Source organism: Passer montanus, unplaced genomic scaffold, assembly GCF_014805655.1.
Source record: "Passer montanus isolate IOZ18808 unplaced genomic scaffold, ASM1480565v1 scaffold40, whole genome shotgun sequence".
Lineage (NCBI taxonomy): Eukaryota > Metazoa > Chordata > Aves > Passeriformes > Passeridae > Passer > Passer montanus.
In genome coordinates this window covers 2883215-3027393 of record NW_024368819.1, presented here as the reverse complement: position 1 = coordinate 3027393, position 144179 = coordinate 2883215, and the positions used below count along the sequence as shown (strand labels likewise).

Sequence of the window (144179 nt, the reverse complement as noted above, 5' to 3'; positions counted from 1 at the left end):
AGATATGGATTTCAGATCTATTTTACCCAGGCCCTGGGGCCCTGAAATTCCTTTCTTCAACAGGAAAATCAGTAATGACTTGTTTTTGCCAGAACTTCATTAGTAGTAATGTGGTTTCATAACATAAAACCAGACTGGGTTGGTTCAGGTTTAGTTCCCTTTTTTACTGCATGCTCCAAGTCTGAAGATGAAATTACTTGGGCATTTTAAAATTTTGTGGATTTTGAAGAAAAAGTTAAAGCTTGTGAGCTTATTTCTTTTGAAGAAGTTCAAAAGATGTGGTGACAAGGACTTTTTAGTTTCTGCTTCATATTTGGATATTGTTACTCTTGCTGGTATGCACCTTCCGTCACTGATATTCCCTTACCTGTATCTGCTTTGCATGAGGCTACCTATTTACTCACAGAAAGTTTAGCAGCTGATGAACGACAGTACAGAAATTGATTCTTCTAGTTTCTGCATAGCAAGAGGCAACAATACTGATTTTGCTGGTTTCATCATCTGTATCCAGGCCAGATATTAGATATATGTGAAACAGGATCAAGATGACTGATGACCAGCTCTTAAGGATGCTTTTTAGAATGTCCTGCTTTAATGCAGTTGGCCATATTGTCCACAGTGTGTGGTATAGTTTCACATGAGTTCATGTCACTATGTTGTTCTCACCAATTTATTATTCATCTGCCATGTCTAAAATATTTATAGGCTGTAAGGTTTGTTTCTTCCCCAGCACCTGTAGTGTTTATGCCCAACAGTAACTTGGGCATCTGTCACAGCAGGCAGATTTGGTGGTTTTGGCTGCTGTTCCATCATCAGTGACCCAAAAGGCTCCTGAAGTGACCTAATTATGAAATGTTGCTGACCAATAGCACATTTACATCTCTCTGTTAACAGCATTAATTTTAGTGTAACTCTTTCACTTACTATCCTTCTGATCAATTAATAATGCCAGCATCTGCTATAATGAATGTCAGGTCCCCATCAAATAAACCTCTCCTACCCATTAGTAATTATTGGCTGTGGCCTTCATCAAAAGAGTGAGCTTGAAGTAAATGTTCAGATGATATTATTTGACTAATGTACCACTTGAAACTGACCTCTTCTTCATTGTGCAGTATGGGCTGATAAGAGATTTTGCTCCTTTGTAGTGAAACATAATCTTGTTCATGAAAACCTGAGGTATTTAATCACAGCCTTTTCAATGAGGCCAGAGTTTCTCACAGTAGAGGAAAATACTGACATTGTCAGGGGCTGCTTCAGGCCCTTCGTACCCTTGTCTTCTTTCTTCCTAGTTCAGTCTCCATACAAAATCCTTGCAGGTTTTTTTTTTTTTTTCTGTTTTCAAGCTAGTTCTGTGTTCAGTAAAGCTTTCCCCAGTTGCACCTTCCTTTTCAGCTATAGCCACTCTTTCTGCTGCCTTTCTGGTGATGATGAATTTCAGCCTGGTGATGATGAGTTTCAGCCTTGATAGGGCAGGTGGGTGTTTTGCAGGCAGTTGAAGAAAATCAGAAAAGTTCTGTTGTTCCATGAATGAAGGTGGCTTCACAGGCATGAAGTCTCTCGCTGCTTCTGGCTGTGTAACAACAACTTCTCTGGCTGTGTAACAATTTTTATTTTAGAGTTAGGACTGTTACTGTTTGTTGGAAGATGAGGCTGTTGCTTTTACATTATGTTTAATGGAACAAGGTTGCCATTAAAAACACTGAGAAGGTGCAAGTATCTGCAAGTGGTCCCAAGCTTTATCTACTATTATACATATTTTAAATTTTGAAATGGCTGTTTTTCTTTGAAGTGGTCTGTTTTCACTGAAAGAATCTCACTTCCAGCTGCAAAGTTCTTGAATTCTCCCCTTCAGCTCTCCATTCTCATCAATTTTTGTAATTTTTTTGTCCCTCTAATTACACTGGTTTCTACTTTGCAGTGATTCTGGAAAACATCCTGAAAGCCTTCCAGGCTATGACTGTTTTCCAATACCTGCTTGTCTCTCCATCTCTGCTGCTGTTTTTCCTATATCTAGTTGCATATTAGGAATAGAAAACTTTTTCACTTGACACAGTGAAGTTAAATGTCTTCTAAAGTCTACTTCCCAAGGTGTACAAGCTTGATTAGCTTGAAATTGGATGGACTTAGGTCTAATGAGTTGATTATAGTTGATATTGGGAGGTAGAATTTACTGTTCATGAGTTTACTTCTACTGGCTGTTATTCTTTTAGGAAATGCCACAGATCACTCACATTACTTCTTACCCTGAGGATTACACACAGACAAAGACCTCAGCCTCTTAGATGAATCTCCCCTCCTTGAGAACATTGCTACTCGTTGCTTATTTCGAGGTACTATTTTGAGTTTTCCATTTTACCTCCAACATGAGAGGAAAGGAAAAACTGGAGTGTGATGACAGGCTCAAGCTCTCCGAAGCCCTTATGCTGTAGCTCAGCAAAACTCTGATAAATGAGCTGAACTTTAAATTAACTACAAATAGGACAATTTCCCATGCATCAATTCAGGTGTGTGCTTAAGTGGTACTGTTAAATGAAGACCTAGACATTATGACTTTGCTTAGTGAAGGAAGAAAGATTGCATGTGCTGTTTACATTTGCCACCAATCAAGATGTGTTGGAGAAGAGCTCCAGAAAAGAGGGCCTTATGGTGAGCTGGAAATGAATTCCCAACCTTAAAATTGCAATGTCCAGCATCAAAACTCAAATTTTCCCCTTTTTCCAAACTGTCTGGCCAATGGTAAGACCAAAGGACTGTTAGAGACTTGAAACCAATAAAAATTTGTAGCAGTGGTTTCATGCAGCAGGGCTGCTTTTGCTGTTGTGGTATCTAATTCCAACCCAGACAATTTTCTTCTCAGTAGTGGATAAGAGTTGAGAAGCAGTGATTTAGGGCTAGTGGGAAGGACAGATGCAGGAGAGTAGCAGTTCTGGCTCTATCACTGTGCAGCCTGTTGTGTAAGATTAACAACTGTGGACTACTCTCTATTTTTCTCTCTCTACAACTGTGAGCAATCACCTCCAAGATCAGCCCACTGCTGGCTAGCCAGCAAATAGATAATAAGATCCCTGTGTGTTAAATATGCACAGCTGCATGTCTGACATTGCTGATCCATCTGCACTCCCAGATACTACGGGCCAGCTGCCTTGCTGGGGTGAAGGAGGAAGGGATCCATTAAAGAAAGAAAGCTTGCAGTATAATCTCAGTCCTTGTAGTTGCCCTGGATTCCTGGAGTCTCTCTCCCCTCCCCATCCTTTTTGGCTAAAAATGTTGAAAGCATCAGGCACTTTTACTTTACCATTTAAAAAGTGAGCTGGGTTGTCAGCTGAGTTTTCCCTGAGCTCCTGCACTGCAAATTTTCACTTCCTCAAGGTGGTAATTCAGACGATCTTGGCCAGTCAAATGAGTCACAGTACCTTCCTATAACCCTCTTATTTTGCCTGACACTCATTCCGTAAGAAAACAAAGCAGTCATTACCTTTACTTCCTTCTGTCTCTATCTCCTGCTCTCCATCCTCTTCCCCTCCAAGTAGTTTTGTTTCTGGCACACTCTTTGGCAGCTCTGAGAGAAGAAAAACAGTATATTCATAGGATTCTCTGTGCTGATGCCTGAACTGGCCTCAGGGGTCTGACAGCAGCTCAATGAAGGAAGTGGCATCAGCTCTTGCCAAGAGTTTCAAAACCAGGAGCCCTCAGCATTGTTCCTGGTCCATGGTCAGGCGCTGGAGTCAGTGTGGGTGTTCTGTCTATGCATTTTTTGAAAATAAATATTCCTTGATAATGGTGCCAAGGTAGAGATTAATTGTGTCTTCCTGTGTTTCTGTCACCTGCCTCTTACACCCCGGGGCTGCAAATTTTGGCCATCAAGGGAGGAAGAGAGAAAATGGGGGAAGGAGATCTGTATAGAAGCCAGAGACTGCACCAAGGAGTGTTTTGCAGTGCCAGTGCTATGGTAAATGCAGCTCTGAGGCTGCTGTTTCTGTGTGAACCAGCTCACATCTGGACATGCTGGATGACAAGAAGAGAACACTGATGTCTTCATTCAGAGGGCCACATAAAAGACAGGTTCCCAGCAAAGTGCCCTTCAGGAACTTTGCTGGAGAAGGAAACAGGGCCTGGAATAAAATACATTACTATCTATCTACGTGGGCTCTTATCTGGTCTTATCCTCATTATTTTACTTGCAGCTGAAGCTGTGTGCTATACTTGTAAAGGAGGAATGTCATCACTGTTCTAGTGACAGATGTAAAAATCCTTTAAACATTGATTTTATTATGTAAACTTCCTTGTCACTGGTGTCCTGTCAGTACTCTAGTGGGAATGCTTTCCTCCCCAGGTATAACAGTGCAAATGTTATGGTTATGGCACAAGGTCCAACTTGGTCAGAATCTGTCACATATATATACATCAAGTTTAATCAAACACAGCTTTCACCCTGTTGGAAAAGCCCATTCATAAGCAGTTTGAGGTTCACAATATAACCCAGTGTGTAAAGATAGCCAGTTCCTCTAAAGCCTCGCTCCTGGGAAAATGTGAAGTGTAAGTGAAGTGAAGTGAAGACCAGTAATTAGGCTAAAACTAATAGGTGACCTATGTCCTTGGATTTTATATGCCTGGATTTCGAATACTTCACCTTTTTTTTTTCTTCTTTGTTTTTGTGGTGAGAAACAGTAAAGGAATACCCAGAATATGAGAGGGAGCCCTCCCAGAACAGCATGTTACAGACAGTCACTGTCTGGGAAAAAAGGAAGTGATAATACTTTGGAACATAATGACATTTTGTATATAAAATAATGGAATTGGCAAAAGTTTCATACAAGAGCACATGCTTGGTTATTGCTAACTGAATGTGAGAATGAATCCCCTCCTCCCAGTCCATCCTGTGTTTTAAAGTGCAAAAACATTAGCAATATCTAAACCCCAAATGGTACAGAAAAGTTTAGCAGAATAAGCTAAAATTGATATAAACAATTGATAGAGGAGAAGATATGTTTCTCACAGTCTTTTTGAGAATTGGGTTTGCTATGACTACAGATAGGATACTGCCCCAAAATACAACAAAAATAGCAAACTCAATAACCCCTTTTGTGCTTGAAATATTGTGGAATCTGTTGTGAGCAGAACATTTCTCTTCCCTTGGTAATAGAGACAGCCAAATAATGTATCATATATACTTTCAAGGGTGTGTCATCATTGTTAATATTTTTCTTCATGCTTTTCAATGTATTTTGTTAGCTAAGTGCCTGTTCCAGACCTCAGCCTGGTTTAAAAAGGGCATGAGCATATGAACTCCTGATAGGGATATCTGTAAGTGAGACTGGAGCCAAGGCAGTATCTACCATGAGTTTGAACCAAACTTTGGCATCTATATGATATTTTTTTTCCTTGTTAAAACCCTTTGGAAAAGTACCACCCTCTCTGTGAGCAGAACAAGACCCTGGATGCAAATGGATTTGAAGATATTTAGGACTACATTTCTAAAGAAGACTTGATGAAGCAAAAGGCATCTCAAATCCTTACACTTATTTATTCCAGTAAATTACATTTTGCAATCACCTGCATGTACATCTCACTTTTTACATTTAAAAGTTGTGCTTTAATCCCAGGTACCTCTTTGGTACATTTTGATTAAACAGCTGGAAAAATAAGGGGGTCTTAACTAGAATAAATCGCCAAAATGGAAAGAGCCATGACACTTCATTGGCTGTAAAGGTGGTCTAAGGTAATTTGGGCTACAGAAGTGGGTACTGTGGTTAACTGCCCAAATTTGGGTGGACCTGTGACCTTTTCTGAGGGACTTTGTACCCTGGTCTGCCTGGTTCCCATCACATGTTCACATTGCCTAGCAACTCAATCAGATCTAAGAGTCTTTCTTAGATAGGAATGTTTGGCCTCTGCTTGCACAAGGCAGCGGGAGACACAGTTCAGAGTGGAAACCACAATTATTGTAATTTTATGTATCAAGATTTGTCATCTATCTATATACACAAGGTACTGAAGAGTGTGTACATAAATTATGTTGTTGAAACCAAACAGGGATAAGTAGATATCTAGTGGGTTATCTGACAGCATAACCCAGAGCTGATTTATGCCTGCAGTCATTCTAATGGAATGTGCAGTTGTTTGGAAGCCAGAAAAGTCTGAGACTTTCTTTTTGACTTCTGTAAATTTTAGGCTAAGCCCCCTGTAACTAGTGCATTTCTTCATTCCCAATGGAAAAGGATTAACTTCCCCCTTCTTTACGAGAATTTCCATTAAGATAAAGATGAACAGGCTATAAGGCATCTCAGCCTTCAGTGTTAAGGAAAATGGAAGCACCAGAAACAGGAAAATACCTTTCAGAGTTATGAAACCATAAAATGTTCACAAAAAGACGGAGAACCTCTGAAAGTAGTCTGGTATGGGGGTTTTGTTAAAGAAACTTAACAAATTGAATCAGCCAAGATTCATTCAAACAGTTACAGGGTGAACAAGGCAAGTTGCAAAAGCAAAAGTGCACTTATCCACCAGAAATTTTTGCTTGTCTGTGGTACCGGTTCTCCTAAGACTTTCATAAAGGTTCTAAAATCCAAATAGTAAATGTATCTGCATCCTTTGCAAACCCAGAAGTGAGATTTCACTACAGCTTTAAATTTTACACTTTTTGGCAAATTTACTCTTCTTTGCTGGACCTACTACCTGCAATCCAGGGCCAGGTTGTGTGTTTGTTTCAGTCTGTGTAGATCTAAAGTAATATCTTTTGACACAGTGAGGTTTCAATGGGATAAAAGAAATTAAAATTTGGTCTTAGAAATATCACATTTTGGAAAGCTATGAGAAAGGTTAAATCTACATGTTGATATGCCAGTGTACCAAATAAAAAACTATATTCTCAATGTATTTCTATAGAGCCTGAAATTCTCATCAGGGTTCTTGTCCAGTTTTATAGACTTGTGAAGTCAGATCATAAAAATTTGAAATTAGTGGGCTACCTCAGAAGTAGTTGGCTGCATATTTAAAATATATTTTAAAAAGTGTGTCCCATAATTGGTAATGACAAAATCAGCTCTGTGTATATTGGTACATAAATGAAAATGTGCATCTCAAGGAAAAATGCTTTGGGCTCTTTTCACCTTTGTGCATTTATAAAAATCTTTCCCACCTACCAAGATGATTTCTCCTATATGTTTAGAGCACTTAAAAAAAAAAAAAAAAAGTAATAAAGAAATAAAGACAGCCACTAAATCTAGCTAGCAAGTTGATGAAACAGATGATGAAGTAGAGTAAATCCTGCCTCCTGCCTTCTGTCTGCTTTTTTGGGAGAAAAATCTGCTTTTGAGTCTTCTCTAATGAACGATGACATTTTGCATTCAAGGAGAAAATGTGATTTTTCCTGCTGGCCAGCACTCTCTTGCTTTCTCTTTCTTCTCTTTGGGTGGGTATAACAGCACCTTACTAAGGAGGAAACCAGTCTTAAATGAATTGCAAAGCTGTAGATCTTTTTTTAGAGTGTTGCAACTGCATGAGGTAGTCATGAATTAAAAGCCAAAACGATATAAAGAATTGAATGGTGTAGTCAGTTCTCTCTGTGCAATGGAGTCAATTCCCTGGAGCTGCAGCTGTGCAGGGAGGAAAACTGCAAACCCAGGAGAAGTAGCAATTTTTTTTTTTGCTTTTCCGTATTTTTCCTGGTAATCTTCTGAACCAAAGGTCTGCAGGTAGAGTTGTTTGCCTGAAATGGAGATCTTGCTGAGTATGCAGGCAGAACAGGGCCAGGGGGAAGATTTTTAACCTCTCTGAGTCTTCTTGCAGGGCTTATAACCAGAGGGTTTCAGTATCTTATCTCTTTCCCTTGTGAGGTGCAGCTTTGACTTTGGTGACAGAGAAAGGTGTGCAGGGCTTGGAGAAGGATTCTGAGGCAGGGTGGAGAGCAGAAGTGGTGTCCTCCTGCCATCCCCTCCTTCCATCCTGCTTTCCACCAGGGAGCTGGGTAGGTTTGAAGCAGTGACTTCACATACTCTGGGAGATGCATTTGCATGTTTGGTTTTAATGGGAGACAGAGGCTCTGGGACTTCACACCTTCACTAAAATGCCACGGTTCTCACTACTTCTAAAGTGGGAATGCCAAAATAAAAAGTGACATATTTTAATTATGAAGTGGGATGGGAGTGGGAAGGAGGGAATAGAAAGCAATCCAACAAGCCAAGATTTAGGGTGACATCACTTTCTATATAATTGCAATGCCAGCAGACACTCAATAAACATATCAGCATTGTTAAAATGATTCATGATCCAAATAGTTGAATATAAAATATTATCAATAGATGTGTCATCATTGATCTTTCCTGGGGCTAGTAGTTGAAGGATGGAAGAGGGAGGTGATTTTAACAAACAATCCTTGACAGGAATCCAAAGGAAACAATGTGCAGGGACAGACAGCTGACAAATTCAGTATGGGGCCATTAAAACATGTGATGAATTTGCTGGGAAAGTATATATTTGTGGAAGAGGTGAGCTCATATCTACCATAAATTTGTCAGCCGTGACACAGTGTTCTCAGGCCTGGCATGAATAATGCCTAGCTATTTACAGGCTTTGTCTGGCAAAAGCTCTATCACTCACTCCAGGGTTATTTACAAAGAAAAGTGTCTATCAGTTGCAAGGACATGACTTTGCCACTAAAAGATAACAGAACAAGTCAGCCAGTGGCCTCTCCATGCAGGATGAGTCTTCTCCAGAGAAGCTCTGGGCTGGAATGAATCCGATGGACTGCAGGAGGACCTCCTGGCAGAGTGCCTGGCATAGGCTGCAACAGTACATTTATCCACACTGATTAGATTAGAATTATTAATAGGGGTCTATGGAGTGGAGCAAAGGGTCATTTAGAGTTTAATTCTGTTCTCAGATAACTTCATTTTAGCTGATGGGATTGTTATTGTTGGGGTTTTATATGTTTATAGGAAACAATATACTCAATAATGAAGTCATGCATCCTTCTGCAAGATCAGGAGAGCTATTGTGTAGCTGGAGTGAAGTCTTCACAATTGTGTTAATTAAGTAATAGTGATTTGACTTTGTCTCCTCATAAAATGCATTTAAGAAGTGACTAAAAGCTGCTGAGAAAGTGTTCCCTCAATAGAAATATATAGCAAAACAAGCAAGAAATGAAAGCAGCCTTGGATTGAGTAAATAGAATTGCTGATGCAATGCTTTTACTTAAGACACAGAATGACTTGGTCTGGATTTTCAGCTTCCTGCTATGTTAATATAAATGGGTCTCAATTTAGTTTTGAGTATATCAGGGGTTTCTTTCCTCAATAGAATTGGAAGGCATGACATACAGATACCACAGTATATTCTGTGATATTTGTGCCATGTTTACATTTATCAGTTGTTTGTTTCAAGCTTCAAGCCATGAAGTTTGAGATTGTGTCCAGCTTCTACACAGTGGGCACCCAAAGTTAGACATTGAAATATGCATTTGAGATGGTAGATTGAAATGGGCTGGTGATGTCCAAGGCCGAATTTGCAAGTGTTTATGAGCAGTTCTAATTAAGTTCCTTTCTGAAGGAAATCTAGACATAAATCTCATATCAAACAGTACAGACCAAAAATCTTGCCTGTGTGCTTTTCTGAAACGCTGTTGTTCGAATTTCATACAGCATGTCATGGTGTTCCTAATAACTCAGTTGTGGTTTTGTGACTGGGTGCATTATCTTCAATGCCTTAAGTGTGTTGATAAAATTTTTCTGAGAAGTTTAATTTTGCCTATTATTCAGTGGCAGGGAGCCAGCTTCTTGCATGGTGTAAATTGGACCCTTTCCATCCTCTTCAGTGGAACTGTAGTAACATACACCATTTGAAATCCAATTAATCAGTAAGCATGGAATATGAAAAAGCAGCATATTAATGTTTCAGGATAGGATTTCAAATACAAGTGAAGGACGTCTCTCATTCATGACCCCAAGATATGACCGTAGAATTAATAATAAATCCTGACAATGCAAAATACTTCCTTAGCCTTCTAAAGGTAGTATTCTCAGTTTAAAAGAATGGTAATCCCACCTTCTTCAGCCAGAATGGTGCAGCTAGATGGTCATTGATCTTAACAGGATGGCAATTAATGAGGAGAAAGAAAGTTACAGAATTTCCAAAATGGCTGTGAGCTTGTGCAGTAAAGGATTTTTAAAACACAGGTGTTTATCTCACAGGCTTTGCAAGCGTGTCTGACAACCCCATTGGTATGATAAACTGTAAGTGCTCCAAAGGAGCTATCATGGTCAATTGTGTCAGTGATATGTTGGCTTCAAGTGATTTAGTGTGTGTGGTATATGAAATAACTCAAAGGAGTTGATATGGCCTGTTGATCAACTCTATTCTGAAAGAGCCCCCTGGAAGCAGCAAGACCTATTGCTCAAAGTCAATCTAGATATAGCAGGTTTAATTCCCAGCATGGTTAAATCAGCGCTATGTTCTCATAATTTTAAATGGATGAAAAAAAATATTAGGGGCTGGCTTGAATACTTTTATCCATTTTGTCTTTAGTTTATTGTGTTACAAAGAGAAAATCAGTGATTTTCCACCCAGGGGATGGAAAATGAAGCAGCTACACCTGCCATCATGCTTCTCCTACTTTGTGTCTTGCACCACAGAAAAGTGTGCTGGTTCAGAAAAGAAAGAGACAGCTATTAGATTAATCATATTTGCAGGGAATCTAGTTCTCTGTAGGCCTGGTGTTCATTTTCACTGGGGGAGGAGTGTTCTGAGCATTTGGGAACTTTTGTGGTGAGGACTTGCACCATCCACTCACTCTGGGACTGGAGATCTGGTTTGGCCCTGTCCTGAGTCTGCTGGGAGAGTTTTGACAACTCTGGTACCCATTTGAATTTTGGCCGTTCTATCTCTGTGTCCAAGGATTTATGCCTTTTCCTGGCTGTGTGTCCCATCACTTCAGAAATTTGCCAGCCAGCATGAAGATTATTTTAATGAAAAACAAAGTTTGGTTTTCACTACAGGAGCCCCAACTCCAGCCCTGTTGATTCCCATTGAATCCAGCAGAAGTCAGAGGGAATATAACTTTAACAAACAATTCAAAGCCCATAAAGACAAAAAACAAGTTATCTTTCTTTAATGAACTTTACATCAGTTTCAGAAAGGTGTAATCCTGCATATTGACTTGGTAGGAAAAATCTTCCTGTGCTGGCTTGGAAACTTTGCGTATGGCTCGTTTTTATTGCACTTTATATCCAGCCAGCTGTTCCACTGAGTTTCTTTTTTCTTCTGGGGATCTTGTTGGCTGTGTTTTTCTAGATTTTATTTAGGCCTCTGTATTTAGGAAGGTAATGGTAATAGGGCAGCAGACTAGGGAGTTCCGAGGTGGAATTTAAGGTGCTTTATCTCCTTTGGGAAAGTCAGTGCCAGGCTGCAGATCCCAAGGCTCTTGTGTGAAGCCTGGTGCCTTGATTCTTGCATTGCATGAAGGGAACTAAACTGCGCAGGGCAGAACATTTAGCTTGGAAAAGGGACATAAAGTCTCCTCCTGAGCCGAGTGCTGTATCTGTGAGGGCTGGTGGGCTCCGTGGAGGTTTGCAAGCACCTGATAGACACTTTGAGAGATGTGGGAGGGGAGAAGCAGATGTGGGCTGGCTGGGTTTGCCTCCAGCACTGCCAGTCATGGACATGGGGGGCTCATGGAGCTGTTGGTGCAACTTGGGTGGCACAAGTGGGAGCCAGGGGAGGGCAGAGGGGGTAGGGGTGACAGGTCTGCCTGCTCACACTGTCACCCTGGATGGGATGCCTGGGCCTGGATGCCATGCTGGCAGCCCACAAGGCAGGCCTGCATTCTGAAACCTGCTCAGTGCTGCGGTTTTTTGGGATTTTTTGAGTAAATATAATTTGACTATAAAGAAAGAAAACCCTTAAAAGCTCCAAAGTGTCCAGAAGGCTTAATTTCTCTGACAAGTAACTTTAAAAACATGTCTTCAATTGAGTCCATGTGTCTGCTTTCAGACAACTTCTACTGAAAATGCCTCCACAAGTAGAAGCATTGCTGTAAATAATCAGATTTCAAACACTACAACTCCTAGTCATTTTGAATGTGGTCCTGGATTTGGAATAACAAACATATAAACTGGCTGTTCTAATACAGAAAAAGGAATTGTAAGGCCATAAGCAAAATCCAACCCAGGAAATGCTGCCAACTTAAAGTAAACTGAGAGCAGTAAATCAAACTGAAACACATATTTTTATTGTGGACCAAACAATACCGGGACTAACATTTCCACAGGCAAGGCACAAATGTCCTTTTACTATCAAAACCAAAAGCTTTTAAAGCTTCAAAAGGAGCTGCAGGCAAAGAGGCAAATAATAAATGACAGGCAGAGCCAGTCTGACGGGGGTTAGGCAGGTTGTGTTACAGGGGTCTTGAATGATTCACAAATGTCAGCTTGCCCTCCCAGCATCAGGGCTGACCATGTCATCCTCAGCTGCTAACACTTGCAGCATTTTGGGGCAGGTGAGCTAAAACAGCTTAACAAGTGACCTCCCTTCAGCTGAGCATCTCTGTGCTCGCTGGCAGCTGCCTCTCTTGCATGGCAAAATACATCCACTGGTATTTCTTCTGCTGAAGATGCCAAAATCAGCATTCTGATAAAGACAACCAGCAGTTTGAGCTTGCAGTGGGGACTGCTGGCCGGGCCAGCTCAGCCGACAGGAGAGACCTCCTCAAGCCCTTCTGGCTGGGTCACAGTCCACTGTGAGCTTGTGCCCAGGCTGTCACTGGGAGGCCTCGTTCTGCAGCCACTGTAAAACAAGAATGCAACTGAACCCAGTGGATGCAGTTTGATTTGGCTTTTAATTTAATTTTACTTTGTCACTCAGTGTGTCAGTTCTACTGAAATCTTGTACAGGGAGGAAATGTCCCTTGACTGCTGCAGAGCCTGAGTTTTCCCAGCCAAAGACAGGAAGTTTTTTCAGAAAATGGAAAGAAAGTTCCTAGCTGCTGTTCTCTTCTGTGTGGAAGAAATGCAGAGAGGCACTACAGGGTGTTCCATCCACATCTGAGCAGACTAGACACCTTGTCATCCCTTTGGAATGTACTTCAGTGTCCTTCATCAGGGTACTCTAGTCTTAGAAGTTCTCTTTGCACCCCAGTTTTCTGGCCTGTGGCTGCCTTTCTGTGCCTTGTCTCCATAGGACTCATCCTCACACTGCTGTGGGTGACATTTGGCCCACACAGGAAGATAAGAATTAAGATTGAAAGGAACTTCCGAAGTCATCAAGTCCTGTCCCCTGCTGTTGAAGGCAACCACATCATATGATATCTTTCAAACACTTGTCTAGTTCCATCTTGAAACCATTTAGGTTTCTTGCCCTCACTACTCCTACTGAGAGGCTGTCTTTCTTCTCATTATTATAAACCTTCTTCTAATTTCCAGCCTTAATATGTCCAGGGCAGTTTGGGCTGTGTTTAATAGATACAGAGAAAAATAAATTACTCCTCAACTTGCTTTAATTTATGTGCATCAAGCTTTTGATACACGTCTAGGGCCCTACTGCTTCTGTATGTATTTTTTGCTCGTGGGAAGATGTCTGGGTGAGGGGAAAGTGGGACAGCCCTGCTGGGTGCCTGTGCAGACTCCAGTTTGGGGTGGAGAGGGTGACCGGGGCACTGAAGGAACAAGCAGGGCGCAAGGGGACAAACAGAGAAGGAAAGTGTGGAGTGGGAAACAAGAAGATAGCTGAGCTGGGGCAAGGGCCAGGAACAATATGTTAGGAGCAATGTGGTCTGGTAATGAGCAACAGAGAACCTGTGAAACAGAATGTGGGGCAAAAGGCACTTTTAAGAAAAATAGATAGTGATGTAGGTAAAACAGAAGCAAACAAATTGTATTTATGCACCAGGCAAGCAGATGAGAAGAAATCTAACATGAAAGAGGAGGTTTTACAAAGAAATTAGAGCAGGGGGAAAAAAGAAATCAATAGCAATGAAAACCAGAATACTTTCTAGCATGAGAGTGTTTGGCTTGTGGGGGCACACTCCAGTTCTGCTCCACAAGCTGGCTGGAGATAAGCTCTTCTCTCAGCTGTAGGTCTCAAAACTGAGAAATTAAGGCCTAGTCTTAATTTTAAAAAAAAATTTTAGAATGCAAAAATGTGTTTTCTGAGAATATTTTAACAATATTTATGTGGAGTGCATGAACTTGAAGAGAGAATGAATGATAAAAAATTGTTTTCTGGTGCTCAACGAAGCTCCTTGCTCTGCTGGTCTGTGAGAAGTTGATTGTTACTATGGCAAATATGAAAACTAATGGAGAAGCCATCCCCTTCATCAAAACAAGCTTCAAATAATGAAAGCATTTCTAACAAAACAGATAAATTTGAAAAAGAGTGGGTATTTCCTCCATCCCCAAGGCTAGCACCCTATGCCAGCATTACATGTGGAAATGCATGGAGTGAGAAAAATGTGGGGCAACAGAAATACAAGTAGGTGATAACATGGATCTTTGTACTGAGCCAGCATTAGAAGTCCTGGAAAGAGAAGTATTTACTTGTGGTTCTTGCCAAGCATTAAATTCTAATTTGCAGAAAGCCATGTCTGGTGGATGAGTGAGGGAGCTGTAAGATGACCTGCAATGCTGCATTTATGGCCATTGAGGATCTTGTGTTGCAATGGGGGCCTGCATGTTCTACTGGGTAGGGATGGAGGCAGCATGGGAGGTACAGCCACCAGCCACATCTGAGCCTCTGAACGTTTCAGCATGTCCTTTGCTTTGAGAAGTCCTGGGGATGAGGCAGGTGCTTCTGCACAACACATGTGTGGGCAGCTTTGCAGGGTCAGGACTGCTGTGTGCATTCTGCATGTGGTGCTCTCATGGGAATTCTGCCAGGGGCCAGGGAGAGGATGGCTTTAGCTTTGTACTTGCTGATATTGATTATAAGCAGTAAAGGGAAATGGAATTTCAGTTGTCAGTGGGTGATCAGGTGGTAATAACACTGGCTGTTCTATCTATTCTCCTGCTTTCCTTAACATACAATTTAGAAGATTAATTTCGCTTACTTCCCCTGGAACTCAGTGGGAAGGAATCTACCAATTCTTGTATTTCTAAACCATTCCTCTCAAGCTAAAGAGAATTAAATTAATATTATGTCTTTTAAATAAGCCTGGTGCTGCTAGCACAGTCCCAACTGCAAATTAGTCAGAATTCATCCAAGAGCATTAGTCTTGCACTACTCTGTTCTATTCAGAGGTCTTTAGGTTGTTCCTTTATTTGATTTTTCTCTCCTTGGATGCACACATAAGAAATGGAGGGTTTCTGTCCTTTTAGAAAGAGAGCTAACTTCCATCAAGCCAATTAATGAACCAGATGGGATCTTTGGTGTTTGCACCAAGGGGTTGCCATGTGATCAGTAAGCTGAGGGCATTGCCTGCATCTTACTACAAGTCATCAGGTGGCAAATTCACCAAGGAGTCTGCCAGCTGTTTAACTTCATTACAGTTTGTCATTATGTCTGCCTTCTTTTTTTTATTTCTATGTTTAATTGCCTAATATCACTTTTATCAGCTTGTCAGGGTGTGGGAGAGAGCGGTGGGGAATTAGTTTCAATTTCTCATATTACATATCTATTTTGCTAAAATATTATGGCAAGTTCACATCTCTCCTACTTTGAAACAATAAGATTCAAGTGAACTAATTAAGCCTGTGAGTACCAAAGCATCTAATTAGTATTAACTCTTAGCTGTAAAACCAAAATAGGTGTCTACACTGCAAGATACATTTCTGTGTATTTTAAAATCCATAATGAACCAGTAATGGACATCCAGACAGTTTCTTATAGCTAGCACTTTCCCAGCTCAAAGGCACTCACTCTTGATTGAAGTGTGCCATTGTCAGTATGAAGAAGTTATCAAATACAATTAGAGAACTGAGCACCAGTTCCAAAGGTATCCTCATCTGCAGTTTGATGAGGCATTGAACCAAGTCATTCTTCATGCCTTACAGCTTGGCCACAAAAAGGGAGAGAACTTTCCTTCGTGCCATATGTGTGTTCAGGATGTGGAAATGTATTGCAGGTTTGGTGGAGATCTAAGAATTGGTTAACTCGTACAACATTTTCAGAGGGCAATTAATAGCGCGATTGGAAATTGAAATTCTAGCTATTCAACATTTGCTGTATGTGCCATGCCTGGTTTTAGATGATGTAATTGCAGTAGAAGTACATTCTTGCATGGACATCAACCCAAAAATAGCTGCTGTTAAAGAAAAAAAAATTTTAAAAACTCGATAGGCTTCTGAGGTATCTGGGCACCCAGATATACTGTAACATTATGAATTTGGGCTGATGTAATGCGTTCAGTGGTGTTCATCTTTTGATTCAGAAAAAAGACAGTTTGACACATATCAAGGTGATTCTAAACATTCATCACATCTCCTTGTTCAAGAGACTGCTTCACAAGAGTAATCCAAATTTCACTGAAAATTCCCCTTTGTGGATACACTGTATAAATCACACTTTCCCCAGCTCCTCCTCTGCCAGCTCTTCTGTCTACTGGCTGCGTTCAGAAAATTACCTCTATCCCAGAAGGTCAGAACAAGTGCTACCAGTGGTGAGATCCCCTTCTATGGAGTCTCCAGTCAGATTCCCTGGGGGTCTGGAGCTCTGCTGATTGTTCTCCAAATTACTGCTTCTCTCTAACAGGCTTTAGTGTCTCAAAAATTTACTCTATTCCTGACCTTCTCAGACCTCTCAGCTGGAAGTTTTCCACAACACCATCAAGCTGCACACTGTAACCTTTTAAAAAATGTTGTTAACGTAGGTTAAAATCACAAATGCATTTTAGGTTTGATTTCTCTTTTAGAAATTCCAAATTACGCTGCATATTGGAAAGGCCTGCTTTGGCTCGGAGCCATTCTGATAGATGTCACATTGCTAAACAAGATGGGCTTAGAAATATGCCTCAGTGTTTCCTTTTTTATTTCAAACAAATACAAGCAGTAGATTAACATTTGGCTGACCCTGGCAACAATTGCTAAATGTAATGTTTAGAGCAACCTAACACTCTGATACTCTGTGGTCCTCCACAGTGGAATGTTGTTTTCAAACAGCTTTCCAGGTTGTACAAATTGTGGGCATTTCTACATCAGGAGCCAAAGGTACTGACCAGCAAATCTGATGGCATCCAACCATGTGAGTGATAGGGTTTTTTTCTTGACTTGGTTATGCAAGCAACAGCAAGGTGTTCCTGCAAGCTGGCTGTTTGCTTCAAATAGTCAATTAAAAATCATACTTTTGTATCTGTTATAAAGTTTGTGTGATATACTGCCCAGAAAATCTTTCACTGAACACTCGCCAAAAAGTGTGTAAGCAAGTGATAGAGTCAAATCATGTGAGAGAAAATTAAATTTTCATATCTGTAAATGAAATATACATTAGGGACTCTCTCCAGCGACCTCCAGACTCTGTAATTTTTGGATTGGATCTGAAGACCTAAATAATGCAGCCACAATGGCCTGTAATGTGTAAGTGGTGGGTACTGCCTTGCTATGGGCCTGTGACGGTAAACAAATGGAACCAGTTTTGGAGAACTGCTATTGACAGTAAAATTCTAATTTTGCTCCAGCTCCCAGAACAGATGTACCTCAGAGTCCATAGACTGCAATACTTAACTGCAGCTACTCAGCTGTGACCTTCAGCCTCAGGCTCACTGCAATAAAATTTTCATGCAACCATATGGAAGAATATTTTAATAGAGATTTACTGTCAGTAACTGTCCCAAAGGAGCAAATAAGGAAGCTGTAACATATTGCGTACAGTAAATCAAGGGGACTTCAATGGAAAAATGAAACCTCCCTGAGGCAAGCATCTTTAAAATTACAGGCAACACTTTGTACAAATATGTGTACAAAGGACTAGTTATGCACTCAGTTAAGCAACGCAAAATGGTTTTGATTTTAAGATATATTTATTAGAATTTATTTATTGTGTTTTGTACGTGCTAATGGGGGAGGGGGCCATCTAGCTGGGTTCACCAGCAACTGCTGTGCAAGTTTGATTTCATCAGATGTGATGCAAAATGGGCAAAAGCAGAGGGAGGGAGAGGGAGCACCGAGTTGATGAGTTCATACAGCAAATTGCATCTCCCAGCAAACACAACTGCAGTGGTGCTCTCTCAGCCTCTTTGACCACATTGGAGGGTTTTAGTTAAAAGCAATTAACCTCTGCAATTGCTCGCTGCTTTTGAAGCCTGGTGGAACTGGCAGGGAATGAAGGGGAAAGTCCTGCTGGAGTGCTCAGAAGCAACCAGGAAACACAAATGCCATAGCTTTGGAAGCATGTCAGAGCTGTTCCCTGCTGGCACTCCTCTGGGAACCCTCGTGCATGCAGACAGATCTGAGAAGCACGAATCAGCAGAGGCCTGTCTATTTGTAGGTCTTCAGGGAGTTCATAATTCCCTTTATAGGGCTTCAATCTCTTACCCTTTCCTTTGACAGTACGTTTTTGGGAATTTCTGCAAAAGGATAAAGGCAAACAGGAATGTCAATTTCCCCTCTAGCCTCACCCTGCACACACACTTGTTTTGTTCCCCTAACAAAACTAATAACATGACAAGGCAATAAATCAGGATCAAGTAGATTAAGTGCTGATGGAGGTAAGACTGAGTTATCCTTTGAAATGTTCAGTAAAGTCACGTAAAAACCAGCCTACCTGAAAACATACAGGTGTCTGCTAAGTACACTGACTTAGGAAGTATGTGATAAAAAAAAAAAAAAAAAAAAAAAAAAAGGCATAGCAAAGTCCAGGGAAAAGAAATAGCCAAGTGACAGGAAACAAATCCTCCCTTTTGAAAGAAAAGTGGAGTATTGCATACGAGGGTCTCACCAAGCCACAAAAATGAGGCAATTGTTAAGTTTGATTAAAATAAAAAAATGAGATAGTTATTCTTTCAGGTAAATCTTTAAGGGCAGAAGGCTTAAGGAGTGTCCTCTGCTTAGGAGGGCTGTGGTGATACAGATCTCAGGGCTGGGGTGCATTAATGCTTATTGCTTTGAATGGATTGTATAAAGCTTATTGCTTTGAAGGAGAAGTAGCAGGGGTGTATCTCAATAAAAAACTGTGAAGAAAGGAGTTACAACCATGCCATAAATCTGTGCATTTGGTGGGTAGGAAAACATCACAGGAGAGAATAAGAAAAACCAAAATATTATCCATTTTTGCAAATAAACAAGCTGTATAAAAGGAGTGGCATCTCATCTCCCACATTTTCTTGGAGTGCTCTATGAGACCCTGCATTTTTACTAATTAAATGGTGCAAAGTGACCCCTAAAAAGTAAAAAGCACTTTTAAGTGGTCCTTTAATTCTGATCTCTGAAAGTCTGCTGTTGTATCAGTGACCTAATTCCAGAAGAACTTTATGATTTCCAATGCTATTTCAAAGGAAGGACAGGTTTTAACGTTAGAACATCTCTTGCCTGTTCTGGATAGAAATTAGAGGTGTTTTGAAGGAAAAAAAATAATCTTAAGAAGAAATACTTTTCAGTTATAATTTTCAGCCATCTCTTTCTTTGTACTTTGCAAACCATTCATTTCTGTGCTCTAAAATAGGATGGGAAATCGTGGGTGGCAGCTGTGTGATCCCCTCCTTTGCTCGTCACATGTGCCTTCTTATCTGTAAGAAGTCCTTAGCTGCCATGAGTCTGAGCACTTCCATTTCTCTGAAATCTTGCTGTGTGGTGAAACATCAGCTACAGCCACATTTGAAAAGGCAGCCAGAAAGAAGCTTTTAATGACTTAAAATTATGTCTCCACCAGACAAAAATGTGCCACTATGTATTTGTTTTGATTTTTTAAATAATTTTTGGTGGGGTTTTTGGTACTATCCTAGTGCTGGATTCTGACATAAGTTTTTTTCCTTTTTGTTTTTATGTTCCTATTTCCATCTTGAAATGCTCTGTTCAAAGAATACAAAAATGAGAGGATTCTACAAGTTTTGTTTTGCTGAATGACTGTTGACAGAGGCTTTTGAGGAGAGACAAATCACTGAGTCTCAGAGCATCAGAGAGATTGTCTCTTCTTAGCTCAGTATCATTTAATCACCTGCAGGCATCCCAATTACCATAAGCAGAATTACTATCCCAATTAAGCAGCAGTCCTTGCCACTTGGTGTCATTAGGCTTAATTTGGTTCCTTGGGAAGTGTCCTGATTAAGTTGATTACCTGATTAAGTGGGTGTACTCTATATGATGGGCCTGATGCATCAGTGCTTTATGTCAGTTCTGCTTGTTGATTAAAGTGCTATTATGGCAGCGTAGAAATAGAGCAATGCCAAGGTGAATCTGGCCCATTGGTTTTAGCAGTCATTGTCCAAGCTTGCAAAACACTTTGTATTTTTAGCAAGAAGTCGCTGAACACAAATTAGCTCTGGGTTTATAATTTGCAGTGTTGGAGAAAATAAAATTGTGGTGAAATTGGACAGGCATCTTGGTTTTTTCCTTCTAAGAAGAAGAAAGTGAAATTTTCTCTCTGCAAAGGGGATGGCTGATGTGGTGGAAACGGTCTTGAGAAATGCAAGATAGGAACATTTGGAATTTAAAGAGGGTGAAAAAAACCCAAACAACCCCTTAACAGCTCAGATTACTCCTATTTTGCCCTGGTTTTCCATGTTTGAAAATATTGGCAGAGCATATCACCCCATTTCAACCCTGAGCTAGAAAACTGCTGTCTGAGAATACAGTCAGAATTATGTTTTAAATGCTTTTTATCTCTATTTGTAGTTCTTGGCTATCTCTAGGTCTAACATGGAATATCAGAATATTAGGAGCTACATGCATCCACTGATTGACACCATCAAATTGAATGATATCATAGGAGAGGTGAATTAGGCATCTAAAAAAAAAAAAAAATCACATATTTTCTGGCCCAGCCAGAAGTAAGAGAGAACAAAAGCCAAACTAGTAAAGCAAAGTCTTGGAAAACTTTCTTTTTCATTTCTGCTGGATAAATAAATCATGTGGGATACTGCTCCAGTGTTCCATCTTTTGATATAATGACAGTACTCAAAATCTGCAGGTTAATCTTTGAGAAGTGACTCCATATCTAAACGATACCTGTAATAGCATTCATCTCAGCTGCCTCTGGGCACATTTGTTGTAGGAGTCTATATAGGAACGTGTCTGGACTTCTTTCACAGGTGGGGAAGCAACAAAGGAACTTTTGGTGTAGACCCAACCTGGAATAGATGTTTACTTCAGGATGAGGTGCCCTGTTGGTGTAAAGCGTGTCTCTTCATCTCACCCAGAGGTTAACATTGCTGCTATAGGCACCTGGACTTGGCAAGGTGAATCAAAACCCCACTTTTCACTCAGGTGGTGCTACTGGGTTGCAGATGTGCCCACTACTTTCAGCAGAACACGTTGAGAAAAGAATCTGCCCATCTGGCACGAGACGGAGGGGTGGTATCTCGCCTTACTTTTATCTCCTGTCCCTTTCATCCGGAGCATATTGCTGCAACTGGAGTTAATACAGCTATTGGCAATGATATGAACATATTCGATTTTTTTCCTCCCATTAGGTTTTCTTGGTGGACAGGAAGCAATTTTCCCTCCTGTCATGCCATTTATCTAAGGATAAAGGAGGAGGGATGCAAACTTGCATTAAACTGTCTTTGCTGAAAGAAGTCAGTTGTCCAGCCATATCTGTGTGATCTGTCCAGCTGATGGAAGAGATACAGCACTAACTAAGCTGACATTATATTTTTTGGACTGCTAGCCAGCTTTTTTTGGTGGCCCTGTACAGTTAAAGGACAGAAAGAAGGCAGCTCGACCAAAGGGCTAATCAGAGCCATACCCTAGTTTAGGTGCTTTGAAAGCCCAAAGGTGATGGATATGGTAGCAGGGGAGGTTCTCCATTTAAAAGATTCTTAAAATAGCATGCGGCTGTTGTAATACCTGTGTCTTTCCTTCTTACCCATTCCTCTCTAAAAATCATTCATCCCTAAACACTGCTGCATGAGGATTACTTAGGGAATAGAGAGGTATCATTTGGTAGACTGTATCCAGGAAGCCTCCTTGTAGAAGTCTACCTGACTTTTCAGATCAATTTAATCTGAACTGGGAAGTGGCTTTCCTAGGAAAAGAACCTTTTCCTGGATATTTTATCTTGCATTTACAACAGCTTCTTCCAAGCAGATGTTCTAGCACAGACCACATGAATTGAAGATGCTGGTTTGGACAGTAGCATCCAAAAATGCCTTTTGAAGTACATGAACCTGTGAGATAGAAGTGTGCATCATTAACTGAACTTTTAAGTCTCCATTTCCTTCAGAAAGCTCAGCCCAGCTTTAATTCCCATCAGGATGGTTAAAGCCTGAGCTGAGGAAATGATTCTGAACCTTGCTTGTAAGCACTCATGGGTCAGATTGAAAATAGGGATCCCCGTTATGAAACTGGGCTGATAGACAGCAGCTGGAGTATCTGGCCCTTTGTACCAGCATCTCCTATGTGTGTACATTCAGCTGTTGGACCTGAGCTTGTGCAGCATTTTCTCTGTCTTTGCAATCTGGCAAGAAACTGTGGTGCCCTGAAAGGTTACAGATGTGGCTATAAAGTTTGCATGAATACTTGCTCAGCTGCATGCATCACAGCTACTTGAGCCTTGAGCTCCTCCTCCTCCTTGGAGTCAAGTAAAGGAGGAGCAGGATTTCTGTAGAGAGTGCACCTTTAAAATAAGAACATAAACACCCACTGCAGCATAGGATTCCCCAGGCTAGATATAATTTGGGCTAGTAGACCATATTCTGTAGCAAAAGATCCATATGGGAGTGTTTCGTGCTTGCATATCCAGCTGCCTTTGGCTGCTTAGCCTGAATGATTTTCAGAAGCATCAGCACTCAGCACAAGCCTAAAAGGAAGCTCAGCCTCCTGTAGGTTTTTCTACGCATGCCTCAGCTTGGCTTTTGTTAAACATTAGTCACAAACCCTTTATTTGCAGTGTCTCTTTGTTTCTTGCTCCTGAAGATATGATCTCTTTCCCCAGACATCAGCAGTGATATCCACATTTGCATCAGTGTGGTGTGGCTGGGATGGGCAGAAGTGCCCCTATGGCTGTTCCAAGTGCGTCTGCTCCCTGGGTTGTGAGTGATCTGTTCCTTGTTCCCTGCACGTGCCACATGTTCAAGGTCTGTTTTTTCGTTTTGATTGGCCAAACAGCCCATGAAGTGTCACTTCTTTCTGCCTGGCTAAATACAGCACTTAGGATCAGGCATCTAGTTGGAATATTCACAGCAAATGTACTTAAAATGCTTTCTAAGACAGTTCTTCAGTACATCGTTTGGGGTCACTCCCTCTGGAAACTGTTGCCAGCAAACTTGTTCACTGGAACACTGACAGGAAGAAAACACAGAAAAGGTGAAAACATGATTGAATCCAATTCTTTTCAAAATGGAATGAACGAATGAACAAATATTGCTGTAAAATATTTGCAGCAACCTCGCAGATGCCTGTCTTAGATTTTGGATGAACTTGGCACATAAGTACCTTTTTTTCCCCCTAAGTTTGTGAACAACATTTTACAACCCATAATAAGTAAGGAATATTAAATCTCATACAGTCTTTCCTATATGATAAAGAAAAAAGTGCACTGCATCCTACCAATATATCATTGTCTCAAAGAAAGCTTTGGTACCTAAGAAATAGGAATGGAGCTGGCTGTCCCAAACTGAGTACTTCTCTACATTTTTGGAGTACAAGTGTTAGATTTGTAAATGTGTATTCCTGCAGTTTTCAGTGAGACAACCAGGATGCTCTGTGCTCTGTCATGTATTTGTAAGATTAGATAAATCATCAGGATGTGTCTTGAGAGATTTCCACAATTACAGACCTTGGAAACTTCATGAAAGGAGATCATCTCCCAGAGTTCGTGTCTTGCTGAGGTCAAAACCTTGTAAGAACACAGCTATTCTAAAGAATCAAATGTGAACCTGATGTTAGCACTGATTTAATCTTGCTCATAAACTTCCAACTTGAGCCAAAACCTCTCTACATGCGGATAGCAGAGATGACAGCTTGATGGATCTGAAACTTAAAGCATTGTGTACAGTTGGGGTTGCTAAGTAGGATGAGGGATATGCAGATCCTTGGATAGTCCTGTCAGGATGTATAAGCCCTTCACAGTTTTGTCAGGTGAAGAGCAAAGATGGATTTATGTGTTATGATGAAGGGAATGGGAGCCTTACTACCAATGACTGCTAGGAAAACTCTTACATTTTCTCCAATGGATTGCATGCCTTCATAAGCCAAGGAGATTTAAAATTTATGGTTCTGCATGCCAGGGGCCATAACCTTCAGAGAGTACAAGTGGTTTTGGAAGATCCCTGAAAAAGAATGAGACCTTCAGGTAATAGAGGGTATTTTTAGGGATTTTGGTTGAGTGGTTGGTTTGTTTTTATAGTTAAAGGAAATTAAATGAAAGCCCTAACTTGATTTCTCCTTGTAAATTAATCTGTGCTAATTATTGCTATTCATAGAACAGTGTGCCCTCAAGGTCCCAAATGTGCAGAGACTTGTACAGCTATTTTATGTAGCTATTGAACCCAGAACTGACAAACAACTGTCTACAAAGTTAAAGGTACATGTCATTGCAGGATTTAGGCAGGAGGAGGGGTTTGGAATCAGTGTTATTTTAAGAGCCCAAACAGAACAAAGGTGGGTGAAAAACATAAAATTAATTCTCTTTATTCAAACAAAATTCGTGATCAATTGCTTTTTTCGAGGCTCTCTAGCTAAGCCCTGTGTAGGAGAAAGTAGTAAGGCATCACAAGTGAATGACAAAATCAATCAAAGCAGGAAAGAAAAACAGCCTCTTTGGTTTTGATAAGTATCAGTTCTGTTTCCTATGTGTTGGCTTCACCCACAGCCAGCTGTAATCAATAATATCTCTGCTTTGACTTCAGAGCACTTTGGGTGGAAGCCTGCTGCTGCACATGGTTGTTTTCCACTGTGAGTCTCTGAGCCCAGCTGTACAAAGTACTGGGCTGTGGTACAACAGCCCTGGGCTTGTGCTGTGCATGGTGTTCTGCAATAATCCCAGCCCAGGGCTGCTGCAGTTGCACCATCCTGCAGGAACATCCCATGCCATTCCCCCTGCAACAGCTTGTGGCTCAAGGAGAAAATGTACAGTGAAGGCTATTCTGGGTGCCTTCAACATCAGCTGCCTCTTAACAAGGTACAGCTCACAGGGGAGTTGCTGTGAAGTGAGTGCGTGGCTTTACAGAGTGGTTTTGTCTAGCCAAACTAATTGGGAAGTGATTTGTTTCCTCTCTTCTTTCTTAAAAAATTCCCTATCACCCCACCATGCACAAAAACACACAAATGGTCATGACAGTGTTTTGACCCTTCTGTAGGAAAGATAAGGGAATTGCACCTAATTTTGGTAGATACTTGTTTTCCAGTTTCATATGGAGATGATGCAGTTTTAAATTACTGCAGAAAAGAGACTCTTAAAAAGGGACAGAGAATCTAAAATGTGAATAAAAAATTTCCAAAAAGAAATGTAAACCTTTTTGGGAAAGGTTTCAACTGCATTTTCTTGCTGTATTTTGCTTTATCTCCATTATTTGGAAGAAGAGGAAGACAATTGCACAGTGCTTCATCCTGCCGATTTTCTATTTGTACATGTGGAACAAATCTCTTTTAAGTTGCTGGATAGTCTTGGAAAACACATGACATTTAGGGAACAAACTGGGGGGACAAACATTACACCCATGCAGAGAATAAAGCAGATGTTAAGGCTTCTAATAAACAAAGTTTTAGACTTTCTTCTAAACATTTAGATGGAATATGAAACTCAGATAATTAAGCTCTTATACTGTAGATTAATCATCTTGTGTGTTTCATAACATAACTAGTCTGGGTTTTCCAGAGAAGTCCAGGTTTACTAGGTGTCCAATCTCAAAGAAAATTCTCTTTGAAAACTAAGAAGGTGTGATAATGAGGGTCAAAGCAGCACTGTATCTGTGTCTCTAGTGACACAGCACAATTAAAGGTAGCTGTGATCTATTGAAGTATTACACAAAAGAAAAATTTCAGCAGCAAGCCTTTGTGGAAGACGTGGTAGGGACCCCCCAAAGTGTGAACAAGATGTCTCTTGGTTCATGTTTTCTTGAGGTCTAATATTTGAGAGGTCAGTTTTAAGCACAGAGGTCACAGTTGTAGCCCCATCCTGTTTGCCATCTGTTGGGATCAGGTAGAAAAAAGATAAGGGAATTTTTGAAAGGGGTAGAAGACTGATGGCAGAGATTTAAAATTTTTTGTCTAGAACTGAATGCATTTTCCATGAAGTTTGAAAAGTATATTTTGTGATACATTTAGATGTTCAGGCATTAAATCAGGCTCAGCTTTTAAATACAAACCTCACACCCTGTTGCTATTTGTGTGAGAGTAGGCCACCCTGATTCAAAGAGTGATAGTATTAAGTATTAAGACTAAGAACAGTGACTTGTAAAGAATATTGAGGCTGAATCACAAAGCTGTACTTCTGAAACATAAGTTTTCATTTAAAAAAATAGAATGTCTTCTTAGCAAGGAACTGCAGAGTGCTTTAAAACGCTAATGATGTTATTGGTAGGTGATATATTTTGAAAATGGAAGACAAGGAAGAGAAAACATAATTTCCTCTAAATTTAGCATAAATTCTATTACCTCTGTTATTGTCCCGTAGGCCAATGGCACAGCTTTCCTAAAGCATCTGCTTCCTAAATTATATGGTATAGTTTGTTCTTTCAGAGCACTGTATTGTTTCTATGGAGATCAGAGCAAACACTTAGCTCTTCATGCCTATATAGGGATTATGAGTTGAAGAATAAAAAGGGAATGTGAAGTTGGACATCTATATATGTACTTAGGTACCAGTAGCTTGGAATCCACTGGCAGATCAGCAACTGTGAAAATTCATTTTTTGCTTAGATTCAGGGAGGTGAGTGCCAGGGTCTCCTGAGACCCCAGGGAGTCTGAGACCCCTTGGCCAGAGTCTGCAAGTTATTTACTGATCAGTCACATTTTGTCTTGATCTCATCATCCCTTTTCCTTTTAGTTAAGACTACTCTTGCAATTAAGCACAACAACATTTTTAGACACCTGTGATGAGGATTTAATATTGCTGAGCACTTAATAGAGAGCATTTTTCCCATGTTGCTACATAGATATCCTAAAAAAGCAAGTTAGGATTTACTAAGTGGTGATACTCTTCCATTGCAGATAGGAAGTGGAGGTACAAATAAATTATATGTTGCTTTGCCCAAAGCCTCTGGCAGAACTGGAAAGTGAACTCCAAACCTATTTTCTTGTTTGGATATCTGTAACCCCAGAACAGACCTTCTATCTTATCTTGCTCACAAACTTTATTAGATGTGGCTGGACCTTGGCATCCCAGCCACTCAGTGTAATTATTCAGCAGTGTCTTGCAGGACTTGGGTGCTGGAAGTATTAGACCTATTTTACATAATTTATATAATTTACTCTTGAATGTCAGAAGGGAAAAAGAACCCCTAAGTTTGATTAGACACTAAATTCATTATTTCACATTAGAATTGCCTTCTCCAGAGGACCAAGGATACTTATTTGATTCAGTAAGAGAGCTCCAAAGGGTACTAATTTAGTAAGACTATTGACTGTTCATTACTCTGATGTTGCTCAAATAGCTGAGAGCATGTGTGGTGTTTAATGTGATCTTAAACATTACTATCTACGGTAAATCAGAAACAGGGCACAAGTGCTATAGCTGCTGTTTAATGATGTATGAAAATGCTGCCTGGTAAAGTGCACCATTAAGAAAAGCTAAAACCAGTGCTGAACAAAGACCTGATGAAATATTGATACCTTTGAAGCCAGTACGATTTCTTCTTACTTGGAAAGTGAAGTCTGGGTTTCTGAAATATCAAACTCAACTTGAGAAAAGTAATGCAATCAGATGGATGGGAGCAAACTATCTATTAGGAGGAAAACAAACCACAAAACAACAAGAAAAAATAATATAGTTAGTCTTCAACATGTCAGTGTTTATTTTATAACTGGGAAGACTTCCAGTTCAACCATTATTCTCTTTCCATTGAAATATTGAACTTTCCCCACCCCATCCCCAACTCTTTTCTCTTCCTTAGAGAAAGAATTAAATAAAAAAACTCCAACTTAGTAAGACATTACATTTCAAAAGATAGACTACAGGGTGTAAGATTCATCCCACCTTTAGAAAGTGTAAAAAGTGTAAAATGTTTGTGGAAGCTTTCTCAGGTCAGATGCCATCATTGCTGCACCTTCTCTCAGAGATTCTTGGGAAAATCATCACTCCACCTGCAGTGGGCTTGCATGTGCTAAGCAGGGACAATGCTTCTCTTCTCTGCACACATGTATATGAGGTAATGGCTCTGTTCAGCACTATCATGAACACTGTTACTTAAGACCAATAAAGTGCACTCACTTTTGCCAATATTTTGCCATAAAGCTAGTGTTTGTGCTTGTAGACCTGATTCCAGGACAGGGTTAGTTTTTTTACACTAGGACTTACACCTCTTCGACACTTTGTGAATCAAGGCTCAAACAGCTGTGAAAATTAGGTTATTTTTATTTTACTTTCAATTTCTTTGTTTTGTTTTTTCCTCTCCCTTCCACAAAACTCAGGCTTTTCTGTAACTAGGGCTATGGTACTGTGGTAGGTCAGTGTTGTTGTCTGTTTTAGCTGCTGCAAGGGTCTTGTGTCCAGACACGTGATGGAAGTTTTCATAAACCAGCGTTGTATTATAGTTGTGGAAGCTGGCAGGGGTGGCAGTATCTGTGCTTGGTGGTGAGAGTGTCTCCCTCACAATAACAGCTCTGCAGTTTGTGTTGGGGGAGACATGAAGTTTGTCCACCCCAGCTGCTGCATCAGTGCTTTTTGCGTCCCATAGAGCCCTCACTCATCCTGGAAAGAAATAAATGTGAAACAGAGAAGGCACCCAGAAATGGTCGAAGCAGGGAGTTTAATAAAACAAAACCTAAAGGAAGTGCTTCTTCATATAGCATGTAATGAAATTGTGCTACTCATCAGCAGAGGATGTTGAAGAGACCTGAAGAATAAACTTAATTCAAAACAAATAAAATAATAGGATTAGGCAACTTTATTAGAAGAGGTCCATTGGTGGTTATTAATGAAGGAGGTGGAACCTCCAGGTCAGGAAATCCTGGAGCCATTGATTTTAGGAAACAGGACACTGTAACCAGGATAGAATCATGCTTCACTGGCCCCATTGTTATATGTAGCTTCTATTATTGGGGTGTGCCAAGGACCTCAGGTTAAAGCAGAGCAGCCTTTCTGTTTTAATATCCTGAAACTAGGGACTCAATTCAGTCCAGGTGAAACCCACAGGTCTCTGCTCTAAGAGGGATGTTACCACTTAAAGCAGAGCAGCCTTTCTGTTTTAATATCCTGAAACTAGGGACTCACAGCAGAAACCCACAGGTCTCTGCTCTAAGAAGGATGTTACCATCTGCACAGAGGTGAAAATAGGAGGTCATATTTTGGGATTTGGCAAATGTCTGGAGAGAGCCTTATCTCTAAGCAAAGTCCCATGGTCGATCTAAACTCAGGAGAAGCTCCAAATTGACAGAATAAAAGCCACACTCATGGTTACTAATGTGAGGCTTTGTATAGCTCTGCCTACTGCAATATACACAATAAATGTACAGGATGTGTACACATGCATGTATGTTTCTGACTCTGCAAGAGGAGCAAAATGAAAGAGGAGTCAGGAATCCTATGCTCAGTCTTTACTCCAGCAGCATTTCAAGTTTTTTGGGGCTGCAGCACAACTTTTTTACAAGTGGGTACTTTAAAACCAAATAATAAAAGAGATTTCAGAGATAATTGATGTAGATCCATGGTATTGTGCAAGAAAGTGCCCTGAAGAAAGACCCTGAGACAAGCAGTTCATTCAGGTTATAATTAGCTCACAAAGAGTAGGTGAGGGGAGGGAGAAACCTCCAGCCTTTCTATTCTTCTTAAACAAAGACCACCTTTACAAATATGTGTATTAGAGCCTTTGGTCTGCAAATTTCTCTTTTGCTCACACCATCATAAAAGATTCAGAGAGCTGTATCTTTTTGATTACTAATTTATGCTGTTTACAGGCTGGGTAAGGGGAAAAGAAGAAAAGCTCTAAAAACTCCAGGAGCTGTGCTTTGTTATTAGGAGAAACCAGCATTCATCAGTGTCGTCCAGCCTGATACAGGATTTTATTTATTTGGAGAGGATGTAGAGTCCAGTTCAACAATATGGGTTCTGAGGAAAGTAACACAGAGTAGGAGCAGTAATGATGCCAGGTTTGGGGAATATTTGCTGAATGAGACCTGGCATGAGTCTGAAGCCAGGGCTCCTGGAGATGCCAGTTCCTCTAAATTGTGGAGAAGGCTTGTGTGCTTAGTTTCATGTGCCTCCTTCCTACCTCCTTCTCTGGATCAACCTGAGGCTGGCCATGCACACAGTGATCCCCTTTCCTGAAAGGCATTAGAGCCATAATGTCTCACTCATATTTCTTGGAGGTCACAAGATGCTTCATCTACCTCAAGTGTGTGTCTACCTGGAATCCCTCATTTCATTTCTCGCAATACCAAGCCTTGATTTTCATCAGATGGGTCAAGATATGCAAGGACAGTAGGTCCAAGTCCTTCCAGAGACCCCTACAGGATCCTTGAAACTTAATTTTTTTTCCTCATTTCTCTTTTTCTTTTCCATTATTCAATCAGAAATATGGCTCTCCTCCTCAACAGCAGTGCAATTAGCACATTGAAGATCGACACATTGTAATCCCTTTGCACTTTCTCCCAGGATTTCTTAAACTCATTTGTTCATTTAAATATGTGACCAAAGCTTTTTTTCCCTTGCCTTGAATGGATTCAGACCCTCCTTAAGTTAAAAGAAAAAATGACATTGGGGTGCTATCTCGACTTGAGAGAAGCCAGAGGAATCAAATTAAGGCCATCACCATCGTGTGTCCTTAATTCACACATTTGTGGGAAGGAAAATTGAAAGTTCAGCAGCGTGACTGAAAGATGGAGTCCTGGTTTGTTATCTTCTTTTCTTAGAATATACACTTTAGTGATTTGATGGTTCACAAGAATCCCTGTCTCTGAAATAAAGTAAAATGATGCACTTTTGCTGGTGATGTAAAATAGAAGACCCAGAAAAGCTGTTGAGGATGCATCCTCTGTTAGGCATGTAAATAGTTGCACTTGCTTAAGATTAAGTACAAATGCTAACTAAACTGTTTCTCAGCCAGTGAATTGCAGAGATGGATAGTGTTTCCATTAGAACATGAAAGGATGAAAAAAAAATCAGTCACACTTGAAAATATCAGTGCCCATGTGACAGACATAATTTAGGGTGTGGAATGTAGGTTTCTCTTTGCATATAAGTGGGTTCAGCTACTCTTTTGTGTCTGTAGTTTTGTTCACTTGTACACATACAGTCTGCAGATGCTTTGGTTTGATAATGTATTCCCAGTTCTGTTCTCTTTAACCTGCAAGGAGTTTCATCTGATGATAATTTACTTAAAAAATTCACTTGTACTTTTCAAAATCAAGAGAGCTTAGAGAAACATTTTATTAATAGGAAAATCTGGCTTTGAGGTCTGTAGAGAAGGAAGGGAAAAGTAGGTGTCATAAGTAGATCATGTATTTGCTTTTCTAAAAGTTCAACAGGGCTCAGTGGTCTGGCCTGAATATTTTCACTGTGCTTCCAAAACCTGTGAGTACCCAGACACCAGCATGCACAAAAACCCACCATCATGCCAACACATGCTTCTCTAGTTCAGAATAACCTCCTTCCCTGAAGGGCCACGTGCACAAAGTGCCAGTACATAACAGCTCTTGTAACTGAATTTTAAACTGAAAATAGCATCTTAGATTGGAAGTGCTGACATAGGCTTAGTGACAGCAGTGCCAATTTAACAGTTGTATGCTCTATGGAGTGTTCTTGCAACATTCCTCATCCAAAAGACAATCTGTGCATGGTATAGATTAGTCTGGTTGGAAAAAATAAAATAAAATAAAAAAAAATTGTGGGGAGAGAAAACCCCAACTGTGGTCTTGGCTGGCAAACTCTGTCAACCAATGCAATCTGTGCTCCTGATGTTTACTGCTTGAAGCTAAATAGGATATTTAGCCAAATTTCAATTCATGCTACAAATAAGGCTCAATTTGTGTGTGTGCATACGTATGTGTGAGAGAGATGATTGCTCATTTAAATGACAACTTTATATATGATAATTACAGTCATTAATGAAGACACAGTTACTTTACCATAGATTACAAGGATAAAAGAAGATCGCCCAAGAATCATGTTCTGATATAGAGTAGAGTCAATAAGAAAATTAGTCCAAATATTATCTGGAAAATTGTTCTTAAATAATGCCCTAAAGGTTAAAGGAACAATGTGTGTAAATTCAGTGCAAGAAATTTGAAAAACACACTAGAGGTCACTGTTGCTACTTGAGCAAAAGCTTTTTCTGCTTCCTTTTCATTTAAGACATTAAAGATCAAATATTTCAGCAGGGAAAAAAAGTACTTCTGTTTCTATATATTTCAAAGCATGTACGTTTTGATATCCTAAAAAATAAACAATATATTGATACAGAATGGATGTTTGTGCTATGACTGTGGAAATGGTATGTACTTTACTTATGAAGAACTTGGAGTCATAGGACAATGCAGTTCTATTTTGTGCAGCATCTTTCATACAAATGACATCCCCCAACACTTTATAGCTTGTAGCATTAAATAATATAGCTTTAAATTGCAGAGATAAATAATCAGTGGGAGAGAAATTAAATGTTATGGGCAAGGGACAAAAGAAATGTTAGATATTTGAAAGCTGTGAGAAGGCATAAATTGCAAATCTGAGCCAAAGATAAATGAGGAAGCCAAACAAATAAGTTTTGTGATGCAGGAGAAAATACTTCAGTCTTCGCAAATTATTCATGAGCTGGGTATTAAAGGGGAAGCAATAGTTTTATATCATAAATACAGTCCTGTGCCTGGTTGTATTTATAAAGATGTGTGGTGTGTGTGTGTTTGAGCAAAGTGTGTGTCTGAGTGTATATATATATATTTATATCTGCAGAAAAAATCCGTCTGAATGCCCAAGGGTGTAGACACTCCCTATAAATGCAGGACTAGACCATGGCATGTTGCATTTGTTACAGCCTTCAGCAATTAAAAAGGACTGGATTTAGCGTAACATTTTTACCCATTGATATGGAGAATAAAATCATACACTTCATATAATAGGAATATTATCACAGACTTCAAAAGCAGAAGGTGAAATGTTCCTGAAAATGCAGTTTTTTCCTCTGAGGTTTTGGTTGTCTCATGAATGCCATTAAATTTCAGGAGACAACCAGTTTCTCTAACAGCTCAAGGAGTTAAGCTTGATGGTAAGGTGTGCAAGTGACTGAGAAGGCAGGTACATTGAATATTTTCAGAGAACACTGTTCTGTGTTTGGTTTTCAAGCTCTAATTATCACCTCATCTTTCAGAGCTGCCACTGAATTGGATATGGGTTCAGGAGTGTGCCCAGTGATGGTTGCTGTTTCTGACAAAACCTCACCTGCCAACACCAGTGGGATCAGAATTTCCAGCTCCTTGGGAGCATTGATACTTTTCCAGCTCTCCCTCAGTCTTTTTGAAACCATGTGGACTTTTTCTCTGTACATCCATTGCCCCCTGTAAATAAAAGCTCAAAGGTTATTATCCCATACCTGTCAATAGCACCATTTTTAGTTATAAAACGATTTTTTGCAATTTATCTGTGGTCTTATTGTGCCTTTTCTTCTGTGTTCCTGGGATTTTCAGGAATCTGGCAGCCCACTCAGCTGCTGCACTGGCTGGCTGTGGGCTGTCTGGACAGCGGGTCTCTGCCACAGGCACACAGATTGTTTCTGTAGCTCTTGCCTGTTGGTGGTCTGGCATCATTTGATTCTAGGGGTCTTCAAACATCAGCAGCTCAATATTATCCCAAAATACAGTACTGAATTACAGAACTGGGAAAGTAGCAGCAAGGTTTTATCTACAAGTATTCTGAATGTATGCAATATCAATTTATAGATTTAATACAAGTCAGGGCCATGTTAAAGCCTTAGACTATTCTTTTTCCCCCCAGTGCTGTAGTATTTATTTTCTGAGCTAGTTTCTTCTTATAGCATAAGGCATGGCCCTATCTTTTCATGTGACACCACCCACAGACCTGTAATGTTTTATATTTAGACATCCAGAGCATTCCCTGATACCCAGGTAGCTTTATTAAAAAGTGGAAGTTTTTTAGGGTGAAGATTAGCAGCTGCTGAGGAATGATGGACCGACATGGTCAGTTTTCCACAATGATATTTTTATGGCTATAATTTTCCTCTTGGCCATTTTTGGACTGAGAAATTTTCTCCCTTCTAAATGAAGAAATAATAATGAGGTAAATGGGTGGAAAACTGGGGAAGTCACCCAAACCTGTAGGTAAGAGCTGAGATGTCAAATTCAGATGCAGAGTCTGAGTAATCTTTGAGAAATCTTATTTTGAGAGAGCTGTACAATAATTTTGTGAAAACTAAGCTCCAACAGCTTCTTGCAGCTGTGAATTTAAACTGGATATATAGTGAGAGCAGTGCACAAGGAGAGAAGAGAAGGAATAACTTTAAAAGAGTGGAATAAAAGTTCAGTTGTCTCCCTCTGGTTTTCCTGTTTGCATTGTTTTAGCATTGGTCTTCAACTATGTAACACCTGGCCTTGGGTCTTTTATTCAGTCTTCTCTTGAACAAAGCTCTTGTCAAAGCCAGAAAAGAAAAGAGGATACAAAAGCAGAAAAAACCCCCATATTGCAATAGAACTCCTTCCTAGTTTAGGGTAAGTGTGAGGGATTCTGTGGTGCAAGAAAAGCTCAGTGGATGATTCTGATCTTTTTCTATAGAAGAAAATACAGCCCAAAGGATGTTTGTCCATTGGCTGTCATGACTAGTTTATCTTCTCCAAGTTTGTCAGCAAACCACTATCCCTCATTCCTTTCATGCCCCCCATCCAATTCCATTCCTAACGTACTATCTTCAGTGACTATTATAACCAGAGACAGAAAATCCTACATGATGTTTTCCTTCTGTCATTCATCTTGCATCTCAGGGTATCCACTGAAGATATTTGCTTCTCCTTGGTCAAAACCAAGACCAAGGTATTGTGGTTGCCAGTGAGTTGCACTTGTGTGGCCGAGCAGCTTGGATTGGAAATCATAAGTGAGCCGGTGAATTCCCAGGCTGCTACTAAGCTGGGCAGGTAAATTCCTCTTTCTGGTTTCTCTCCCGTCTTATTTTTGTACTATAATTCTTTATAACAGGGAATATCTGTTACTATGTGAATACACATAGGTATTCACAGGTGTAGTGTAATACCTGCTGGACATTCTTGGATGAATATTATAAGTAGCTGGAAGATGATTTAGCAATTTTAAGGACTACAGTATTTATTTCCTTGCCAGCCTTTTTTTCCAGTGTTATTTTCCTCTTTGTCTATTCAGTGATTGCTTTCTCTGAATAAAAGCAGAATCTTACTTTCTTTATGAAGCACACAATGAAAACCTGAAAACTCCAGGTACTGCCTCAATATTATTGAGAAACAATAAAAACATGTCCCAGTATCTAGCAATCACTGCATGGGAGAGAAAGAGGCAGGAAATAAAAGAATCATGTTGCATGCCCTTACTGAACGAATATTAGCTCTTCAGGGTACTGTATTATCACAATGCACTTAAAAAATACAAATTATTGTAGCAGTCTGAATCAAACTTGCTCAGTTCCTTCCCTGTCACACAGGCTCAGCTGCTGATGTTATTTTAATCAAAGATTTGATCAACAATATTAGGAAGAGAGATAGCAGGGAAAATTAACACATATGCTTCTCGCTGGGGAAGGGATTATTATTTTTAAATCTGCATTTAGTTTCCCACTACCCAGAGTGATTTGTTTGGAGATAAGCACAGCAGCCAAAATGCTGTGTGCTGAATCTCAAAGACGGTAGAAATAGTCACAGTGCCCAGAAATTTACATCATGTTTTTGAGGCTTTTTGAGGTTTTTGAAAGAAAACAATTCCTATCAGTTTTAGTATGAGGTGAAGGAGCTTTCCACTTTGCAGTTTCATGTCTTACACGGACACTGTGGGATGAAGGCTATTTTTCTTGCAGTTGGATTCATGGTATTAGCGTTTTAATTAAACCTGGGTGCTGGAAAATAAGATCAGCCCTTTTGAGGGAAAGAAATATTTTCTGCATTTTCCCTGTTACCCTTTCACAGCAGGGTAACTTAAGTGAATATTCCTGTTTCCCGTGAGTGAAAGGAAGAGAACAAGCTCAGGACTGGGGGGTTTATGTGCAGAAGCTTGTCCAGGTACTGAAAGCAGCCCTTTTCTTTTTTGCCTGTCATTTCTCTTTTCCCAGCTGACTTGGGCAGACAGCACAGCGGAACGGTGAAGACTGGCTGCACATCCCTCTTGGAAAGAGCTTCCATTACCCTGTGCCACTGTCTTGGCCAAATGAGCCAGCTTTGGAGCAGGATATGGAATTTCAGTTCCTCTGGATAGCCAGGGGAGAAGCCTTAAAATCAGCCCAGTGAATTCACATCCAAGTAGGTAGCGTGGTCCAGAATTCACATAACAGAGCTGAAACATGATGGCACAAGACATTTAACTGATGTCAAATTTAAATCCCTATTAAAAAGAAGTGTTCTCTAGTCTGCACCAGGCCATCCATTCTGGTAATCTCATTCCATATTTCTTTTTTTGTTGAAAGAAGACGTAGATTAATGACAGAATGAATCTCCGCAGAAGGAACGCGCTCCTTATAAGGCAGGCTTGGGGTAGAGATGGTGGAAATTGTAACATAGGATGACTTTGTTGGCAGAGAAAGTTGCATTTGTACCATTTATATTTGAAAATCCTTCACCCAGGGCAGCATAGTTCAGCCAAATTAACTCCATCTGGATAGATGGAGCTGAGTATTTCCTGTCAGAAAAGGACCTAGAATGGCATATTGTAACTTAGGGAGACTTTTTAAAAACCTCTTAGTGACCGTGGTGGATCCATTCAGACAAAGGGGGTGGATGAGAGAGGTACAGTGGGGACTCCTCAAAGGGATTAAAGGTCTGAACAACGCCTGTTTGTTCAGCCGTCTCTCCCAGCTAGTCCGCCTTGACTTGCTGTTGGCTTTTAGAGAAATATGGTTGTGCCTCTTGATGGTCTTGAATTAATATACAATCTCACCAGACAAGTGAATGTTCGCTATTTGCTCTGCTGTCAGCACATGATGTTTAGTGAGATTCCTGTGATGATTTCTAAAGCCTCGGGCTCTGCAGTCACATGAACATGGACTCATCTCTAGCTTCTTGTAAAAAAAAAAAAAAAAATCCAATCCCAGCCGTAAAATAGAACTTTGATCCTCGTGAATGTAGAAGAAAAGGACAAAAGCATGTTGCCAATTTGTATGTTAAAAACAATGAATAGCAAATGAAAATAAACAGTGTACTTTTAACCATATCACAACCTTAAAACTTGCCTCATGATGGAGAGAAGAGGCTGGTGTGAAGGTTCAAAGCAGCACAAAGCCATATCACGGTGTAGGAAGGCTTGTGGTACCTAAGTATAAACTGGTCGGGTCACCTGTGGGTATTTAAACTCTAGTTTATGTGCAGGACCACAGATGTCCACACAACATGGCAGATCTCACAAAACAGGCATTCTTCCCCTGCCACTCATTGGCAAAGCCTGGGCTTGTTCAAGGCCACCCAAAACATCAGCAGAGAAAGGAGGTGGCACTTTTCCCTTCCCATTACCTGGGAGCAGTCTCCCCATCCCTCTCCTGTGCTCCCATGGCCTTTCTGTCCCATAACTGCCTTCATGGGAAGGTCAAGATGTACTCTTACATACAAGTCTGTGTTGTCAAAGCTGGTGGAGATGGAAGGTTTTGCTAAATATTCATTGTCCTGTGGAGAGAACTGATAAGGCCATAATCCAGAGTGGAATAAGGGCATGTACTCTAGTTTATCTTCAGGTCCCAGGAGCAAACTCAAAAGTCCACATTCTATGTAAAGACTTCTCCAAGTAATGCACTCATCTTGGCCACAAAAAACCAATGAGAGTGACTGTGAATGGACCCGATTTTCCTATAGTCTCTGGTAGCCTATTATTAAAGGCACTCCCAATTCATTTTATGTTGGAGGATTCTAAAGAAAGTGGGGTTTTAAACTGTAGGGTATGTGTCCTCAGAGTGTGACATGCGGGGAAAACAGGAAGGGAAGAACATGATAATGTCCTTCTCTCTTTGTGTACAGTGTGTGCAATGTAGATTTTTTTTAATGTATTTTTTTATCTTATATTTTTTGACCCTTAAATGGAGATATTTTTTAGGTATTACTCCTCTGGGAAAATGTTTGTGAGTTTTCACAGAGGAGAGGAAGAAGAAAAAATGTTCTATATCAAGTGAAACAGATTTAATTTTTCTATTTTAGCCATTAAAGTGAAAAAAATCAATTATTAGTACAGGCCTAATTTGGGGATGTATATTTTAGAGATCACATTATGCTGAATATGTGCATTACAAACACAAAGTAAAAATCCATAACATTATTGTGCCTGTTCAGTAGCCACTTTTCAAACTGAAATATCTCAGCCATTTTAAATGACATTTTTATTTTTGCAAAAATGCTGAAAGCAATTAGAGGGTAATATTGACTGTTCACTTGCCAAATTTCACTGTTCCAATGAAAGCTGCTTTTGAGTTACTGTACACAAGTGCAAAAAGCATCCCAGATCATTTTACATACAAGTGAAACCAAAAAGAAATCACCATTTAAAAGAAAAGAAAAAGCAGTTGATAAAAGAAATGCTTGCTCCCAAGTTGAAACTACGTGTCATCATAGAGCAATCTGTTAAACTTGAGGTAGGAACCCCTAGAAAAAAAATAGTTGTTTGCAATGCCATTGCTGAGTATCATAATTCAAGCAGAGAATTTTCACGCTGATGTTCTGCATAAGGAATGTTCACTACATGCCTTTGGTGAGAGAATTTTGTCTCACCTCTCTCAGGAACATTTATTAGTTACGTATTTTAATTGTCTCTTTCTTAATTAAAAAAAATTCCGAAACTCTTGTGTATACAAACGATCAAGAGGGATTTTCTGTAATTTAAAAAAAATCACGGTCAACCCATCTTTCCAGAATTTGAGGCTACCTCCAGTTCACCTGAAGGGCTATTAATTTCTCCTCAGTGTGAATTTAAGCAGCAGGGTCATTCTTAGAGATTTGAGTAAAGGCATAGGTAAGTCAACTCAAAACTTTTACAGAGCTCAAACACAAGATGTTGTTCATAGCCAGAGAAAATTACTAGGATCCTCTTGCAAAGGTGCTTTTGCTAGGATTGGTTAATAAGTCATCCAGGTTGGCCTGCCAGGAAATTGTTACAGATACTGTTGTCCCTTGGGGATTTTTCCTCCACCCACACCTTGTCCATGCAGTGTAAGTGTGACGCCTTTGAGGTCAAATTCTCAAGGTAGATGGTTGTGCTAAAATCAGTTGGGTTCCACTGTTGGGGTAAATCATAGCTCTATTTTTCTATCTGCCATTAATTTTTCTGTGGGCTATGAGTCAACATCTGTTTTTTCTGCCTCGGGGTTTGATTCTCATTAATGTTTAGGCTTCTTTACACCATCATGGCAGTAAAAAATGGCCTTGGAGCAGAATTTTATTTGCACCCATTTGGTGGCCCCCTTTTTAAACTTCTGACACACTTTTCTACCTTTTCAATGTGTTGCTCTGAAGAACTCATGGGTGCTTTGCTCTTGAATCAGAATTTTCATTATTGTGTTGTCTGCCCTCATGCATGGAAAACAGAGATTTTATCTGCCAGAAATGAATGAGTTTTAATCGTAATGGTCCAAGCAAATGTCACGATTTAGAGCGTAAGAGGATCAATGACATGGATGGGTTGCACAATGAGCCTGTGTAAACAGGAGCTGGGATGTGAGAAGGTGGAATGGCTTCCTTTACTTTCAGTAAAAGTTACCATGGGAGAAAAATGGGGTTACATTTTATGAATTGGGGAAAATTACCCTTTTTTCACAAGGCCAAGTAGTGTAAACACAAATTTCTCAGCTGTCTTCCATACCCTGCCCCTTTCACCCCCCTCACATTTTAGGGAAACTGGGCTGCATTCCTGGGACATCCCAAATAGAGTTGATATATCCCTAGTATTTTCTGGTGTCTGGGAAAACAATTTTCTCCTTCATTTCAAATTAACAATGTAGTGCCACACCATGTACCTTTGAGATATGATACAGGGTAACCCTATGAAGAATTCAACCACAGCCATGCAGAAAAAGAAAGGGGGTTGTCTGAGTGGGGTGACACAAAGGTGATGATTAGTAGGCTGCACTGAGCCATTGTTCAGTGGAACATAGTCTTTATTTATAAATTATAAGTAAAGATCTGCTAACTGCCCAACTGAGGATACTTGGTCATCTGCACACTTCAGTCCAAGTGCAATAAATACAGATCAAATGTTCACCATCCACATAATAACAAGGATTTGATCCAAAGCATAATTTTATTTCTACACAATCACGATGTGTTTTGCTGTATTATATGTATTATATATGGGTGAATCATTATTTAAATGAAAATAAGAGAGGGAGCTGAAAACAATTTTAATTGCCAGCTGGAACTCTTGGGGCACTCTCCCAAAAGTAGCACCTTAGCCAATATCTATTCATACATTTTGTCTGTGCAATTTACAGTGCCATTTATTTTACACCTTCCCTTCCCTTCCCTTCCCTTCCCTTCCCTTCCCCTGTTTGTGCCCATTTTTTAAAGGATCTGAAAGTATCAAAAATCATGGGAAATTTTACCTTCTGAAGTAGCCCTGGCAGTACGTTTGTCCCAAATTCACATGAATGTATTTAGACAATTTAAAGCATAAAAATTTCCTCTTGATAGCATTTATTTGGTACAGGAAAGTTGATGCCTCTGACAAAGAGTAAAATTAAGCAATAATTAGGGGGTAAGCTGTGACCTTGTCATGCGCTGGTGGAGGCATCTGTGTGTCCCCTGTGATCTTAGGATTGTGAGGGATATTTGGGGACAGGAATACAACAAAGAACCAAACCACCTCAGCATCTGCTAAGACATTTTTCTCAGGTTATTAGGTAGGCTAGTAGCAAATATTGCTGTCCCAAGATGTTCTTCATCGCTCATGTTCTGGAGATTATTTTACTCTCTCCCATGGATGCAAGTGCACTCTAACTGCCCTCACTGCTGGTCTGCCTTGGAGCTTTGAACCACATTGAAGGCAGCCCGTGTCAAAGAATCATGGAGCTATAAAATGTTAAGGTCTTGGAAGGTACTTTAAAGATTGTGATCATCTCATTCTCCCTGCCATGGGCAGGGATACCTTCCACTAGACCAGGTTGCTCAAGGATTTATCCAACCTGGTGTTGAACACTGCCAGGGTTGGGGCATCCACAACCTTCCTGAGAAACCTGTTCTGGTGTCTCATCACTCTCACAGTAAAGAACTTCTTCCTGCTACCCAGCCTAAATTTCCCCTCTTTCCATTTGTCTCTGTTCCCCCTTGTGTTGGTGTGACAGTTCCTGATGATGAGTCCTTCTCTGGCTTTCCTGTCTCCTCCTTCAGACACTGGAAGGAGCTGTGAGGCATCCACACATCATTTTCTTCTCCAAGCAAAACAGTCCCAGCTTTCTCAGCCTGTTTTCATAGGGACAGGTGCTCCACTTCATAAGGGAAGTGTTCCATGTCCTGTTAAATGGCAGGACTCCATCACATCCACACTCCATTCATCACTCCACTTACAAATCAAGGTCTTTCCCACTGGACATACCTTTCCCTGACTTCACAAGCCACACTGCAGCATCCTCAGATCAGATCTAAATATGAGGCAGAGATCCTTCAAACACTATTTAATTTAAATAAAGTAAATAACTTGAAGTAAATAATTTTCCCGTTGCATCTATTTCCTTCCTGAAAACTGATAAAGCAGTATTTACGGGCGTTAAAAAGAAAATAAAAAAAGATCTGTAGATGTGTAATGTCTTCACTCCTGGGACATGAGTAAGGTTTCTCTAGAAATTTTTGGTTGTTTTGTATGGGATGTGTCTCATGTCATTTTAGATGGCAGTGAAGTAGATGCCTGTGTCTAAGCCAGTTGTGAAATTTTCTTCTTCTTGATGTTGGAGAGTATCTGTCATTTTTTTACTCCTCTGCTCAACAGAGCACCAGGACACCTGTTTTACTTTAAAGTGGTGGTTCCAGTCTTTGCTGTGGAGAGGTGGCTTTGACCCCTGAGTGCCAGGCTGAAGTATCTTCTTGGTGTTCTTTTAATGGGATCTTTACAAAGAATAGCAAAAAATATTCCACTACCTCCAGATTTGTGCTAGATAGCAAAAAATTCAGTGAAGATCTATAAACTAAGCCAGAATTACAGAAACTAGAATAAAAAATTTAGTTTTCAATGTCCTGTTTCATCCTCATCTCCAAAGCAAGGTGTTGCTGTTTCTGTGACAGCTGCTGTATTTTTTGTGTATCTATGACAAGTTTAAAAAACCTGTTTTGTATTATTGACTTTAAAAATGTTACAGAAATGTACTTCTTTCAGCTTTAGAGGAATTTCTTGGAAAACCTCTGTTTTCTCATCTATTACTACCAGTAGTAGCCCACATATGAGAAGGCCCACAGATAAAAAGCATGGAGCTTTCTATGTAATGAGGTGGCAAGGAAGGTTTTTTCTGCTGTCTTTAGCTAAACTACACAATGCTTTTTCTGGAACAAAACTTCCATGTTACATCTAGAAAGGGGAGAAAAAGTCTTAGCTTTAGCTTCTGTATAAATATTTGCACCATGTTCATTCTCAAGTTTGTGTGTAGTCATCTTTAATTGTTTTAAATAATCATGATAAAGAGAAGAACCACTATTTTTTTACACGATAGACTGCATGCAATTATGTAGGGAGGTTGAAGTAGTGGCCTAAATGTACACAGTTCAGTGAAATATGGAAGGAATGGATTTGTCTCAGAAAGTCTGAGACAAAACAGAGCTCTTTCAGGAAAGCCACTGCAAGTATCAGCCTGGAAAGTCGCAATCTCTGCACCTGCTAAAGATCCACATTAACACAAGTTTCCACTGCCCCATCTTTTGGCTATATGAATAAGAACAGCATAAATTTGGATTTCAGAAGACCTTACTAATGGCATAGTGGAAGAGGGTGAACCTACAAGAAGGAAAAAAAGGGTAGAGCAGCTGACAAAGGGTCTCCTGCATGTTCAGATAGTTTTGAAGGCCGGGCTGATGTTAAAATTAAGCTTGTGGACTGATGTGAAAATTAAGACTGTCTTCTTGAAGCTTCTGGCAGCTGCCCTGAGAGCCCTGGTTATTATAGAACAGTTGCATCAACACAGAAAGTGACACCCTTAGTTACTGGGATGAGATGTTATACCTGGATCTTGCTCTGCTTGCTCTCCTTACTTTGGGTTATTTAAGGCTGCTTATTTGCATGGAATAGTGTTATGAGTGTTTTCTAGGCTTTGACTGTTTACTTTTGCCAAAGTAAAATTAGCACTTTCTACTTCACCACCCAAATACCAAAGGAGAAGTGTCCAAACTTTAGCCCTCAGTCTGAAGGGAACACTGAATTTTGGAAGTGTCCCTCATGCTAACAGCAAGCTGACTTGAAATCCTGTGTCTGACCAACTCCAGACTTTCTGGGATTTGAAAACAACTTCAGATTTGATATTTGGCCTAGTTTGTTAACGAAAATGGAAAACTGCATTTCCTCAGCCTTCCTGAAGAAGAGCCCATGAACCTGATGAACTTGAGATAAAAACAAGGACTAGCAGGATGCTATGTCCCATCTCGGACGAGGTCAGCAGGAGTTTTGAGCAACATGGGACCGGCCCCTCTAGCTGGAAACTTCTTCATTTGCCTCTGAACTCTGCAGCCACTGGGGTTTGAGACCTACACAGGTGAGCAGTGCTGAGTGAGCCATTTCTTTTGCTCAGAAGAGGATATTCCTGATGAGGGAAATCACAGATTTCATGTGCTCACATTTTTTTTGATCCTCCTTAAGCAAAAAGGGAACATTTAGAATGCCAAAATCTTGTCTTAATATTTCACAGAGGTAAGTCTTTTATAAACGCATTGTTGTAAATGGCACTATAAATTCTCCACTATGGAAAATTGCTATCTGGTTTGAAATGAGGCAGGATAAATAGAACTATAAAAGGTTACCTGGAGTAAACAGATAGGGTTTCTAAAATGTACCACATGAGATAGATTGGAGCTCATAGTAATCTGTTTTCCATGCTTAACATATGATCAGCATCAGCTGAACTCTGTAACTGAGCTGCCATCTGTATCAATCCTGTTCCTAGATGTCTTGGCCCTGCTAATGAAATCTGGAAGTGGAATTGTAAATGGATTCAGTGAATGGTAGATGTCAGCCCATTGCGTGATGGGCAATCATCAATCATCCACTGTCAGTTATTTCTGTCTCAGTGAGTAAGCCTTTATTTAAAGCATAAAGTAAGAATGTTGCCAGACCACAGGAACAAGCCCTGAGCTGTTTGCAGGTGCTGCTATTCACAGCTGCCAATTAAACCCCTGACATTTCCATAATGGCCAAGAGGCAAGGCATATGCACTTGATACAAACATTTTTGTAAAAATTAATCTCAGTTTATCAATACTTCACTTTTTTTTTTTTTTTTTTCCCCCAGAGCGACATACAACATCCTACTTTGGGCCTATTGTTTGTTTGCCGTAGAAAGAGAGAAATACGAGTTGGAAAGCAGCCAGGGCATTCATTTCCCCAGGATATACAGCAGATTCCAGTGGCTCATTTCAACCCTTAATTGGGGAGGGAAAGCACAGTAGTGAGGAATTCCACCTTCAGAAAATGGTGTGTGTGCCCCTTGCCCCCCAGCCATGTGCACATGCTCAACTCCAGCATTTCTCATCACATGCTGGCCCTTACCTTGGTAAAAATGTAATGTTTGGCTTGGCAAATGCTGTTCCTGAAGTTACACAGCCTGTTGTGGTTTGTTGCTGCTATACCAAAATGTTACCTTATCTGGATTTTTATACAGATCTCTGGACATACTTTTTCTGTCTGGTCCTTCTCATTACCCCTCCACTATGTGAAAAAAAAAAAAAAGAAAAGAAAACCCACAAAAATCTAAAAATGTGAGCACATTTTAATATGCTCATTCTTTTCTTTTGGACAGGAGAGAAAAACATAAATTGTCATCTCAACTTATCAAAGACATTCCTCAATATTTCTGCAAGTTTATATAAATTTCATAAAATTGCCAGTGATGAGCTAGGGTGTTGTTTTTTGGTTATTTTTCCTAGAGAAAATATTTTCATAGAAAAAAATTATATATTTCTGCAGAAAAATAAACTGCCTAGTATTGCCACCTGACATTTATAGTTTGGAGGACATAAAACTTTTCAGAGGTCCTTTTATTTCTTGCTCTCAGCTGTTTATAGTTCTTCAGGGGTACCCTGATCTGTAAGTAAATACAGAAGAAGAAAGGACTGCATTCACATTTTGGAGGAGATTTCATTACATGCTCATTGCTCTGCCCCTTTTTGCTGCAAAGACTAGAAAAGGCAGAACACTGAGTGGGAAACTGGATAGCACTGGGGCATTTTAAACTTGTCTTCTTCAGTCTTCATGGTACTGAGGGAGATCACATAAGTCACCCAGAAATTTGGAGTGGATTTTTGTGTTTCCTTTTGTCTGGTTATAAAATGTTGCACTATTGCGTGAAATTAATTTCTGAAACATAGAGAATTCTGTTAGTGTGTTATATTTAGAATTGTTGCTAAAGAGCTTGCTGGCACGTGGGTTTTAAACTGGGTGTAATTGTTTGCCCAACAGCTGTGCGGTGTGCTCATTGTCAGATGCAGAAGTGTCAGTGAAAAGTTTTATCAGCAAAACTTAGTTTGCTTCACCTGACTGAAACAAGCTGTCCTACCTTAAGCATTTCACGCCAATGGAAGTGGATAAGCATATCTATGCTGAGTAATTTCCTACATATCTTGGATCTGAAATTTTAAGTATAGATTGAACTTTGTTCAACGTTCCATTTCTTTTGTCCATGTAGGTGCCTTGCAAAGTTCCATTGCTTTTCAGGCATAGATGTTGCTTCAGGACTAGTAGGAATTCAGCTCATTCAGCTTATTTCTAACAAGTTTCTTAATTTTTAAAATTTTCTTTTTCATTCAAAACCACTAAAATGTTTGAGATCTGCAAAAACATTGCCTTTATATGTTAAATAAGAATGTTAAAACCTGATTAATGTTTTGATTAGGTCTCTTCAGAGCTTGAAGGACCAAACTGACTGAGTTATCTAGGGTAGATTAATTAATCCCACATATATTGCATTTTATTTTAAAGGAAAGAAAAAAGAAAGCACTAACTTAAAACTGGCTGACTTAAAAAAGTCAAAAATCGAAAAATCTCCCAAGTCTCAGCATCAAGTTCTTCTCTGTAGCATATCTTTGTGGCTGTAAGGTAATTTCCTGTGTTCAGGATGACTCAGCCCTCATTATCATCCAAGATAACCATCTTCTTTGGGTACTTCCATGTAAGCAGAAATCACTGAGGTCATACTGCTGCTTTGTGCCCTCTGACTTGCCCCCCCTGCTCTAAGCTAAAAGGCAAAGGCAAAAGGTATCTAATCCCTGTTGGACTCAGTTCCTGTGCTCTTGTAGACCTTAAGGCAATAATAATAATATTGCTCTGAGTGTGTCCACATGTAGAAATACAGAAATGTCCAAGCTGCCTGTAAATGAACCGTTGTGGATACTGGACACAGTCAAGATGAGCCAGCAGAGAACACCAAGAGGACTAATTTACCCTGCTTTTTGACAGTGGTAGCTCCATATGGACAAATTTATCCTGCCAGAAAGCAGGCTGATTTCTGGTTAGCTCATTTACAGCTAGTCTGACTACTGGAATTTGCAATGTAGACATACATTCTATTAAGATGACGTGTGTGATTGTTTTAAATAAAAATATGGAGATTGAGATTTTGGAGGTACATAAGGGCTTCCATTGAAGTTGGTTTAAGAAGTTGCTACCTCCAGTGATCTCTTTTGCAAATTCTGCTCAAGATGGTATGCCTCATGAGTCAGCACATGGGATCACATGCCCACCTAAGAGCCTCAGGTGTTTACAACACAATATTTCAGCTTAAATCACTGAAGAGGATGTGTTTGCATTTAGAGTCCTACTCTAAATGATGAAGTGAATCAGAGCAATTGTATCTCTTGATGTGACAGAAGCAGGCAGACAGTTTGGTGATAATGCTCCATATCTCTCCTTTTAAAGAGCCCAAAGAGACCTGGATGCCAGGTCCCATGGCAATGTCCTTCTGCTTCACAGCACATTAGTGGTTGAGCACCTCATTCTCCTCATATTCTGTCAAAAATATTTGTCCTTTTAGGGTTGTGGCACTACCTAGTCTCCTACTGTAAAGTTTGATCCTGGTAAAGAAGGCAAAGCACAAACCCAGATTTCCCGCCTGATGACAGTGAGATTTCTCAGGGGCGTAAATCAAAACATAAAATTCACTTATTCAAGTTATATTCCTTTAACTTCAGGGAAGTTTATACACGTGAACATTCCTTGTACAAAGGGATACTGGCATGCAGAGGAGGATTTGACATTATGAAAGCAAACAAGTACCAGTAGCCATTCTTCCTTCTATTGCTGCACTCATGCATGATGAACTCCAGGTTTGTCTCTTGCTTCCCTGCTCCTGAGGCTGCCCAGCTATGATCTAGTGTACTGACCTTACTAGCCAAGTAATGGCTTTCATGCTACCAAATCCCATCAGGAACTTCATGTCTCTTGTGGTAGTCTTCATCTATTGCAAACTTGTGTTATCATTGGCACGCTTAAAATTGTGATGTTATGTTTCAAAAGTTTTTAAAGCTGAAACACACAAGCTCTTTTATTTCTCTTCTGCCTCATAGGATTATTTTAGCTCTACACATGCAAAACCTCATATTAAGCAAGAAATTAATCATATCAGGGTAAAGTAGCTACTGAAAAATTGCCAAGCACCATAAACATTGGTCAAAATGCAGGCCAACCATTTGCACAGCAAGTAATTGAAGCTAGAGGTTCACTGGAGCGGCGCGTAACTTTTCATTTTGAATTAGAAAGCTTTTCAAACATAAAATGATATCTGAGAAGACTGCACTACCTAAAAGGTTTCAGTAAACAGTGAAAAAAAAAGTGTTAAAATATGCTGGAGAGATCAATCATGCTTTGTGGTTACTTGCTCCACGTAGTTTCACACACATTCTCTGATAAACAATGTCCCACACACTCTGCCCAGACCCATTATTTTCTTCAGCACCAAAGCGTCAAGGGCCAGATCCTCATTTGGTTTAAGTCAGCAGAGCTCTGCTGAGGTTGACTGCTTGCCATTGATTTATGCCAGCTGAAGATCTGGCCTGAAGAGTGACAAAAATATAATTTTATGTTTTATTTATGGGTGTAAAACAATAGTCCTAAAGGGAGCAGATGTTCCATGTCAAGGGAGGAGGTTTATTAAATGCAATTCCAGACACAAAAGCTAATCTTTGTGGTCAGGGAAGGCATGAGGCCTGTTTTACATGATGAACTTTAATTGAAATCTTGCTCTTTTGTGTTCATTTATTTCTTCTATTTGGGAGCTGACAAGCGTCATTTAAATTACTTAACAGCTGCCAGACACCTTAAAAAACAATAAATAGTTGTCTTAGACACCTGGAGAAGGTTACACAGTCTTCATTTGTCTTCCAAGTACCTGCTGAAATGGTATTAATTTGGTATCACATATTTTTAATTAAGTGGTCACTTCACTAAAGAAATTTCCATCTGTTTCAGATGGAGCTGTGCAGAGAAAAATCGCTCAGTTTATGGAGGGTTTTGCAATTGCAAAATGTCTTTTTTTTCAAGTTTGGATTTAAACCCAAAGGATTTTGAAATCGCCTCGAAAAGAGAAGGGAGTGTCTGCCTCTAAGTCTCAGGCCCCAAACCTCTTATTGTCCCCAGCACCAAAACTATTCTCTTTGTGATGTTCCTCCCTCTGTAGGTCCTAGAGCAGGAGTTCCTTGGCTGCCAAAAGCTGAAGTTAGGGAGCTGAAAGAAAATCAGTGGCAAGAGCCTGCTTGCAGGAATGTCACAGTTTTTTTGAAGATCTCCTCATCACTTTTTCTTTCAGTGAGCCAGCATTTTTGACTCCCATGTCACTGCACCACCCTAAAAAGGTGAGAGCATTCAGTGATGTGCCCGTTCCTTGGGTTTAAATGGCCCAGAAATGTACCATGGTGAGATCTGAGCTCTTTAGAGGCACACAGCAATAGTCAGCTAAGCAATGCTGATCACATCAGATAAATTTTGGACTGAAATGCACAAGGATGAGATTTACTCCCTGAGCTTCTGTGTTCCTTCCCACACCCTCACAGTCAAGTACAGAGAACAAGCTGTACTTATCAGAGGTCAACAGTGACATGCAAACTGGAGCTTCAGAAAAGACAGTAAGTAGAGAAAAATTAGAGTGAATATTCTTGTATTCTACTAAAAGAGAGGAACAAAAGTAAAGATTGAAGAAGGCTGTGTATGGAAAAAGAAAATGGAGAGGGGGCAGATTCCAGTGTGTAAAGTTGGTGGAAATCCCACATTTAATGTGAGATTTTGTTCTGAGTCAGGCTGAGCATAACAAGCATGAAATTGTCTATGAACCAAAATTAGAAAAAAGAAACCTGAGGCTAAGCTGACCGTGGGATGCAGGGAATGCTGAAACATTTTATTCATGTTTCAGCATAATTTTTTGTTACTTCATGTTAGAAATCTGGTGCATCTTCATTGTAACACTTGTCAACACAAACAGCAGCAACAACCACAACCTTCCATTCTGTAAACATCAAAGGAGGAGCTTCCAAGATTATAAAAAAGCCTAATACTTGTGTAGCCTCCCTGGATAAGAAGTTAATGGAACAAGTTTTTCACAACAGATGTATTTTGTTTGACATAACATTTGTTTCCTTTCAAAGACACTCTGAATAACATTTCCAGTTGCACATTTCCAAAGGCATGACTCACTTCATGGGATGGAATATGTCTATGGTAAATGTATTCTACAGCCACACTGGGCCTTCTAGGCTATTTGTAAGCCTCCCAGTAGAGAAACAGACCCTTTAGGACACAGTCTCACCTGTTTTAAACCTCTCCTTTAGGAGTATGTAAATTAGAGCCTGGAACGGTCTTTTTTGCCTTTTCCAGCAAAAAGTAGTGTAGGGTGAGTAAGGATCAACCTAATTTCGCCCAAATATTCTTGTTCATGGGGACAGTTGCTGTAGTATATTGTGGTAAAGAGTTCACATTTCCAGATACCATATGCAAGAGAGAGAAAGGTTAAGGCATTGGAGTGAAGTCACAGAAGAATAATAAAATGCTCCAAAAATAGAAAGGACTTAGTTAGAAAGAAGCATGAAAATGCTTAAATGTACACAAATGCAAAGCGCAGGATGAATATGTTATATGCTTAATGATCACTTCAAATGTGAAAATAAACTGAGGGCAGTAAAAATTAAGACTTTCCAGGGAAACAAAATAGAGGATGGGTTGTGATAATAGGGGAAACAATTTTCTTATCAAATGATCTGTTTAGTCTGGGGACCAGTTTTCAAGAGAAGCAGTAGCCCCAGAATTTGAGTAATTTCATACCAGAGCTCAGAAATGCACAATAGAGATTATTCCTGTCTGGGAAGAGAATGAAAAGAGGGTCTACTCATCTCATCCAGCCCTCACTTCATTCAGCAGGAATCTTTTCCACTGACCAAAGCAGGATTTGGATCAGACCCTTTTTTACCTAGCATGTTGATGTCTGCCTAAAAAAAAAAGACTTAGGAAGAGACATGAACTAGAGCCCAAGTATGACACTAAGAATGGCTTTTTTGGGCTGCTGTAAGGAAAAAGGCAAGTCTCAGAAAATTATGAAGCAGGCAGCTGGCAAATCAGAGGGACTGTTTTACAGCTGCAAGCTGAATCAATCTCTAAAATGTCTTTACGGAATTAAATGACATTAAGCTTGGTGTCAGTAATTCCCTTAAAACTGTGAGCAAACACTTCTCAAACAGCAGATCTAAGGGCAGCGTCATCGCTTGGCAGCTTTTGCTTTTACCACAGCGGGGCTTTGCTCTCCAGCTTACTCTATTTTTACACACAATATTTCAAAGACATTTTGCTATGGTTAACAAAACATAGCTACATTTTATATCTGATTCAAAGGAAACCAATAATAATAGAAGTGGGGTAACATTTTTGTGTATGCCTGACTGATTCCCTTTGCCTGTTTTGAACCTACCTAACGGCAAACCTCACTTCATTCTACACTGCTCTAATTAATTTGACAGGACTGGAAACTTGCTCTTCCTGTTCACACTTATTATTCATCTCTTCAGAATGCCCTGTAGGGAGTATGAAGCACAATAAAGCAGTATTTACTAAATCCCTCAATGCTAAATACACCTTTTAAGCTGACTCTGCACAATGCCAGCAGTGAGAAGATCTGACTAAAGGGCAGCCAAAGAAAAACAACATTTTCCAGAGCATCGTCTCTTTACACATGGCTAGCAGGTCTTAGGCAAGGAAACTACGTCTTTTTACCCCACTTCAAATTCTATAGTAGGCTCTGGGGATCCCAGCTTAGTCCTACTGTATCTGAAAGCTTTGCTGTAGCCAAAGCAAATGACAGAGTGATCATACTCAATGAGCTCTGATGTTAGTTCACAAGAGCCACTGAGTAATTTCATACAGGCGTATCTTTTAACCTTTCATCACCCAAATTAGAAACATCATAACACAACATAAAACACATCTGAAAAATCCATCAGAGACAGGAATTCAGAAAAAGGCAAGTAGAAATAAGCATTTTGAGATTTAGGTGTTTTGAGAAAACACTGACATTGAATGTTAGATTTCCTTTTTTAAAATTCTCAGTGCAGAAAGGGACCTTTTACAAACACACAAGGTGATCAAGGAATTTAAAAAGTGAAACATGCTTATTTGCACACACTAGGGAAGTAACTCAGACATTTCATATTTTAAAAGTGAAAGATCAATGAAAGAGATTTTCAGCAGTAAGTTACCTGTTGGGTCCTTGAATCTAATCATGAGCTCCCTTTGCACTTTATGCCACTGTAAATCTCACTTTACATGAAGCTAAAGGTTAAGTTTTCAGAGTACCTGAGAAAATTTCTACATGGCATAGGGCAGCACTATGCACAAATACCCACATCAGCCCTAAAGGAACTAACTCAAGTACCAAATGGGAAAGAATCACTATAGCAGAGCAGTTTTTCCAGCTTTCTGCTCTTAAAATCCAAATATTTCTTCATGTGGCATCCACCAGAGTTCGATGTCACAGTCTGCAAGTCACTGTTTTTAATGAGGACTTTCAAAGAGGTGTGGAGAAGCAGATGAGCATTCAATGGGATTTTTCAAGGCACACGTTAAAATGGAAACTAAAGTAACAACACTTAGATGCTTCTGAAAATTAAACACTTCAAACTCCTGAAAACAATCAGATAACTAAATACCTGACCTGCTTCTGAAAAATTTATGTTGATTAATTTTTCCTAGTTCCTGAACCTTCTTGTTCATATTTCATAGAAAAGCGTGGACACAATCACACACAAGCTTCCTTATTCCATTTAGTCTTTGCTTTTCTTCATTTACCCACTTGTTCACCTGTGGAAAATTTAAACACCATTCCTTTCACAGTCATGGACCTCATACACTGATGTTACATTGCTCATTTTTAGGCAAAGTTTAATGAAGATAAACAGGAGACTCCCATCAGTTCAGCTTGGTTTTGGATCAGATCCTAATAGAGTGGAGTTGGGCTCGTTGAATTGTAGATAGAGTAACAGCTCAACTCCTTCAGGCGTAACTCCTCTCAGAATTGTTGTAGAGGAAAACCCACTCTAAACAGATTGAATCTGGAAAAAACCTTGGATAATTGGGAGTAGAATGGGTCCATTGACTTCAAGAGGAGCTACTGCATGAATAAAAGGTGGGCTGGCATTGGCTTTTGCTGTGTTACACATGAAAGATGGTTCTTCAAACTAATTAATCCTTGAAAAGATCAGCTGACCCATCTCATTGTTAGCAATACATTTTTAATTATTCATTTTAGTCAAGCATCATTTGAACACAAGTCAATTTGCAATTTCATTAGAGTACAGAAAAGGCCTGGGGTCTATTCCCAGTAAAAAGGAAAAAATCTCTGGCAAAATTTCATAAAAGATGTTAATCCTCTAATTAATTTTATGTATCAAGCAAGAATTAATGTGTCCTGCTATTTAAGCAGAAGTCATCTTGCCAAGAAATGCATTTTGTCATACCTTCCCCTCCAGGAAAACCTCTTTACAAGCTTTGTGGCAAAACACCCTGGCAACTAATGACTAGCTTTGAAGCAACATTCACAGACCATTTGCTTTGATGACATTTGGAGCTTTTTTCTCCCCCCCACTACTCATTCCAAAGTCTATTGTAAGTGTAGAGCTCTCACTGCACTGCTTTTGAAAACTAATCAATAAAGTAAGATTTGTCAGGTTGCATCTGAGGAGTATCACATCTTTTAACTCCCTTCTTGGTTGAGCTGCTGTACACATTTTTAAACTAAACCTTATGAACAGATTTGAGTATGTTATACGTACTATATTCACAGGCACACAAGTGTGACGCCTTTCTTTTTCTCTCTTATATTAACTTCAAAAGCTTAAAACTTCTGCCAGTTAACCTTCCGTAAAACTGACATTATATGGTCATCATACATAATCAAATGATGGATTGCATGCCAAGAAGACACAAAGAGCAAATGTTTACACTTGTTATAACTATGACAATTACAGTATTGCAAAAATGGAAAAAAAATTACTTCACTCCATGATAAAGAACTCCAAAGAAAACATATCCATGTTAGTAAATACTGAAATGAATTTTGAATACCTCACTAGCATCAGCATAAATCCTAGAGTGAGGCAATCTGTACTCACAGAAATGAATCGAGATCAAAATGTGGGCCACAGAGTTTCATCTTTATCTTAACTTTTGACTTTTCTAAATCAATGCTAAAATCTTTAGGTCCGATTTCTCATTTCAATGGCTTTGTGTTATGTGTCTCAACCGTACCTCATTTAATTTAATAAGATGCAAGCTAAGGAAGTACTTAAGTTACTTATCAAGGGTTTCAGATGACACATTATTATTGTACTCAAAAGTCAATATTTGCTAATCATGTTAGTAGAGGAACTGATCCACGGCTACAATTCTTGAATTGCTAAGGCATTTAAGATTAATTAAACCTGTCTTCTCCTCACTTGACATATACACACATAGCACAACACCCCCAACCCCCACCCCCACCTCTCTTCTGAAATGGACAAGCCAGTGTCTCCATAAAGAAAACATGTCTAGTCTGCAGCTACAGCATGAAAACCTCTTAATTTTCTCAGCTTTCTACCTCCACTATTGGGATGATCATTCAGAGCCTGACTTCAGGTACCAGGGCAGGTCATGTTCAGCACCTTGGGGTTGTGCCCTTTCTCTTTGACACCAGTACGACATCAAACCAGGCCGTTGTATTCTACCTGTGATCTTTGCACAAGACTGTGGCTGAAATCAGGGGAGAGTTGCATGCTGAGCAAAAGCAGAGCCAATCTGGCAGTGTGACACAGGTAGAAAAAGCCTTCTTTTTGCTCATCTTGTTTCAACTGAGATTGTTCATCCAGCAGTCTCACAGGTTAAAGGTACTGAAGTGCTAAGCAGGTCTTATTCCACATAGTGGCAGAAGAGCAGTGAGTTTACACCTTGCTATCCATCCTACTTTTAATTTTATCACACATAATGGGAACAGTTAAAAACTGATCTTTCTCTCTTTCAAAGCTGTTGTTGAATTTGGTGTGTACACCATGAAAAAGATTTAGTGTATTTCCTAGGGCTAGGTGCAGTGTAAGCAAGTAATGTGCAAACTTCCACATGCAAACTTGCCAGTGCATGGTCAGGCTGGATTTCCAATTCTTCTGCTGCAACAGTCTCAGTGTCTCATCAGCTGAGTGGACCATCAGCTGCTCAGAGGCCATTCAGGGTCTGGACATGTGCATTCGATTAGCAATGTGGTGACCTCCTGATAGGATCATATATTTATTCAGAACCTGGCTTAGAAGGAGATACAGATCTGCCTTGAAACAGGAATCTCTTGGTGGATAAAATGTGGCTTACCTGCAACCCAGAAAACATTACTGTGATTTGTGTATTATTGTGGTTTTCCCTTTCTTGACTTTAAGCAATTATTATACTGGTCTAAACAGAGTGGATTAAATGTTTGTATGAGAATAATAGAGCAGAGTGGAGATTTGCAATCAGACACATTAGGAGAGCTTCTGATCTACAAAAAACTTGTGCAAACCAGGAGGATGGGTATATCTATACCAGATTAACCCAGATTTACACTCATAAATGTGATAGTAGTGTTGGAAGCCACAGGTCTGATTCAACAGAGTCACTTGTAAAATTGGTGTTTTGCAAAGACTTATAAAGGGGGAAGTGTTCACTGTTATCAGGAGACTGAACTGGTATTGTGTATTAAACCATACAGTGGCTGTATGGAGCTTGATAAAGACAAGTAGAGCATCGACAGGCACATTAAAAAAGTAACTGTTTTGAGTACTGTGGTATCCAGCCTGCACACATTTCAGATCAGCACATTATTAAGTATAATACTCAGATGGACATTTTGCCAAATAAAAATGACGCATTCTGTTTAATATTCCAACTAGTGTTAAACTATTAATCTAAATGTGCTAATAGTGGCTGTCATGTAAGTTGAGCATCTGAAAGCCTCTCAACAGTAATGCCCTATCCTCAAGTAATTTCTTTTTCATATTAATTTAGTACAAAATATAAGATAATTTACTCTTTAAAGTGGTTCTCCCTCGCCCCTTTTTTAAATTAAACATTATTTTATGCAAGTATTTTAATTTACTAATTTATTAATTTAGCCCTGCCACACACAGGTTGAGTTGCTGTTTTCTTTTCTTTATTTATTTGTGTTTAGATCAATCATGGTGCTATTTTTAGCATGCATTTGACACGTTCAAAATCTCAGCTTTTTCTATGTGTGCACATCTATTTGCCTTGGTAAATTTTTAGTGAATATCACACTTACCTTTACTGTTCTATGCAGACTTAATTTGATAATCTTAACTCATCTTCCAGTGGAGCACATATCTGTGTCACAAATGTCATCTTTGAAACTGGCACTAATTGGCATTCATGTTGGAATTCTCAATGGAATGGCCACAGACACAAGGTGAAAATTTGGCTCTGTTGAAGGCAACAGGAGTTTTGTCATTGACTTTAATAGGGTCAGGACTTCTTCCAGAGACTGAACTGCCTCTCATACAGATGTTCAGACTGAGATGGGAGATTCAAATCCTCTGTGTTTGCTTATGACTAACAAAATGTCATTTTCTGCTAACCTTTGTCCTCCCTCTGCCAGAATCTAGTCCTTTTTTTTTTAAAGGAGAGAGTGAATAAGACAAGACCTCCAGCTTCCTCTTGCATTGTCTTCCTCAAATTCCAGTTCTCTTCTCTCTCTTTATACTAGATATAATATCTCTCCAGGCACCATGCAAATTCTCTGTCTTCTGTTATCTCTTGATTCTTCAGTTCTTGTGTATTTTTAACTGCTCTTTTTTCTTAGCAACTCTACCTTTAAGGATGCTCTTGCTCTTGAAAAAATGAAATTAATTTAATTCAATCTATCCTTCTAACCTGTTTTCCTCATGTCTTCCTCCATTTTCTCAGAAGCTGTTGTTTCTTGCCATTACTAAAAAGCTTCTCAGTCTCTGGTAAGAGAATCTACACTTCTCCAGGTTCTGTTCTTGGCTTCATCTGAAGGCAATCTTCGTCCTTTTCTTTACTGATCCTTCCCTCCCAACACCTGGCTTCTGTAATATGCTCTCATTTCAGTTTGTTTTGAATATGCTCCTTCACTGACAGCTCCTTTATTTTTTGTGTCTCTCTTTGCCGCTTGCTCTCCCCATTGCCTCACAGAGGTGTCCATGTCAGAATCCTCGAGGCACTTGCCTTTCCACAACAGTTATTCTCTGCACATCTGCACTTTCACAGTCATTTGCCTCTGTACATCCTGCTGTCACTTACATCATGGCTTGACTTCCTAAGGTTAGTTATTTACTACTTCTTCCTGATTTTCAGATCCTCATCTCCTCTATAAGTCCTGTAACACTTCCTGTTTCCTGAGCTGTCTCCTAGACCATCTTTTCTCTTATCTTGCTGGCCCTTCTGCCATTGATTGTCTTCTCTATCACTGTGGTAATCATGATTTTTTTCATCAACACAAGCTAAAAATGTTATGAGCATCTCTATTGATGGATGATGTCAGCAAGATCTCCCCACTTTCTCTTTTTCCATCTAAAATACTGCTTGCCAATACTGCCTTGTCTCCAGCAACCATAATCTTCCTTGATTTTCTACTGCCTTCTATAAGAAATGCAAGCCATTAAAAAATTCTATGAAATCTACTCCTTGAGATTCTGCTGCAATTTATCTTCCACTTAATTTATTAGACTGCTTCTCCCATTTTCTCTACAGACTTCCTCTGTCCCCTTTTTCCTTTCTGTGTTTTCTTCTCTGTTGCTCCATAGAGTAGGAAGCATTTTTTTTGTTGTCATCCCTGAGCAATTTTTTTCTTTTGCTTCCTGAAATCTTTTTAGAACTCATCTCTCAACTTTGAACTGTGCCTTTCAGTCAAGCAGAGGCTTTAATGCACTGGAAGACAATAACTGTGATACTGGCCTGTTACTGTAATGTCTCCTCATGCCCAGGTACAGCCCCAGTGAAGTCACTGTTGCCTACATCAGCTGGAGATGGTAGAGAGCACAGATTGGTACTCATGTTCGAAATGCATGAACTACATGTTCAGTACTATCTAAGTGTGCTACAATAGAATTCTTCTGTTAAGAACATAGAATTATCAGCATCCTGAGAAATGAAATAACTGCATTTCTCATGTAGAGGAAAAAAAAAAAAGCAAATGGGAAGTGCCTTGAAGCCTAGAGCAAAGCTGAAAATTCTACAACTGCTCTTATCCTGCATTGAAACACACTGGCTACTCTTTTGAAAGTTTTCTATTGAAAGTTAGGAGAGGAGTTCTTGGTACACCCAATTACTTGTTGGGACTTGGAAAGCATTGCTACACAGAATTTTTACTGGGTGAGTATTTAAGACTAAGGCTATGTAGGAATTAGTATGAGGTTATCTTGGTTTTACAGGATGATTTTTTTGCATAGGTTTTTATTTTATTGTGCAAAATTTTCCCTGCCAACCATAAAGGGGTGCTGGAGGAGTACAACAACTAAGATCCCTTTGACAGAAATAACAAAATATTGCAGTGTGTGGACCATTAAGTGAGATATCAGAAAGATTCCCTCTGATACAGGAAGAGAATGATGCCACATAGTACAATGCAAAATATTTAATTCTTTAGGGTCATAAACTAGAGGCTCTGTAGCCCTTGACTCAAGAGTCCAGATAACATTTGTCCTGTGCACAAATGAGTCATTTTCCAGTTCATCAAGGCTACCCTTGATATTATGAACTTCAGACCAATATATTCTATGTCCTGCAAATTACTCTCTTTTTGTGTCAGGACCATTATACAGTTTGGACAAAGTCTAGAGCTGAAGGTTTTAAGTGGTGAGTTCCAGAAAAATGAATGGAAGAATCCGGAATTCAGTCTCCAGGACCTTTGTGATAATTAAAACTCCTCCAGTACAGGAAATCAGATTAAATTAAATGCTTTGAGCCACTGCATGACCTCTGTATTCCACCTTCCTTGTCATGCAATCCATATATTATGCTGAACCATTTTTCTTTACAACATGATAGGAAAGGATTTCCTTTGGGAATACTTCAGTTCTGAGCCAGCTGTGACCTCTGACTCAGAGATCAATGCTTCTCCACAGTCTGGAAAATCTGAAGGTGACCACCATCCCTTCACTGTGTCCCTGTGGCATGAAATCTTGTCTTTTCCTCTCCCACACCTGTCTGTGTGCTGACAGCAGGACCAGCTGGCAGTCCCTTGGCAGTCACACCTAGGCCTGCCCTCTCCATCACAAAATGGATTTGAATACATTTACAAGATTTACATGATTCAGTTCAAGTGCCCAGGATTAGCTCAGTTGGTCAGAGCATGGTGTTAATAATGCCAAGGTTGTGGGTTTAATCCCTGTATGGACCATTCATTAAAGAGCAGGACTTGATGATCCTTGTGGGTCCCTTTAAACTCAGACTATTCAGTGATTCTGTGAAGGCAAGACTGCAAATTCCTGGCCTCTGAGCCAGTCAGGGCTAATCAAGCCTCATGACCCTTTCAGCACAGCACTGGATGGCCATGCAGTACTATGCTTACCTAGGAATACTGAAAATCTGTGTGGTTTAGCAAGTGTTGTGTGTGTTATCCAGCTGCAAGTAAATTTTCCCAGGCATTTAGAATACACCTTAGAAAAAGGAATTTAAGGCATCTCTGTTACCAAGTGGACTATTGCAAACAACTATTTTGGCCAGGAAAAGGTGAAGCACACCTGTGGAGCTGGAGTAAGAAACCACAGGTTTACCACTGAGCTCAAAAAAAAAGTTTTCATGTTTCTGTAGTAAAAGGAACTATCTTGGCCAGGAAAAGGTGAAGCACACCTGTGGAGCTGGAGTAAGAAACCACAGGTTTACACTGAGCTCAAAAAAATTTTTTCATGTTTCTGTAGTAAAAGTACATTTTATGTATCAGAGGTTGACTTTCTGTGCACAAATCTTCTGGTTGTGTAAAGTGTCCCCAGCTCCACAGAGGAGCTGTGACAATTTACACCAGCTGAGGTGCTGCTCAGCATTTTTGGTTATGGACCTTATTTACTCATGGCTAGTTAGATTTCCTGTGGAGCTTTTAACAGCACTGTGTGTGTGTAAATCTTGCTTTAGATGACTTTGGAGCAGTTAGGAGGCAGCCTGCCTGTCTATAAAGTAGAAGTATCCTCGAGCATATGCCTGGCATAAGGTTAAAATAGAATGGTGCCCCAGCAATATGAAATATAGCTATTATTACCTAAGTGAAGACCTACAAATAATGTCCACTAAAAAGTTGCCACACAGGATAATTAGGTGGTAAAAAAATGCCTTTGTGTTTTGGCGTAGCCTATTTAATTTGTGTCTGTGTTTTTAAGCAGTTTCATCCCAGAACACACCTAGCTCCTCATCCACCTCAGGGTGTTGTGCTAACTTACCCACTTTTTCTACTAGAAATTGTTCAGTCAGGGAATGGCATCAACCATTTTATTGAATTAAGTTTGCTAAACAGTCAAATAGCAGCCTAAAGTAGGGTTGAGGTACTGACATGGAGCAGCAGTTGTTACTCTTTGCAGTAAAACAAGGTCAGTGTAAATGAGAATTTAGTTGTCCAGCTAGCTACTTTCTGTGTATTCACACAGGTAATTCACATGTCCCTGTGGTGGGATGCAGCTGTGCTGCAAAGGTCGGGTGGCATTTTCACAGCAAGGCCCTGAAACACAGACCTTTCAGAACACATTCCTCTCCCTGTAACACTGTGAGTGGTACCAGCAGAAAACCAAGGTAACAGTGAACAAGGAAACCAGTACTTTGTAAACCTCCCTGAGCTCAGCCTGCACAAAGCCAGCAGTGAGGAGGTGGAAGGAAAAAGCTCAGTCTTGTGAATCCTTATCAGCTGTCCACTTCTCGGGGGAAGCTGGTTCTGCAGAGCACAGGACATTTCAATGTGTTTTCATGATGTTGTGTGAGAATATAGGGATATAAACCACGTATTTCTAGGTAACACAAAAGGGGAAAAGTAGGTCCCCTGAAAAAATATTTCTGTAGAATTTTTTAGCTTTAATGATACTAAATTACATCAAAACTTCTCAAGACTATTCTTGCAAGTCATTTATACCATAGAACATAAAATTACAGTAAGTCTTCATTAGTACTGTGGCTACTATTGTAATCAGTTTTGAAGAATGTGCTCTATCAATGGAAATATTTTGATTTAAGTTCCTGTTGTGGAGCAGTCTAAAACACATACTTTAAATTACACTTTAAAATAAGTCCCTACAATGTATATGTTACGCTGGCCCAGTTATAATAAATTTTTGTCCAATGTTGTCATTAAGTTGCAGTAAATATTGAAGCTACCTTCATTTTAAAATAATTTACTTCTTGATTTTAGCTGATAGATATTCTTGTATAGAAAATTAATAAGAATATGTACACATATATAAAACAGGGCAGGACTGCTGCTTTCAGCTGTTACTATCAAGCATCCTGGCTTCCATCAGTGGTATGGCAGCTGACTGACAACAACATCGAGAAAAAAGTCATACAGAGGACTTCTCAAGGTGAAAATGAAAGGAATTAAAGTCCCAGGCCCTCTCCTATCTTCTGTCATTTCTAGCACCAAACTAATTATTAATTAATTGAAATATTTCCTGTGGATAACAAAAAGATCTGAAGGGTAGAAGCAACCATTTCTCATGTGGTCAGGCCATCATGGGCACAACACTACCATGAAATGAAAAGGACGGAGAAATTCCACTGAGTAGACTGGGTGAGAAAAAAGTCAGCTCTTTAGAGTCTAAAAAATAATAGTATTTTTCAGAAGTTTGATGAAACTGAGTGAGATGATGGAGGAGAAAGTCTCAAAAAATCCTTGAATCTGCCGAAGAACTCATGTAGGCAATCATTCTTACTAGAGAATCCATGCTAGATTCTCATGATATGGGACCCAACCAGAAAAGGTTCAGTTTGAACTTACACCTTTTAAAAACTTTTAATTAGTATTTAGGAAATCAGGCTCAATTGCCTTCTGTGCTCACAAAACTACTTGTGTTTTTTCTGGAACACAGGCGAATTGCTGAGATGACAAATATATGTCTTCTAAGAATCTCTCTCTCCCTTTCATGAATGTCTGAATATTTTCATTTCCCAAAGGTATACTGTTTTGACAGTTTTATACTTAACAGATGTTTTATGTAGATTTATTGGTACCTCAGACTTTTCAAGAACATGAAAAAAAGGTCTGTCTTTACCTGGACTACACTGATCAACATTATCTTAAACCATTGTCAAATTTCTTTCCATTCACCTCCATAAGTCTTTCCACAGGCTGTCCTCCAAGTTTTCTTCATATCTCTCTGGTTATCTATTACAGAACTGCCATTTGGTCAGACCCTTTTTAATATGTTACACTATCAAGATTTGACACTCGGGTGGACTGTATTCAAAGTTTGCTTTGATTTCTACAAATTTTTCATATGTGATATGGAGCCTTTAAAAAAATTCAGGTCTGTGGGTTACTATTTAGCATATATGAACTTGTTGGTCTGACTCCACACACATCCTTCATAAGCAGTCCAACTGCTCCTCCCCTCCACATCCAGAGATTACAGACTGAACAGTTTTAGCATCAAACTTGGGATCCTGAAATATTAGGAGTGCATGACTTACTAAGTAGAAAATATCTGAGGTACAGATCTAAAAATAAATGTAAAAATAAATGTAAATTTGAAATAGTAGATTGCTCCAGTCTCCCACAGAGAAACAGGAGTCTGGTTGTTGTGGAAGCCTCAATAGGACAAGATTCCTAGTTAGAACTACACAGCACATCGTATTAGACATTTTGGCCATTTTGGCATTACATTACAAAAGAAAAAGAGAAGAAAAGAGCCCTGAAGAGTTTCAAAAAAGTCCATATGAGATATGGATAGCTGGCTTCTGTGAAGAGCCTCTGTTAGCCTAGAGAGAAAATTGCGCAGAAAATAGGTCTGTGAGACTTCACTCACAGCCCATAAACAAGCACAGTTTTCTTCTCCTTTCTTATTATTGGTTGGCAATCTGACATTGCAAAAATGGAGAAAATCTTGAACTCTTTTGACATTGTATGTTGGATATTGAGGTCTTTGTTGGTTTGACTGTCACTTCTGATGTGTGGTATATATTGAAGTTACAGGTATAAGTGAGCATGCTGCAATTTCAGCAGGATGGAAAGTACAGTAAAATCATAGGGTCATTTATTCATTGCTAACACCTATTCAAGTTCAATAAAGAAATAGCTATTGCAGTTAATGTCTTCTTTTAGAGCATTAGAACATACAAAAACATCTATCCCTACTGTCCCTATCCAGTACCGTATAGCCTAAAACAAGCAACCAAAAAGCCATGAAAAGCCATGAATTCAAATTTGTGAATTTCGAAGCACATTTCAGGATTTTGCTGTAGAACATGAGAGAGAACTTTTTCTAAAAATGATCCTTTGCAAGTCATTATTGGTGAAGGAAGTTGTGCTGGTTTTGGCTGGGACAGTTAATTTTCTTCACAGTGGCTGATGTGAGACTGTGTTTTGGCTTTGTGCTAAGCACGTGGCTGGTAATGCAGAGATGTTTTTGTTTATGCTGAGCAGGGCTTACCCAGAGCCAAGGCCTTTTCTGCTTCTTGTACTGCCATGCTGGCAAGGAAGTTGGGGGTGCATGAGGAGACACAGCCAGGACAGGTGACCCCAACTGATCAAAGGGATATTCCAGACAATATTGACATCATGCTCAGTGTATAAAGCTGGGGGAAGAAGGAGGAAGTGGTGGAGCATTTGAAATTATAACATTTGTCCTCACAAGTCACTGTTAGGTGTAATGGGGGCCTGCTCTCCTGGAGATGCTGAATACCTGCCTGCCCATAGGAAGTAGTGAATTGTTTTGTTTTGCTGCTTTGCTTTGCTTTCCCGATTAAATTGTCTTTATCTCACCCAAGCAGTTTTCCAGCTTTTGCCTTTGTGATTCTCTCCCTAACCCTGCTGGTGGGGCAATGAGGGAGTGGCTGTCTGGGGCCTGGCTGCTGTCTGAGGTGAAACCAGGACAGAAGTGTTAACACTTCATTTACTCTTTCTGCACTCTTATTCATGGCTTGGAGAACGCATTTTTCTATCCTTCATTATGTCCATTTTTTTGCTTTCTGAAAGCCTCTAACACCCAAAGGTGCAGCTAAGTAGATATAGTGAATATCTACTGGGATATTCAAAACCAGCTGTTCATTGAGCTCTTTGTCACACCCCTCTGAACCACCACTGTGACTCCCCATGAGTAACTTCTAAGGTGCTTAAATATCCTTTGACACTTGGCCCTAGAGCTACAAAACATGCCTGATGTATGCTCAGCTTGAGGCGATGTAAGCAATCCCCCCTGCTCAGCCAAAAGAAATAATAATACCCCAAACCTAACTTGCCATGATCAGTTAGAATTTTGTATTTTGTTTGGATCTCTTCTGTTCATGGAGTGTGGCAGTGAATGCAAAACTTCATTTCCATGTCTACATAGATCCTAATTTCCCAGGGTTAAAACTTCAATCAAGTTTTTCCTTTAGGGAGTACAAGCTGCAAAGAGCAGGCAACTTTCATTTAAATAGAAATCTATAAATCCTTTAGTCTTCACCTCTTTTAACCACATTGTTTGAGGTGAAAGCTGTTAACTGTGGTCTTTAGAAGGTATGTGTAAATGCAACCTTTTCCCCAAAAAACTTTGAAAATGTGCATAATCAATAATATTTGTGATAAATGCTAGTGCTAAAGACAAGAACTACATAAAATAATGAAATGCGTGGGCTTGATTCCTTATTCAACTGAGTCACCTCCTTACCTCCACTGCTTTAAGGAATTCAATAAAAGAGCAGGATCAGGCCCTTAATGGTCTGCCAGCTCCATATTGACATTACACCCAAACTACTGTTACTGAAATTTATATCTAGTTCCATAAGAAGAGTACATTAGATATCCTTCAATGTTTTAGGAGGCAGGACTTTTCTGACTATTCTGACAAAACCACCAATACATGTAGAAACCACAGCTGTGAGTAAATACTGCAGTTATGATTTACAGCACAATTGCCAGAGTCTTCCCAGCTTCATCTCTGATGGCTACTTACTCAGGCTGTCATTTTTAGCTCCACAGATTATATCTGCCTTGGCCTCTTCCACAAACACTGGATTCACTGGAGTGTGTTGCAGACAATAGAGCTCTCAAACAATGAAGCATTTGTGTTCATTTTCTTCTATTTTATCTTAGGAATTCTACTATTTAGGTCACTATCTGTTGCTTCCAGCTATTCTTTCCTGAAAAATTGTAGCTCTTTTTAGGCTTAAGAAGATAAAATCAATGAATTCATCTATGTTATTCCTCTGGGTATAAAGGTCTAGATGTAATAAGTGGTACACATAGTATAAGATTACATTGCTATTCCTGAACTGCAGCACCAAGATTAATTGTGCCTTATAGGCCAAAATTTGAAGAGCTGCTGGGTGCTGGCCTCTCTGAAAATCTGATACAACTAACACAATATAACCCCAGTATTACCAAATTTCTCAAATGCTTTAAATGTGATCCCTCCCTAGCATGAAGAGGAAGGGTGTGAACGTATGTCTGTGTAGAATTTTAGATACAGATATGGAGAATAATGGTGAATGGATCCTCTTCCTGATTGTATCTGCCTGTCCTAAAGAAACAAAAAAATCCACTACAGGTTTTACTTGAGAAAGATAATACTTGGATTTCACATCACTCATTGTGAAATCCATCAATATCTGTGGAATAAAAATTATACTTAGATATGGAGGCATACAGGAATTCCATTAGATTTAAGCTCATTGATAGCTCTATTGACATAAAAAATTGGTATGCTCTGAATGAAGAGTGTTTAACAAAACAGTTATAAATTAATTTATAATGAAACCTGACAGTCATAATTTAATTTAGAATGTATTTAAGATTGTTGTTACTATTTGTATAGGACTTTTTTTTGCCTGAAGGAAGATGTGGCTTCTTAATGAAATGTCAGCTATTGAAATACTAAGCTTCTTAAGTGTACATATGTATTAATTAATTAAAATTATGCAGATACTTTCCTAATGAAGAGCTATTGTCTACAAGCAGTCAAAAGACTCCATGATTGAGGTATACCAGTGGGCCACCAAGAACTCACCAGGAAGCACCAAGGATGCTGAGCACAACCTGTAGGATCTGTGGGGTGATGAACCTGCTGCTCAACTTTCTTTCTCAGTGGTGAGGGGAGGAAGCAAGTCAAGTGACAAAAAGAAGTAGAGAGGTGGTACAGCAGGGCATCTGGGGATAGTCAGGCCGTGACCAAAAAACCATGGCAGCTTGTCTCACCATTAAGTAAGAAAACCATGTTCCTAAGATATTGTGAATTCTACTTGGAAAGTAATGTTTAATAAAAAACAAATTACAGGTTTTTGAAGTCTAATAAATGCTAAAAATAGGCACTTATGAAAAGTAAAATAAATAAATAACAGTCTCAAGTCTCTCCATCACTATTAGTTTAAAAGCAGAGGGCAATAAATTGCATTTGCCTATCAAAATTGGTATGTGTCATACTGATCAGCAGATTTTTTTAAATATGGTTTAAATAATCAGCACATAGGAAATACTTGAGTGAGTAAGAAATGACAATAATTAGTTAAAATGGAATTTGTGTCTTCATTACATTGGAACCATCACTATTAGTTTAAAAGCAGAGGGCAATAAATTGCATTTGACTATCAAAATTGGTATGTATCATACTGATCAGCAGATTTTTTAAATATGGTTTAAATAAGCAGCACATAGGAAATACTCGAGTAAGAAATGACAATAATTGGTTAAAATGGAGTTTGTGTCTTCATTGCATTGGAAAGTTTAAAAGGGGTTCTTTCCACACCCCCCATGGAAAGAGCATTCCCCTTGTCATACACTGAACTCTTATTTTACAGCACTGATGCTCATGATGAAGGGTGAGCCAGTATGTTCTGGCCAGTATATTCAAGGACAGAGCAGTGGTGGGGTTTTAGGTGGGCAGCTCCAGGGCCTTTCAATTGTGGATACTGAGAAAATCAGCAGTTAGCTGGTTTTAAACTTTCTGAGCATGCTGAACAACACAGTGACAGCATTCAGGCTGTCATTTCCATGCAGAGCTTTGGGAGCTGTAATAATAAATAGCCTGTATAAATATAAAATAGCCTGTATTATTTATCCATTATTTACCCCAATTTCAGACCTGATTAAAAGTCCTTTCACATCACAGAATGAAACTTTCCTAAAAAAAAATACTCACCATCTATAATAGTTCCTTCCTTTCATCTTCTCAAATAATTAACAAAATTATCTCTGAAAACAAAAATTACCCTGGTTTCTTTAAAGAGTTGTATCTAGGGGAACATACTGGGGAGGGAATGATGGCTAAGCTGAACACTGTTGTAGCAAATGCCTCTTATCTATCACAACAATATTTAACATTGTAACTCCCATGTTTAATACTGATGGTAGTAGCCTTTTCTCATTGCCTGATTGTGGTGTTCTAGGACAGTCTAAACTAAGAAAACCATACCTCAGATACACAGAGCAAATTATATTGTCTGGATAAACCAAATTTCCCCTATAGCTGCTGTTTGGGATTCACACTTATTTGTTATATGGACATGCAAATCTTCTTTTAAACACAAAACTGCCAGCAGAGGCTTGATGATACAACAAAATCTTGCTATTTCATGGTATGTTAGTTCTTGAGGGTATTATGATGAACTTCTTTGAAAAGCTGAAAATGTTTTTCTGGGTTAATTTTCAGTCAGATCAGTAAGCAAATCCAACTCATTATATATTGCACAACAGTAGCAGGGGAGGGAGCTGCAGCCACAGACCATAATGGTTACTGGGCACCTGCACGGGCTTTGGTGGCCTTAATCTACTGACACTGATCCCACAGTGGATCAGTGTCAGATTTTGCTGAATACAAGAAAAAGACCCCAGTTAAATACTTCAGGACTGCACTGCAGCTGGTTGTGTGTTGAAACACTTTGTTCATCAAGGATTGTTAGTTTAAATGGATCAAAGCAAGCAGATTGTCACCTCTGTGGGTGGAAAACTGAGGTATCAAGTAATTAGGGAAATTACCAAGTGAGGGCTTCAGGTAAAGCCCACACAGAATCCCCATTTCATTCCCTTTTACCAGTTTTTGTAGTAGAGTATTTTCAAAAACAGACTAGAAAAATGTGAAAAAAAGTTTAATGATGACTTACAAATATACAATACTTACATTTTCAAAAGTTACAAAAACAACATACTACAGAAACCAAAAGCTTCCTCCAACCTTTGGAGAAACATCTCCTAGTTATTTATTTACAAAGAAAAATTACAGTCACTTTTCAGTGTCACATGTTTACATATAAGCATTTCTCAGTTGAAAAATATCTTGCAGCTTACCCAGAGGCAGTTTTTGCAGTCTGAGCCCTACACCCATCTATCAGATCAAAAATTCTATCAGCCCTTTAAGCTGACATGACATAGCATTTTTATAATTTAACAGCCTTTGTTTGAAAATATGTACAACTCAGATGGCTAAACTGATGCATAGTTGTTGAGATTTCATCTGGTGTATTATGTATTGCTCATGATTTGGTAAAATGGCATAGGTTACTTTTTTAATTAGCTTGGTGATGTGCCTTTAGAAAAAAATGGTCTAATTTCCTTAGGATATTTCCAGCTCTTCCTGAAAGGAATTCAAAAGAATGTAACATGTCCTCCTCCATAGGATACTTTTTTGCATAATGAAACTTCTGTAATAAATTTTTCCTTCTCTATGTACAATTCTTACCCCAGGTAAGAGACAAACTGAGCACACTTTCCAAAGTCTGCTCATTTCCATCAGTTTTCTGATGCTGGATGTTTCTTAGATTGTACTTTATTTAACCCAAAAATTTAAAACTTTCTTCTACCTGAGAGCAAACATTAGTATTTCTTAGTCTGTGTGTTCTTGAGAGTCTTCTTATAGATTAGAATACTTGCAGTAATGCAGCCAAAACATATCCAGTCTGTTTCTGACACCTTCATTATGTGTGTATACCAATACTTTCATGATTTCCAGGCCATATAAGTTCAGTATGTGAACCCAACAGAATCTTCATCTAGCTGAATGTCTTTTGAGACCACACATTTATAACTGATTGCTTTTAATTAAAACTAAGTACCTCCAGAGTATTAGTTATGGTTCAGTTCCAGATCTTTTTCTATTCAAAAACAGAAAAAGCTTGCCATCAATAGCTGTGAACAGAGTTCAAAAAGTGTCTTCTAGCATTACAGTATTTGCCTACCAAAAGTTTACTCTACAGACAAAATACTTCAAGTTCAAGCATCTTTAAAGAATGCCTGTGTTCTGGACTTTCTTCGTGCGAGAGCTTCTTGTTTTTTTCTTTCAATCTCCTCTTGAGAACATTTTCTATTTTTTTGTTCTACCACAGCCACTGTAAATAAAAAAAAACATGCATTAGGAGCTTCAGGTTTGTTCAATATGTATTTTAACTTAGCCATTTCCAGTGCTGAAGATCTATGGCAGGAGCACACTATTCTGACACACTGGACACTCAAGTTAAAAATGGCTCATCTATCCTGTCCCCTAGGCAGGAAGGGGGCAAGATGCATGACCTTTGTAGTGCTACTGATTACTGCCTCCCAATGAAAACACTGGGATGCACACATTTGCTTCAAGGAAATTTTACTTGGGTGCCCTTCAAGTGAACCTTATGACATCAGAGTCAACATAGGAGATGGCGATGGGTTAAGAAAATAAAGGCTATCAGAGTGAAAAGGGCTCTACAATTTAGTGAGTCAGGCAGAGATATGAACATGGAGATAGTATAGACACAGGGGTCAGATACAGTACAGGTGTCACACAAATAAAACAAGATAGGTTGAAAAAAGGTCAAAAGTAGCAATAAAAATTGGCAAAGGAGACAAGAACATGATAGCTAAGCATAGCATTTTATATGGTGTGTTACAGAACTATAAATTCTCATACTATAAAATCCTGACCTCACTGGATCCAACAGGAACACTCCTTGCACATATCAATAATTTTACCATTTTTTATACACCAATTTCCAATTAATGTATTTTTAATAAGTATTCAAAGTGAATAAATAGAACAAAGGGTATATTTGCTTCTCACAAAAAAGTGTCAATAAAAAATTAAATAGCAATATTTGAAAAGACCACTTAATATCCATTTTTTGGTTAACGTCCCTTCCCTCAAAATTTAAGATTAAAAAAGCATAGATTTTATGTACAGATAAACCATAGCTATATTCTTTCATTCCTTTACTCTCTAGAACATTTCACAGAATAACTAATTATCTCTCTGCCTTTTTCCCCCCTTATAATCCAAAATTGCTACTTTCCATTTATATGCTTCTCTGCTGGGAAAAAAACAGATAAAATACTCATTCTTCAATAATTAATTGTTTTGTTGCTTTTTCAACAGTGCTTCTTTATAATGGAGGTTAATACAGGACACTCTTAAAGGCATGTTTTATCAGAATGAATATTGATTAAAACTTTGCCAAGCTGTGAGATCAAGTAAAAATAAGACTGAGTGGCACTTGACTGGTTCTCCATTTCCCCAGTAAGTAACACTGAGCATGGAATATTACTGATGGTCTCTTGGCAATAAAGAAGTGACTGACCTCTCCTCTGGATGAAAGAGCATCTTAGTGACTGATAACACAATAATATTTCACTGGCAATTTCAGCCACAGAGCAAACAATAATAGAGGCTGAGCTCTGAAAAGTATCAAGTGCTTTGAGGTTGCAAATTCCAGGTGTACACTAATATAAAGAAACTGGCATTCCATATCACCTGGTGTCTTCTTCCCCTGTCCCATCACTAACTAGGGTTTTACTGTGCATCAAAATACCAGTATTTTAAAGTAACAGTTTAAGAAAATAGTAGGCTGAGTGCTGCAGCAGCCTATAATTGATTCCAGGGAACCTGAGTGTCTGTGGAGAGAGGGTGTGAGGTATTTAGAGAAGTGGGAAGGAAACAGGTGTCTGGAATGACGGGAATTCAAGATATGCATCAAGACAATTTGATTTTAGAGAAAATAACCTCCAGATTCTCCTTAGAACATCTGGTAACACCTTAACTGAATGGATGAATACTAAAACCTATTTTAAGCTGCAATACAGTATGAATTTTCTCTGACATTCTGACTACAGTAAGGAAACAAACACTTCAACAGTGATACAATAAAGACAAATACCTGATGTAGTCTGTGCAAAAGACTCTGAAAGATGCCTCTTGAAAGGTGATTTCTTATTGTCAAGCTTGCGGGGCCAAGTCACATTCACCTGATTATTGCTTCCTTGCAAACCCTGCAGAGTAATTCCAATGGCAGAATGATTCCCTGAATTTTCAGACCCTACACGAAGACCACCCTGAGAATTATTAATCTTTCGGAACTTAAACTTTGAAGGCACAAGGGAAGTTTTGTTACCAGAACTGCTACTTGGAATATTTCCCGCATTATATGAGAAATGTGAGCTGTCAAGTGTTTTTTTACTAAAAATATTTACTGCATTAACAGGACTTACTTCAGAACCTGTCTCTCCTGCTGGCACAGAATTTGACCTGTACCATTTCCCTGAAACAGCCTTTGCAGTATCTTCAGCATCATCTTGACAACAGTTTTTAGGCAGTGTGTATTTACACTCCACAGAAGGACCCAAGATTGCAGTCTGAGGATTTGAGACATTCTTACAGTTCACAACATGACCTGTTGTGGCCAGCCCATGCACTATCTTTGATAAATTCCTACAGGCATCATTTAGTGAGAGAGCCTCCTGTTTCGCATTTGTTTTTTGTGCCAAGAGATGGGGCAGTCCTTGTTTAGACGCTGGGAAGCTGTTATCAGCATTTGATCTGGAATTAATACTGGCTCCTTGAATAGTTTTAATTTTTTCATTTCCTTGTTTAACATCCTGGCTCTCAGTTTGCTTTTCTATATCATCACACACCTGATATAATAATTCATCATCCTCATAGTTTGCATCCCAAAGATTATCGGATCCACAAAACATACCCAATATCTCATCAGAGAACTTCGGTTCATTCCAGTCATCAAATGACAGAGGGCATTTCTTTGGTATTTCAACTTGATTTGAGTGACCTGTATTAGACTGGCTAACCACTTTGGTTAGATCATTACGTTTCATGTTGGTAGAAACACTGGATGACTGACAGGAAATAGTATGAGTGTTATTCCCAGGTTTTCCTGCTGGTTGTCTATGAGGATTAGATCTTGAAGGGAAAAGAGGAAGAGCATCACTTTTAGGCTTAGTAGATTCATTTCCATTCTTCATGTCAGATTGCACTGAAACAGGAATATGGCTCAAATCACTATTTTGGGTACTCCTCCAAACAGATTTAGCTTTATCTGGTTTAACATCACATTTACCATGCAAGGCCTTGGTCTCTACCTTGGTGTTTTCTGTCTTACATGGTCTTTGTAAAGACAGTGATTTCACATGTTGTGAGTCTTTACTAGAATGTTTCAAAGGTGAATGCTGCAAACTGTTAGATTTGTTTACAGTCCCCAAAAGAGTTACTGAATTGCCACTACTTCTTTGCTTTGCTCTGCTAGCATCACTGAAATCATGCACAAATGGATTTGCAGGAATTTGTGGTGGTTCTTCAGTACTTATCAATTCAGGATTTTGGGTTATCTGCAGCACAAAAGAGTCATCTGCCAAAAGATCTGTATCCCAGTCATCAAAGTCATCATTAACTACTCCAGCAAGCTTAGCAGAGGCCACCAATTGTGTCTTCAAAGAAGGAGGATTTTTTTTTGTCAGGGTATCAGTATCAGCTTTTGGTACAGTTTGGACCATGCTTCCTACTGCAAACAGAGTATCTTTTTGATATGGCTCTGAATTACCCTGCTGTGTCTCTTCAACTTTCTCAGGAAGATTCTCCTCCTCCAAGGTACTTTTAATTTTATGAAAACTATTATTTAAAGAAATATCTGACAGTCCTTGGCTCAAATGCCCGCTGCACTTCTGGGTGGAAGAGTCAAAAAGAGCATGGAGGGCTAGTTCAGCCTCGAGGTCTACAGACTTTTGACTGCTGGACTGACAGGGCTCTGCCACAGGGATGCCAGTGCTCTGTCCAACTGGTTTCAGGGACACATCAGGATCTCTTTCAGGTCCTTCATCAAGGAGTGATTTCTGGTTCTTTGTATTTATTTCATCTTTAGAATTACTTGAAGGCTCTGAGGTGGTCTGGATGAAGTTGTGACCAAGCTTCTCCTGTTCCTGAACAGCATCTAACTCTACTAGATTTTTATCAAACTCCTTAGCCAATTTCATTAGTTCCTCTTCTGGATTTTTTATTTTAAGATCTCTGGATTAAAAAGAAAATACAGAAAATAAAGTCAGAGCTACAGAGAAAATTTGGCCAAGTTCAGTTACATGACCCTATGAGCTGCTCATTCTATAGCTTAACAACTACAAAAGTATGACTAAATCCACTGCTTCCAATATTCAGTCAACATCCACCCCTGCAAGAAGACAAAACAAGCCCACAGTTAAAAGCATTCTATATGCTAATATGTAATTATATGGTTCACTATACATGGAAGACCACACAGTCACTTTCATGAAAGCCCAGCTATGATAGGCAAGAAAGAACTGTAACTTACCTTGTACAACTTAACTTTGTCCTAGCTCGCCCTTTTACTGCTATAGGTGTACAGGGAATAGCATCCTCACCAATCCATGTTCCTAAAAGGGAGTCTTCATTACAGGCTGCTTTTTCATCCTAAATAATTAGATTTATAATGCTTAGAAATTTGATTTCAGTTATTAGACACACACCTTACATGAGTTAAAAGTTGCTAAACTAAATAAACTGGATGAAACTTATTGAAAGCCACAGATAAGAGCAAAAACAAGTGAGATTACTGCAACATTGTCCACTGATAGTTGCATAGCTTTAACTATATCAATTTAAAGCAGAAACTTCAATTAAAATTACTGAATTATATTTTTGGCATCCAAGTCTAGTAGTCTAATTCAAGTTCACACACATTCATATTACAAGCTGTCATCTAGTTTACTTCAGTATATGACTAAGGATGGCTGAGAGGCCAGCAGCACAAACAAATTAGAGACTTTAAAATAAATTACATTCTGTATGCTTACAGAAAAAAAAATCTGACTTCTTCCACTACAACTAATTTATAAAAAGAGCCTTTAAACAGAATTAAGTGGCATTTAGAAGCTAAATTAAATTGTTTCAGAGCTTCAAAGTTCAGGCTGGAATTTGAATTCTGAAATGAAGGAGATACAATATTGTGATGAGTTGTTAAGAGAGGCAGAGCAATAGGAACAATATTGTGATGAGTTGTTAAGAGAGGCAGAGGAATAGGAAATTACTGTGTGTAAGCCAGAAAAAGTAATTTGAACTTTACTAACTACTAGGGTAGTTTTAAATAGGTTCTCTTATTCTTAGTAAATTTAAGGGTTTTTAAAACTTATTTTTGTTTAAAAAAATATAAGCAGCAGATTAGGTTTATGGCAGAACTGTAATTATTTAAAAGGTATGCAGTGGCATCCCTTATCAATGATTTTCCAATTCTTTTAGTATAATTTCTCACAAATATGCTAAACAGTAAATATATTTTAAACAGCCATAACAAAAACACCAGGCATGTTTTGCAAGCTAAATACTACAGACCTATTTTAGGAATTACATGTTTTCTTCTTGTACTTAAAATGCAACAACACTTTGGTTTCAACTTTCTGGGCTGTGGACATCAGGTTCATGGCAAGAGGGAAAGGGCAAGAGATACTGGGGTAAAGAGGAAAATTATTTATAGTATTGAAGCAACGTTACTATGTTTATATTATTGCAAAATATCTCTCATCTCGGTCATGTTCTTGTAAATCAGCAGTCAATCAAGACTGTTCAAAATGCTTAAAAACAACTGCCAAGTAAATCCAATATTTGAAAAAAAAAAATCTTACCTTTTAACAGATGAGTAATTAAGGATAAATAAACAGTATTCTTAAGACCAAGGGCTGTAATTTGTATTCTGAAAGTAAAGCTTTCTAAAATAGAGCTGCTGCAACTTTCTTCATGTGTCCTTTTCCTACAGCATCTGTGACTCATACAACAATCAGTAAATGCTATGCTTACTATTTTAATTCAATCCCATTCTATAAACTAGTTTTCTAGATGCCCAACTCTTACCATGGCACTACTGTAACTAAAACCAGGGCAAAGGCTGAAGCACTACTCTCTTCTGATTACTGCACATGCAGAGCATTGTTTTAGAAAGTTATAATTACCTGAGGAGCAATGCGATTAACGATTTCCGAAATTTCTACTGCACATCTACTGGTAGACTGCTTGCTTTTTCCATTGCCTACGAAAACAAACAAACTTCTTAAAATTTGGAATCATCTAGCCAGCTTATGAAGTGCAGTTCACCTCAAATAATTCAAATAAATCTGTAAACATAGGAGCTTGATTCAGTGCTGTATTGAAGAATTTATGGGTTTTTAACGAAAGTAAAATCAAACAACCATTATAAGAGAAAAGAATCTTTTTCCAAGAAACCGCTTATAACTTTTGCTACACTCCCACTGCATGCCTCAAACAGGTGTCCTGAAGTCTGGATTTTGGTATTACCTAATCTGTAGGCAATGGGTGAATGAGAATCCCAAAAGATTTCTTGCTGTGTCTCAGTGTCATTAATAGGAGAGCTGAAAGTAGGTATTCGGGATTTTCTACTTAATGATCTCTTTGGTGTCTTATGTAAACATGGTTCTGTGCAAAAAGAAAGAGGATCTTTATTAAAAAACAACAAATAAGAGGCAAAAATCACTTAGAACACAGAACAGGTCAAGGCAAAAGAAGATGCTTTACGAACATCAAGAATAAAAATCAAGTTCACACTCACCAGGATTCCTTCACTCACAACAGGAATACTGGACATAACTAGACATTAAATACAGGACTCTTAGCTTTGCCAATTGTATCCCCACAGAGACAAGAGAAAAGTACATGATACTGACACCTTTGCACCCAGGATCTGATTGTAAGGATGTTGATAGAACACTAACTTAATCCTATATTAAGAGAAAAATCATGTATACCTCTATGAGAGAATATTTTGTATTCTTGCTTGCTTTGGGTCTTTCACCCAGACTCTGTGCTGAACTACTATTTTAATGGGCCTCCAAATTACTCTGGGTCATTAACTACATTTGTCTGTATTTCCTCCCCTGGACTCTTCCAGCTAGGACTATTAAAAGCAGGAATATAGCTATTCAAAACTTGCTTGCAGCTGCCTTTGATCAGTAAGTGAACTAAACACCTTATGTGAAACTCAGCTAGTCACCCCTGCCCTTTAGAAATGATGCTGCAGATGTGAAAGCCTACAGAAATAATTTAAAAGATGCTATTACTATGGGAGGAACATCTTAGAGGATGTTTTGCCCTGAAGTGCCTAGCATGGCCATAGAGGTTTTGTGTGCTCCTTGGTTAGTTCTCAGTATTTGTTGTGGGAATCACAGAATAGGTCAGGTTGGAAGGGACCACAGTGGCCAGCCTTGTCCAACCTCCCTCCTCAAGCAGGGTCATCCCAGAGCACATGCCACAGGATTATAACCAAATGGTTCTGTAATGCATCCAGTGAGGGAAACTCCACAGTCTCTCTGGGAAACCCATTCCAGTGTATGGTCACCATACAGTACAGAAGTTCTTCCTCATGCTCAGGTGGAACTTCCTATGCATCAGTTTCTGCTGCCTTCTGTTTTTTATGCTATTGCTCAGCACCACTGAGCAGAGCCCAGTCCATCCTCTTTGCATCCTCCCTTTAGATATTTATACACATTGATGATGTGCTCCCTGTTTTCTTTTTACAAGGCTCAACAGGCCCAACTCCCTCTGCCTTTCCTCGTAAAAGACATTCTCCAAACCACTAACCAACTTTGTAGCTCTCTGAGGGACCTGTTCCAGGAGCTCCATGTCTCTCCTGTCCTGAGGAGCTCAGAACCGGTCACAGCATTCCAAAGGGGGCCTCACCAGGGCTGAACAGAGGAGCAGGCACACCTGCCTTGCCCTGCTGGCGATGCTCTTCTTATCGCACGCCAGGCACCCCTGTCCTGCCCGGCCCCGGGGCACGCAGGCTCAGCCTGCTCTGCCCCTGCCCGGGGCACGCGAGCCGGGCGAGCGGAGATTTACACCGCACCGACCCCTCCTCACGGCTCAGCTGCGCCTCCCCCGCGGTTCGAGAGCCGGCGGGCAGGGCCAGGGCCCTCAGGGGCCGCTCGGGCCCCCCGGGGCCCCCCCCCGCCGTACCTGCAGCGCGGGGCGAGCACGCCGCCGCCGCCTCCCCGGCGGGCAGGCCTCGGCCCGCACCGCGTTCCACCGGCCCCTCCTCCGCGGGGAGCTCCGCCCGCCGCCGTGTCGGCTGCTCCTCGCCGCCGCCGCTGCGCCTCCTCAGGGCGGCGGGCCCGAGGGACAGCCCCCTCCGCCGGCTACCGGGCATGGCGGTGGCCGCGGCGGCACCGCGTCCCTCCCGCCACCGCCGGCGCCGCCATTTTGCCGGGCAGCTGGCGAGGCCGCCGCCAATTGGCCGCCGCCGTGCCGCCTCGAGCGGCCATTGGCCCCGCGCTGCGGGGGCGGGCGGGGAGCTGCAGCCCCGCCCCGCCCCCGGCCGTGAGGCGCTGCCCGGGTCCCCCTGGCCGGGTCCCCCTGGCCGCGGGGCGGGGAAAGCCTGCTGCCCGAGGCGCTGCCCGGGTCCCCCTGGCCGGGCCCCCTGGTCCGCGCCGCCCCGCCGCGGGGCGGGGAAAGCCTGCTGCCCACAGCCGGGGCAAGGGAAAGCGCAGCCGTGGGCAGAGGGGCAGGATGTGCCCTCCTTGCCATCGGCTTGGCCTGAGGTGCCGCGAATCTGCCATTAGCAAATTCTGGGATGACGCCTTGGTGGGTGGGAATGTTGTTCTGCTGGAGGGCAGGAAGGCTCCGCAGGAGGATCTCAGACAGGCTGGATTGATGGGCCTAGACCATGATGTTCAACAAGGCCAAGTGGGCGGTTCTACACTTTGGCCAGAGCAGCCCCATTCAGTGACAGAAGATGGGGAATGAGTGGCTGGAAATTGGCTCCAGCAAAAGGACCTGGGGGTGGCGGTCACTGCAGCTGGACATGAGCCGGCATGTGCCCAGGGGGCATCCTGGCCTGCACCAGGAACAGTGACTGCAGCTGGACATGAGCTGGCATGTGCCCAGGGGGCATCCTGGCCTGTGTCAGGAACAGCGTGGCCAGCAGGAGCAGGGAAATGATTCACTTGGCACTGATGGAGCTGCACCTCAACTGCTGTGTCCAGGTCTTGACCCCCGGTTCAGGAAGGACATGGAGGTGCTGCAGCGAGTCCAGAGCAAGGCAGTGAAACTGGTGAGGAGTCGAGGAAACAATTCTTGCAAGGAGCAGCTGGTGGGGCTGGGCGTGTTCAGCCTGGAGAAGAGGATGCTCGGGGGGACCTGCTTACTCTCTACAGCTCCCTGAAAGGACATTGTAGCCGAGTGATGGTCTGTCTCTTCTCCCAGCCAACCAGCAGCAAGATGAGAGGAAATTGCATGAAGCTGCACCAGGAGAGGTTTAGGCTGGACATGAGGAGGAGTTTCTTCAAAGGAAGAGTGGTTCTACATCAGAATGGGCTGCCCAGGGAGTCAGAGTCCCTGTAGTTGTTTAAGGAAAGTCTGGTTGTGGCACTTAGTGCTGTGGTCTAGTTGACATGTTGGTCATCGGCTGGACTCAATGATCTCAGAGGAGTTTTCCAATCTAGTTGAGTCTGTGATTCTGTGAAACCCAGCAGACATATATCATTTCATCCCACTGAGGCAGTTGGTGCTGGTGAAGAGAGGCTTACAGAAGCTAAATTTGGTAGATAAGAAATTAACATGGGGTTCCTGAGGGACTGTGACATTACATCATTATTTTAAGCAATATAAATGCTAACATATGTACATGTTATGTAACAATGTGAATATTTCCTCCCTGAGCCTCTAAAAACAAATATAAAAACATATCTATTGAGCATATGGGGTCAAGAAGTGAACTACTCTACTTTTTTACTCCCTGCTTTTCATTTAATTGAATCAGGAGTACTTTGGGATAATTCTTAACTTGGAACATGTAAGCAGTGGGTTTCAGGGTGGATCTGGAGTAAGAAGTTTTGAAGTCACTAAAGATTGATTCCCTGAGCCATGAAACCTTTTCTTTTCACCTGAGGCCTCAGGCGAACAATACGTTTTTTCACTTCTCCATTCTCTCGAGTGTAATTAAAGCCAATAGAGCACTTTTTAACAAGGAAAAAAAGAAATTAGGTACTATGTATTAAATAGAGAAACTGTATCATATATGTGGCAAATTTATAGCAAGCACAGAAAGTTGTGACATTTGAGTAGTTAACTTGTTTATGCCAGACCTGTAAAGTATCAAATGGACTTTAAAATATAAAGAGGACTGAAAAAGTGGGTCAAGAATTAGGCTTCCAAATCCATCATAGATATCTGAACATTGCTACTGCCTTGTAATCATACCGATGTGGGTAGATCTGTACATCAGCATGAAGTGTGGCAAGGCTGTGCAGGATATTTTTCATTGCCAGTTTGCAATATGGTAATTAAAAAATGGCTTTCCATGCAATAGGCACTACCTGCTGCTTATTTATGGTTGGAATAGAAGCTGAGAAAAATTTTGTACAGCAGCATAGATATGTCTTAAGAGAATGCAAAGCACTGAAATTGACACACTTACTAGAAATGCTACTAAATCTTGATGCCTCCTACCACTTTCCAGTGGCCTTTTAGCAGCTGGGTACTGTACAGTGGTCTGCCTTTGTATTTCTTTCTGTTAACAAGCATAATCTGAAATACTGTCATCAGTAATTAAAATTAAGTAACATCTGTCATATTCACTGAGTGTTACAAATTTTGCAGTGCCTTCTTTGATTTCTTCCTTTCTCTGAGCTCATTGTTCACTAACCCCATTCATAAAATGTGAATATTTGCCACAGGTCTTTCACACATTTGTGAGGTTTTACTCATGCAGTAAAAGCATTTTGGGAAAAAAATAGAAGCATATTTAATATGTGTTTCATTCTGCATGGGAGATCTTGTTGCATCAATTTGAGCCTGTGTAAAGTGGTGTTACCAAAAGGTGGCAAAACCCAAAACAATCTGCATGTATAGATAAGCCAAACAGATTTATAATGTGAAAGAAATCCCACTTTTCTAATGAATAAAAGTGTGTGTATGTCATTGCAGCTTAAGAACTCAACTCTGAGCTGATACTGTTTATTAAGTTTAGGAATGTAGTGTTAGAAGCCTGTGATGTTGGAGGGTTTCTCTGTGGAGCTGTAGCCTCAAGGAGGGAGTTGGCATTCCCTTGGTGTGGCATGAGCAGCTGGATCGATGGCTAATTGTGGTGAGGCTGTGTTCCAGGGACTTGCAGCAAACTCCCAGTGCTGCAGTTGTGAGTCCTACTTTCAAATCAAAGGGATAAATAATGCAGGAGATTGAATGAATAATAAAGTTAGTTCAGTTTTTAATAGTAGTATAAACTGCCTGAGAACTTTTCACTTTATTTTATGAGACAAAATCCAAAATGAAATTAAATAAATGTGGCAGATCTGAGAAGTTTCCTAAGAATTTCCCACTGGTGTAAAGAGTTAATTGAAAATAAGACTGAAAAAGGCTCATTTTTAAAGTCCTTTGAACACAGAACTTTTAAGTGAGGATTTTTATCTTGGACAGAGTATGTCTCATTAGTGAGTTTTTCAAAATATCTAATGTATTGCATAAATATAACAAAGAAAGGGAAGTGACTATGTTGTAGTTAATCTTTCATTCTTGTTAGGGCTGGGTAAAAGGAAAAATCAATAATAGTGATTTCAATGAAAATATCAAGAATTATGAGAGCATGGAAGTTATTATAAATAATGAAATTAATTTGAAAAATACTGCTTTTTTTCCTAGTATGTTTTTAAATGTTCTGTGATATTTTCAAAGTGAGCTGTCTTGGGCTTTTTTGTTCCCAAACTACATTTTTATTTTGAAATTAATTTATTTTTAACCACTGGAAATGAAGGAAGTAAAACACACACACATATGCTCATCATTTATCTCCAATGAAAACATGTGTCTATGCATTTTGATCACCTGAGAGCAGGTGAAGAAGCAAATTCTCCAAGCCATATTTTCCTTGCTTAACCTGTTTTTAAAATGGTATGGATACAAATTCTAAAACTCAGTGCAGTTATATGATACTTTAAAACTTGATTTCTCCTCAGGACTGAGCAGTTAAGTAGCATTTATGTACCTGTATGTCTTGTTGTGTGTTCCTTCAGAGGAGATGATACTTTAAAACTTGATTTCTCCTCAGGAAGGAGCAGTTAAGTAGCATTTTTTTATGTACCTGTATGTCTTGTGTGTTCCTTCAGAGGAGGCTCAGCAAAGCTCAGGGATTGCAGAAGGGCACTGAAGGATGTAACTCGGGGAACCTGATATCTTCGAGCCAGCTCTGCCCCTTCAGAGCCGGCCTGGGGGTTTCTCTGCTGCACTGCCTCACCTGCTGTGCCTGGTTTCATAGGAAATAATTGCACTTCTGCAGCATGGATTGTCCTGGGAAAAACTATGGAGTCACGGTACAGCAGTGAGGGGAACTGTATGAGCAGAGGAGAGAATTTAGATGCTCAATGTAAGATCTATTTATAAATACACCTTTGGCCCTGTGAGCCCGAACAAAAATGAACTAAGACACTTTATAATATTTAACTGTGAAAGTACAATATTTTCCACCTTTTCTCAACCCAGAAATCCTGCTTATCCACATATTGTCTTAAGAAGCCTTGGAATGTTTACTAAAATGGAGCACTGTGTGATAGCAGATTACACGAGTTAACAAGCAGAGATTTGTGTTTTGTTGCTGGCTTTGGGACCTTAGGAAAAACTGAGAGAATATCTGAAATGTTAACTTAATGGACAATAATTTTTTCCATCCATAGGGGAATGCAGGCATCGTGTGTGTATTTTTGCTTTTATTAATAGCATTTTGATAGTACAGTTATAAAGCTTGTCCTTGGCTTGCCTTGAAATATCATACTGACTTCACTTATTATAGAATGTTACTTTAATTTTCCAAGGTGAAGTGCCCACAGAGCAGAAACTGGTGAGGAAAAAAATATGGCCAAAACAGTTACATATACCTTTAATTTTAAAGTGCTGTCCAGAAAGGTTTGCAGCAATTTTTGCTGATGCATAAATTGACCTAGACAGTAAATGATACATGACCTTAAAAATACCTGAAGTAGCCTTGCTTGGGAATTTTTTAGTAGAGAGTTATTAAATGTCAGAGTAATTTACACAAGCCTGGTTTATGCTTTTGCATTCTCTTTCCATCTCTCTCTCTGCCATGCCATCCAAGAACCATAGAAGCATTAAAAATATTTTACATATATCTCTTTCTTTTTTTCCCCTCTTCTTATCACAGAGCTTCATTTTAATTTATTTATCACACTCAGAAAATCTCATCAAATGTGGGACTAAAATGTAGCTCACAAAGACCTGATCCAGCAGAGCACTTAAGAACCTGCATAACTTCATAGCAATGACATTTTCCATTGCTCATTAACTGGAATTTAAAGAAAATTTTCCATTGCTTGGTGTCTGGGCATTTAGAGGAAATTGTCAGCCAAAATGGCTGAGCCGTTTAGAAGAATTAGGTCAGGCAATGAACAGACTACAAGTTGCAGAGGTCTGTAGGGAGCACTGGAGGTTCAGATCCCTGGCAGAAAACTGGAGATAGCCATTGGGAGGGCCTTCTAGGTATTTATTGTAATGTAAATTTAATTTCAAGATATTGTCCAGGATCAGAGTGAACTGCATTCAGGAGAAGAGTCAGGGTTGTGCAAAACAGTGGAGACTTGTGCCTTAGACCTCAGCTGGGCCAGTCAGTTTCAGTGCACAGCTGCCTAGAGACAGCTCAACAGCTTCTTTGGGACAGGTGTGATCACTTGGGCACGTCAGTGTTGTGCTGGCTTGCACTGAGGAATGATCAGCAGGAGTCTTGAGGCAGTCATCACCCATCCACTCAGTTATTTGCTGTGTCTCTCCTTGTGCCAAGGAGCTTTCAGAGTGTCTCGCTGGTTTTCACTCATGTCCATACTATTATTGTTTGCTGTGGCATGGAGGATGTGCTCTCCCAGCTGAGAGGCACCCTCTACTACCTCATTGTTAATATATGAAGAGAAGATATGAACAAGGATCAAAAACTGTTCATAGAAATTATGGCAGCAAGATTTTCTTTACTTTTGTTTTGCTTTGCTTGAATCTGTTGATCCTGCTGTATTATAGCTCCAGGCTATCAAGTAGTGACAAATAGTTTTTTCTATTCTGTTCTCTTAGTCTCTGGATTTTTTTCATTCCTTATAGGAAAACAAGTTAGAGAGTTCTTTAAAGAACAGGAAAGAATAGGTTTCCAGCTTGTTTGGAAAGCCTGGAAAATATTGATCTGCCATATATCCTGTAGATGAATTTTTTTTCATCAGTGACAAAAACTGAGCTGTATTTCAGACCTCAACTCGCTAAAACTCTCACATGCTACGGTGTAAATTAGTGGAGTATTTTGTCAGCTACCAAACACAAAGCAGTGGATGGTCAGACAGGAGAGCTTTTTGATCATGAATTCTGGAGAAGAAAATGTACACTGCTTATTTATTTAAAGCAGATTTTGCTTTTGATGATACATCTGTTCCAGAAGAATGTTTAGTCTAAATAGCTTACTAAAAAATCGATTTTCAAACTAGTATGAAGTTCTCCAAACACAGTCATTCTCTATGTTTCTCCAATATACTCAGCAATTTCTGGATAGACTATTTTTGTGTTGAGGATTCATTGCTTGCGATTGAAAAAACAACTTCTATTACTTCTGTTCTGAAAGTGCCTTTTCTGAGGCTTTCATTTTATAAGTTCTATGCATTATCCTTTGAGTCTGTATTCCATTAACTATAAGTCACAGTTTACATGGAAATGCTTAACAATGAAGTCTCCCTATTCCATGTGTGTGTGTGTGACTCTTATTATGCCACACAAACTGCTGCTGATTTTAATATTAGAGTGATTAGAAGTTGCCCTCTTCTGATGGTGGTTTTGTAATCACTGTATAATTATTTGAAGTCTAGGTCTGGTTCCTCATGGTCCTACAGGTGCCCTAACTGCCATTATTATCTGTTTTGGTGACAAGATCAAGCTTGTACTAGATATGGAGGTTTGACTTGGAATTTTAGAGCCCTGATTTCAGGAATGAAACAAGAGAAAAATTTGTGTTTCTGATGCCTCACTTGTTTTCTGGTGGAAGAATTTCTTTTTCTGGAATGATTGCTTCATCAAGCATTCCTTGAAGAATGGTGCCTTCCTTAAAGCAGGATTGAGTTCTGGGCCCAGTGTCCCTTCCAGCTTTATATGCCATGGCTTGGTCATCCAAATTCATAGACTGAGCAAACAAGTGCCCAGATAAGAATTAGACACCCTTTTTATTATTAATTTTTTCATTTATTTTCAGATGGCTTTTCCTTTTGTCGTGTTGTTCACACATAATGCCTCTGACTCTTCCTATGTCACACTACATCTTTGCAGTAATTTTCTGTGCTGTTCTGTCCCTCTGGATTTTACAGCCATGGATCAGAAAGGAAGTGCAAGCCCTAGCAGAAATAATAAATCCACTGCAGGTCTTGAAGGTACTAATTTCTGCAAAACAAAATACTGCCTCAATTTTGTTACGGGCTAGAAAGGGTGATCAAAGTGAAATACATTCATTGTGGAATTGGTTTGCAAAGCCTGCTTCTAAACCATTGCGCACACTTTCTAGATTTTTTTTCCCTCCCCCAAAAAAATAAATAACACAGCTGTGTCCTGCCTGGCCTGTAACACTGCACCTCATGCAGCTCATGTGCAAGGATTGTTCCCAAACCTTGGAGGCCTGTCTCATGAGATGGACAGGGAAGCTATGTTTGCTTGGGAAAGGGTCACTGGGTATTATGAATGTGGATAACACATTAAGATGTGTGAAGGGCTGCACAATGCTCTACTTGTGGGGAATGCAGAGAACCATCCCCATGTTTGCTGCACTGGATTGCTGGGAGTCGTGATCATCTCCCAGATGCCAAATTTCCTGGTGTGCCCAGAAGTCTGTGGCATATGTCCTGTGACGCCAGCCGGAATGTTGAGGTGGTTGGTATTTCCTGGAGTAATATGACATTTGAAAAAATATTTTAGGAACTATCCTATAATAGCAGGTATTTTTAATCTGTGCAATCTATCTAATTAGGTTCAACCATGCCCCATTCCTTGTCTGATTGCCTGAGCATTTCCGCTTAACCAGTGAGGTTTATTCAATAAGGTGTCCTATAATGCTATTTCCTTCCTTGAGAGTATATGTTATCATCCCCAACATAGACTTAAGAATCCCTCTACTTTTTTTCTTATTTTAACATCCTCTGTCTCCACAGTAAAGGCCTGTGCTTTAGTTAGAAGTCACCTAGCTAAGAAGAAACCTAGGTGAGATTTTTGATCACATTAGTTTTGTTTTTAAGAACTTAGAAGATTCTTAAGAGACACGCAAGTATAGAGCAAGCACAATATAGGTAGAATCCCCATAAATTTAATACAAGCTGGTTAAATTATGGATTCAAATAGTTAACAAGATTAGAAATAATACGAAATTAATACAGTTGCACAGGCAGTTGACTCACTATTACTGTCATTTCCTTTTGGCTTTGGTCATGGGGATAACAAGGTAAGAAATAACTTTGTTTCCTTTTATTGATTGGTTTGATATTTTGAATAAAGACAATTTTTTTTTTGTCTGAAAAAGTCTTTTGTAGCTTTATATTATGTTAATTAGAATGGATGTCTTTCTGAGCCTTATTTTCTTCTTCATTTGATCTAATTAGCTGATTAATTTTTAATTGCCTACTGAGAGATCTTTACCATGTTGTGATTTGTGTTTTACGTTTCCATTTGGAAAACAATGGTATGCCTAAAATTACTCAAAAGTAGTGTACTGAGGAATTTCTGCAAGGGATAATTGCAAATTATGATTTCTTCCTGCTTCCTAATTTTAGTGCAATCCATTTTGAGTTAGTACTCATTAATCAAAAAGGTTTGCACAGTGTAGAGTAGTAAGAAGGTGTTTCACTTAGGGAAGCTTCATGGTAGACGGTCTGTCAGTTGGTGGTTAAATGCAAAATAAATCCCTTGGCTGTTTATGAATTGCAGTGAACACTTCCCAACTTACGACATGTATTCTTTTTCTCTATAGTAATGTTCTGAGAGTCTTAGAATTAATGTATTAATAAGCTTAGAAATAGAAAGTTCTAATAAGGCCAAGAGTTGATTAAAACTTATTTTCTGCTGACAGAAAATAAGTCATACTTCTTGGCAAGTTATTTCAAGTTATTCCCTAAATGTTTAAAATTTGCACCTTATTTTTAGACTGAATTAGTCTTGCTAGAACTTCTAGCCTTTTGATCTTATTCTTTCTCTGTCTGCTAGATTGAAGAGCCCTCTATTATCAATTTTTTGTTCCCTGTGGGAGGCACTTGTAGCCTGTGATCAAATAATTCTTTAACTTTTACTTTGATAAGTTAATTGATTGAGTGCCTTGAGTCTCTTGTAGTAAGACATGTTTGCTAATACTGTAATTGTTCCCCTGGCTTCCTCATAATCTATGGAAATTTTCATAGTCTTTCTCAAAACAACACCAGGAACATAGTGAAACTACTAGTCATTTCACTGATGTAAAATAAGATAATTCAACCTCCCTACTCCCATTTATTATTGTTCATACATCTGATGAGTATAGCTTTTTGTTACTCTAAAAATTCAGTACTCTTAGTGGTACTCTAGCAGTGCTCTAAAAATTCATAGTAATCTGGTTGCTTGTCATGGCCTCTGTTCCCAAAACATTGCCTCCTCTGTGGGATCTCTTTTTTCCAGAGTCAAGTCTTCCCTCATTAAATCTGTCTCATTGTACTAATTCCTTGATCCATGGCCTTCCTGTTAGCTACACTGAAGTACATAATGTCTGGTTACAGCCTCCTAATCCAACTCTCTTCTCCATTATTTTCCATTTTTTAGTCAACTTCTCATATTGTGAAAATGTGTTTTTTGTTTTTTAAAAAAAGTGAAAAGTAGTCTGGGGGTCAAGAGCCAATTCCAATACTGGTGCCTTGTTCCCCAGTCACATAATGATGGGTTAGATGTATCTGCTACACAGTTTATAAGTAGTTTAGGATGCTATTCTGATTTCATTTTAGCCATCCAAAAATTAGTTTCTAAGGATTGCTAGTTTTCTAAGCTCTTAATAGTCAACAGAGAGAGACAGAGACCTTTGCAGAACGATGTAGTGGACTTATCTGAAAAAACACAAATCACTTTTTGACAGTGTCTTTTTCTTCTCATAGACTATAATGGGAACATAGCGAAGTTAAGACAAGCTGCCAAACTTTTAGACAGCTATAATTAATGTGGATGAATCCCATCTCTTATGCTTTTTAGCTTTTCAGTCAAACTGTGGTGTGATGTAAAGCCAGTTCTCTTACAGGCATCTATCAAGATGGTTGCCTTTAGCAGTCCCATTTATAATCACATCAGAAAATGGTATCAATTTAGCTAGACAAAATCTGCTTTCCAGAAACCCATGTGGATCAACTTAAATTTGATTATCCCTTTTAGTTCTCTATCAGGTTAGTTATCACTTATATGCCTCTTTTGCTTTTTTTATCAGATCCTTTTATCAAATCCCTACTTTTTTTACTTTCATTTTGACACACATCCAAACTGTGAAAAATCTGATGCTCTGATGTCTTAGATTTTTTTATTTGTTTCCACCCCATCTACATCAGATGGACTTTTCTCTGAGGTACTCCTTCAATCCTTGATCAGACACCAGGAGGTCTCTGGATGACTTAGAGCCATTTCTGATAAGATGTCCTTTCCATGCACCTTGTCCTGCATGGAACCTGCAAGTTAAGTCCTGCAACCTGCACAATGGAGGTAATGGGTTTGGGGTTTTAAAGTTAATTTTTTGGTTTGGTTTGGTGGTTTTTGTTTGTTTTTAATTTTTGTTTTGTTTTGTTTTGTTTTGTTTTTTTTAGGGCTTAAAGTAAAACATTTCATAAATATATTAGATTATATATTTCTCTTTCCAAACATGCATGGCTTTAAACTTTTTGTGTTTTAATACCTGAGGAAAAGTTACCACATTTTTGATTTTTCTTCATCTTTCTTATTTCTTTCTCTTTGTAAAATAGAGATGTCTGGTAGAAAACAGACAGACCAAGGTAGTCTGTTGCCCTCTGACTGCAGAAAGGCTTCCAGGGCTGAAGGGAAGGCTGTGACCTTGTACTACTTGCATGGTAAGAGATGAAAACCAACTGATCTTTTGTATTTAATATTGTTGCATAAGCAGAATGCTCTGGAATAAGGAGTTTTGCCTTCAAATTAAAAGAATGCTTACAGAACTAAAGCAATAGGAGAAAATGTACACAATGGTGTTTTCCTGATATGCAGACTTCCCAAAACTCAAAACTACCTGACAGAGAAGAAATACTTTTGCAGGACTGTTTAAGTCAAGGTCATTTTGGAAACTACTGGTGGAAATTGAATTACAAAAATGCTAATTTACCTTCATAAGGTGAACTGGGAAGGCAAGTCATTGCCATCCTGTTCTGCCTGATCCCTCTGCCAGATTTTGAGTAGCACTTCAAAGGACAGAGGGTCTTATATTTCATTCCAGCCACTCCTGTTCATCTGTTGAAGGGATGTGTTGCCATTGTAGAAGTGTATCCTTTCATAGGATGCATCAGGATTTCTTGTACTTAACAAATGGTGGACTGAAATGTCAACAATTATAGGAATAATTTATTTTCTGTAAAGATGGATTAGAGAAATAGTTCAATGATATGTTCTTCTTTCCGGGTAATCCAAGAACAGATTTTGATGGGAGGGCAAGGTGGTGTCACCTGGCAATGATATTTCACACTGCCCAATTCTGAGCCTTCTGAAAAGTATCAGGGATCAAGTTAATGTCTAGTGAAACCACCCACTGGTGGAAGTTAATTCACCTCAGTTGGAGGTGTCTGGAATTTTCTTTCTTCTCTTTCCTTAGTCTTATAGCTTCCTTCATTTTTTGCTATTGTCTCCTGTTTCTTCCTCTGTATCAGAAGTAAAGGTAATAGCTTTGCAGGGGTCAGGCTGCCAAATGGGCCAGTTGGAGAGTTTCAGTTCATTAGGGTTCTGAGGGTGCTGGTTTTTTTCAAATTCCTACTTTGCCAGACTAGTGTCATATAGGATGTTTTGAGAGAATATTTTCCAAAATGCTGTTTTGTAGTCCAGAACTAATATCTTGCAACACAGCAAGTGCTTCACAGCACTATGTAGTTACCCCTCCAACATCTCCTACATCATATTAAAAGAATATTTGCACTGAAGGCATTTCAGATCATTGGGACAGATCACACTTAGGCTCATTATAGGAGTTACCTAACCAGCAATGAGTTGCATTTCATCATGAAGGTATTTACATGATTACTTCTTGGGAGGTGTTCATCCAAGTGTAAATTACTCTGCCTCAGAACAGATTTTAGCTGGTGCCGACAGCTTGGATGACTGGCACATTGTCATTTTCATAACACACCTAAAAGGAAGGTGCCAAAAGAACCTAAGTGGCATTGGTGCAGTGAAAAATTTCCAGTAAAAATTTGTCTCAAGGTATATGGTTGGTTTCAGTTAATATCTGGGATAAAACAGATTAAAAACTATTTTTCTTGCTTTCACACTATATAGTGAGGAGGGATGTCCATTCGTGTGAAAGCAGTGTATGGTGATAATGCCATGGGAACACGAAATTATGTGGTTTATCCTTCTTCTAATGCATACTCATCCTCTTTTCATATGTCCATGAACTACTCCAGCTGTGTTAATGTCATGAAAACAGTTTCTTTTCTCTCCTAGCTATTTTGTCAGAGGTTTTGTGAGGGGAAACTTGTTGATGTTTCGCCCTGATTTCCCAAAGAATAGAAGGGATATGCAGTCACTCCATGTGCCAGATAGTCAGTCATGTTCCTCTCTCAGTTGATGAGTTACAACAAAATTCAATGTAAAAAAATTTTTTTTCTGAAATTAAATTCCTACTAGTATTAGAAAAGTGGTGGTTAAAAAGAGCAGACAGACTCAATTTACTACCCCCATTCCTCTGGACAAGAGAATTGCTGCACTAGAGTGATGCTACATGTGCTCCAGGGTTCACACATTACTAAGCACATCTCACATGCACTTTATTAGACTGAGCATAATCCAGACACAGAAAGCAAATCAAAGTGAACCACACTTTGTGAGTTTACAGCTCAGGAAATAGAGAGAAGCTGCTTTCCTTCTGCTCACTGCACCAGAAGTCCTTTTGAAAAGAATGCTGGTTCCAGCCTCTGCTTTGGAAGTATGCTGCATGTGATTTCATCCCATTAGCTGTGATGGTCACCATTCGGTCCTGTAAGTGATGATGTGAAATAATGGGGGAAAGGGTTGTTTCCAGTGTTATCAGTATAAATCTTCCTGTGAACACTTGACCAAGAGCACACATGTTTTGCAATTATGTCAGTTTAAAGAAAGCAGCTATTTCCCCACAGTACTGTAGAATGGTTTGGGGTTTTTTTTTCTTTTTTTTTTTTTTCTTCTTTTTTTTTTTCTGGCAAGAGATGTGAAGAATTTGCCATTTCTATATGTTATAATAATTTTTAATGCTGGAATGGTTCACATCCAGGGTTTTAAAACAGGAGGCATGTAGCCCAGAGTTTTGTTTGTTTCATTTATTTAGCATGGCATGGCTAGGTCCTGGAACTAGATTATATGAGGTCATTACCCTATTGATTAAATAGTGTGATGAAAAGGGCATGATAATACACTGCTGGGAGATTATTGCCAGACACTTTGCAAACAAAGCTGCTGAAAGGGGAGCAGTTGTGAGACCTTCAGTGTGGTGTGTAATTAGCAAGTGAGTAGGAATTAAAATAAAGGATACATGGCGTGATACAGTGATTATATGCAGATAAATAATGTTTTGAATACTCCCTTTTGGTAACTCTAATGAGAATACATCTTAGTACAGGAAATGTCTGCTGGGACTACACTATCCAGAATCCTTAAACAAGCTGTGCAGAAAGTTGTCCCCAACAGTGAAAAAACAAGCATGGATGCAATGCTGTGGGTCTGCCTCTTTCTTCAAAACTTTTTCTCTGTGTCTTTATTTTCTTAGAAAAATCTCATACTGGTAGAATGACTGTTAGAGAAAAACAGTACAGCTGTGCTATTTTTTGGGGGGATGGAGCACCATTTCTTTAAAAAAATCCAAACAATCTTTTGAGGGACAACAACTGGATTTGAACAAACTACCTTTTGAGTGGGAAGCATCAGCCACTACAACATGAAAGAGATGTCTAAACCTGGGATGTACAACCAGTACCAAACTTGTGATTCTTACACTCAGCCTCCCCTCTGTCCCTCTGAGGAGCACGAATACATGTTCCTGAAATAAATCAGGGCATCTGATTTATTCTGTGGCATGTGTTTCACCTCAGCAACCCTTCCAGGCCTACAAATCCCAACAGATCAGAGGCTTTTCAGGCAGCATCTCAGTTGCCTAAAGGGGAATTAAATGGAAATTTTCAGAATAAGGCATAGACCAACTTTAGGGAGAGAGAGAGATGGGTAGACAATGGCAGACATTTTTCTGGCCATTTCTTTGCCCAGTTTCAAGATTCTTCCAGTCATGAAATTCATCAAAGACAAAGCAAATTTCCAAAATAATATCAACAAAATTCTTCAGAGCTGTTACCTGTGGTGTAATAGATATGGGAGAGATAGCGCCTGTCCATCAAAAATTTCAAGCTGCACATTAAATAGAGAAAATTAAACAGCCCAAGCAGCAGTAACAGAGGGAGAGAAGAGGGCACCATGGAAAAAATAAGGGAAGGGAGAACAGAGGAAAAGAGAAAAACAGTGCTTTTGTGGGGGAAAGCATCCACTCAAGGGAGAAGGGTTGAAGCAGCCATGGTGAGGGCAAAGTAAATGGGGAATACTCTGTCTGGCTCTATTAACCTTAATTTTAATTCCTCTTTTCCATTTTTCAGCTTAAGTAAGCAAGCATATAGCCATGTTTATATAATAGCTGGAGTAATGAAGATGGAATATACCAATTTGGGGCTAATTCTTGCCCTCAGGAGAGCACAGGCACTGCAGCTGTGGCCAGCCCCTACCAAAAAGAAATGGTGAGGAGAACAGCTCCTTGTATCTGACTTCCCATTACATCCTCACCAGGGACCACCATAGTCTAGCGCTTAGAATAAATAGATTAGGTTAATTTTTCCATCTGTAGAATTGGTTGAGCAGCTCTCAGCCCTGGTTCAGTTGTGCTCCCACTGAAGCTAATGAAGTGATTTCCTTGAGAACAGTTGGACCCAAAAAGCCCATTTATAACCTTTCTCAGATATTGGAGTTTGTGTCTTGGGACTGTCTTTTGTTCTCTTCCTATTTGATATCTTCACCTTCCAGATTATAACAGGCAGGGTTTTCCTCAACTTTATCACAGTGCTGTTACATACTTATAGCCATAATACCCCTTGATTTGAGGGCGTGGGAGAAACATGCAGCATGCCACATTTGACCACATCCTCTGAAACTGAGGTTGTGGTTGAGCTAATTATTTTCACGGCTGGAAGAGAACAGACAATGCTGCCTAAAGAGTGGGAAGATATGTGTCTGTGTGAGCCTGTGTTTGTGTGGTTATACCATCTGGGAAGAGCAGAGCCAGATATACTTCCCCTTGGCTTTTTTTAATGTGCAAATCCTCAGTAAACATGCAAATGGTGAAGTCTTATTTCTCTACTGAAGTCCTGCATTTGTCTGAGCGTTGGAGTGCTGGGGACTGCATGTCACTGCAGAAACCCTGCCCTCTGGAATTCCTGTTTTTCATTCCCCAACTGACTCTTTTTGCTTCTGTGGGCAGGGGGGAAGTTGCCCTTCCTCTGCATTTCTTGTTTTTGTTACACAAGCAGTATGAGGTACCCTTTATTTATAATCTGAACGTTAGGGATGTTGGGCCAATCTGGTGCTTCCAGCTGGCTGAACACTTCCTAGAGCTTTGGATGCCAGATATAATGTAATTTATTGTGGAAAACAGTAGGGGAAATACACTTCTCACTATCAAAGGTTAATGTAGAATATCAGCAGCTCTTCAGCAAGGGTACATGTATTATTGGATAGTCTGTGATTATGTGTCTCTTATTAAAATAGAAAAACAAATTGTTTTCCTTTTTGATGCTGCAGTTTAACCCCTTCTATTTTCCCTCCTTCCCCTTAGTTATTTTAACTCCTTCATTGCATTTTGCAGCTTTCACAAGTTACCTCAGGGAGAAAATAATCAATTGTCCTTTGTTTGTTTGGCATGAAACTGAGCAAAAGAAGGGGGGTTTTTTCTTTTCTTCTTTTGGCTTTGTTTTAACTAAAACACCAATTTCTGTGCCAAGACAGAGCAAAACTGCTGAGGTAGACAAGGCTATAAATTGAACTGGTCCTTTTACCTCTAGAAAATATTAAAGCATCCTTCTGCCACTGAGCTGGCACACTTTGCTGGATCAAGTGCTACTATTAACAGGAAATCAGGAAAGTACATTATCACTCCAGTGCTGTCGTTACCAGAGGGTTTCACTGAGCTATAGAGTCAGGAAAGTGACACTGGGAAGACCAGAGAAAAATGGCATACTTTGAGCAAGGGAAAGGAAGCTTCAGACAAAAAACTTGGAGGCACATTAATAGTTTGTGAAGGTACCCAGCATGGAGGCAATTGGCTGCTTTTAAAGGGGATGTATTAGGTAAAGTGTCCTATTATTCTTCAGATTTAGAGATAAACTCATGTAGACTTTTCTAATGGGCTCATTTAATCAATTCTAGAAGATCTGAAACCTGCCAAGGCAAGACTGAGTCAGCCTGGAATCTTATGAGGCTCATTCTGCACCAAGGATAGCCCCAAAGAGAGATTTTATGGGCAACTTTTTTCTTCCCACTAGAGTAAGTTCCCTCTCAGGGATTCTTCTGCTTAAGGGTGGTTTTTTAACCATCAGAAATACACAGTGAACTGCACTGATAGTTCAATTAAAAATATAATGGAAACATATAGAATAATAAGTACGTAAATATTGTGGTTATTTAAGACATAAACTTATTACTTGCTCTGAGTGTTGCCAGGTCAGTAGGTGGGGAAGCTGCTTTCTTCTTGCAAAGCCATGCTGAATTCACCAGTTCTTTTTTCATTAGAGCCATAAGGAAGACTAAGTTGAACATTTTGTTATAGTTCACAGTCTGGGCTGCATCTGACTTCCGTTTTATGGGATAAAAAAATGACAAATAATACATAAATTCAGTTTGGTTTGCTTTTCCCTTTCAAAGTTCTCTAGAGACCTGAAATAATCTTCTTGACACCCATGCAAGGTAAGCGTAACTATCAAGTTTTACAGATGTGGAAACTGAGGCACAGAGAGGTTAAATAGTGCCATTTGAAAATATAGGTGCCTAAAATGAAGCAACTTGAGTCCACGATTCAAACAGCAGAAGCTCCAAGCTCCTGATGTCACTAGAAAACAAGGATGATCAGAATATCCATAGAACAGGCCCTGAATGGATGTGCTGGAACCTGCTGCAGAGCAAGTGTCTCCCAGGTATGGTTCCCCAGCTTGTAGCTGGACCACTAGACCTGAGCACTCCTTTGTGATTGTCAGAACCTGCATGTGGTTCCTAGCCCTGTTCAGGATTTGGGAATCTCACATTTTTTACAGATATTTGCTCCCAACTTACCTGCGCTTAGTCAATTCTCTTAATTCTATACCTGCATTTTTCTTTTCTGTGTGAGAAATCTCTTTAATAGGCATTATTAACTTCACAAGAAAACCTTTTTAGCAGCATAAAATACATTTTTGTTTTTGTTTCTTGGGATAGGCTTCCCTCTGAGAATTATTCACCAAGCCACATATTTGCTTTATTCAGCACTATTCTGTTAGAAATATTTCTTGTTTATTTAGTCTTATGCACTGGTCTGACATTCCCTTGTTGTTACAACACATTTGAGTAAGAGATTGAAGTACCCAGTGAATCCAAGATTATGTCCAAAACAAGCACTGATTTTAACTGTGGTTTTTTGGGGTCTCTGGTTGGAGTATCAGCACATTCAATTTTTCAGTATGTCCTGAGCTCTGACTGTGTAAAGCTTGGATTGTTCTGGGTGTCTGAAGGCAGCAGCTCCTGTAGTTCACAACAAACATTTCCAGCCTGGTGCTTCCAAGGAGCAGATGTACCTTTGAAACGTTGGTTATTTTCACTGAGCACTTATTAGTTTGACTAATGCAATTTCTGTCAATTCATAGTCGCAGTAAATTAACCAATATTGAGCTACTATTTCACAATTCTTACAAAGTCATTTATTCCCTAAGCTACAGGAGAAAAGAATATTTCCTTGTCCCTCCCCCTAAGTTGTTTTCAAAGAGGTTTCAAAAATCATTCAGATAATGAGACTTTAGTGCTGTGAAATTTTATCAAAGGGCACTCTTTCCCTGGACTCAGATATGAACATATTTTGCCAATCAGATAAAACTTTTCAAGCTTTTTTTCTAGTGGTGTCAGTGGTTAACTTGATCTTATTGCACCATAAACAATTTTGTGCTACAAATCATTTTTCATAGAATCTCTTTGTTATGTTGGGTGAACTCTGGAAAGATTGTTTGTAAGAACATTTCCAAGAACTTTACAGCACAGTGTAGTCTTCAATGAAATTAATATTACTTAAAAAGGTTTTTCTTTAGATTAATAAAAGAGAGAATGTATAATGAAAAGGATTTATAGGGAAATGTTTCAGTATAGTAATAGGAAGAAGAAATACCTATTAAGCAGAAAAATATCTGTGTACCAACCCCCTCTCCATTTTAAATTGTATATATTATTTTAGCTGTTAGGAGCCCATCCTTCCACCTTGTGAAAGCTGACAATTTTTACTTACAGCCTGAAGCTAAATACTGCAGTGCCTCAAAATGGAAGATAAAACAGCCCAACAGGTTTTCTTTGTCTTTTGAAAAAAATGGTGTGTCATTTCTACTCCCTCCCCCTCGTGTGTTCCTTCCCCCCCCCGATATATCCCTACTGGTATTAGCAGCTTTTCCTCCAAAAAAGCACTAGATGGTGCCCCTTTTCTTTGAGAGTGACAGAGCTGGATTCCCAAGGGACGTGCTGCCCTGCTGGGAAAAGCATCGGACACAAAAACTTGGAGTGTCTCCTTGTTCTTTAATATTATTGTTCCAATTCCTTGTTCCAATATAAGTCTCTTTTATGTCTTTCAAGTCTTCAAACCTGAACTAGATCCATCTTTAGGAGATCCTCTTGTTCCTGTTTGAAAATGAGTCATAACTTCAAAGATTCTTGGGCAGTAAAATATTTTTTTAAAAAGTGATTTTAAATCAAAAAGAAGAAGGAACAGGGTATGTACCTTCCTCCCTGTTGTCAGTAGCCCAGCACTACATCAAAGAACATTTGCATTCTTTTCTGAAAAGAAAACTTTTCAAGTCAGCAGTCTTTAATTAGATGCTAGCTGGTCAGTCTGACTGATATTAATTTGTTAATTTTGTTATGAACCTTAGCCTTTAACTGACTGAGCAGCTGTTTGTAAACAGAATTGATATTGCATGTCAGTATTTCTTTCAAATAAAGTGCCAAACAGGGAATCTGGCCTAACCTTATATTCTGTGTGTTCTGACAACTTATTCTATATCTTTACCAAAAAAAAAAGTTAGTACTTATGTACATCAGATTGTTACCTAGTCTTTGAAATTGGAATGAATAATTGCCTAAAAGGATATTACCTACCTGCATCTGTATTTCTTTCTGAAAAACAATTCTGTTTACCTGGTACATGTCATCTTTGTATTTAGGCAGTCATTATATTCTAGATCCTTAAGAGACAAAACTTATGACACTGAAACAAATTCAAAATCAGCAACAAATAAAATGTTTGCTTGTTAGGAAGGAAAGTTGAGGCAGATCTCTGATCTCTCATTGTGAAAACCCTAAAAATTAACTGAAAAAACCAGCTTCCTTTATTATGTTTATTTAAGCATTTGAAATGGCATAAAATAATAATTCTTTGAAGTGACCCAAGATAAATTAGTCCAGGTTTTTCATTTCTTACTATTTTTGTAAATGGTCCTTAGAAAATTAGGTCCATTGGCATCTGGGAACAAAAATTCAACTGGGAAAAGAAGCTCTAATATGAAACAGAAAGAATTATTCCCATGCTCTGGCTGCCCTGTCATATGTCATGACATGTGGCAGGTTGACTGCTCATTAATTCTATTTATATCAGTATGATAATACACCCCACTGAGTACACATGTGTTAAAATATTCATAAATTATGTTTAGTGCAAGCAGATATACATTACATGCCAAAAGAAGACTATTATTTAAAGACAAAACTGGTAAACAGTCAAACATGGAAAAGTCTTTTTAATGTTAGTCCAGTACATTGTGTATCATCAAACTCACATTTAATTGCCTTTACTTGCAGACTCTGTCTCCAGCAATGCAGTATCCAATGCACCTTTATATTTTTAACAGCTTGCAAAAGAAGCAGCTTTTACTGAAAGTAATTGGAATTTCAGCAATTACTGTAAATGTCATATTATCTCAAAGCAGTAACTATAACAATTTGAAATATTTAAAATGAAGCTTTACTTTGACCTGCACATATTTCAAGGTACTTTTACATAGCTTAAAGCTCTACTCTAAATATTAAAAAATTAAATGTGAAACATTTTTGAAGGGAAAGGCAGTTTAGCCCCCAAAATAGTTAATAGTAAATTTTTAGGCAAAAATTAACCCAAAATAGTTAATCATCCCTGCTCAGGATATTTTATATTACATATATATTTGTCTCTATCAATATTTATATCTATATCTATATATGTTAAACTTTTAAAAGGCCTGTTAAAACAGTAAAATGAAAAGTGTTTTACAGGCAGCTAATTTTGCATAGAATGTGAAAATAACCTCAGGATATTAAACCAGATATATCCGTGTCTTAAAACCAGTTTGTTCAGCATCAAAATGCTCTTCTATGTGCAATCAGTTTTGATTTTTCCCAGCATTAGATCAGAATTATTAGAATATTTAGACATTCTTTTTTTCTGGCAAGAAATCATTATAGACTATGTTGAATTCCTTTATTTAAAAATACCTTTCAAATGATGTTTTAAATTCAAAAACACATTTCAGAACTTCAGAAATTATCAAAATTTATCATGAACTAATGGCACAGGTGTTAAAATCCCTGCAAGTTTGAAAATTATTAACATAAGGTATGAAATAATACACATTTATTTACAGTTATTGTGATAGCAGTTCTCCTACTAAGTAAGCACAAACCAAGCTGGTTTTGATATCCTGTCAGTGCTTCACATTTGGAAAACAATTTCAAAAGTTTTAAAAATATCAAATGTTGTAATGGGCGCAGAGAGAAGGGAGAAGGGGGTTACTTCATGGTGAAATTTTGAGATGATATATGATGAGATTTGGAATTTATATATATCACAAAGGGCAAATAATTACCCTGTTTCTACTCATTTTAAAGGGACCCAAACAAGGGCAGGATGATGTGACTGACTGTAAAGTGAACATAACTGCTCTAATCACAAAACCATGCTAATGTTTCTAGCAGCAGTGAAGCAGAGTGACTTCTGATAAAGGACAAAGAGGGAGCACAGGAGCACGATGTTACAGAGTCATCTCTTCAGCAGATTTGGTGGGAAAGATGGTTTACCCAGGTGTTTGTGGGCAAAAATGTCACCCCTTGGTTTTGGCTGCATGGCCAAACTCACCAGCCTAGCTGACGGTTGCCCAGCTATACAAGTGGCTCAATTTTAGCCGTCAGTGAAATAGTTAGAGCGGGTTGGGAATTTTCTCTTTCTTTGATTGAAAAGGCTAGCTTGAGGAAACTGAAACTTTTTTGCTTTTTGCAGGCAGGTATCGATTTCAAAGAAACTCATCAGAAGAGATTTGTCAGCCGTCGGATGGAATTTCTGGTCGAGACCAGAAGGAGATGGCAAAGTTGGAGTATCAGGTAGCGCCGCGATCGGTCAGAGACTCACCTGGAATGTGGAAAATCAAGGTTCAGGCCTGGGGACTTGAACGTGAGATTTACAGAGTGCCCTGAACGAGGCTTTTGAGTTGTTTGCTTGCTGTGAATTTAACTGTTTATGTAAAGTGGAGTCCTGCTAGTGAGCAGGAGGTCTTGAGACCTGATGTGTCCCTGATGTGTCGGACTAGACTAGGATTTGAGGCAATTTGTGGAAAATGGGAGAGAGTGGCAAAGCAGGCAGCAACTGAGTGCTTTACTTACCCACCTTTTACATACTCTGCTCATCTCTCATTCTTGTGTATAAAATTCAAAAAGTCTTGGTCCTGGAGAGGAATGGGAACATTTCTGAAGACTCATAATAGCTTTGCAAAATGCAAAACCTGCTTCTCCCATCCCACCGTTATCCTCTTTGCCATAGAAACAAATTGCAAAAATCCACTGAATTCCTGGGAGCAAACTGTGACTCATGTAAAATGATTTGTCAATTACTAGGGAGTTTACTGGATGTAAGGTTCATTATAAGTATAAAAATTGCAGTCTCTTAATAAGACAGCTTTTAAAAATAAAACGCTTTCTGAATTTTAAGAAACTTTGTAATAATATAAACAAGGCTTTTAATCTTGGTAATGTTAGTGGCAAATTATATACTACATCTAATTTTATCAGATGATAACAGTTGTAGTTTTTATCTTCAAAAACAGGTTGTGAATGCTTGAGGGGAATAACTCTTCATAGCAAAAGCTAAGTTAATTTTGTGTTGTCTTATGTTGCTGGCAGAGAAGCCTTTATTTAGTTCATCTCTTTTTCTGTTTTGTTTTTTTTTTCTCCAAAAAAAGGAGTAATTTCATGCAGCAGTTTATTTAAATACAGAAAAAAAATCACATTAGAAAGATCTCTCATTATAAGCTTTCTGAAAGTTTGCTATGCACTTTCATGTAAAACTTGGCCTCAGTACAGAACTGCTGTACAATCATTTTCATCTGAGATTTGAACATATTGGATGAACTAGAGCAGTTCTTTCTTCTATCCTGTCATTTTTTTCCCTTGGAAATGATGAGCATATGGCAACCACCCTTACTGGATTCTCAAACAACAGGAGGGACCTTATTTCGATTCCTACATCCTGTCATCAGTGAATCCCATGATATTTTGTTCTTGCAAGGCTAAAGATGTGATTCGCATTTGCCATAAGGACAGAGCTTAATGTGATGCCATTTTACCACAGGAGCCCTCAATCAGTTAATTAAACATGATATAAATCACTGCATGTATTTGTAAAGTAAGATTAATATGGCAAAGTCAGAGTAATGAGGAATCCTCACCATTGTCTGAGTGTGAATCACTGATACGAAGATTACCCTTTTGAAACTGGATATCTTTGAGTGGGTTTTGTTGGCTTAATCCCTCAGACCGCTTTGTGCAACTTGAAACCCAGACCTGTCATCTTTAGCCAAAATTTCAGCCATAACTTCCTCAGCTTTCACCCAATCATTTAAATCAGCATTCATAATACTTAGAAAGATCAAGCCTTTCAGCATACCACAAGGCTTCTTCATACCACCTGGGACACTGACAACATGTTTAATAAATATTTCATTTTATTTCATCATGGAGATTCTTCTTTTGGGGTTTTTTTTCGGGGAATTTACAGGGTACCCACAGCAGCACATTCCATCACTACGGTCACTTAGGTTTACAGATTTAATAAAAATGTTTTTTTCCTTCTTGAAAGGTTATGGAGCCTTGTTAAACTAGGGCAATTACAGACACACAAAATAGGTGCTCTAGAAAGATCAAAGTTTCCTAAAGACAGCTCTCTAGGGTTCTGGAGCTCTATTAAAAAGCACTCAGTTTACAAAGCAGAGATTTATAAACCCACACTTTGAAAATCCTGTGTTCAAGTAATGCTAAAGGTCTGATATTATTTAATATGGAATCCACTTTAGCCACTCTTTTGATATCAAACTTTGAATCAGTCTGAAGAAAATCTGATAGATGGGCACACCATGACGCTGTGGGCATCCTGTGGCATGATGTCTTTCGTGGAACACTATTCCTTTGTTACAGAGCACCAGGCCTGTATTTTGCTGTTTTAAAAATCAGGCAGATCCTGCATATAGTAGGCAGCCTTGACCCTTTGTATTTCAGTTAGGAATGTGTAGGAGAGGAAAGAAAAAGGGAAGAAATGATGCTGTCCTTGTTCTTGGACTGAATTCTGTGCTCATCAGGGCAGTGAAGACAGGGGTCAGGCTAGAGGCAGATCCAATGAAAGGAACAGGTGTCTCCTCAAACAGAACCCTATGCTGGAGGACTCACAGTGTCTGAAGAGAGTCTCAGAAGCATTATGCAATCAAAGGAGCTGGCAAGAGCATATGATACAGCCAGAATTCTTAAGTGCTTTCCAGAATTCATAGACTTTACTCAGAAGATGCTTCCATCAGCTTGAGAGAGCTCTTGATCACCTCACTATGAGTGAACAGCACAAGTGGTATTGGTTTAAAAATGTTGGAGGGTGTCCCAGGTGGGATTGGGATGTCTGGGGGATAATTCAGTGCCAAAGAAGTAGACTTCCATCTCCTAGCTCACAGGACAATATGTTGCCATTGTGCCATCTGCTACTTCCCCAGAAAAGTGAGAAAAGATATGGGTACTTTCTGCTTCTCCCAGTGCAGTTGTGATGCTGGAGATCAAAGATCATGAGCAGAGAATGCAGAAGTGACTCCAACAGCCAAAGGGGAAAGAGAGGTTCTTGGACACTTGGATACCTTTTCCCCATGTCACCAGCAGAAAATTTTCCAAGCAGACCAAGAGGTGGCTTCATCTGAGTGCTGAATGCTCACAAACTCTGTGATGTGCAACTGATGGAGTCCGTGTACCTCCAGAAATGGGTGATTTGTGGGGGAGCCTTTCAAGTTGCTATTCTCTGCTCTGGAGCCTCTGCTTATTTTCCATTGATACCACACTTAATGGCTTGACTCTGTGAGCCCTAAGCCAGAGATGAGCCCTCATGTCAGGAGTTTGTGTGGCTGTTAAAGAACAACCTTTGGCTGACTTTTTTTGTCTGTCCTGATGGCCTTCAGAAAACCAGTAGATCCTGTGCAGCTGGAAGTACTGTCATTGCTGCTGGAATTTTGAAAGGTCTTTATTTGCAAATGCATGAATGATGAAAGTAAAAAGCGTAACAGGAGAATCCCTGTTGTATTCATAACTTTTCTAAGCTGCAGGTGCATAAACATAAACACTTGAGATGTGATGATCTCCTTTCTGTGCTCTTCATTAGGTTAACACAGTGTAAATTGAAACTGAAGTGAAAAACTGTTAACAGAATTGAGTTTCATTTCTGCTACTGTTTTTTTTTCTCATTCATGTTCTTTTTAAGTTCACAAATTCAGATTTGCTTTTGATGCAGCAGTTAATAAACATCATTTTGATACTGATTTGTGGATAGCTATTTGAGATTTAGCCTAAAACTATGCATAAATTACCTGACAATACCTTGGAAAATGGCCTGTTTAAAGAACTTCAGTCTTCTATGATCACTGTCAATACAATTTTCATGATAAAGGTTGTTATTATACCAAAATGGCTATACTGAAAGGCTGTCAGGAAAAATATGTGTATTCCTTTGAAATCTTACAAGTATCCCTGTGTTTGTTATGACGCAGGATTTTTGTCATAAATGGGTCAGTTATGTAGAATGACTAGAAAAGATCAGAAATAAATAAGTTGAGCTAACCTTAGAAAAAAGACTTTATCATGTGTGAGAAAACCCTCTGGAGTTGGGTTATATCTGTGGATATGCTGAGCATTTGTGTGACCATTTGTGAGTATTGCCACTGGTCTCAGAGGCTAGAGCTCCTCTCCTCTCCTCTCCTCTCCTTCAAATGTCCTACAGCAGCATAAAACTCTCCTTTTTTTATATAGTTTTCTGGTTGGAGTTGCTTCTTTTTCTACTCTTGGAATCCATCACTCCCATAAAACTCCAGTTACAGCTGCATTTGCTTACTGTGTGGCTTGCTTTTATGGCTCTTCCAAACCTCTATTGCATTTTACAAAACCTGCAACATATAGTCCCATGTTCATTCTTGTTCTTATTTTTGCCCTGTGGGTGATATTGCTTACTTATCCAGTGCTGTCAGACCCTGAATAGCTTTGCTTTATTTATTCCTTTCTTACATTGTTGTGTTTTGTCTGATATCTAACCTAAAATTCCTTGTCATTTATGATGAAAACTTGCAAAATGCAAACAGTTTACTGAGAGGATTAGAGTTGATGTGAAGGATTAATGCAGAGCTAAGGAATCTCCCTGCAAGATATTTGGATCAAATCCAGCCTGCACAAGTTACCACAAGTTGTAGTGGGCAAATACAATGTACATTTTCATTGGTTTGAGGTACTTTCGTGTATATAATCACTCAAATATTGAGAAGCTTCTCTTTTAGGCAGGTTTGTATGATTTTGGTGTTGAATCACTACAGTGCTTTATTTCATGATGTTCAGCATAGTGAATTTTACATTTGGTGCCTGATCATTCATGGGAGAGGCACGTGGAGCTGATAAGAAGTTAATGTACGATGTAGAAATGTCTGTGTGCATGTCCAGCCAGGATGGGGAAACAAGGCCACAGGACTTTTGTCCTCTCAACTGGCACATCTTAGCACACAAGTTGAAAGTTTGTTTATTATTCTTTTTTTAGAATTGAACAACTGCATTCCCAACCTTTTTGAAAATTGTTAAAAACATAGCATCACGTCCTGCTCATATATTCTTTGCAGAAAAGTTAACCAGAGTGAAAATTCTCTAAGGCCACATGTAGGATTATTGTGTGTGGACTTCCATTAATATCCAGCAATGCTCTCTGGAGAGATGCTTCCTGTGTGCGGCTGGAAACAAACTAGCTCAGAATGCCTGACAAACTTTCTGTCTGGGAATGCGAAGACTGGACAGAAGAGTGGTGTGAGTTCCTTAAAGTTAATTCGTGGTGAGAAAGTAGTGTCAAGTTTTTTGTATTAATCCCTCGTGCTCCTCAAACACTAGTTCTAAATAGTACATTCAATACTATTAGCAAATATTGGGGTAGTTTCAGATGAAAAATTCCAGGGCATAGAGCTCAAGGATTAAACCCTCTTGCAGGGCTACTTGTAAACCAGTCTATGATGCTGGGATCTTTGCCGATTCAAGTATTTGATATTAAAAACAAAACAAAACAAAACAATAACAACAACAAAAGTAAAACCTCAAGAAACCCCCCCCAAAAAAACCCAAACAAAAAAATCCAAAATCAACAACAACAAAAAAGCCATCAAAAACAACAACAACAAAAAAGCCATCAAAAACCACAACAACAAAAAACCCCTAAAAAAACCCAAAAAAAACAAGCTGAAACCCACCCAGAAACCCCCCCCAAAAAACCAACCAAAAACCCCCAAAAAAACCAACAAAAACCTGAGCTCGAAAATAATAAGGATCTCTGTTCATATGCTTTACACATAATGTAATTTCCTGTCATGTTTTTTGTAGATTTGTAATCCTACTTGTTATAAGATTAAGGTAGACTACAGAGACATGTACCTGAATTTTCCCTGAAAAGTCAGTGAGTGCAGTCAAGACTCCTCCATTTCACTGGCTGAAGGATCAGGCCCAACTTTTATATTTGGTGGTAATGCTCAAGTAGGCTTTAGTGGCTTTTGCTCTGCATTGTAATTTTTTTGCAGCATAATAAAAAGCTCTTTAGAACATTGCTACATAGATTAATATAGAAAGTGCTGGTGATACTTTTATACACAAGGAGTTTAATACTAGGATGCAAGAGCAAATTGATTGCAGGCAATCCTGTGCTTGAGTACCCAGGAGTGAAAGGAATGATTACAATAACCTCTGGGATTTCTTCTCAGATGTGGTTCCTGAAAACACCCACACCCACAAAGTATTGGGCACAACAGAGTATTGTTTCCTTCTGATGTGGAATCACAAAAACATATTTTACTTCAGGAGGTGGGAGGGTTGAGGGGGAGAGGAAACTCAAGAGACATTAATGTTTAATGTTTTTAATTTTGTAAAATGAACAACAAAAAGAATATGGTTTGTGAATGCTGCTGAGATTGTTTAAACTCTGGCAGCTTGCTGTCAGATGAGATACTAAAAGCCAGGAAGGAAGAAGAAACTGAGGGGCAAACTAACTTAACTGCTGGCATGTCACCTTTGGCACCCTGATCTGATGGAAGAGTGAAATAATGGTGAGACAAATTTGGCATGCATTGCTGTGGTTGCCACAAAATGACTTGCACCGCCTTGAATTGTATCAGACAGGACCTTGAATTGCAGCCAGGCAGGTATATTTCTCTTCTTTGTGGAAGGTTCTAGCTGTTATAGAGCTCATTTTCCTGGCCAGCTCCTGGGTTGAGGACTACATTAATTGTGCTTTTGCTTCACTTAGCCCTTCCAGATTGCCCTCTTCAACCCTGACAGGGAACATGTCTGTGACTGGGGCCTTCCAGGCAGACAGTGCAGCATCTCTCAGGAATGGGGAGGAATTCTCACAGGACTTTAACTCACCTTACCAAGGGTGTTTTAACCTCTGATAAAAGGTGAAGAGAGTAATTCAAGTTAGACAGGTTAGAGCAGTGTCTATATATACTCTGCACAAAGGAGCTCAGGAAACAGCACTGCTTTTCTGTGGCAGAGTCTGAAACTTTAGGGTGGGGAAGAGATAGATTCAAGGGAAAAATAAATTCAGAAGAAAAATCAGTCTGGAATCTGACAATAAATTTGTTTCAATAAAATAAAGATAGGTCTGTGGTATTTTAAAATAGTAAATAGACAATATCAGTGTTGGTAGTATACCATGCCATTAAAAAAAAACCAAAAACAAAGTCAGAAAATAAAAATAAGAATTAATGTTCTTAATGAAATGAAACAATTTTTACCTTTTGAAAGTGGAGAATTGCAGCTTTTATTGTGAAGCTGAATTTTTGGCAGAAAAAACCCCATGCTTATATTTCTTTCTCCTCTTTGAGGCTGACTGATTGCTTTAATTTGTAGGGTGTATGTGCTTAAAGTGCTCTGGTTGGTAGTATCCATCTGGTATATACAACTCTCAATGGTCAGGGCATTATAATACTGTGCCTCACTGGAGATTTTCCTGGAAGGGGATGTAGAAGTTGCTCCAGCACAGCTCTGACACCGGTGAGACTGTGGCAAAGGAACAGATGTTACTGTAGGTGAATAATAATCTGCTGTTATGGGGGTGGGAGGGTGAGCATACTACAAATTAACAACACTGAGCCCATTTAGATGTGTGCTGGTTTATACTGTACCTTCTTTTGTGCCATCATTTTTAGGAGCCACCTTTGTTGTTTCTGTTCTGCTGGAGCCCAGAACTGAGATCAGGTCTCTCTGTGAGTCATTAAAACCTGCAAGAGACTTGGGAGGAAGGAATCTGTCTACTTATGACTATTTGCTGTGTGGAGGGGAAGAGCTTTCTGTGAGGTGGCACTCAGTAGCTTGGTGAGCCTCTGACCCATTTTGGCTCAGTAAATAGTGAGCCATTTACTCCCCAGAAGCTATGGGAAGGGTAAGAATTTAAATTAGTATGACTCAGAGCACAGTCAGTTTTCCATATGCCTCTGCTTTTGCTCTGGGCCCTGCATCGGGGTCCAGAGGTTGCTGGGACATTCATTCCTGGGGGACAGAGTGGCACAGCAAATACTTGTTATCCAGGACAGATTAATACAAGAATTCATGCTATTCCTGCTGCAAGTGCCCTGGAACATACAGAGGATAAAGTAATACTTGTATTTGTTTTACAGTGGGCTGAGGATGGAAAGACTCAATAAAGTTGCTGAGAATAATGTGGGGGAAAATTACTGTGAAAAACTAATTTTATCTCTTCTTTTCAAGGTTACTGACTATTGTTTTATTTCTCCCATGTGCAGCAGAGTCATTACCTGCACAGCCTAACTCAGGAAAAGCACTGTCCTCAGCTGGGCCAAACCCAGCTTGCAGGAATAAAAACTTTTCATTGGTTTTCTCATGTAATTTCTGCTATACCACTATCTCCAGTCACTGTATTTGATGACTGTTAAAGATATTTTATTTTATTTTGATGATCTAGCTACCCTGTATTGACAATTGCTCTGGCTGCAGCATTACTGAAGAGCTACTGTGTGTTAGGACAGGCCTTAATCAATAGGTGTATGTTTTTCAAGCGATGGGAGAATAGGTTAGAAGTGGGAGTTTTAAAAAATGCAGCATGCTTTTATGAATCAGCTTACTTCTAACTAGTTTAATTTAGAAAAGAGCCTCTTCAACAAATGGAAATTTATGGCACCATTCCCAGCTGGTCGTACTTTCCATACAGATTCTAGATTGCAGTGCAGGTCAGGAGGAGACCTGAACTCCTCGGTGTGAGGGTGGCTGGTATTCAGCTGCTGCAGTGACAGGCAGCTCAGGAGGAAATGGTAGAATAGATGAGGAATCCAGAGCTGGGTTTTGGTTTGAAACTGTGTGTCTAGTTCCTTTCAAATGTTGTTTTAAAGTGAAGCTAAAGATGTGATAAAAAGGAACTTGTCAGCAATCATTAGACCTAAAATTAAACCTGCTCCTCTACTCAGTTTACAGGCATGTAGTAGCGTGTTACACTGCTGCTCTGCTCTGTACCAACAAGCAGGATGAATACCAAAATGCTTTAATACTGATTCTAATTCTTTGGCCATTTTGCCACTGAAGTTCTTAAGACCTTTACATGCCTAGTCCTGTCAGCCATGTCACCATTCCTGCAACACAAAGTCCAGGTACTGCGCCCTGCAAAACTTGCCTGATGGTTACAGCTTCCTCTTCTCAATAAACAGTGGCTGTTTAAAGACCAAAAACAGTGGCAGTTTAATGACCAAAAAATAGAGGGCAAACTGTGAAAAGTCCAGTGTATTGTCAGACTCGTTTCCTTTTGAACTGACAGCTTTGAGGGGAAGAAAAAACTGCTGTAGACAGTGAGAGCCTAAAGCAGCAGGTCTGTTCAAAGTGTGTGACAGATTGAAGAAGTCAGGAGCTGAGTGACATCAGAGCTCTCCAGGAAAAAGACCTTTCCCAGGATGAAGAAACTGGTTCCATATCTCCTGTGCTTGCCTGGAGACACGAGGCTTGTCAGTCCAGATAGCTCCGATTTAGGCACTTTTGTTCCCTTGCTTTGGAAGGGGCATTGCCTTTCCTGAATGCCATCCACCCATGAAATGCTTTCAAACCTGTAGATCTCCCTCAGAGGATCCTGCAAGCAGTCCTAATCTGACTGCTCTGGTTTCCCTTCTTGCAATAACCTCTTCAGATCTCCAGAATGAATCTCAGAAATACAGAAGTGGGTTAAGGCACAAATGCTCTCTGTTGATTTCACAAGTCTCTTGTTGTTGTTTTAGCCTAATCATGCTGTTTTGATGGGTTTACCTTGGCCTCTGCTGTGTTTCCATTGTGGCCAGCTAAGCTTGCTTTGCTTTCCACTGATGTTGTCCTATATTTAGTGTTTTGACTTTACATGACCCTGACACTGTGTAGGGGGAGGAGGAGGAAAAATTGTATTGCTGATGGCTAATCCTATGCATTGCTCAGAGACTTCATCCACTCTAGCAACCTTTTTTCATGGTAATATTTTTTGTTAGCAATAAAAGGATTAATTCTAGAAATCAAGCTCTTTGATTATGATAAGCATAATAAATATCTTAGACAAATTGCTATCCTTTTAAGAATATTAGTAAATGAAGACCTTTGCTCTTTTTGGCTGAGCTTGAGGCTGCTGGTACATGTATTAATACCATCTGCACTGTGTGCTAATACAACTCCTTGTTGTCTGGTCTTCCTGGGAATGCATTATATAGATTGCAGCTGGTTCAGGATGCAGCTGCTAGGGTCATGACTCACACTAAGATTAATCATTACGCCTGGGTTAGCTTCATTTCTTCGACTACCCATTACATTTAGCAGAGATTATGAGATGTTACTTTTAACTTACAAGGCTTGGACTAGCACCTACTCACCTCAGCAACCTGCTTTTATAGTATTCTTCTCTTGGTAAATCTCCTAGAGAAGTAGAGTCTTTAGAGATGTACTTTTAGCTTGAGGAGCAAAACCTTCAGCATTCTGTGTGTGAAGAGATTCTCACACCTTTGGGTTCACTCCTCTGATGGGGACTTATTTCTGCCCAGTGTATATTGTCAATGCAGAACTTCTCGCTGGAGGGAACAGTGTGACAAAGAGGAGGATGAAAACTTCACCACCACTTCTTTCAAAATTAACATTGCAATTTAGCTAGTTCTCTGGATTTAGCACCAAGTGTTTTGAGTGGTAGCCATCCAAAAAAATGCAGTTTCTTTGGAAGGGAAAAGCCAGCGTGAGTGCTACTACTTTACATGCAACTAAGATCATGCAACAATATGACACTTCCCAACACAAGCCTAAAACATAAATTCAGCTAACAGAAATGAACAGGAGTCTAACTCGACTGCATTCCCTGAAGCTGAGTTTCTGAGATCTTCTCAAGCATAAAGGGGACAAAAACCCACATGTACAGAAGACATTTGAAGGACAATTGACTAAATGTGCCTGTGGTATTCCACATCAGAGCTATGAAGAGGAAACTTGAGGTTACCTTTTTTATGTACATATGGTTTAGGTTCCCACCCCTAGGGTTGTGGCAAAAGCTATTGTTGCTAAAGAAAACCTGATTGTTCATGTATGGGGTAGAAAATAAGAAAGAAATTATTTAAATTGTTTTATGTGCTACAGTTACTTCTTAATGTGGTACAGGCTTTTACCCCACCAAGCTACTCAGCTGTGAATACAGTGAGAAAAAATATCTGTATCAGAGAGCCAGAGCTACTGAGTGGGAAAGCACCACTGTTTAGGAGGAGAAACACATTTTCAGAAGTTTCATTTGGCAGCGTATGAAGGAGTAGGTCTTGTTTCTCTGGTGAAAGTTCTGCTTTGTAATGGGTATCACAGCTAGAAATTAGTTGTGTGTCATTTTTTGGGAGAAGGTCAAACTTCCTAAAAAGTGTCTTGTAGAAATGGGCTGGCTTTATCTCACCTGGAAATGAAACACTTAGCTGAGGGGCTTAAGGTAACTTCCTGCTCTTGGTAACTTCCTCTGTCAATAAGAGAGACCCTGCCTCCCTCCTGAGGGCAGCTGTGCCAGCAGGCATGTTCAGCCATACTCTGCAGGTATCTGTTCCTCATCATCCACTTTGAGATTTAGAAAATAAGCACCTCAGGCTGGTGGTGAAGGCTGAGCCAGAGGAATCCAGCTTGCAATATAAATATAGTTTAGGAAATTTGTGCAGAGCAAAGCCAAACCTGGAGTAGGTTCTCCTAATTAAGCACTTGAAAACTTCCAGGTCTAATCTGGCAATCTGAAGGCAGCTGGTGCAGAAAGCATATAAAAGAGAGAAGAGCAACACTTTTCCTCTCTAAGCAGACACATTGTGTGCTTCATAGCACAAGAGGAAACTTGTAAGGAGCCATCTTTGAGGGGTGCTCATGCTAAATCCAAGGAGAGCCCTGTCAGTTTGCCAGGAGCTCTCAGGGCCCACCTGTGGGTTCCTCTGGAGTGTGAAGCTGCAAGAGCCATTTGAACTTCAGGTTGTGCTACAAGACCTGAGAAAGGAATATTGTGCCTGAGGTCTTGTTTGGTCGGGGCTGGTGTTTATATCCTCCTTTGAGGCCGACTAAAATCCTCTGTGGAGTTGAGGAAAGAGCGCCTTCAGGAAGTGAGTGTGTGATGGAGCTCTGCTGCTTTATGGTTTCCCAAGTCTTTGTTGGCAGTTGAGGGAGACCCTTTGAGAGAAAAGGTTTCAAAGTGTCCCACCAGCCTGCTTGTTGGAGATGATTGTCTTTCCTTAGTTTTGCAATTCAAGGTAGGGTAGTTGTGTGGTAGACTCAGCGACTCAGGGGTCCTTTCTACATCCTATATCCCATTATCTTAAATTAAATTTTTGTGGGCTTTTTTTTTTTAAGGTCTCGAAATGATTTTGTTGTGCTTAACACTTAGTCATACAGTTTTTGATCAGAATTTTGTAGTAAGTAGCTACAGTAAGAACTACAGTGTTCTTTGAAGTGACAGCTTTAGAAATGCTAAAGACTTCTTCATGGAATGCATATGATTTTTTTTTTTCCAAATTCAATTCTCCCTTTGATTTTAGTCCTTCTGGTGCTCAGTAATTCCTGAGTCTCCTGCTGCTTTGACCCCTGTTTTTTATGCAGTCATGTAAAAGAATCTTTTTGCTTTCAAAGCAAAACTGTCCACATAGGGATACTAAACACATGGGTCCAGAATTATTTCCCAGCTCAAACCTTTGTTTAATGGAAGATGCTTCAGTTGAACCTCTCTTTCCTGAAGAAACAGTAGTGTAGGGTTCATACCAGTTGTTTTAGAAGGAGATATATATGTATGTGTGTATAGGAGGCTTAAAGGAGGGATTGCATGCAGTTGTTAATTTCCACAAAAATACACATTGTGTCAAATATAAACAGAGAAGTGAGGAGCAATGCTCAGTAACTTACCCTGGTGCCTAAGGAATGTGCCCAGGAGGCTGGACTACAACTCCATTATCTGTCAGCAGATTTCCATGAAATTAATCTTATTTTACTCCAGGTTCCTCTGAGATCTGCCTGTAAATCTGAAATTTATGGGAGGTGAATTTTTCTAGGGTGAATTACAAACCTCTGGACCTGAAAAATATGTTGTTTATAGCTCTGGCTCCTTCAATACATTTGAAGCTCCCTTTTGTCTTTCTATAGCAGAGGGAGATCCTTTTCTTTTTGACTGCATGTTACTTTTAGATGTTATTTACCATCTTGCTGTTGTGTTGTCATAAATTAATAAAGCAACGACTTAGCATGCAGCCAAGAAGATGTGCACTTTGAATTCTTTTATGTGATCACTTTGGAGTGGGAAGAAAGAATGATGTTTATTACGTGATGTTTCTTTAAATCCCTTAGGATTAACATTTTCAGCTGAGCCCCCCACCAGACCTCTTTGTAGGTCACTTATGTGTGATACCCTGGTTGCACCCATGGCTTGGAGATGCCTGTATTCAAGTGACCTAAATTGCATTGAGAGAGAGGGGGAAGTGGGGAGGGAAGAATTGGGGGATTGTGGGAACAAAGTCTGTCTGAAAATATGACAAAATGCAGTCCTCCTTCCTGGAGAAATTAATTCAGAAAAAGACTGTTTTAAGAAATTTCAAAATATAAAAGGACAGATTAATTTAGGAAGGAAATGCTGTTATATAGCAGCTCAGAAAGTGGACAGAAATGGAAGTGCAATTAGGGGTATGGTTACAAAATACGGACGCAAAAGAGGCTTTGCAGTGAGATGTCTGGCACTGTATGAGCCAGTAAATGAACTCAAATTAGCTGCATTCATATAAAGTTTATATGACAGTGAAGGAATCTTCTGGAAGTGATGGTCCCATTAGCAAAGTGATATGCCTTTATTAACGTTATACAGCCGCAATAATCTTAATGGAGCAATCTAGTGTTCTTCCCAAAGGAAGATCTTATCTCATTTATTAATTGTCTTTCTAGTAGTTATTAGTTCATCTGATCTTGGATAAGTGCACAGGCTGAAAATTTTGATGCTGCAGATAGTGAGTGGGTTTAATGCAGGATGTTAGTAACTGTGTTCTAAGGTCGACTTGTGCCTTGATATATGATTCTATCTGGCTGGACTACTGGCTGTGCAAATACTTCATTTGCATTGTAGCCTGAATTAGTCACCTGTTACTAGTGTGCAAAGCAAGTGTTGTCTTCTTTCAGATGCTGACAGGTAGCATTTAAATGTACCACTGTCAGATACATGAGAAATTAGGCTGCTGAGCACATCTCTGTTGCTTCCTCTGGCTGGAAAGTGAGGTAATGATTAACAGAGAGTGAAGTTGGAACAGTTGTGTAAAGCTCCCTTTACACTGAGGATGTGCTAATTCTGACTGCAGTAATTGGATGTTTTATCTGACCTGTAAAGTCTTGCTATGGTTTTTTGTTGGTTTTGGTTCTGTTTATTTTTAAACAGAAATTAGTATAGAGGGAATAGGGATTCTTACCTCCCTCATGACACCTGGTTAGAACAAAAAGCAGCTCCTGCCACCCTGATTATGTGGAAGACACAGGTGGTTCTGTGTGTTATATAATGATTTTAAATGAAGCTTTTGGGGGGAAAAAATAATCTGAGGTGCTTTGTTGATGCTAAGTGGCACCTGGTAATGCTGCAGTGTTTTCTTTCTGATGTGGAGGTACTCCCCAGGAATGCAGCCTGTCTCCACTGGGGTGATTTTGAGGAGGAGTCCTCCTGTACCTGCGCATAATGTGTGATCAAGACATGCTGGAGGAGTGAATGGATGATGTTCATATGTTGTGGTTGATAGATGAGCAGTCTCAGTGTGATTTCTCCTGTTACCAGAGTAAAGGGAGGCACCTTAGGGATGAGAGGTGTAGGGCTGCAGGCTCTGAATCCTCCTTTCTCAGTGAGGTGGGTATTTGGGTTTTGAATTTTGAATTCTTGGCCCTAGCCTCACCCTCCTCCAGCAGGGTATTTGGATACTCATAGCAGGGGGCAGAATACCACCCAGTTAATTCTCTGGAGTATATCTGCTGCAACTCCTGGTGGGGAATTGAATGTATGGCTTATGCCCTAAAGCAAAGTGTATAATGCTTAGAGAACAGAGTGAGATTTTTTTTTCCTTTGCTGCTGGAATAAATTATCATGTTGGAGTGCTGTGGATTGGACTTATCCCTAGATGGGCATCACCAGTAATGTGCATTTAGCAAATAACATTATTAAGTTGAAAATATGTCTCTTGCAAATTTTATGGGTTTGGAACAGAAGGAAAATAGCAGCATTCAAGGACTTCTAATACATTGTTTTCTCAAGATTAACCCCAGCAACACTTTCTTCTCTGCATCCTACAGCATGATTTTTGTAGGCCTTAAAATGCTGATGTTTAGCTGTATGGGCCCATTAATTATTTTTTTTTAACCAAGCTGCACACAGGAGGAGAAAAAAAATGCAAGGGAGAGAGAAAAAATTTCTGTTCCTAACATTCATTTATGTGTTTGTCAGCAAAGAATGCTAGTCTTGGCATTTATTTATGTGCGTGACACTACACTGTAGATCCATGGACAATATTCAGTGTAAACATAAGGTGCTCTCAAGCTTTATTTATTACCTCCTCCATCTGGTTGTAAACTACCTCGAGAAATTTCTGTTGAGCCAAAACAGGAAGTGAGATCCAAGGCAATGGATCCAAACCCAAAAGACCTGCGGGACACAGGTAAAAGCACCTTCTTTTCTCCATAGACTTAGACTGCAGTGCTTGTGCTGCATAGCTGAGGAATGAGTGAAACTAGGAAGTTAAACTTGAGGGACTGTTCCAGAGTGAAGACTGTCCAGGGCTTACAGCTCTGTAATGCTGCTTGTAGTGTAGGAATTATTAGCAGTGGAGGAAACCATTTTTTGGTTCAGGACTTTATTCTTTTGCCCACATGAAGAAAGAAGAAATTGGTAGTCTGCATAATATGGTATATTTCTTTGGATGCACACAAAATGTTACAGTTTATGCAAAATTTATTTATAGCCTTCCTCGGTGCTGTGAGGGCAGAGGATATAATCATCAGTGTATAAAGTAAAAGAACCTGAATTTTCTTAAGTGTGAGAAGAAATGACAAGAAGGATGTTGTGCTGTTGATCCCCATCCAATAGGTTGCCATGAGTAAGATTTGTACAGAAGCTGGCTCAGGTCCAGGCTGCAGCAGAATTAAGCACCTTTCTCTGCACACGCAAACACTTGTTAAAGAAGCAATGTTGTTGGCACAAATAGTTGAATGAATGGTTACTTTTGCTTACACTGCATGCAAATACTTTTTTCCTGTTAAAACGTTTTTTTTTCTTTTTCCCTTTTACTCACAGAATTGGGTATCCTGTGACAAAAGGGGTCATGTAACTTACTTCACTTGGCAGCAAAATTGCATTCATCTTTTGAGCTTCCAAACTGTGTTTCGTTTTTGTTCTGGCAGTGTATATTGGTTATTTTCTCTTGGTTTTTTTAATGAGCTTGCCTTTATCCAGTTTTTGAAGACTTTACAATGATGAAGTGGAGCAACTCGTGCAAAAGAGTTACAGGGAAGAAGTAGTGGAAAATTTTAAACTATCACATTTCTGCAAAGTACCCTTTTGTGAAACTTATACTACCATTCTCTAAAGAAAAAGCAGTTAAGTTATTTAAGAGGTTTCAGATTGGCTGGCTGATCAATATCAAGTGCTAATAATGCTATATTAGCAAAGACCTATACACTCAGACCTTATTACCATGATGTCCATTTATTGATACTAACATTTGATCATATGCAAGAAATTATTTTGACGTTATTTTTGATGAATGTTGTTCATACATGCTATATGGCTTGATCTTGCAAACCTTTACTCATGAGGGTAGTCAGTTGTCTTCAAAGATTTTCAAGAATGGCCCATATGCAATACAACCTTGATTATCCAAATGTCAGGGGACACATTGAATAAGTTCATATAATCGACATTTTGAATAATGAGGAAATTTCCAGGGCAATTAATAGATGTCAGGGGACATGACCATCTTTCAGACGACAGAGAGTTTTCAGAAAATTTAGATTTTGATAGTCGAGTTCCTAATATATGTGCTATTGAGAGACTGAAATGGCAGAATGCTTGAAATGTGCCCATATATTCCTTAATAGCCCTTTCTGTGGAATCAGCCAGAGTTCTATTTACTGTGGTATTGGCGTTGAGGGTCAAATTGTCACAAGCATTTAGCTTAATATTGCAGTAACTCTGCTATTAAGAGTCAGGTTCCAGGAATACAGTGTTAAATCAATATTGGAATTGTCAGAAGTAAAATGTTATTTAGAAATACATCAGTGTCAATTTGGGAATATGGTTTTAAGAAAAAAGTAATCCCATAAAATCATGAAAGTAAATAAAGTTAAAGGGAGGAACCTCCTGGAGGTAATGAAAGAAGAGAAATCCGGTCTCTTTTGTGGGAATGTGGAAATACCCAAGGGAGATTCAGTTTATGTCAGACTGACTGTTTTTAAATTTGGGGCTGGCCATGTGAAGATAATCCAAAGCCAAAACTCCTGGGTTGCGACTCCTGTCCGTCTCTGCACAGACCAACAGAAGGTGCTGCGGTGGGAGGCGCTGATTTCCTTCCTCCCCAGATGGCTGCATGGGAGCACCCAGAGATGCATGTGGCTCTGCTGGCCCCGAGCAGGGAGCAGTGCTGCTGGTTCTGCCTGTCCTCAGGTCAGCACCACCACTGCCTCCGCCGTGGATCTGTCACAGCTCTCCTGCCGGCTCGCTGGTTCCTCCACTGCCGACAAGCAGCAGAGGCAGCATGATGACAATCACAACTGATAGTGTGCTGGGGGTGTTTGGCATTCTGTCCTGAGTCCAAATACTAATGTTTGTAGGAAGCTGAAACTGATGCATCCATTTATTTTGGCGCAGAGATGAGCAATCGCTTGTTTCCTAGGAAACATGGGGCTGTGCATATGCAGCTTTGAATGTGCGCCCTAATGTTTTCCTTCATGGTGATAGAGTAGAAAGTTTGTCTGATGAGATCTATTATGCTTAAAGCAGAAGGGAAAATAAATTTGGAAAGTTGCACTATTTAAAAAGAAGATAGCAGCAATACTGCCAAAGTCATGAGGAAAAGGCAGAAATAATTCAAGAAAATAAAGGAAGTGTCCTTCTGTCTATCTAATCTAGGAATCTGGAGATTTTTATAGTTGCAGAGCCATCTGCTAAGTTTCATTTATTGTGCAACTTTACTACATCACCATCATCTGCTCATTAATCTGCCTTTTTTAGGTCTACTTCTGAAATTCTGAACCTCTGAGCATCTGTCAAATAGCTGCCATTGGTTTTGAAACAGTCATATGGTGTAGTCTAAAGGTTTTTATAGTCAGTCATTTTGCATAGTGTCAATATTACTCAGCAAAAGCTTAGCAGTTCATATGAAGCTCACATCAAGCTTGTCAGTAAACCACTGCCACCACACCCTGACTCTTTGTGTTTCTTACTAGAAAAGTAAATAAAACCAAATTATTGGCAATGTATACCGTGTCTCAAGATGTGGCTTGGATGGCATGGCAACGTTTGGTCCTTTTCTGATTGGAGCAGTGCTCTTGGGTGGTGATTGCCAAAAAAAATGAGGAATATGATCACAGATCACTGACCCCAGCAGGAGCTTTACCATTGGCTTAAATGGCTGAGACTTGGACCAAGGTTAAGGAGTTTTGGATGTTTTGATCAGACTTGGCCATTCTGTTGTGACCTGAACACACATTGCTGAGATGAGCACAAGGAAAATAAAAACCCATTAATTTCAAGCTATGCAGAGTTCCTCAAATACAGTGCCACATCCTTCAAAGGTGGTCAAATGATTCATTTGTCCTGCTCATTGTTAACAGAGAGAAATAATAAAAGAACTGATCTACCTGAAATGCAGAGCCCCGGCATCTGTGCCTGGATCCATCTTAGACTAATCCATACCTTTCCCATTTGTCCATTATCATAGCAGCAGGCAATTTGATGTGTTACCTGAAAAGGCACTTGGAATTCAAATTCTTGCTTTCTGGCCCCATTGGAGGTGAGGCAATCCATGAAGCCCCAGGAGCCAAATGAACAGCGGCTGCCTCTGAGAGTAAATGCTGCTGGAAATAGGTATTAGCAGGTCTGAGGGACTGGAGTCCTCTGCTGCCAGATGGCTGCCAGGATGTCACTACCCCATGTGCAGCTTATGGATGCCTTTGTCATTCTTGCCCTGAGGTTTCCTGATATAGTTTTTTAGGCATTGATTTAATTTTTCTTGTTTTAGGTAAATCTTGGTAGAAGTGGATGATTCAACTCAAGAATTGTTTTCTTTAGAGACGGATCATTCTGGCTTGATCTACACTCCTAATTATAGAGGTTAATCTCAGTAGAAGTGGATGATTCAACTCAAGAATTGTTTTCTCTAGAGACTGATCATTCTGGTACACTCCTAATTATAGAGGTTAATCTCTGCAGTCTTCTGCTGGGGAAGGCTGAAGCTTCCATTCTGAAACCTCCTGTGAAAGGACTAACCCTGGGCACTTTGAATCGCACTCTGTCTGAATCTTTCTCTCTTGATTATGTATGGGACTAAAGAGGCTGCATTTCTAATTTAGGTAGTTACAGATGAGGTACCACAAGATGGATGAGGTGATCTAATAGCCTGCTGATACTTCCTGGCCCTGTGTTCTGCTGTTTCTCTTGCTTCAGCTTGGGTGCTTGTGCTAAAATGGCAGGAAACAATCCCAGCAAAACAAATGGAGCCAAGGCAACCTAAGCCCTCTGACTGGGGTGGAGGTGGGGACCAAAACTGGTGCAGAAAGAGGCTTTCCCTGTGGAGTGGGAACACTCAGCTGTAACCATGACCCTTGATAGACACCTTCTATCCTTTAACTGAGGGGAAAGGTTGTCAAATCCCATTGTTGCTGTGACTTTCCTCAGTCCTTTTAATGGCAGCAGCAGCAGTGACAGGTAGTGTTGGGCTTCTCACCCTGCAGAGGCCTCCAACTGTGCTGCCTGATAGGGGCCAAAAGTATCAGCCAGCAATGCTCCTGAGAAAGGAACAGGGATTCCCTCTTGTGGAATTGCACTTGGATTACTGAAAGAAACAGCCAAAAATGTGTAATTACATGTCTATCTGGTATGTCTGTAACAGCAGACTCCCAACTTCTGAGATGTCTTTCAGTGTCCTGGTTTAGGGCAGATTTTGGGAGGAAACTTCTGAAGTGGTCTTTTCTAGAAAGCAAATTCAAGCAGACCTTCCCCCAACAGGTTTGTGAGGTAAATCTCCTGTGAGAAATGAGGAAAAAACTGTTTATTTAACAAGCAAAGTACTCAAAACCATGAAAAAATTAATAATATTAAACAACGGAACCTCTCATTGTTCTGAAGAGAGTGCAAATTCCGAGAGTCCTTTTTGTAGGGTGTAGCTCGGCTCACTCAGTCTCTGATCAGTCCCTCCTGTGCAGGAAATGCCACGTGCTGAGCCCTGGTGGGCCACAGGCATGAGCTCTTGGTGCTCTTCTGGGTTTTCTGTCCAGGTTTGAACAGTTCCAAGAAAAAGAACAACCATAGTCTGGGGAGCTTCTCTGCCTCAGCTAGCTAAAAAAACTGGCTAAAAGCAAAGGAGAGCTCTGTCCCACTGTCTGTCCATCCACAGACAACACAGTCCAGGAGCAGGAATGTGGGGGAGCAGGTGCAGTTCCTGATAACAAACTCCACACTGCTTCTCCCCCTCTTCCCTCTCGGAACCAGTCTTAAAGGTGCTAAACTTATTTCTGGGCTAAACAGATGAATGGGGATACAAGCATCATAAAGTCACCCCAGGACAGATGTACAATCAGATGTGCTGTTTGTCTCATAGGAAGGAAAAAAGATATAAAGATATATAAAGATAAATATAAAGATATATATAAAAAGTTATATATATATATATATAAAAGTTATATATAAAAAAGATATATATAAAGATATATATAAAAAGTTTATCAAAAGATAAACTCATATAATCATCTTGGCAGTAGATGCTATCATTTATAATACAGTAGTACTTCTCTAAAGTTAATAAAACTGAAGTCCTTCAGTAAAATTAGCTCTAAGATGTACTTTTTGCCTGATATTTAGAAATCAAACCTCTGCAGCAAAAAGAATAAAGCTCTGTTCTAATCTCCCTCCATTAACAATAAATAATAGTGGAACAGGTGGAAAATTAGCATCTTTTTCTCTGACCAGAAAATATCTTATTTTGGATGGAAAGTTGCATATTTTTTTCACAGAGCTCTTCTGACTTGTTATTTTCTACATCTTGAATGAGAAGTGACTGGCATGATGAGGGAAATGAGACCTGAGGTATTGTCAAAGTGTCTGGAGCAGAGCCTCCAAGCAGTAGTGCCACAGTGTTTTCCATGCCTATTTGTGATGAATGAATTGGATGAACAAACTGTGAGAGAAAACATATTCTAAATGGGACAGTGAGTGATGAAATTATGGCCTCGACCTTGAAGTCTGAAATAAGAATTTTATGTGGGGCCAGAAATCAAAAGTCTGAACTTTGTCTGTAACAGTTCAGACTTTATTTGAAGTCAGTGATTTTTAGAGGTTATTATCTTTTGTGATCAAATTAGTGCACATTCGTACTGCTTGGCAGGGAATGAATTGTGTTATGGATTACTTCTGGGCTGTGCTGCTGGATTTTGACAAATCCATCTAGTCCCATACTGTGGAATGTGTGGACAGGTTCAGGTTTGTGCTGCTGGAAATGGAAACCTCTTGCTTTACTGAGTTCAATTTGTTTTCACATGTGGTGTGTTGTCTATCTGGTATGTCTGTTTTATTTATAGCTATATAAATAAAATTCTGAAAAAAGCTAGTTGGCAATTTTCACATCAATATTGTGTTTTCAACAGAAAATGGCTTATTAGTCAGCAGAGGCTGCTGGCAAAGCTTTATCGTTTGGATCTAAAAATATTTGGTTTTAATGAAGCATTGGGAAATGAAGACTTGGAGTTGTGGTTTTTGCTTTTTTTCCTGTAAAATCATGAAGAACTTGATGCATCTGTTAACAAATCGTTTATTGTTGAAAACATTTTGAGTGAAAGTATATCACAGCTGGCTCAGACATTATGTATGCATTATGTATGTGTTATATTTTGTCTGCTGAGACCACTGAAAAGAAGTTCTTTGTGCATAGCAAGGAAAACTAGCTTTGCAAAAGCGGGGATTTGTTGTTGTGTTTTTGGGTTTTTTGTTGTCTAGGGATTAAAAAAAACCCACCCTCATAAATTTGCCAATATTTTCATTAGATCTGGCAGCTTTTCTTTGTGACTCCAAATTCCAAATGGTGTTCCCTGTTTGCTTAGAGAAAGCAGGGGGCCCACTTCACGGTGTTTGCTCTGAGGCTTGGGCATTGACAGGCAGGCATTTTTCCACATTTTTTTATTATCAACTAGAATAAGCAGTTTAATAACTAGGATTAAACCATCAGATCATGACAGAGCAACATTAGCTGCAGGAACCAAGTTGGAAAGGATTCCAGATGTGATTAGATGAATACCTGTCCCTTAGGGGAAATAGTTAAGTGGGCCTCTGTTTTTATTGGTAAGGTAAATGTTTCTTGGGCCATTCTAGGCAGGTATCCCAGGTCTGCATTTTCCCAAAGATGTTGCAAATCCCTTGTGCCAAAGAATGTACTGTATTCTAAACCTGAGCCAAAACTTTCTCTCTGATGAAAATCAACGGTTTTGCCAGAACACACAAGACTCTGCTATTGCTTGAATCATTTACATTTTTGTTACAAATGCAAAAGTGTGTTTATGGCATGCCAGTAGATGAATATTTCCTTTGGGGAAGGGGGAAGTGGGGAAAAGTTGTGATCAGAATCTCTGCTGAAAGGAAGAGCTCTCCCTCTGAAATAACAAAACCTTACTGGTTTCAGTGAGATCAAAAATGATCATAAAGTTATACATTCCCTTATCCAACATAAGAAAAGAGGTGTTTATGTTTTTTATGACTGAATTTGCAGAATATTCACTTACGGATAAGTACTCAGGGCTATGAGAGACTTTTAAAAATCAGATGCAGGGAAGTGATTTCTGGAATGAGAAAAATACCTGTTTAGGGATCAAAATACTCTAAAAACTTGTTGGACTTCAGGAGTTCCTTCTGTGAGGAGTGGGAAAATTCTATCACGCTGTTTTAGCATCAGTGCTGAGAAACAAATTTTTCTCTGTTGTTAACTACTTTGGACCATCTCTGCAAAAGTATTAGGGTACCAAAAAAAGTAACAGTGTAAATCTGGCCCTGGAGAACTACTATGTACTTGCCCCACACACTACACTGAAATACTGTTCCAGTCTGTGTGATGGGAGACGTATTGTACAAAAAACTTCACAGGTCTATCTGCAAACAGCTCTGCTTTCTGCCTAGTCACTGTATAAAAACTTAAATTAACTTAAGGCACCAAGTTAATATTGGTGAAGAAATAAAATGTAAAATTTGAGTATACTATCATCTTAAAACATTTCTTCCCTTTTCAGTCTTGAGCACTCAGGCTAATAGTGCAAATGTGCTTAAATATCCACAACAGAATACAAATGTAAAGCTTTGAGAGAGTAATTCTAGATAAGTCTCTTGAGTCTAGGTAAGTTTTCCAGAAATTATTAAAAACAGTAAATCTGCACACTTTTATTTTATGAAGTATTTGTTTTACCCCACTTAAATTTAAAGTTGTGTTGTTGTAACAGTCTAAGGGACCTGGACTATTGCATAAAGGAGGACAAAGACTGATAAAAATTATAATAGTTTCAGTTTAACCATATTTCAGTAAATACCTTTTTCTGATGGCTCTTCTGGCAGCTTTCTGTGTAAAAGACTTAACCTTTGTTTCCTTTTCCATGTGGTATAGAGGAGAGTTTTAGGTGATTGAAGAACCAGTTGGTGAAGCTCAGAGAGTCCACACAATATGGTACTGTATGAAGAGGTTCTTCCCTAGGAGAAGTGTATAGTCCTGAATGAATCAAAAGAATAAATAGTGGAAAATATTGGGCTTTATAAGTTTGTCCTGCAAGGCTGGACTACGCTGAAGTTTGTCTCTATTTTTGCAAGTTCTGTGTTTATCTGTGGTCTGGTAAAAAGCTTACTGAAATAAGTCTTTTATGAACCCTGATGGACTTCTGATTAGTGCTCTTAGAAAATTTATCTTGTCTTCTTTTATTGACAAATCTGTGTGTCTGAAGTGAAATTAAACCAGGCCACAGAAAGCACTTTATTTCCATCACCTGCAAGGGAAATAACTGCATGTTTTTAAATTCTCTACCTTCATTTCTGAAATCCTTCACTGCTACAGAGCAGAGTGTCTGGCAGTTGTTCCAAAGTGTGAAGCTCCTCAGATGAAACACAGAGGATAACCTTAGTGAAGAATGTGCGGGAGGTTTGCTCACTGGAGATTACAAAAGGAGCCACTGGATGTGGGTCAGGAGAGGGCTGTGTGGCTGACAACAGGTGTTCAGAGAAATACAAGGAAAGCAAGGTGTAGCAATGACCACCTTGACTGACTCCCAGAATGACCCTGGCCCTTTTGGTGGTGTGGTTTTCCCCAAGAAATTCCCTCTGTGGTTCTGGAAAAAGGTAAACCTTACCACCACAAGGTCTCTCAGATCATTTCAGTGATATGCCATATTTTTTGTAGCTAGACCAACTTCAGGTAAAAAGGCAGAGGGTTATCACAGGTTGCAAAAAGGTATTTTTATGGGGGGTAAGTCAGTGAAGGAATCTCTGCAGAGAAAAACAAAGTGCTTCAAAGGAAGGTCTGATAGACTTCTGATTGGATCTCATACGGGAGCTTTGCTGCCAATGAAGGGCAGCCTTATTTGAAGGCCCAAACATGAAATGAGCTTTGGAAGAAGTGGCACAAGCTATATAGATATTTTGTTTGTAATTTGAGTTTTTACCCCTTACCTTTTCTTCTCTAAAGTGTTTCAGTCTCCTGAGTGCCCCCAGGCCTTGCAGAAGACTAAGTGGCTATGATAAAAAATGAGATCATGACAGAAATGAGGTAATCCTTTTTCTTTTGTCTTTCTCTGCATTTCTAGTGCTTCCAAAAGAAATATTTAGGTTAAAAAAGCAAACAAAACCTCCCATCCCAGGTCCATAGGTGAAGTAGTCTTTAATATTTTTGTTACTGTTTAGTTACAGTTTCCCCCACACCTGTGGCTTCAATGAGGCTTGAAAAAATGTAGGAAAAACATCAATATGCTTCGCAGTCTGAAGAAAAGCATTTTGTTTTTTCAGGTTGGTCTAGAGTCTGTTGCTGTTGATGAGCCCTTTTAGTGGGCTTTGGATCAGGCCCTGACTTTCTTAATTTTCAGGTGTGCAGGGAAAGGGAGGGCAAATACATGTGTGTGCTTGAGGGTTGACTTTTAGAGGAGTTTTTGCCAGACCAAGGTGCTTTAGACCCTTTGCACAGAGGATGTACTTTTGCTCCCAACTTTACAGTAAGTTCCTGGCAGAAGCTATGTAAAGAAAAGGAGTCAGGGAAAATCCAAGCTCAGGAGTGTCTGATCTCTTCTGCTGCTCTGGAGCTCCTCTCTCTTTGTCCCCTGACAACCCACACTTCCTGGCACAATGGTGTGATACTTTTACTTGGGAACTTGCATGAAAGATAAAATCAGACTGATAAAGATGTGGAAAAAGTCTTTAAACATGAAAAGTTCAGTTTTTTTTATTAATTGAAGCTATTCAACTGTTCTTTTATTTTTGACTGTATCTTGTTTGAAACTTAGAAAAAAAATGAAGAAACAACCTTTTTCTTCTTGTATGTCCTGACTTTATATAGGCACCTGCTTACAATAATTTATAAAGATAAATCAGTCAATGTGAAGTAATTTTAAAAAGGCCTTCCCTTTTTTAATGGTTTTGTACTTAAAGCCTTAGGTATGATTTTTTTCTTCCAACCGGGATTGATATGGATGCTTTTGTCTCAGAACAGATACCCAAATACCAAATTGTTGAACAGATTTCTCCTTTGGAAATGTCACTGTCACTTGAAAATACCATGTGTACAATGCAGCTGTCTGATTTCTTAGGATTACAAAGATGCAAGACCATGTGAAGCCTATAAACAAGCTTGTAACTCAATGCATAAAATTTCAATGTTTATTTCTAATGTTTTGAGATTCTCCTTTTCTGTAGTGTGCTTGCAATACCTCCACCCTTCAAGTGATCATGTTGAATTTTGTAGCTTTTGTCATAATTTCTGTTCACATACTCTTCTACAAGCCTGAATTATGCAATGCATTTTTATTGTCAAACTTGTTCCTACCTTTTAGTATTTAATCTACTTTTTTTTTTCCACTACCACATTGTTGCATTTTTGGTTTTAAATCTTTTTTTTATTCTTTCCTATCAAGTTTTGTTTTGTTTTTCTTTTTCTTTTAATTTCCCACTCCTCAGATGTGAACTTCTGAGTTTCCCATTCTGAACTGCCACTGAGACACATGTTTTTAACACATTTTTGTTGTCATTAAACAATTATTCATGGCTAATTCAGCAAAGAGGAGGAACTGACTGGTTGCTGTTGGTATTGATCAATATGATGACTGTATCAGTTTGTCATCTGGCATAGCTATTGTCCTCTTCAGTTGGTGTTCATTTCAGTTTGTTCTGTTACAGAAATATCAATATGTGATGTTTTTGTTCAGCTTTCACCAAAAGAGATCTTTTGATGGAAAAAAAATCCCCCTTGCTTTAGCTCTTTGTGCACTGCAGCAGCAGCTTGTGATATTGTGCTGAAAATTCTGTAGTCCAAACAGATTTGCTTCAGATCAGTGACTGCATAGCAAATCTCCAAGGAATATTTATGACCAGATGACACCCTTACCAGAACCAGATTGGCACATGAGAAGGCCTTTTGCTCCTGGAGATGCTGTTTTTACAGAGTGAGATGCAGATCATTTAATGCTCATGTCCTCTGGTCAGGAGGAACTGGATTTCAGGGCATCTGAGCCTTGGTCATTGCAATTCCTAAAGAAGATAGCACAATACCTGCATCTTCTTTTCAAATTGGAGTTGACTTTGCAGCTTCAGCTGGAGCAGTGTTGAGGAGATTGCCTCCCAATGGAAGCAGCTGCTCTGCTGCAAACCAGAGCTGCCTGCCCTTTTTAATAATCTCGGTGAATTAGCCCGGTGCCTTCAGAGACAAAGAGCGAGGGCTAGCACAAGGGCTGATCAGCATGGATTTTGTTATCATCAGTAGAGTCTCCCCACCCCACTTTAGGTCTTAAATGCACTTGCTGGAAGAAGGAAGTTTGGAAAACTGCAACCTTCCTGCTTTTGCTTCTTGAATCTTCCAATTGTTGCTGCTGGTGAGACAGCCTACAACCCTGCCCCAAAATGACTTGTGCTAACTCTGGAAATGTATATTTGCCCTTATTTCGGGACATTCATCACATCCTTAGCCTAGCAATGGTCCTGTGGATGCAGTGGAGAAGAAAAAAGAATAATCATTGCTGTGCAAGATGATGAGATGCTGCAGGAGAAGTTAGTGGGCCTTTTAACAGGCATTTGAAGGTATATAAGCATATTCCCAGGCTCTGTGTGACCAAAGGATCTTGGGAGATGATCAAATATTTTGCAATTCATAATACTGAATAGCATTCAGAGTGTCATTACATGCTTAGCAGCCAAACTTAGTACCTGCTGGTATATAAAACCAGGTCCTCTTCATAACGTATGGACTCTCAAACTCTGCCGAGAATACCAGAGCTCAAGGGTGTACAGTGTGAAGCTTTTCAGTGTGTTTAGTTCTGCCACACCTGCCTTTGTAGATAATATCCAGAAAGAAATTCAGTCATGGGCAAACTTGACTGCTGCACTTGTCTGTGTCCTTTTGTTGCTGTCTGTAGTGAGAGGGCCTGTAGGATGACCACTGCTCTTCACCTGTCTTTGTGGCACTGATGAGATCTAGAAAGGGCACTCTGAGCTTTTTGCAGCTATGCTTTACTTCATTATTTTTTCCTTCAGGAGTTGAAAACTACCCTTTGCTTTGATCTTTATTCCAGGGAGGGGACAAAATAAACAGTGTTGGACTTGTGCGGGGCTTTCTTGTGAAGTCAGAGAATGTTAATTGCTCATTAAAAAATGTTTTCCCTCACAGTGGGAAACAATTTTTTTTTTTTATAAATGTCTTCTCTGCTTTCAAATGGTGAGTAAAAATAAACTTGTAGAAGGACAGAAGTATGGCATCACTGAAAGATCTGTAGTATGACATCAAGGTGCATCACTAGCAACTATTTCTTCTCACAGTACTTAGACAGTCATATGATTGTTTAGGTTAAAAAAGTCCATTAAGATTGAACCTCACCATTTAGGCTGAGTCCAGCCATTAACCCAGCAGTGCCAAGTCCACCTCTAAACCATGTCTCCTAAGTGCCAGATATATAAGTCTTTTAAATACCTCCAGGGATTATGACTCAACCACTTTTCTGGGAAGAATATTCCAGTGTTGGAGAACCTATTGGTGAAGTATTTTTTCTAATACCATTCTAAACTAAAAGTTATGACTCAACCGCTTTTCTGGGAAGAATATTCCAGTGTTGGAGAACCTATTGCTGAAGAATTTTTTCTAATACCATTCAAAACTACAAGTGGAGAGATTTAGGTTAGATATTGGGAAGAAGGGCTTTACCCAGAAGGGTGGTGAGGCACTGGCACATGTTGCCCAGAGAAGTTGTGGCTGCCCCATCCCTGGAAGCATTCAAGGCTGGGTTGGAGAGGGCTTGAAGCAACCTGGTCTAGTGGAAGGTATTCCTGTCCATGGCCAGGGAATTGGAATCTTTAACGTCCATTCCAAGCCAAACTACTCTATCATTCTAAACCTCCCCTGGAACAACTTGAGGCCATTTCCTCTTGTTCTATTTCTCATTGCTTGGGACAAGAGACAAACACCTATCTCACTGTCACATAGCTGTAGAGAGTGATAAGATGACAATTAGTGATTTCTGGGTACCATCAAAGGGTCTCTGCTTATGTCAGGCCCTGTCCAGTCCTGTGAAGTTGTTAAAAAAGAAAAAAAAAATTACTTGGCCTTTTCTTTATGAAACTAAGGAAAAGCATCAGGCTGGGCTGTGCAGGGTATCTCAAATGACAAAGTAAACTAGAATCGGCTTGCAGAAGAGGGAAAATACAAGGCATATAGTGAGGACATTGAAGAGACTATTTAGTTCCTACTTGTATTGTGCTAAACAATGGTAGCTCGTCTCTGACTTTGTCTGCATTTTTAGTCTTCCAAGACACAACATGGAACAGTGATACAAGATTGATGGTTTATGTAGTCAAAAGCTTATGGTAGGGTGCATTGGAATGTGAATTCATTAGCCATTTATGTATTTTAATGCCCAGCCACACAGTGTTATCTGCTCACGTCTTTTGTCTTGTAAATGTGAGGAAACTTGTGCCAAACATCCATGAGGTCAGAGCAGGAATATAGGCAGGTTTACAGCCTACCTCATGTTGTGGAAATTCATATACTTCTGTACCAAAATATGGCATAGTTTCATCCCACCTAAAAGGTGCAAATAGAAATGAAAACTTCTAATTCTTCAGCTTTCAGCAAAGTTAGTAATTACAGTGTGAACAGGTGAAATAACAGATGTGACTTCAGTTTTTGTTTATAATTCTGAAGAGTTTATGCATTTTCAAGAAAGATTTACATGAAGAACATAGATAAGTAAATAAATAGAGAGAGTATATGATTAATGTTTTTAAAATAGTAAATGCTTCCCATTCGTAACATTCTTGAAACAGATCAGCCATGAGGACTTTGTTTTTCTTTCTGCTTTACAAGGCTGTCTGTGTTTTATTTATTTACTCTACAAATTTATGTTCAATGCCTCTTTTTCTATTTAATTCACAGGAGAATTTTGGTCATTAAACTGCATTAATACATTTTTAATTAAATAATTAAAAATAAATATATACATATGATAAATTAATGTATGGGAATGAAACATTGAATAACATTAAACATTTAATCCTTTTAATTTAATAATTACATTAAAAGGAATTAACAAAATTAATAATGACAAGGCAGGAGAAGGAAATCACATGTGTGAGATCCAACATAATGTTAAGAAAAGGACCCACACAGGATCCACACAGTTTTCACTATTTGGAAGCTACTGCAGGCACAACTGGTACTGCAACAGATCCATTCTATGAACATGAATGTTTATTACTGCTCACCATGTCCTTATCTGTTTCTGCTCCTCTTGCACTATGTCCAGAGCAGTGAAAAAAAAAGTTATTTCAACCTTTCAGTGTTTCTGCAGATTATGATTCTGTCAGAGATAGAGGGGCTGCAAGGAGTTGGCATCGAGGCAGGCTTAGCAGTTTGAGCAAACAACAGGAGCTCGTCTTGTGACTGTTTCAAGCAAGGCAGTGGAAATGGGTCAGCTGTGTTGACCAAATTGAAAGTGTTTAAATGTGAGTAAATGAAGTGGCTAAGAACATTTGAAATACAGTAAGGAGGTAAGTGGAGTTTGAAGGAAGAGCTCTTTTCTAGCAAAGTTCCATAGCAGCAATGAATTGGTTGCCATTTCAAGTTAGATGGGACTTGTTCAGAATGGCTATGTCTGGATAAAACATGAAGTTTTGGGGAATTTGAAATATGTAAACACAAGCTTGGTTACAGGCTGGCTGGAAGATCAATATTCCAGTGTTCTCACTGCAAAATGAAAAGTCTCGAGATTTTGAGTACCAGCTTGATATCTTTAGTGAGCTGCTTCTAACTCTTTGGAATTATATTTTTACTTCCAAATGTTTGATTAAATAGAGTAGTTTTGGAAGAAGCAGTTCAGTTTTGTAGTAATCCTATTTTAATAAACCCACAACAACAGCAGTGATCTTGAATCCCTCAGACAAACAAGATTAGGAATTTCTTCAGATAAAAACTAAGTACATGTTTGAAATGAGTGAATATTTACTTTTTGTATCTCTAATTAGATGTAGTCTGCACTTAATGTAGGTTTTCACGCATTTTTAGTCACTTAATTCCTTTGAAGCATTTTTTGATTTATTTGTTTTTATATTCATTTTTTAAAAGGCAAAATAATGTTGCAATTGCTGTTGGCACTGCAGTGGGATATCTGGCCTGTTCTTGCCTCTGCCAACAGGTAATTTTGTGTTGCTACTATAGGCCTCAGTTTTCCTCAACTGTAAAGGAGATGATGGTATTCAAATGTATTGGTAGCAAAGGAGACAGAGACTCAGAATAAAAGATGGCTATCATGGAGACCAGTCAGCTTTCGTGCAGGTCCAAATGCTGCATCTGAATGACTTAATATTGCAGAGATGATGATATCAGGGATTGTCACTTGTATAGTGAAATTAGGTGGATTTGATTGTGTGATTCAATTACACTAAGTCTGCATGGGGAAAAAGAAAGAGTCTTAAGATAGTGATATGATTCAGAGTGCTGATCTGCATTTAGGTGAGAATGTTTCAGTCTGGCACAAAGAGGTTCCTACTCCAGTCTTTCTGTGACCATGCTTGCCCACATCCTCCAGCATTCAGATGCAAAATCTTAGAGGTTAACCCTCCCAGATCTGACTGATGTTAGTTCACTCTCTCATATATTCCCCCCGACTCCTACAAAGTTTACAGTGTTGAAAGTGAGCCTTGGATTCATCTTGCTATGAAAAGGTGCAATCCATAAAGCTCAGATTTAGGGGCTTGAAATTCTTTTAGAGCTGTCCTGAGTCTGGCAATTTGTGTTCCTTTGGGCTTGACAGAAATTTTTTGGCAGTTAAATTTTCACTCCCTGTGTTTTGCCCTGATATTCAGGTTCAAATAAATCTGAAATGTGGAGCAGAGTTCAGTCCAAGTGAGTGAGTTTCCCATGGTTTCTGTCTGAAATAATAAATACTTCCTTGGAGAGAGAAGAGCAAACCTCCATTTGGTTCATCCAGAAGATTTGCAGATGCTTTATGAACCTGGGTTTAATTTGGGGTTTGCAAGAAAGTCCTTCCCTTTTTCTTCTATTCCTGTTTCAACTCTGGGGTATAACCCTGCCTGTGTCAGAAGTAACAGGAGTTTTTCACTCCCATTTGTAGCAAAGGCAGGATTTTCACTCTGAAGTTCTGCCTGTTTCTGTTTATTGCCCTTACAGGCCAAATACTGAGTTAGTAAGAATACTTAGTGAAGCACCTATTGATTTCAAGGCAGAATTTCAAAACCTCAGGATTCCATGCTATTCTTCTTAACTCTATTAAAATTGGAAATGTATTAGCTATCAAATTACACAATAAATGGCAAAATTCAATTGAGTAAGTGTAGCTCACTGAGGGCATATACATTCCTGGATATTTTTTTTCCCTGTGTTTTTAAAAAATACGCTTTGGCTGCCTCGAAAAATTCTCATGCCAACTACCCCAGAACTTGTTTTACCATCTATACACACAGTACATAGTATGCCTCCTGATTTTACAAAAAAACCCCTGGTGTTGTTCTGCTCTTTGACCTGCAGCCTTCTGTACCCCATAAACTGGAGCAAAAAAATGTTTGTCTAATCAATCCTTATTTAATAAACACTGTTATCAACGCCTTTGAGACAGCTGTGTGACGTGGGGACATCAGGACATTTGCTGGCTTGCCTTAATTGGCGTGGCAACGTTGGTTTTTGGCCTGGCACAGCAGATCGAAAATTGAATTTACAAAATCAAACTGTAGTTATCTACATTCCTTGATGTCCTCCCAGGTGAGCTACTGGGCTTCATGCTAATAACTTCTAAAGCAAGCAAACTTCAGCTAATTATGTGCTAGTTTATTCTCCCTTGCTAAATTTTGGCAGGTTGCTTCTGTAAATTATGAAAAATAAATGTGAAATATGCAGATGTCTTTTGTTTGAAGCAGATGTTTGGTCCGCCTTGCCAGAATCTAATCAGCTGTTTCCCCAGAGTTTTTCTTTTCTCCCCCCACCCCCAATATTGTCCAAGAGTTTATGAAAACACGAAGGGTTGGGGGACCGTAGAACATTAGGACATTGCTTTATTTTCCAACTACCAGGTTTCAAGGTTACTCAAGGTAGATTTTTTAGGCAGTTGTCTTCCCTGGCTAAAGTCACAGCAGATGCTGGCATAGGGCCCATAAGGCACAACGTTGTCTGAGGGCAGAATTTGAATGCAGCCTTGCCTGCCGTGGGGGAGGTGGTGGTGAGCTGGGAAGCAGCCAGTGAAAGCTGGCTTTGAAGTCCTGATGGTGCTGGGTGGCCAAGACCTGCCAAGATGTCTGTGCCTCCCCCACGGGAGCCTCACAGAGCAGGGAGGTGAAGATCTCCAGGGGTGCAGAGCAGCTGTGTTAAAGCCAAGGTGGGTGGCAGGACCTGTTCCCTTCCTTGTTGCCCCAAACCACCCTTCTCCATGCCCTGTTGCCAAGGCCTGTGCATGGGAGGAGGATGGGTTGGCTGGTGTTGTGCCCCACGCTGCCTGGCTGGGCTAGAGGGAGACTGGCAGAGGTGTTTCAGTGCTTTGTTGGCTTCTCAGGCAGCACCACTCCTGTCAGCAGCACAGGGGCTGATCTCTCCCTATCAGTATGGGCTACTTGCTGTGGCCTCCTGGTTATCACAGCTGCTGAAAGTGAAGAGCCCTCCAGAAGCCTGTTTCACACTATACCTCATGCTTTTCTCCTGGCCTGAATTTTAGTTTGGACTTGCAAGACACAGGTGTGCTGACACAGCAGCTGTGTCTCCCTGGCTATGATACTGCACCCTCCCAAAGTGCATTTCTGTCTCAACAGCAGCGTTTACTAGTTAGGTACCAACATAAAGCACAGAAAATGCTCCAGATGAAGATTCCTCAAACCTTGAGAATCATCCTCCCTGCTGTTAAAACTCCAGCAGGCTCATCAGAAGTTTAGTATAATAGTAATTATTTTTTCAGTAAGTGCTGAACACCTGCTTTGCACTTTCTGTTAAGGCTTTCACAGCATTTGATTGTGCATGGATTTAAACTTCCAGCCCTCCTACAGGTTAAGTATCAATTTCCCCACTTTGCTTATAGGGAAACAGACACAGAAATAGACAAAGTGACGTTTTCTTAAAAGGAGAAAAGATAAGTTTTGTGTTTAAAAGACCTTAGGGGTGTAATGCCATCCTGATGACACTAGTCCATGTCACAACCTTCTACTGGACATATTTTTCCAGCTGCCATCAGGCTTCTCTTGTGGGTCAGCAGAAAGGCAGATGTTTCTGCAGCACAATGTTGTGATGTTCAGAGCACTTTCTGTTTGAGTGGATCTGCTGATCATTTCCAAAATCTCTACTTTTACCTTAGGTGCTGGAAGATGAATGGCTGTCTCAGTTGATAACAAATGAGCACCTCTAGGAACCAAGAGGTACAGAACAGTAGGCAACTTCTGAGCAGTCAGTAGCTCAATATTATGGTCCTACTTATTTTTTATCATTGCTGAAGCACAGATCAAGAGTCTATTGTGTTAGGTGCTTTGGAAGCAATTAAAATGAATAGTCCTTTCCCTGGGGACAGAGGTCTTGAGATTGTGGCAAGATGCTCTTTACTTCTAAATAGATTGCTGGAGGGAAGGATAATTCAGCAGGGTAAGACTGCTAGGGATTTTTTTTTTACAGTAAAACTGAAAGGGGAGAAAAAACATTGCTAATTTTTATTAGCTTCTTTACATTTAGGGTTGGAAGAATCTGGGTTTGGTCCTTCCAAAAACAATTATTTAATCTGACTTTATAATCAAGGAATATTATTTTTTTTAAAAAATGAATCCTCATAAGGCAGTATGAATATATAGTCCTCTGATTATTCAAAAATTGTACAAATCAAAATAAATTTGCCTGAGCTATTTAAAATAATTAACCTTTGACAAACCTCCCTCTCTGGTAATGGAATAGTAACTATATGAATAAAAGATAAGTCATGATATTCAATGAATTACAATATTCATCCCATAAATTACAGGATAAAATAGCAGCATAATCTATGTTTTTATAATTGCAAAATGTCCTGAACAGTAGTCCCTGTAATCTTCAGGTTATTTTCTCTTCTTTGAGGTGTGCAACACCTCTTGTACGAGGGGCTTCTGAAGTGATGTTAAGTCATGTTAAGTTTTGTCAGTGCTCACAAAGGCTGTGACCCAGGACTTCCTTCCCTGCTCTGAAAGGGAGTCTGTGCCTTAATGGGAAACCCGCGCTGCAGAGGGATTTTCCTGAATTGTAACAGTAAGTGCAAATTATGATCCTGGGAGTCTCCTGCTATATAACCAAGTACAATGCCAATAAACCAGGGGTGTAAACCACACGAACATATGGACAAAATATGGTCTGAATGGCATGATTATGTTTCTCAGGCCATAATGAATTCATCCCAAGGTGCAACTGTGCATCTGTTGGTATAGTATTCATGATAGCAAACTCTACAGTGAAGGTTGCAGTTTAACTCAAATTATAGCCACCTGTTTCCATTCACTAACAACTTTCTTAAAAATTATTCCTTCTGGACTGACTCAAATCAGTTTTTAAATGGTCATTCATTTATATATTTATTTTGGGGGAAAATATGCTTGATTTATAGAGTAGATAGGCTGAAAGGCACTCCCTTCCTGCTCCCTCCTCATCATTCCAACCCTGTTGATTGTCACCAATGCATTTCCTTAAAAATAAATCAAATCCTCTGGCTTTTGAGGGACTGATCCAACCTGCATTGATTTTTTGGTGAATACTGTATTGGGCTTTCTGAGGCTCACTTTGTGGCTGCTGGCATGGACTAATACTGTGTAGGAAAAGATCTGATTACTGCACACAAAGCTTTAGGTGCTTAGGAGTCTTGTCAAGACTAGTTTTCTACTATGTTTTCCTCCTTGTGAAGTCAGTAAGCATTGCTTACATGGCATCCTGTCTTTCTTTAGCTGGGAAAAATCCAAACCACAGTCTTTAGACTGGAGATAAATACGGTTGATACTAAGGTTGATACCAAGGAAGGTAAATTTCTTTAAAGCAAGTTTATCACCCCTCTGGGAGGGATGAGATACCAAAAGGCTAAATGCTATTATAAAAATTAAAAAATGGCAATAGAGGGGAACCTAGGTTTGGGTCTATAGACATCATGCTCTCTTTCAGTGTCTATCTTAAAATCTTTTAATGCACAAGTCACTTTGCAAATGTTTTCCAAGTTAAGGTATACAAATATTAAAGGAGGGTCTGCTACTTATCCTTAAAACAGAGATCAATATCAGTGATACACTCAATATTTTGAAGTGTGAATGACCCTGAATGTGATAGACTCCCAACAAACATTTATGGAGCAACATAATTTCTTGGCAAGTGTCCATGGTGTACCTGTTATTGAATGCTCTCCATTGTGCTTTCATCTGAGGGGAGTAAATGACACCATGATTTCAGGTTTAGTTTTGATATGACAATATGGGGAGCTGTTTGGTGCAATTTTGCATTGGGTTTCCTTGCAACCCCCTCTTGACAGCTGTGTGAGTGCAGGAGGGAGATTACACGGTTCTTCTTCAAAAACTAACTCACCATGTCAAAGTCAGCTCCCTCTGAGGGGCAAATGCTGACCCCAGCCTGCAGCCTGAGAGGCCAAGTTAGACTCCAGTTTAATCCACAAAGGTTGGTAAGAAAAAAAAAGTCTCCTTCCCTTGAGACTTCAGAGCATTACTGCTCCTTTTCTTGCATGTTGCTTACTGCTACTCTGGAAATGAATGCACAGTGCATTAGGGTGCACAAAAGTCACAGAAGAGAGTTCCTTTTACTTCTGTTATGTAAGTGGTCCCACTCACAAGGGACAAGGAAGTTCTCCAGTGCACACATAAAAAAAGAGTGCCTTTTTTATGAAATAGCACTGTTTAGCTTTTATAGATGTATAATCCAAAATATGGTTGAGAAGGGTACTCATGCCCTTATGCTTTCTCAGCAAAGGGGAAGCTGAAAAAAGCTTGTCTACAGCCTCACAGCAAGGCAAGGGCAGACTTGGGCTTGGAACTGAGATCCCAACCCTATGCTAACCCCTGGGCTCTTCTTCTCAGTGCTGGCTTTGCTGCCTTCAAGGCTGTCTGGGCCTGGGAAGGTGAGAGTATTAATGGGATGTAGCGCAACAGCTCTGTGAAACCTCTGCCAAGTGCACAAAAATTATTCCATTTGGCCAAGTGGCTCCACTGTCATTGTTACAAGCAGGGACAGCCGTTGTGGTAGAAATTGTTGGAAATAGTAACAAAAGACTGTGTTTTGTTTGGGGTTTAAAAAAAAAAAGTGTAAAGTTGCTGCTTGAAATTAGGACTTGCACAGCATTTTCGTTCATTTGCTCTCTTGTCAGCATGTTTTCTACCAGACTCTTGTTCTCTAGGGTGGGACAGAGGAAGATGCTGGCAAGATGGGCAGATGGATGGCAGGCTGCCACTCGGCCTGGAGCTTTGCAGTCCACAGCTACCTGGACCCAGAGGGCTACACGTGGCATGATTTGAAGCCTAAAAGAGAAAGTGAACTTTCAATGACTCATTTCAAATAACTTTTTCCTTACCTTTGTTAAAAGGTGCCTCAGTTAAAGCTTGTATTATGACAATTTAAAAGAGGCATTGATATAATAATGTAGTAATTGCACTAAATTATCAAGATGAAATCATTAAGGCAGCTTTTTCTATTATTACTGCTTAAGGTAGATGCCTTATTATATATATTTGGAAGAGAAGAAAAGAAGAATTCTCTTGCAGCTTTAGTAGTAGTAAAAATAAAGGACGATTGTGCTCTTTTGCTGCTGCTTACTGACACTGTCAAGAATAATGTGAGTGGCATAGAACCAAAGAAAAGTGTGTTCTTCCCTGAGCCCTAACTGAGTAGCATTATAGCTCATTTCATCAGGCTCTCAGTTGTGAAGTGTCCTTTTTTTTCTTGAACTTGCAGGCAGAGGAAATTATTTACTTCACAGATTAAGGGTATTTTTATGCTTACAAGTTAGCCATTTGCATAAAAAATGTTATTTACATAGATGAATTCAAAAGGGAGAACATGAAATCGACCATTTTCTTTTCTTTCCTCTTGAAAATCTTGTGTGGATAGTCTTATTCTCTATTAGGGATATAAGAGGAAAGAAGGGGGAATATTGCTTCAGTCTGTCCCTCTTAATAGGCTTTTTACATGGGTGCAGAGTCCAGAATGTCTGCTGGTGGCTGTGATATACCTAATTTCCAAGATTTGGTGCACAGCAAAATATGAACAATGATGCAACTTTTGTGTTACTTCATTCTTTTTTATTCTTTTGCATGTATTTGTCTGTGTTTTCAAGACAAAACAGTAGTGTCTGACTCAGGGGATTGGTAATTGGATAGAGAGCCTTTCACCTCTGGGTCAGGAGCTCAGATTTGTTACAGGTCAGTACTGCCTGGGAGTTGCTATCATGTAACAGCTGCTCAGTGGCCCTTATGAAATGAGTCAGTGGTCCCAGTTCACTGCCTTGAGAGCAGGTGTCTGCAGCACAGATCAAACCTGAGGGTGCCAGTGCAAAACCAGTCGTTGTTAGAAAAGAGGAATTGCGTTTGGGTATGATGCTCGCAGTTTTCATCAGCTTAAAAAAAAATCAAGGGAGCAAACAGACAAGTCTAGATCCTCAGCTGGTGTAGATTTGGCATGAATAAATGAAGTGTAGTTGCAGTGATATCACCAGCTGACTAAAACAGAACTCGCTGAGATTGGACTGTTTTAGTAATCTAAAGGTAACTGACATTACAGTAATATTTTAAATAAAGATGAAATTATCAATTCAAGTACCTTAGAAACAAAATCACATTTAAAACAAATCCAGACTTCTTGAAATTTGGAATGCTACTAATTCTTCCATCTCGTGAAGCCCTGAGATAACCATACAGTTATGGTTAATGGATTTCACTGTTTGTTTGCCCAAAGGAGGTGAAATTGGATTTCAAAGATACATTAGTCTCCAACTTTTAATGACTCTCTGCTTTTAATGGCTTTGCCTGTGCTTCTGCCAGGGCAACAGACTCAGGCAAGCAATTCTAAATTGTTGAGGTGTGGTGATGGAAGAAGTAAAGACTTCCACCAAGGAAGCTCCTAACACTAGGGGACCATAAATGTCTCACAAAACTTAAAAAACCCCTGAACTTCTAGAAGTTAAGAAGTAGTGTAGTTATCTCTGACATCGCTGAAGTCCTGTTTAAGAGGTGTCTCAGTCTTGTCTGACAGTGACCAAGAGAAAGTAAGAGAACCATTTTCTCTAGAAAAAAGTACTTCTGTTATGCTGAGATTTTGCTGCAGCATTTCAAATCTGAGTTATTTTGGTACTTATTTCAACACGAACCATACAATAGCAAGGCTGTCTTAATTTTGTCATAGAAGTGAGCCTGAAATGGAATATTTATAAATTCTCCAAAGTAATTCTGTGCTTTAAAGGGGATATTCTCTGTACAGGGTGCATCATGGAAAGAAGTTCAACTTCTTTGAAATGCAGACTTCAGCCTTAATTACAGAGTAGTGACTAGCACTTCCATTGCTTTAGGCTCAACAATGATAGAGACAGAAAAGTAGCCTCTTCTCAGTAATTGCTTTTCTTCATAATGTATAACTTATATTCTCTTTCTTTAAATTAAGTAGTCCAATGTCTGCTATAATTTAAGGAGCAGGCTAACACACTGTTGCTTTTTCTTACCTCAGAGCTGCTAGATGAGGGGACAAAAAGACAAGGAAGAAAAAAAGAGAGGATTGAAATTAGGATAAAGGATAGAATGGGTGGTGAAATGACATTTTTACTGATTCAGTCTGTGCTGAATGATTCAGTCTTATTTTCTGCACACCCCTGGTTGTTGGTTATGGACAAGGACTAGAAGACTTGCCAGATGTCTTTAAAAAAAAAAAAAAAAAGAAGCCAATTATCAAAGTGGTCTAATCCTCTCTAGTGTCAGATTCCTTCACAAACTTGTAACTTGTGCCATTCATTGCTTACTGACTTAGTATGTTGTTTGTTTTCCAAAGTCTGATCTGATTTACTGTCTAGGAACAATTGATGATACAAATACAGTGTTCAAAGACATTTGCTTCAAAAGGATCAGTTTCAGTATTTACAGAACTGAAGGTGGTGGGATTCAGCTACAGATTAGTCCAGCCATTAGAAAAGGATGCAAACACTGCTTGTGCAAATACTTCACTTACATCTAAATTGAATAAACTGAGGCTTTGGAAGAAGGAAGGGTAAAAATTCCAGCTGCCTCCTTTCTTTCTAGCTGAAACTTGGAGGTACAAGGGTGTAGCTAAGCTTACCTTATTCAGTCACCCAGAAAAAGACACCACTTGAATGCACTCCCTGAATAGAAGGCACAATGGTAATAGCAACGTCACACAACAGAATGGCTTCTGCCAAATCGCCTTAGCCTTTCTGCATGATCATCAGGATCAGCAATCTGTTAACCAGCCCATTCTCCAGGTTTTGCTGTAGCAGAATGCTTTAATTTGAGATTACTCTTGCACACACACAAGAAACAAATAATTCTTGAGGGATGGTTTGAAGAGGAAAAAAACACAACAAAGGAAATGTCACAATCTAGAAGAGCCAAATATTGGAAGGTGAAGGGAAGATTAAGAAGAAATTGCCTGTTACAGAACTTCATTAAAGCCATTTATTAGCTTTGTAATGCCTAACAGTCTTCTGGCTCCAGAGTTTTTTCATATAGGGGGTGGATAAGGGCACATTTCATTTTCATTTGCATTCTTGATCCCTGCTGCTCTGTTTATGGCATTGATGCTATTCATACAGTCTTTGCAATATTAATTTTTAATTTATGATGCTCATTAGGAGACACTTAAAACAGAACAATTATCATTTATCTTGATATATTATTTACTAAGACTTGCTGTCATGGTTAGGGACCTGTGATTAGTGGGAGGGGAATAAAAACCAGTTCCTAAAGGTGCTTGGCTGAATGGACTGAGTCTGAGGAAATGGTTGTCACCACAGAAGGCCTGAAGTTCTGATGTCTAAGCAAAAGACTTGCAGCACCTAATCAAAACTCAGGAGGAACCTTTGAAGACAAGACTGGGACAGTGCTTAATGAACCTGCAGGATAATATTAATGAAACTCTCCTGTAAACCACCAGCTCATCAATTATTCATCCTGCTTTTGTCCTGGTACTTTACCGTCTTCCCTTTTTGTCTCAATATGATTACCTTTTTTTTTATTCCCTGTATCCTCATTTTCCTTTTGTGGTTTTGCTGACGTGTACTCCTGGTAGCACTTCCTCCCTGGGAAATTCTGTTTCTTGAGGCAGCTGCACGGTATCCACAGGAACAAGATAGGTAAATTGTGCTCTTTGAAAGCGTTTGGATAACTCTGCTGCATTTATTAAAACTTAGTAAACCAGATCACTGACATGACAGTCTTGGAGAACCTAATTTGTTAAAGGCTACCGCACTGGAAACTCAGAATAATTTATGCAGTTCTTAATTAATTTTTAGGGTTCAGTAAGTTATTGTGATACTATATTGTTATTATATAGCAAAACAGAATTTCAAATAGTAGTGACCTACTAGGAATTTATAGACATGCTCTTTCTTCTCCCTCTTCCATGACTGTCCCTCTTACAGGACTTCTGAGAATCTCTGCCTTTAGTCTCTGAGTTCCCAGGTTGTTTATAATGTATGCTTGTGCAGAAGAGAAGGCAAATTGGAGGTTTTGGAGCCTGTTAATTGCAACTCTGCATCTGAAACCAGTTGTGGTATTTTTGACTCTGTTTTATTTTGTTATTTTTAGACTTCCTGAAAGGGGTATTATTTCTGTTTGTTTTCTGTTTGACATCAAAGCAGGAACAACAAATTACTAATTTTGTAATCTATTCCCTGGACCCTTGGCTTTCAATTTTTTGAACCATTGCACAGCAGCAGTGGAACTGTATGTAGAAAACCTCAAGGGCCAATACCATCAAACACCTTTGAGACACATGCACCATTCCCTGCCTCTTTTCTGTTGAAAATCTTGACACTGCGACTAATCTCAAAGGCAACCGCTGTATTGATAAACTATATTTTCTAGGGGGAAGGACAGGGAAGGAATTACAATTATGAGGTTCAGCAATTCTGGCACTTTTTTTCTTTTCCACCTTCTGGATTTTGCATGCTTGTATTTAGAATGTATTTATATCAGAAGGGGAAAACAAAAAAAAAAAACCCGCATCTGGTGTTAAAGGAAAGCTGATTCAACAGTCTGTGATGATTTCTTCAAAATAGTGTAACAAGGACAGCACACAATACACAGCTTGTATTTATGCTACGCAGCATGTTTTATCTCCAAGCCAGTTTAAAACCTTACCAGAGCTATCTTTGCAGCAGTCCTGTGGGCAAGGCACATAGGCATTGTTAGCCTCTTTGTTATGTCAGATCAGAACTTCATTAGGCCCTGGGATGCAAATACAGAAAGGCATGGGAGAATGTATTCAACACACAAATCAGTAGTTCATGTTATTTTGCACCCTGTTGTAGATTCAGATCCTTTTGTAAAGAAAGCACTGCAGAATGATGATTTCTGCCCCTTACCCAGCAAGACCAGCTTTGACTACTGCTGTAAATATTTAGAGTTTAGAGTTAGTCATATGCTAAACCCAAGAATATTTCTCTGACAATAATATTTTCCTCATTAATTGACATAATACTCCCAAAGAGTTCCCTTATTTTTATTCTACATCAGCTCAGATAGAATTTTAAAATTGTTTTAAATAAACATTAGCATAGTTTGGAGATGTAAATCCTGTGGTCTGATATGAGATGAGCACTCAGAGCTGCAGCCTGACCCACGCATGAGCGACTTGACACATGCACATATCAAACTGCAACCCCACACAGGAGCTAGCTTGTCTCCTGGAAACCTTATAGCTGTGTTGGTGTGGTGTGCTCCTGGGCTCACTGTGATGGAGCAGGGGGATGAGGAGACAGGCAGCATTACCCTCGTACAGTGATAAATGGAGGTTTCCTCGTGCCCCTGTGCTCTCTCTGTAAGCAGGCACCAGGATTCGAACAGCCCGTCTGAAAATGAGTGTTGGATTAAAATCAAGACTCTCTAGATTTTTCAGGCCATTCCAGCTGGTTGTACAGGGTTTCATTCATCACCTCTAAAGAACGTTTTTGGATTAGCCTTACATCTTTCCAACCAAATCCAACCTTAGCTGCTCTGGTAATTTAATGTTAGAATTGCAATTTACTATAAACCTTCTTAGCAGGCAGGTAATCAACTTAACAGAGTTTATTGCACAAGCAGCTGTTCAGCAATCTAATATTATTATTTTTTTTTTACCTGTTATTTGCAGCTGCAGAACAGGATAAATCCACATTAGTTCCAGTCTGCCTGACAAACAATCTCATCTCTGCCATGTTCTAATTTTCGATAACTTTCAAGATCTGGCTTCTGCAAACTATGAAGCACATAAATTGAACAAAATAACTTTGAATAAAAGAAGCCTGCTTAGTTTCTCTGGTTAACATGCCAAAGGCTTGGCAGTTATATGCCATGTTAGTGATTTCTTTCTGTTTGTTTTTGACTTCTAGTTTTTTTGTTTGTTTTCAAAAAGGGTTTACCTATGTTTGTCAGTGGTTAGTGGAATTGCTAATGTTTTAACATGATAACAGGAATAACCCCAGGTGCTTATGGCATTTGAAACAAGGCACAGCAACGAGGTGAGATGAATAGGTATGTTCTTTTTAAAGATGGTGTGTGCAGTAACAATATCGGAGCTTTTAAACCATAATCCTGTTTCCCTAAAGCGTTCTTCATGATCACATTCAGCTTTCATTGAATGTGGCAAGGGGGGAAAACTGATAGTGTGCATGTCACTGCATAGCAAGACGTAGCTCTTTTAATGCTGGCCCTTTATAATCTTTGTAAGGTCTTGTAACTTTTCTGATTTTTGCCCAGGGATAACTTTTCCCTTATTTTAACATATTTCCTTTTGTCTGGTTTGGCCAGTAATTGACTTTGTCCTTTTTTCATTTATTTCTCTGCCTCCTGGTTGTAGCATCTTCTCCCTGGAGTCTCAGGTTAGAAGTTTTCCCTTTTGTGAAACCATGACAGGTGCCTAATTGAATGATGAATGTCCCTTTATTACTCTGTAATTGAACTGCCAGCTTTTTGATTGGTTTGTGGAGATGCTCCACTCCTCATCAAGCACTGCGGGGGGCTCCAGGGCTGGCAGTCTGGGCCTACCCTCCATCTGTCTAATCGCATCTCTCCCCTACTTGGGTTTTGGGTGGGGAGGGGGCTGGGGGGAGGAAAGTCATAATAAATTATGTTAATTCGGCGTCGCTGTGACAATAGGAATATCGCACTGTTACGTGCGTGGTGGCGGCAAATGCGAGAAGACGTTTTGTCGTCGTGGCTGCCTGGCCTGACAGGCCCTCAATGAAGATTAATGGCCCTCACCTGAGTGACAGAGCAGGGGATTGTGGGGCAGAGAGGGTCATTCATCATACTCTGACAGGTGTCATTCACTCCGACAGCCGCACCACTGTTGCCTGGCTAGTGGTTCCATTTTTCTGCCAGTTAAGCAAGGAGTTTAATAACATCCCCAGAATTAAAACTCATTCTTTGTAGCAGGTCTGACAGCTGAAAATAAGAAAATCAATTCTTCACATGTTATAGCACAGTTAACTGACTAGGGTTTTGACTTTAATTTAGTCTTTGGGCTGAATTTCAAGTAGGCTGCTTTTGTAAGACATCATCTATTAAAATTTACCAATAGCACTAACTTCACTTTTATTATTGTGGCTGGATTAAAATGCAGCCTTTAATAGTGGATGTCATCTTCATTTGGTGCAAGCTCAAGCTCTTACAGCTCTGGTGAGGGATATTCGACTTCATCCTCATTAGTGATGTTTATAGCTTCTCTCTTCATTAATATTGATCCATTAAACTACAGAGAAAAACAAGACAGACACTAATACGAACCACTTTGTATCATTAAACTGTTTGGATTTCTTGGTTTCAGTCCTTGCGGCAAGCTGAACAAAATATTTCAGAAATAAAAGAAAAAAAATAAGAAGAGACAGCACAAACTTCTGGCTACTTTTGGTGAGAAGAACCAGGTTAGCCTTATGGCCCTGTGCTGCTGATGGCTTTATCCTTCTGAATGGGGCTGGCTGATCCTGGGGAAGGCTTGGAAAGAGCCCCTGAGAAAACACAACCTCAGTACGTGTTTAATATCTCAGCTAGTGAAGCTAGGACAAAAATGTTTGT

General features: G+C 39.5%; 1 protein-coding gene and 1 long non-coding RNA gene across 5 annotated transcripts; one reads left to right on the top strand and one right to left on the bottom strand.

The window, feature by feature from the left end:
* Window positions 1–43530: 43530 nt before the first annotated feature.
* Window positions 43531–100878, top strand: LOC120506852. The gene is made up of 4 exons (XR_005628617.1): window positions 43531–44050; window positions 88009–88159; window positions 88417–88521; window positions 99213–100878. It is a non-coding gene; the product is annotated as an uncharacterized LOC120506852 (long non-coding RNA).
* On the bottom strand, window positions 68250–77668 carry ETAA1 (ETAA1 activator of ATR kinase). 4 transcript variants are annotated; one of them, XM_039718916.1, is made up of 7 exons: window positions 77405–77666; window positions 75731–75868; window positions 75388–75464; window positions 73737–73855; window positions 71632–73438; window positions 71301–71412; window positions 68250–69506 (listed from the first exon to the last, which is right to left on the bottom strand). In XM_039718916.1, exons 1-7 carry the CDS (start codon window positions 77592–77594, stop codon window positions 69391–69393), a joined length of 2559 nt encoding a protein of 852 aa, XP_039574850.1. In that variant the 5' UTR covers window positions 77595–77666; the 3' UTR covers window positions 68250–69390. The 4 variants fall into 4 exon arrangements, with proteins under 4 accessions (XP_039574850.1, XP_039574848.1, XP_039574851.1 ...); XM_039718914.1 differs by having other exon boundaries at window positions 71301–73438; window positions 77405–77667; XM_039718917.1 differs by lacking the exon at window positions 71301–71412 and having other exon boundaries at window positions 77405–77667.
* Window positions 100879–144179: the final 43301 nt, after the last annotated feature.

Bases quoted from the DNA above. Each gene is read 5' to 3' on its own strand.
- ETAA1 (XM_039718914.1), bottom strand. From the start codon at position 77,594: ATGCCCGGTAGCCGGCGGAGGGGGCTGTCCCTCGGGCCCGCCGCCCTG. The intron at 75,869-77,404 runs GTACGGCGGGGG...CTTTTTGCACAG, and splicing joins GTGCTCGCCCCGCGCTGCAG to AACCATGTTTACATAAGACA. The intron at 73,439-73,736 runs GTAAGTTACAGT...TTTTTAATCCAG, and splicing joins ACAAAGTTAAGTTGTACAAG to AGATCTTAAAATAAAAAATC.